The 144,179-nt window shown below is 42.1% G+C and overlaps 1 protein-coding gene across 1 annotated transcript; it reads right to left on the bottom strand.

Moving 5' to 3' along the window:
* Positions 1 to 49,444: 49,444 nt before the first annotated feature.
* LOC148135904 (putative G protein-coupled receptor 139) lies at positions 49,445 to 124,009 on the bottom strand. Its single transcript, XM_087984436.1, has 2 exons — positions 123,874 to 124,009; positions 49,445 to 50,352 (listed from the first exon to the last, which is right to left on the bottom strand). The coding sequence occupies exons 1-2, from the start codon at positions 124,004 to 124,006 to the stop codon at positions 49,445 to 49,447; spliced, it is 1,041 nt and encodes a 346-aa protein (XP_087840562.1). The 5' UTR covers positions 124,007 to 124,009.
* Between the last annotated feature and the right edge of the window lie 20,170 nt (positions 124,010 to 144,179).

The raw sequence follows: 144,179 nt of genomic DNA, 5'->3' as shown, positions 1-144,179 counted from the left end.
TGTGTACAGGACATAACTGGGCCATTTTCCACATTGTCGGTTAGATGCCAATGTTGTAACTGTACTGGAAGAGCTTAGCTAAGAGAGCAGCAAGTTCTGGAGCATACTTCTTCAGTACTATTGCTGGAATGTTGTCAGAATCCGTAGCCTTTGCAGTATCCAGTACCTCCAGCCACATTTTGAAATCACGTGGAGTGAAAAGAATTGGCTGGAGACTGGAATCTGTGATGCTGGGACCACTGCAGGATCCCGAGATGGATCATTCACTCGGCACTTCTGACTGAAGATTGTTCCGAATGCATCAGCCTTACCTTTTGCACTGATGTGCTGGGCTTCCCCATAATTGACGATGGGGATATTTGTGAAGCCTCCTCCTCCAGTGAGCTGTTTTCATGTCCACCACAATTCACAACTGAATGTGGAAGGACTGCAATTCTGAGATCTGATGCATTGGTTGTGGGATTGCTTAGTTCTGTCTACCACTTGCTGTTTATGCCATTTGGCACGCAAGCAGCCCTGTTTGGTAGCTTCACCAGGTTGACACCTAATTTTTTGGTTTGTCTGATGCTGCTTCTGGCATTCCCTCATGCAGTCTGCATTGAATCAGCGTTGATACCCTGGCTTCATGTTCATCATTCAGTGGAGGGTATGCCAGTCATGGGGGTGCTGGAGTACAGTTCTACTGCTGTTGATGGCCCACAGTGCCTCACCGATGCCCAGTCTTGAGCTGCTAGAATGGTTTGAAATCTGTCCCATTTAGCACGGTGATAGTGCCACACAGCACGATGGAGGTTATTCTCAATGTGAACGCAGGATTTCATGTCCACAAGCGCAGTAGTCACTTTTACCAATATTCTCATGGACAGATACTTCTGCAGCAAGCAGATTAGTAAGGATGTGGTCAGGTATGTCTTTTTTCTCTTGTTGGTTCCTTCACCACCAGCCGCAGACCCAGTCTAGACGTTTAAGCTCCAGCATTAGTTATCAAGTGATTACCATCACAATAATTGCATAATAATTTAAATCAGTCTGGCTAACAAGTATACTGAGGTTGACATTTTAAATTAATTTATTGACTGGTAGGGAAAATAGTACAATATATTCTTTTTTCAGGATTCTAACAGCAATTATTAAGTCATTGGCATTACAATTATTACACAATGCTTTAACTTAGTCTTGCTGACAAGTACAGTGGGTTCATATTTGAATTTAATCCACTGTTTCCTTGTACCAATACAGTAAGATAAAAATCCATTTTATTTCAGATCAACACACCTCCAAAAGAATCAATCATTTCTGATGAAACACGCATTGTAAAAACCTGATTTTTGCTCACTTGAATGATCACTGTAATCTCAGCCCTTTAAATTTAGAAAACCGTAATTTTCCCTGCAACAATTCCTGTTCATTTCTGCACATGGCACAGTCACATTGTAAGATGAGATTTATCATTATTCTGAAGTTCCCTAATAGAAGTTTGAAAATCTCTTTGTTGCTAATATATAATAATTGTTCATTTCAGCACATAGAATGTAGAATAAAACAGCACAGCACAGACCCTTTGGCCCACGACATTGCACTGACCTTTTATCCTACACTACGATCAAACTAACCTCCATACCCTTCATTTTACTACCATCTATGTGCCTATACAAAAGTCACTTAGAAGTCCCTGATGGATGTGATTCTCTGACCACCACTGGCAGTGCATTCCACGCACCCATCATTATCTGTAAAAAACTATCTATGACATCCCCTAAAACGTTCTCCATTTACCTAAAAATTATCTTTTGTGATCAGCACATCCATCCTTGGAAAAAGTGTCTGGTTATCCACTCTATCTATGCCTCTCATTATCTTGTACGTCTATATCAAGCCACCTCTCATCCTCTTTCACTCCAATGAGAAAAGCCCGTGCTCCCTCAATCTTTCTTCATATGACCTGCACTGCAGTCCTGGCAGCATCTTGGTAAATCTCCTCTGCACCCTTTCAAAAGCCTCCATATCCTTCCCAAAATTAGGCGAGCAGAAATGAACGCAATATTCCAAGTGTGGTCTAACCAGGGCCCTATAAAGCTGCAGCATAACCTCCTGGCTCTGAAACTCAATCCCCCAGCTAATGAAAGACAACACACCATACGCCTTCTTGAGAACCCTATCATCTTGAGTGGCAACTTTGAGGGCATTATGGATATGGTCCCCAAGGTCCCTCTGTTCCTCCACACTGCCAGGAATCCTGCCTTTAACTCTGTATTCTGCATTCAAATTTGAAATTCCAAAATGGATCACTCGCACTTTCCCAGGTGGCACTCCATCCGCCAATTCTCAGCCCAGCTCTGCATCCTGTCAATGTGCTATTACAACCTTCAACAGCCTTCCACACGATCCACCACTCCACGAACCTTTGTGTCATCGGCAAACTTACTGACCCACACTTCCACTTCCTCATCCAAGTTATTTATAAAAATCACAAAGAGCAGAAGTCCCAGAACAGAATCTTGCAGAACACCACTCGTCACCATGCTCCAAGCTGAATAGTTTCCATCTACTGTGACTCTGTCATCTGTGGGCCAGCCAATTTATTATCTGGACAGACAGGTTTCCTGTATCCCATGTCTCCTTACTTTCTGAATGAATCTACCATAGGATCCATATCAAACAATTTGCTAAAATCCATATACATCACATACATTGTTCTGCCATCAATGTGTTTTGTCACATGTTTAAAGAATTCATTAAGGTTTGTGAGGTATAATCTGCTCCATGCTGACTATACTATTCCAAATAATCATAAATCCTGTCTTTCAGAATCCTTTCCAGTAATTTGCCCACAACTGATGCAAGACTGACTTGTCTATAATTTCCAGGATTATCCCAATCCCTTTCTTGAACAAGAGAATAATGGTTTCCACCATCCGGTGGAACTCCAGTGGACAGTGAGGATGCAAAGATCTTTGCGAAATGCACAGCAATCCCTTCCCTTGCTTCCCATAACGACCTTAGTTTCATCCGTTCTGGCCCAGCACTTATCTATCCCCATGTTTTGCAATATTTTCAGCACATCCTCCATCTTAACATCAACCTGTTGGAGCATATCAACCATTAAGGACCTCCCATACCTCTTCCAACTCGTGGCCCACGTTCCCTTCACTGTTAGGGGTATACATGTGGAATTATGTCTCAGTACTGAATTAATGTAACGATATTGCAGTCTATAACATCTCAATTACAGTGACTATCAAATTGTATTTTAACTGAGGAAACAAATTTGAATTGATTTGGTTATATTTCACTTCATGCTAACAATAAGAGTTTCCTTTTCTCATTCGTAAAACTTACTTAAAATTCATCTCACTTTTATGTACAGAATGTAGAATTGACATCTGTTTGTTCCTTTCTTTATCAAAGACTGTTAATTTTGAATTTGTAGAAGTTGTACATTCTTGGAAGGAAGAGAAATTGTCTTCAGCTGAATATTCACATTGAATGACTGATGCATTTTTAAAAAAAAATCAACGTACAATGATCACGCAGTCAATTTGTCGTTTGAAGAATTGTCATGAGATTCCTATTTACTTAAGAACATCATTCCTTTACTCTATCATTAATGTAAATTACTATTTCATTTCCAGTCCATTACACACACAAACTACCTAATTAATTCCCACTCCAATTACTACAATAAACAGCTAATTAGTTTTCATTTGAGTAACCACATTAAATATGCCATTACAGTCCTGCCCATCCTGGGTGGGAACATTTTCAAAGGAGCTTGTGGAGCTGTGGTAGTGTCTCTACTACAAGACCAGGAGGCAAGGTTTCAAATCACACCTTCAATTGAGCTGTATCAGAACAACTCTGAATTTGATTAGAAAGTAACTAAGCACAGACTTTTCAATCCAACATTAGATCTGCTTCTATCTATTATTTGTTGCAATAATCACAAAATCTGATTGTTATTTTTGTCACATTACCAAGAAATATGTGTGCAGGTATTCCCCACTTTGAAAAAGTTTGTTTTACGCCACTTTGCTTTTCCAAAATAATTACCTTAGTACGTGTTTTCTCTCGTTGAAAGAAATCCAAAGTGGATTTTTGCTTTTAGGGAATTGGGGGATTTTTTTTCCATACAATTTAATGCTTTTTCGATTTACACCATTTCAGCTCATGAAAGTTTTCATTGCAATGCTCTACTTTCGGATAGCGGGGGATACCTGTATCTAAATACGTTGCTTATAAGTTCCTGAAGAATATTTGAGAATGGCGCAGAATTTGGGTGGCACGGTGGCTCAGCGGTTAGCACTGCTGCCTCAATTCTGTGTGGCAACTGTCTGTGTCGAGTTTGCACATGCCCCCCGTGTCTGCGTGGGTTTTCTCCAGGTGCTCCGGTTTCCTCCCACAGTCCAAAAGATATGCAGGTTAGGTGAATTGGCCATTCTAAATTGCCCGTAGCGTTAGATGGGTTAGTCAGGGGTAAATGTAGGGGAATGGGTCTGGGTGGGTTTCTCTTTGGAGAGTTGGTGTGGACTTGTTGGGCCGAAGGGCCTGTTTCCACACTGTAGGGAATCTAATGTAATCTAAAGGTTAAAATGTCTAAATCCAATTGATCATTCTTTTTTGTTTGGACTTGCCCCTGTGAAAAAATCGAAACACATGAAACATTATTCATTCATACTACAAATTTGAAATAAAGTTGATTTCTTCTTCAGTAAACTAACAAATCCCACTACCTATTTCTTGTCAGTCAACTGATTAACTACTTTGTAACTAAATGTTGTGATTCATCTAAATATTACTCTGTCCTTTCATAAAAATGATTTTTAAATTATTGTTCAATTTATGAATTGTCACAAAATTGTTTTTATTTTTCCATTTACCTGTTCATTTTGACTGTAAGATTAAAATGCTTTGAAAATATTGGAATGTGTTCATTTGAAAATAAGCTTTTCACATCTCTCACATATCTTGCTTGTTGCATTGTGGATTAAGAATGTTTCCTGGTGGAATTCCAGTAAAAGCCAAACATTTGTTGACTTTAACTAAGATCTTAACACCCAATTATCAATCTGTTGTTACATCATATAAAATATATCAATGTTATTGAAATCAATACTCACACAAACTATTGCACATAAAGCCACACAAAGGTCTTCTTGGCTATAATGCCAGGTTACAGGAATATGGAAGGGAGATGAGTTTGGATGGGATAATCTTCGGTGGGCTGAATAATATGCTTCCACGCTGAGGAAATTCCATAATTACTGTTCAGTATAGTAATCTGAGTAAGTATCTTATTGTTCCTGAGATCAATAAACCCAGTAAACATTTGGTTGTCATTACATCCAATAAATGCAATTGATATCTTATATTGCAATTCAGTAATTGCATATGATTCTTGTTGCTTAAAGCAATAGTCATACTTTATCATGAATTATCAAGGATGCAACAGCAAAAAGATTGAAATGTTGATAGTTCTAATTTGTACCAAGCTTCCAAACTGCTTTCCAGTTCAAATATCACAAAAATTGTGCAATTTTGCCTGAGTACAATCATAGATGTAAATATTTTGAGTTCGTGTCCATTAAAAAAAATATCTGCCTATTCAGAGCAAATACTGAAAGTTGCCACTGTAATTTTAATTTGCTGTGTCTTTAATTCTGTAAAACATTCCTGTTAATTGCTCCTCATTTTCTTTCTAACTCGAATTCAAATGTCAAAACATTGCTCATAGTAAAATTATATGTATTAGAAATGAGTATTCTCTACAAGGAAACAAATGGAAGGATATACAGAATTATTGAACAGCCTATACAATGGAATGAAAAACAATTCCTACTAGTATACACTTTTATAATTCATCAATCCTGCCAAAACATTCTAATTCTCAGTTTATCGATCTTAATGTGTATCTAATCAATGTCAGTGTAAACTGCATGAAAATATTGAATCGTTTTATTTGTTAAATGACTAAAATTACTTAATTGTTATTACAAAAGTGAATTATATTTTAACTATCCACTGAGGTCAAATGACCATCGATCCTAAATTGGACATTCTCAATTCACCCAAAGCTGGACTAACTGGGCTGAGCAGAAAATTCGCTAAACTCAATGAAACAGCAGCTAGTATCAGTTGGCTGCGGAGAACATTGGAGACCCAAGTCAAAGAGATCACAAAGTTTCAGGGAGATCCAGTTACAACCAGCTAAATAGTTGTGTATTGGAGGAGTTTCATCCAGAGTTGCTGTCATCTTGACTTCCTGCCAGTGGCTCAGCACTTTACACTTCTCCACCATGGCAATATTACAGGGTGTTGGAGTCACCCTGCTGGAAGCTTTCAATCCAGTTCATGGACATAGTAGGACCTTTATCACTCGACTATTAGTCATTTCCAAACCATTTAAAACCGCTTAACATTATTGAAATCAATGTGCACACAAACACTGTGATACATAAAAACACATGACTGTCTTCAAGGCCATGTGATTACTGTTCAGTGGAAAATGCTTCTTAGGTAACATATGCTTGGGTTGTATATCCACAGCACACATCTGGTTATCACCCCATCCAAGTCATCTGCAAGAGATAATTGACACACTACATGTTGATCAGATTGATAATCACTCTTTAATAATAATGCCTGAGGATATTAATATTAAAATGTATATGTGATGATATTCCTGAATATTTGAAAGATTTCCAATAATTTTCCAGTGCAATCATCAATTATAAATGTGTAATTGTGGCTGAGTACATCAATACCTGCAAGATTTTAAAACAAATCTCCATGAAAATTATTCATTTGTTTATTCAGATCAAATATTGAAAAAATCCTCTGTAAATGCCAGTGACTGTATTTTTATAGGATACCCACATTCCTCATCTAGTTATTTTTGTCCTAATTGTGACTTGAATGTCTAAATATTGATGATATGAAAAATTGCAGGAAATGTACTATTTTCATTGAGAAGAAAAGCAGAGAAAGGAATTCTTAAATAACTGAGAATTATGAACCAAACAATACTGATTAATAATCCCTCAATGTCTTTTGTTTTTCAAAACATCACCATGTCATTTTAGTCTTCAATTCACTATCTTAATGAATGTCTAATCAACATTAGAGCAAACTAATTTGAAAATATTTAATCATTTAATTTGCCAGACCTCTAACATTAATTATCAATTTATTGCCATTCCAATAATCAGACAGTAATTTTGTTTAGTCTTGTGACAGGCATCGTGAAATTCACATTTTAGTTTAATCCATTGTTTATTAGCATCAATATTAAAATGAAAAATTGTAATCATTCTTTCCAGGTTAACACATTTGCAAAAGAACCCATGATTTCCCATCCACCGCTCATAGTAAACATATTATCCCTTCTGATGTGAATGCCCAAAATAATTATGAAATTAATATTCAGTCTTATTATTTAACACATGTTAGATTGCTATTCACTCCAATAATTTCTGTGCATTTCTTCACATCACACAGTTGCACAGCAATATGAGATTCCTTGCCAATTTAAAGTTTGACATTCACTGATTTAAATACAAATTATTTCTTGTTTCCAATATTTAATAATTGTTCAAATATAGTAGATCCAGCTTTAAGTTTGGAATCATGTTTCAGTACATCAACTGATGTACACATATCGCATGGTATCATTGTACAATTATAGCAAATGCTGGTTTTTATGGTAATAGTGCCATCCTAGTTGATTTTTAGTTCAGTAATCGGATGCAAATTGATTTTTATTTTAATAGTGGAATCCTGTTTGACTTGCTTTAATTTCAATTCAGTACAAACATTTATCTTGTTTTGAATGCCACATCCAGCTCGTGATAAAAATGTTCTAAATTTCCTGTACTGTTTTTTGTGCGAAGTGAAGTCACATAGATTTGCTGTTCAGTTCAAGAAATTTAATCATTTTTGAATTCTTGAAAGTCCTGCTTTAAAAAAAAGCAAAATAGGAATGTATCCTTCAGCTGATTAATCACATTAAATGAATGTTTGCTTTTATGAATCATGTGCACTGCAAACTTACATCAATTAAAAATACAGGTTCCTTCAAGTAAACCAATAGAACGAAATACATAATTCTTGTATCATCTGCATTTTTGAGCAAAATTACTGAATGGCTCATTTTTTCCTTCAATCCATTAATATATTTTATTCTTCAGTTTACCGATCTTAATGAACATCCAATCAACATCAGAGCAAAGTACTTTCAAAATATTTAGTCAATTTATTTGTTCAGGTTAACAAAAATAATTATCGAGTCATTATCATTACAATAATTGTGAAATAATTTAAGTTTGTCCTTTGAAGGTTATAGTGAAATTCATGAATTAATTTAATCTATTCTTTAACTTAATCCATTGGAACAATACTACAATATGAAAATGCATTTTTCTTTCAGGTCAACTATCCCATAATGGAATCCACGACTTACCATCCAAATCTCATTGTAAATACAGGTATCTGACTTTTGCTCATATGAATGATCACAGTAATCTCACCCTTGTAGATTGAGGTTTTCACTGCAATAATTTCTGTTCATCGCTACACATTGCAAAATCACATTTCTGATTCTTCTAACTGCACTAACAGAATTTTGAAAATCTATGTATTGCTAATAGCCAATAATTGCTCAGTTCAGTAATGGGTGTAAATGTGGAATTATATCTCAGCATACAAACTAATGTGAAGACATTGCAGTGTACAAACTCACAATCATTCTAAATATCAATTTATATTTTAACCATGGAAACAGAGTTGAATTGATTTCATAATATTTCACTTCATTTATCAATTTGTATTTCTAATCACAGACTATTTTAGATGTTACAAAATTCTTTACAATTCATGTCACTTTTTAAGGTCGCAAAGTGAACTTAAAACCCATTTGCGCTTTCCTTTATCAATCGTAACAATTTGTGTATTGAAGAAACGGAGATGGATACAGCACGGAAACAGGCCATTCAGCCCAACTTGTCCATGCCGACCAGGTTTTGTAAACTGAACTAATCCCATTACCTGCATTTGGCCCATAACCTTCTGGACCTTTCCTCGCCACCTAACTGTCCAAGAGTCTTTTAAATATTGTAATTGTACCAACCTCTACCACTTCCTCTGACAGCTCATTTCATATGCGCACCACACTCGGCGCAAAAAGTTGACCCTCAGGCCCCTTTTAAGTCTTTCCCCTCTCACCTTTCCAGTCGTAAAGACTGTAAACTCTTTACGACTACAAAGTTCTTAAAATTTTGGAGGAATTTAAAAGCAGCATAATGACATTCATACTTAATTTGTGACCCGAAGCAAATAATTTGGAGGTATTGTGATCATTAAAATGAACAAAACTTACAAGTGGATTTAATGTTAGAGTGAAAAGCAATTCAGTAGATATTTATATATTTTCTCATCAAATTTCAGAGGTGCTTTGATACACCTCTGTGGAAGGTGGGAATTGAATCCTGGTCTACTTGTAGAGACATTACCGGAGCTCCATAAGAGTTTTCCATAATGTTCCCACTCAGGAATGGGAGGACTATAATCACATGTTTACTGTAGATACTCTCATGAAAACTGTTCAGATACTTATGATAATAATTGGACTGGGATGGAATCAGATACTTTCTATGTGTAATGGACTGACAAAAATGATAATGTTGGAGCTAAACAACAATGGTCTTGATTAAATATAAATCGTGTGATAATTCGCAGGAAGTTGAAGGGAGAATCAGTGAAGACTAACAATAAATCAAATGATTCAATATGATTCAACAGTTATTCATTTACCTAAATGAAACTTAAACTGCATTGCAAAGGTCATCAATTGGAAATAATGTATTTTTGATTCAATATGACTCCTCAGCTGAAGAAAACGTCCCTTATTTCCACAAATTTGTGATTTGTACCAATTCAAGATCCACTGTTGAAGAAAAGAACAAACATATGTTAATTCTGTTTTGAATACATAAGTAACCCATGAAATTTAAATGCTTTTGAGCCTGAAAAATATTAAACTCTTATTGTAATAGTTAGAAATATAGAAATGCTAGCGTAATTGTGAAAGACAATCAATGCAAGAAACCATAGAAATGTGCATGTTGGAAATCAGAAATAAAATCAGAAATTGCTGGAATAAAGCTCAGCAAGTCTGGCAGCATCTTCAGAGAGAAGCAGAGTTCATGTTTTGGGTTCAGTGACCCTTCATCAAAACACATTTTTGTTCACAACCAATTCACTTCAGCACAGATTCCACTGTTGAAGCGGAAATCAATATTCACAATGATCAGGAGAATATACAATTAAAACGTTTACATCAGTTGATAAACTGAGCCATATTTCCACAATGTAGGAAACCTGGATGGAAAAAATCTAATAGTAGATATTGGAAATAATTAGATTCTTAAAAAACTGGAAGTAGTAAACTAAAGAAATTTGACATATCTCATTGTTATTTGTCTAAACAATCAACAGCAGTTATTGGAGTGAATTGATTAGGCTGAATAATAAGCAATGATTATTATGAGTATCCAAATAAGGTAAAAATATGATATTTTCGACAAAACTAGATGTGAAGTTATTTATAGTTGGCAGATGTGTTGACAATGAGGACGCTTTTGCGGAAGGTCAGTCAACCCAAAACATTAACTCTGCTTTCTCTCCACTAATGCTGCAAGACCTGCTGACTATTCCCAGAAATTTCAAGTTCTTGTTTCTGATCTACAGCATCTACAGATCTTTCCGTTTTTATTTATAATTAATGTTAGAATTCTAAAAAAGAAAACTGTTTCAGTGCTTTCAAAGTAGCTTACTTTGATGTTGATTAAATATTCATTAAGATCAGTAAACAGGATTAAAACAAGCTAACTAGGTTGATAGAAAACTAATGGTCATTATCAAACGGAATTATATTTTCATTCAAAAATGCAGGCGATTCAAGAATTCTCTCTTCTTTCCATTGCATTTCTTGGAGAGAAAGGTAATTTATAATTTGTCAAATTTTAACCGCAATCAGTGGTTAGATGTTTGGGACAGAATTAGACAGAACCTGAAAAGATAATGAATGTGATTATCCTTTTTAGTGAAAGGTACAGTCCATGACATTTGGTAGAAAGAAGAAATGTGACACACTTGTGAAATATTGTACATTGACAAATAATTTCGGATAAAAGCTTTAACATTTCTGTATCTTCAAATCACTTTTTCATACATTGAACTAAAAATTTAAAAACAATGTGCATGAATTGGGAAAGAAGAAAAGGTATTAAAGATGACAAATCAGCTAAAAGCAAATTCCCTTTTTCCAAACATGTGGTATTTAATTAAATCATTGGAAATTTAATGGATTTTTAGCAAGAGCTACAATAAATGTGAACAATCAAGTGCAATATAATCAAATCAATCTAACTAAGTTTCCACCCATGAAATTAAATTTAGCTATGTTTGGGAAATTGTAGAGTGCAACGTGTTTTTGAGTCAATTGATGTACTAAGCCATAATTCCACATCTACAGCCGGATATATTGGAGTCAATCCCGTTCGTTATTCGCTAGAAAATGGTTTAAAATAGCTGAAAACAAATTTTAAGAATAATGAGAAAATTTGTATTGCAATGTGACTGTACGATATGTTGGCGAGAACTGAAATATTGTTGTGAAAATTCATTAGACTTCTTATAATTGATAAAGCTGATTAATAATCCTTCCATTAAAATGAGTAGTGAGATGAGAGTATGAGATATTTACTATGAGTGTTGGATGAAAAATCTTTGGTTGATTGCTGGTGTGTTGACCAGAAAAAAATGTTAATATTTCATGATGATACTGGCATTAAAAAATAATGGATTAAAAATAAAGGGGGAATCTCATGATGCTTGTTAGAAAGACTAAATTTCATTAAGGTGTGATAGTTAAAATAAAAAAAAAATCTTTATAGAGAAGGCAATGGCTTAGTTGCATTATTGCTAGCCTGTTAATCCAGAGATCCAGATGATGTTCTGGGGACCCAAATTTGAATCCCACCACGGCAGGTCTGACTCCAAACCCACAACAACGTGGCTGACTCTCAACTGTCCTCTTGGCAGTTAGGAATGGGAAATAACTGCTGGCCTGTACAGCGACACCCTCATTTTGTAAAGGCATATAATGTTAGAACTCAACAATTAAAATGATTCAATATTTCCAAAACGGTTTGCTTTGAACTTGACTAGATATTCACTAACAGTGGTAAACTGAGGATTAAAATATTGTTTCTTTTTAATAACATTCAGAGATTATTGATCAGAATTGTTTTGTCATTCAAGAGTCTCATTTATTCAAGAATTCTATATTTCCCTTATTTTCCCTCGTTCTTCCACAGGATCTGTACTGGGACTCTGTTGTTTATGGCGTAAAAAAAATGACTTAGATGAAAATATAAATGATGTATTAGTAAGTGTGCAGACAATGCAAAGGTTGGGGGAATAGTGGATGTGTGGAGGGTTACGAAATATTACAGTGGGACATAGAAAAGCTGCAGATATGGGCGGAGAAATAGCAGATGGAGTTTAATGCATGTAAGTGTGAGGTGCTGCTCTTTGAGAGATTAAATAATAAAGAAAAGTATATGGTGAAAGACGGGACCCTGAACAGCTTTGTTGTTCATGGGAATCGTGTCATTCAAGTCCACATCTCCCTTAAAGAGAACATGTAAGTAGATAAGGTGGTAAAGATGGCATTTGGCATGCCTGTCTCTATTGGTGAGCAAATTGATTACCAGAGTCAGGTTGTCATGTTCCAGCTTTATAAGACTTTGGTTAGGTCATACTTAGAGTACTGTGTTCAATTATGTTCACCACATTACAGGAAGGATGCAGTGGCTTCGGAGAGGACGCAGAGGGTGCTTACGAGGATGCTGCCTTTTTTTAGAGGGTATGACCTATAATGAGATGCCAGAAAAGCTCAGGATATTTTCTCTGGAGCAGTGGACTTTGAGGGGATACTTGATCAGATCAGGCAAAATTATGAGATGCATAGATAAGGTTAACAGTCAGAATGATTTTCTGAGAATTGAAATGTCAAAAACTAGGTGGCATGCACTTAAGGTGGAGGGGTGGGGTGGGTGGATGGTGGGGACTTCAAAGGAGATGCAAGGGGCAAATATATTTTTACAGAGAGTGTTAGGTGTCTGGAATGGACTTCTGGGGTGGTGGTGAAGGCAGATACAATTGGAGTGTTTAACAGTCATTTAGATTGGCACATGAATATAGAAGGACGGAGGATTGTGGGCCAAGGGCAGGCAGAAGGGAGGAGTTTCATTTGGCATCATGCTCGGAATGATGTCATTGGGAAAGTGTCCATTCCTGTGCTGCACAGGTCAATGTTCTATGCTCATTTCAAGTGCAATAATGTGTAACTCACATGACATTTAATATAATGAATATTTAACCGTGACTGTCAAAATTAGGAATAAAATAGGAAAACAACAAACTTGAGTATAATCGAAAGATATGGTCAATGACATTTGCAGAGGTAATTTTTCATTTTTTGTTCTGAATTAACAAATATCTTTAAGGCTTGTGTTTAAAATATTTGTATTGAGCCATAATTTTTCACTGATAGTTTGACGAGAAACCTGTCAGAAAACTTCTGAAATTCATATCTTACCTTAATCCATTATTTCTTAGTGCCAATACTACAATAAACTGTGGCTGTGTGGAATGCTCTGCCACAGGGGGCAGTGGAGGCCCACTCTCTGGATTCATTTAAGAAGGAGTTGGATAGAGCTCTCAAAGATAGTGGAATCAAGGGTTATGGAGATAAGGCAGGAACAGGATACTGATTAGGAATGATCAGCCATGATTATATTGAATGGCGGTGCAGGCTCGAAGGGCTGAATGGCCTACTCCTGCACCGATTGTCTATTGTCTATTGTCTAAACCAAAGCATTTTATTCATGTTCATAAAACAAAAGCATTAATTTTCCATACAATGCTCATTGGAAATAGCTGATTGCTACTCATATTAACAGTCAAAGTAATCACAGCGCCATCCATAATGAGATATCTAAAGACATTTTATCCAATAAATACTGTTTATTTATACATATTGCTTGTTCAACTAGCAATGTGAGATTTCTCATTAATATTCAGCTCACTCATAGCATATTAATAATTTAGTTATTGCTAATATCTAATAGTTGCTCAGTACATTAAGGGGTATAACAGTTGAATGGCGGAGTGGACTCGATGGGCCGAATGGCCTTACTTCCACTCCTATGTCTTATGGTCTTATGGTCTTAATTATGGCTCAGTACATCAACGGATGAAAAGGATTTGCAGTGTTCAATCTCCCAATTATTGTGAATATCGATGTGTATTTTGAATTGATTATGTTTTTCTTCAATGCTTAAATTTCTGAACAAACTGAGTTAAATATTTTAATGTGAAAAAATAGTTCAATTTTTGTGAGTTTTTTGTGTAAACAAGAAAAAGAATTTACAGCTGTTTGCTCTTTCCTTTTTCAATAAGAGTAAATTTTTAATTGTTGAAAGTTGTACAGTAGTGGAAGGAAGGGAATTTGGCTGCAACTGAATAGTCACATTGAATAACCCTTTTTTATGATTTCTTAATGTTGCAAAAAATTCTGATTGTCTTTTTATTATAAGAACAAATACTTTAAACATATTGAATAGTTTTATTTATTTTAATGAATTTACAATATCACACGATTATGTCTACATGTCTTTCATTTAATTATCATGATATTAATTTTTAAGTATGACCATTTGTGCTTTGTACCGTTATTATTGTGAATTACTATTTCATTGTTAGTCCATTACACACAGAATCAGGCAAATTATCGCAATGAATCTTGTTTAGTTTTCGGACAATACTCCCACCATTCCTTGATGAGAACATAATGAAAGGCTCTTGTGGAGCTCTGGTAATGTTTCTACTACAAGACGACGAGGCGTGGATTGAATTCCCACCTTCAGCTGACATGTGTCAGAGCAGCCAAGAATGTTGGTTCAAAAATATCGAAGCGGAGACTGAATTGTTTTTCAATCCAACATTGGATTTGCTTCTACCTGTTGTTCATTTCCATAATCACAGAACTCTGCGATTTATTATCTTCAGGTCACTAACAAAACTATGTATCTCATTATAGTTTCTGAAAATTTTAAATTTGAGAACATTGTAGTTTTTAAAACTTAAACTATCTAAATAATGATTTTTTTCTTTAAAATATCCTACAAAAATTGGTGATGGGCACGGTGGGTCAGTGGTTACCACTGTGGCTTCACAGCACCAGGGTCCCAGATTCGATTCCAGCCTCGGGCGACTGTCTGTGAGGAGTTTGCACATTCTCCCCGTGTCTGTGTGGGTATCGTCTGGGCATTCTGCCTTCCTCCCACAGTCCAAAGATGTGTAGGTTAGGTGAATTGGCCATGCTAAATTGCCCGTAGTGAAAGGTGCACTAGTGAAAGCGAAATGGGTTATTCGTCGGAGGGTCGCTGTGGACTTGTTGGGCCAACGGGCCTGTTTCCACACTGTCGGGAACTGAAAAAAAGAATCCAATTAGGATCCATATGGTGAGCAATAGCATTTTACTGCCAATCAGCTCAGGAATGTTCACGTATAATATATTCTCTGAATTCAATCCTGCAAAAAGAGTTTCAATAAACATTTAACACATAAACAATATGCATTTCAGAAAATCACGTACATCAGTCCTTTTTCTGTACAATGCAAGATAAAAAATTGATTTCTCCTTCAGTAAATGAAACAGATGTCATTTCCTATTGCCCTTCAGTCTCTTGATTATCTTTATTATACAACAAAATGTTGTAATTCTTCTCATTATTGTTCCATCATTTGATCAAAGTAAATTTCTCCTTCCACTTCGATTGATGTACTGAGAGTTCATTTTATTTTCCTCTCGCCTACTTATATTCAGTGTGAAATTAAAATGCTTTGAAAATATTGGTGCGTTCACTTGAAAATCGAAGTTGCAAATGTCTCACTGATCACATGTTGTTTTTAAATGTGATTCTCAAAGGAATTAGAGTAAATTCTTACAACAGTGGCTTTAATTATGATCTTTAACACCCAATTGTTAATCCATTCCTATATCACATAAAAAAATCTCATTGTTATTGATATCAATGCTCACACAAAATGGCACATCGAGCCACACAAAGTCTTGATGATCATATAATTAATGCTGAGTAGAATCACTTGAGTAAGTTCCTTCTTGTTCCTGAGAGCAAGCACCACAGTAAACATTTACTGATCATTCTATCCAATGAATTCAATCGTTACCAAATATTTCAGTTCAGTAATTACACAGGACATATGCAGTTAAAACCAATAGTCATTTTTTTTATTACAGATGGCTGAGGACGCTAGCACCAACATATATCGAGATGTTGATGATCCTGATTCGTTACAAGTTTTAGAACAGGTTCCCAGTCCAAAGTTGACAAAACATTTCATTTTAGCTTAGTACAAATACTTTGTACTCATGTCTATTAAAAAAAATCTTCATCTGCTTATTAAGAGAAAACACTGAAAATTGCCACTGTAAATTTTATTTATTGTTTTCATTCATGAAAATACTCATGTTAATTGCTTCTCATTTTCTTCTGAATTCTGATATAAATGTCGAAATACTGACCATAATAAACTATATGAATTATAAAGGAGTGCTGTCTGCAAGAAAACCAAAGAAAGGAAATATGGACTTCTTTGTATAACAGGTCCACGTTTGGGAAATCAAAGTGTACACACACCCTGCACAAAGACGACATGACCATGTTCAAGGCCATCTAATTACTGCTGAGTAGAACACTCTTCTGAAGTATCTTATTGTCCTTGAGCTCAATAAGCACAGCAAATATTTCGTTATCATCCCATTCAATGGATGCTAGATGTTGATATTCCTGAATATTTCTAAGTTTTCTCATTGTCCAGTCTAATCATCACTACAAAAGTGTCATTGAAGCTCGTTATATCGATATCTGCAAACATTTTGGAGTCATATACATTAAACGTATTTGTTTCTTCAGAGAAAATATTGAATACCATTCTTCACCACTCAATGACATTGACTTTCATTCTGTAATATTAATTTTCCTTGACTACTTATTTTCTTCCATGTTTTAGCGCAAATGTCTAAATATTGATGATACATAAAGTAACTACAATTATGAATTATTTTTCTTCAGAAGCAAACCCGAGATAAGAAAAATAGAATATTGAAAAGCTGAGCATTTTGAATGGCAAAATAATTCTGATCAATGAGTACAGCATATCTGAGGTGCTTTTTACACACCATTATTCCAACATTTTTATTCTCAGTACACTGACTTTAATGAATATCTAATCAACATCAGAGCAATCTTGTTTAGAAATATTGAGTTATTTAAGTTGTAAGACTTCTAACACTAATTTTCATTTCATTGTCATTCCAATAATTAGACATAATTCAGTTTAGTCTTTGTAACAACATCATGAAATTTGCATTTTAGTTAAATCCATTATTTCTTAGTGTTTCATATTACAATGAAAAACAGATTATTTATTCCAGGTCAACACACCCACTAAACAAACAATGACTTGCATTCCAGCACTCGCAGTAAATACATTATTCTTTCTTATTTGAATACGCTCAGGAATCATGACGTTAACGTTCAGACATATAAATCAAGTCATGTCTGATTTCTTTTCACACCAATAATTACTGTTCATCTCTACACATTACGTAGTTACATAACAACCTGACAGTTCTCATCATTAATATGGTTGCAATGAACTTTTTGTTTTCCAGATTGTAGCCAAAAATATTTTAACATTGTTCAAATACAGTATATCCAGCTTTAAGTATGATATTATGGCACAGTACATCAACTGATGCAACCATATTACATTGTAGTTTCCCATTCATCGAAAGCAGTTTTTTATTGTAATATTGCAGTGCCAGTTGATTTTTAGTTCAATAATGGAATCCTATTGATTTTTCATTTAATAGTGGATTCCTGTTGACTTGCTTTGATTAGAATTCAATTCAATACAAACATGAATTGTGTTTCAAATGAACCCACTAAGACCTACATCTTTTACATACTAAAATTCTTTTAAAATGTTTATGAAGTTTGTTGCATGCAAGAAAAAGTGCAGTTACATCCATTTGTTTGTTCGTTCAACAAACACACTAAATGTTCAATTCTTGGAAGTCCTACTTTTTGAAAAAGGAAAGTTGTCTTCAGGTAAAATATCACATTAAATGCCTATTTCCTTTTTCAAATAATGTTCTTCAAAATGATTATTATTTTAATTTTAATTGTAAAAAAAGGATGCTTTGAATATGTTGTTTTTTTTTATTTTTATTTCAACATTATTTATCAATGTGCAATAATTACACAATTATACAAATCCTTTTTAAACCACATGTCATTCACTGCATCTTTTATTCACTATAAATTCACTTTCACTGTCAGTTTATTTTCTTCCTAATTCTGACACAAATATCTAAACATTGATCAGAATAATAATTATATAATTTAAAATAGCATAGCTCTACAAGGAAATCAATGGATCAAAATAAAATGCTTGCATTTCCTCCATTATTGAGCAAAAAGAAAATTTTGTCCAATAATCACTGAATGGATCTTTTTTTCTGTGTGTTCGGTCTTTAAACCTGTATTGTATTCCTTTGTTTACCAACCTTCATGACTATCCAATCAACATCGCAGCAAAGTGCTGTTAAGATACTGAATCACTTTATTTGCTTCCATTACAACATTAATTATCCATTCATTATCATTGCAATTATTACACAATTATTTCAATTAGTCCTTCTATCAAATGTTGTGAAATTCACATTTTATGTTAATCATTTGTATCTTAGCATGAATACTACAATATAAAATCAATTTTTTCAGCTCAACTATCCCACAATGGAACCAATGACTTCCCATCTAACACTCTTTGTAAATATCTGATATTTACCCATTTGAATAATCACAATAATCTCAGACTTTAAAATTCAGAGAACTATAATTACTTTTTATTGGAATAAATCCTGTTTGTTTCTATACATTGCTCAGTCACACAGCAAGATGAGATTTCTCATTATTCTTAAACTGACTGATAGGATTTTGACAATCCAACTGTTGCTAATATCTAATAATTGTTCAATCTAGTATGATATATCAATGTGGAATTCCAACTCAGTATATGAACAAATATAAAATTATGGCAGTATATAATCTCTCAATCATTGTGAGCATCAAGTTTTATTTTAATGATGGCAACACTGTTGAATTGTCTTTCAAGTCAACATGAGTTTTTAATCTGTCGTTCATTCCAATAATTACAATGCTATTTATTTTCTTCAGGCCACATAGGAAAGCATACATTTAATTCTGCTGGTTCGGTATTCCTTCGAAAATATTTGAGAATGTTGCTGTCTTAAAGAAGAAGGAGTTGAAGTAACGATATTCATCAATTATTTTTCCAAAAAGCTTTGCTCAAACAACTAAAACACATAAGAGCTTATTCTCCATGAAAAGAAAATCAATTTCTTCTTCAATAAAATAAATAAATGTCATTTCCTATTATTCATCAATCAGCTGATTTCCTGCATTTGTAACTAAATGTTGTATTTTTTCTAATGTCTTTATATCCTTTACTCAAAGTTATTTTTAAATTATTGTTTAGGTTATGAATTGTCTGAATTTAAAAAAAAAAATTCACTCACCTATGTACACTGAATGCCAGATTGGAATGTTTCGAAAATATCGGAGTATTTTCATTTGAAAGTTGACTTTGTGTAACTCTCATTTATAGCATGATGGTTTAAGTGTGTTTCCAAAGCAATGCTAGCATCAAAATTTCATTAATTTTCAATAAGATCATTGACACCAAATTATTCCATCTGCATTATTGAAATCAGTGCTCACACAAAACACAGCACATTGGGGAACACAGATCTTCATGAGCATCTAATTACTGTTCAGTAGAGTAACCTAAGTATTTTATTGTTCCTGAGAGCAATTACCACGGTAAACTTTTGGCCCTCAGTCCATCCAATAAATGCAATCTATATCTTACATTTCAGCTCAGTAATTAAACACAATGTCTGCTGCTTAAACCAACAATTACACTTTTGAATGAATATTGACTGTAATACTAAGAAATAAATCTATTTCATGCTGAAAATCTTTTACATTTTCTTGTTCTTTCCTGTGTGCAAGAGAAAGCTCATGTTGCATTCATTTTACTTTATTACTCAACAACACTAAATTTTGATTTTTTGGCAGTCCTGCATTTCTGGAAAATGGGAAGTGGTCTTCAGCTGACATGTCACATTAAAGACTGCTTCTTTAATTCATGCGTGCTGCAAAATGTTTATTGTTTTCGTTTCATAAGTAGAAACTTGTTTTGAACTTGTTCCAGTCTTGTCATTCTTATTTTAATGTTATATGTCAATGTACATTGATGACGTATTTATGAAAATTCCTTTTTCAGTCAAATGTCATTTAATGTAGCTTTTGTTCAGTGTAATGTTCACTTTGATTCTATGCATTTTTTCTTCCTAATTCTGACACAAATATATCAACATTGATAAGAATAATGACATAGGTTTAAATAACAGTGCTCTACATGGAAACCAATACATTTTTTTTTCATGTATTCCCTGCATTTTTGATCAAAAAAAAATTCTGTTCAACATTCGGTGAATGGTTCTTATTTTTCATCTATCCTTAAAGCCAGCTACTATATATTAATCCACAGGGTATTACCAGTCTTAATTAATATCCAACCAAGTTCACAACAAAATTCTATTAAAATAATGCTATCGCCCCACAATAAGATAAGCAAGAGATATCTTTGTATTATTTACGTGCTACATCTTTCCTAGGGCAATAATCAAACTAAAATACTTACAGCTGAGAATGCTCATAGTAATCAATTCTAGCCTCGGGCAACTGTCTGTATGGAGTTCGCACATTCTCTCCGTATCTGTGTGGGTTTGCCCTGGTTTCTTCCCACAGTCCGAAGATGTGTAGGTCAGGTGAATTGGCTGTGCTAAATTGCCCATAGTGTTAGGTGCATTAGTCAGAGGTAAATGGGACTGGGTGGGTTACTCTTCGGAGGGTCAGTGTGGATTTGTTGGCCCGAAGGCCCAGTTTCCACACTGTGGGAAATCTAATCTAAAAAAATTCAAAGCATGTATTGAGATGACGCAAGTTCACGGTATGGGCAATCTAGCTCAATCACCCATACAAAGGTGTAATTATGACACAGTACATTTTGATCAGATCCCCATTAAACTTAATCAGCTGTTTTTTTTTTCCAGAGACAATATTCAAAGCAATTTCTCTATAAATGCCGTTGACTGTATTTTTCTGATACCTATGTTCTTTATCCACTTATTTTCTTTGTTATTCTGTCATAAATGTCAAAACATTAATGACACAAAATTGCAACAATTACATATGGTAATTCTACAAGAATAGCAGCAACACGAAGCTTAGAATTCTTCGATAACTGAGAGTTTTAAATGACAGCACAATTCTGATCAATACTTGCTACGTGTCAGTTTTTATCGAACTCATCATACCAGTATTTTAATTCTCAGTTCACTGACTTTATTAAATATCTAATCGACATCAGAGCAAACTCGTTGGGAAATATTGTATAATTTACTTTGTCAGAATTCTAAAATTAATTGTCAATCCATTGTCATTCCAACAGTCATACAGAAATTTAGTTGATGTTTTGTAACATGCATCGCGAGATTCACATAATAGCTGACTCCATTATTTATTAGTGCCAGTATTACAATGAAAGATGTATCTTTTATTTCAGGTCAACACATCCTCAAACCAACCAATCAATTCCCATTATGCACTAACAGCATTTGAATGTTCACAGTAATCGTTGGATTAATATTGGGCCTTATAAGTTAAGACACTGCTGAATGTTTTGCATTCCAATAATTACTGCTCAGTTCTACACATTATGGATAGCAATATGAGATTTTTAATCATTTTCAAGTTTGCTATGAACTGTTTACAAGATCAATTGTTGCTAATATGTAATATTTAATAATTGTTCAAGTCCTGTGTGTCTAATTGTGGCTCCTATCCCTCTAGACCCTTCCTATCCAGAAATTCATCCGGTTGCCTTTGAAATCTTCTGAGTGTACTAGCCTCCTCCACTTCCTCTGGTAGCTCATTCCAAACACGCACAACCTTCTGTGGGAAAGGTTGCTCAGGTCTCTCTTAAAATTTTAGCATTCTCACCTTAAACCTATGCTCTCTAGTTTTCAACTCGCCCCACCTTGGGTAAAAAACTTAAACACTCAGTTTACAAACTTTCCATGCTGCCTCACCCTGCAGTCCAAACATTGTCACCCTGACAACATCCTTGTCTATATTCTGTAAGCAATTTCACGTGATATTCTAACATTTCCGATGATGCCAATAACGCTGGACAACGACGAGCTATTGGACACAGAAAGATGAGGCGTAGAACGGCAGCAAATGTTAGTGCTGGACACCGCTGAACAGCAACAGCTCCCGGCGCGATTTGTTTCTGAAGTGTCATGGTTATCACGTTCGCCTTTCACAGGAAAGGTTCCCCAGTATGAAACTGGGCAGAAACAGCCCTGTTCCCAACAGGAGCCTTTTAGACGAGCGGGAATGGAGCTTTCTTGCTTGCTTTGCCATTCGCAAACCTGGCTTTGAGTTTGCTCACGCAAACCTGCTCTCGGGGTGAAAAGTAATGCAATTCCATTTAATTATTGGGCGAAACGTTGTTAAGGTTTTCTCCAACCTGGTTCTGAACATACGCCATTCTGTTTGAGAGTGCAGTTCCCGCGTTCTGATCCTTCCACGAAAAGCAGTACCACATTTGCATTCCTTGCGCAGGCGGCTCGTTTCCAAGGAAGGGAAGAAGCTGATGCGCTGATGTCACAGTGCACCACGGATTCCTGAACGAGTCTGTCTGTCAAATGTACCCCAACATCCCCCAATGATGGGCTATCATTAGCTGCTGCAAAATTGATATTGTAGAGGGGCACATCGCAGCAGATGTGCGAGTCGGAGAGAGATCATGTAACCCTTTTCACGTGACGTTGCATCTGTTGTTATGCAGGAGCCTAATTGGAAGTGCAAGAAAATGGGCAGCTCTGCCGGCTGGTAGTTTGGCCGAGCGGTCTAAGGCGCTGGGTTAATGCTACAGTCTCGACAGTGCTTTCGACAAGCGGGTGGTGTTCGAATCCCTCTGCTACCATTTTAGTTGATCAACTCCAACGGCGCAGCCTTGTTATAATGCAGTTTCTACCCCTGGTGCATTTCTGTTTAAGACAGAAGGAAAATGGTATTGCTTCCCGGGGAATTAACTGTGGTATGGGGAAGTTCTGTGCTGTCATGAACGTGTTCGCCTCCCGCGCGGAAAGTCGCAAGCAGCTCTAGTGTTGCTTTACGTTCCAGGCAAGTTGAGTTTTTACTGGAACCGAATGGAGACTGTTATTTCATCGCGGTTGTGAAACAAAGTCCTTCGGTGACTCGACTCGTCGTTATTTGGTTTTCTGGCCAATGAGAAAATCGTTCCAATGAATTTCGTTGTCATATGATATTTAATTTCTCCGATTTCCTTCATTTCCGTCCTGGAGACATCGGAAGGGAAAGGTAATCTAATCGAGACTGTGATTGGTGAAATTCACTTTTTTATGGCCCATTCTTATTGTGTTCTTTCTTTCTCTCTTTTCAGCATTGTCTGGGAAGTGGTGGTGCACTCAGGCTCCAGTATGTTTGAAAGAGTAGTTTTGAAAGAGTGACAATTGTCACTCTGCCACCGAAAACACATTTCCTATTTACTGCGATCAAGTGATTCACGAACTGCACGTATGGGCGAAGAGGAAAAAACAAACACTTAGATCGTGGCACTGTGGCTTAGCTGGTTAAAGCGCCTGTCAAGAAAATTCTGAGTTTAAATCCCAGCATTGACTGCTCACGTTGTCGGTGGCCGGTCATTTCAACATTTCTCAAAGGTTGTGTTGCGGAGCCAGCAGCTCATATTTCTTCCTGTGTTCAGCCCGTCACTTATTGGAGTTCACTTCAGTTCAATTAGTGAATGTTGTTCCTTGCAAACTATTGATTCAACCGGGAATTTATTTCCTCTTTTTCACAAAAACTATACAAATTTGAAAGGACTGTATCAGCTCTAAGGCTGCTTCCGTTTCAGAGAGCTGAATTAAGGCAGGACTTAAATGGTTACCTTTGTCTTTTCCTTTCTGTCAGTGAGCAGTCATGTCGAACATGACAGTGAGCAGCCACTGAAAGTAATGGTCCTTTCAGTGGCTACCTCAATATGTGCCAGCATTTGTCTCTCTTTGTGTCTGTGTCATCTTTCAAAATTCCTGACTTCCTCTTTGTCCATATGTCCCATTTGCAGTTTCTGCACTTTGAAAAGTATGGCATTTGGAGGAAAGTTTGGAAGTGGAGCTGCTGATAGGTTTTCTTTCCCCTGGTTGGAATGTGCAGATATGGGCTCAGATTCTCTGGGTAATGTGTCTGTCACCTCGGCCTCGGATAAGATGACATTTCTTGCGTCTAAAAATTATGAGCCTGAAGAATGCGAAATATAGTCGATAATCCACCAGAAATTAACACAATTCATTCCATTTCAATTATAGGACATCAATGATGTATTTGCTGTTGGTGTAGAATTAATAAATGACGACAATAGGGAACGAAGGTGATAAGGTCGTGGTGTCTGTGCTATTACTGCAACGTTCCCCGGCAAGTTAGCAGTGTCTACTGCCTCACGTCGTTATTCAGAATAAAGTGGGAATGAAGGAGTGAGAGATAAAGACGAGGAGAAGCAAAGTGATTTTGGAAAGAAGGAAATAAATTCCAGTTTGAATCAATAGTTTTCGAGGAACAGTATTCACTAATGGAAGTGAAGTGATCACCAATTCGTGATGGGCAGAACTAAATCACAGGAGGAACTCTGAGCCCCTGGATCCGAAACACAACCTTTGAGAAATGTTGAAATGACCTGCCATCGACAACGTGAGCAGGCAACGCTGGGATTTAAACTCTGCAGTTCATGAATTACTTGATTATAGTAAATGGGAAATTTGTTTTCGTTACCAATGTGGTTGAGTGAGAATTGCAATCAACGACTGTTTTTGTTAAAGACGGACACTTCATAGCTGAACATCCTCCACTGAAATGCGCAGAAAGAAACGATTTCCTCTTGCATTGACTTTCAACCTGTTACTTTCACCTGTTTAAACTGATAGGATAACCAGTATGCATTCATCCTGTCGGTGAGCATTACTTCTGTAGTACATCCAGAAGGAACCTTATAGCAAAAGGAACAGGATCGTTGTGTTGGATTTACCAGGAGTGTTATGTGCAACAGTGTAAACATAGATAGTAAAGGGTGACCCATTAGCACTAACACTGAAACTTGCACCACCAGCTCCACACTGATTCCTGCCTCATGCCTCCCAGTCATCATTGTCTTTCATTTTTATTTCACACCCCCGCTCCACTTCTCAATTTGTTCCCGACCAATTGCAGGTGGCTGATTAGCAATTGTAACTTTTAGAAATGGATTCTTGGGATATGGTCGGCACTCACTTGAAAATTTTTCCTGCCCATCCCAATTACTCCAAACGTGGAAGGGATGAGTTATTTTCCTGAACCCTCGAACGCCTTAGCATGGAGATACAGCCATGGTGACGCTATGGAGGGCGTTACACGATTTAAACCCAGCGACACTAAACCAACAGCGACATATTTCCAAATCAGAAATGTGAGATCAATGAGGGAGATATGCGGTCATCATTTTCATGTGTACATGCTGTTATTGTCCTTCCAGATGTATGCAAATAATCACTCAAATGATTCTGCCAGGAGCAGAGTGTGCGTTCTCTATGCAACCAGGAATTCGTTCTCATTTGGATGTTTTAATAAATCATAGAATTCAATCTTCAATTCCTAACTGGGAATTGTATCCACCTTTAGGGAATTTAAATGCCGAAGCAGCGAACATCAGTGGTGCTGAAGGTTACTCTTGTGATCTGACTTGTACACATTATTGTGTCTGTTCTTTACATCATAAAGGTCTTCACCAGCAATGCTTGTCTCTGCAAATTGCCAAGCAGTTCATATTATTGTCCTGGGGTTCGATATAAAGAAAGTGAACCAGTGCTAGTCTGATGCTGGTCATTAGATGTACTGCAGGAAGGTAAAGGATAGGCTGATGTTAATAGGGGCTGATTTTGACGGGCAACAACAACAAAGGCGTCATTTAAGTTGGGTGATTCTCGATTCGGCCAGAACGGAGCAGAGGATTTTAACTGAATCTTTCAGGGTCAAGTCAGGATCTTGACCCGAAGAGATCATGCCTCAAAGTCTGAAAAGACATTTAATTGTAATGGGTCATGACACAGCGCAGTGACTGAGTACAACGATGGAATGTTCCAGCAGAGAAGGAGTCCACCGTGACGCAGGCACCTGAGGACAAATATGTTTCCTTTGCCATAGTAAGGCACAGCTCCAGAAAGTGTAGATTACTGAAGTGAAGCAGTGACATTGATTATCTTTGTTAGTTGCAACATTGTTGCTCGTATCCGTGAAAACATCACAACTCTGCAGCATGGGGGCGTGAGGTATTCACAGGGCCAGGGATGCATCAGGTTTGTCGCTTGCATGGTTTGATTTCAGTTCACGGTGTATTTATCCTTCCAAACTCATCTTCATCGTTGTCCTGAAGTGAAGATGAGGTTGATATCTGCAGCAGGGAGAATCCTTTCACTGCCCCATATCAGTCAATGTCCCCGAGAACACCACAGTCAATCGGACAGCGCTGTCAGAGGAGGGGATGCAGAAATAATTGTGGATGCCCCTCACGGACACCTTTCCATTTCCCAAACCAACCGACCCAATCACTGCCGCTCCTGGGAATGGGAAGTAAACAAAAACCAAAACCCTGTCTCTGTTTTTCGAATATTTAAAAACTGTTTGGAAACGCAATCAGAGGAGAATGAATGGCGAAGTGTCTGACTGAGCAGTTTTAGTAATCACACAACACCAGGTTATAATCCAAAAAAAAAATATTTGCCTGTGCAAACCTTCAGAATGCTGTGCCTTCTTCAGGCAACTAGTCAGACTCAGTAAGGCTGCTCCATATTTTTACAGGAAATGCTGAGGTTTTCGGGGAGATTCACGGATCTGAGAGAATGAAATGATTCCCTTCAGAGTTCTCTGCTTTCGCTGTTGTCATTGGCAGGAAGAACAAACCTGTATTCTCTCACCAGAAATCGAACTGGTCGTCAAGGCGTAAGGATCACTCCCCACTAGACAACCACGGATAAAGGCGAAATCTACTCCACCGTTTCTTCATGTCACAGCTTTTGGATTTTTTAAAAAATCATTGGAAATCAGTTTCTCCTCTAAAATGATGAAGTCGTCGACTTTTTTAGACCATGGAAAGAGGCCCATGATCCCAGTTTCCAGCACATGGACTGTAGTCTTGTGTGCTCTGACGTTTCAAATGCTCATTTCAATGGCATTTTCCCTGCAACGTTTTTATTAAATATAACAAAACGAATAGTACTGAAGATTGAGATGGAAATAAAAACAATTTGCCGGAAAAAACTCAGTAGGTCGGTCAGCATCTTTGAAGAGAAATTAGATTTAAAGTTTCTGGTTCCAAGACCCCTTCTCATGAACACAATTTCCCCAAAAAAAGTTATGTTTTTACTCAGGGATACGAAACTTTGTTCACGCCCACCTCAGGTAATTGAACCTCATTTTCACAGACAGAGGGAAACACACAGACACATTCTCTCAAGACTGACACAGGCCTGAGTAAACACCAACTCCAGAAAGTAGGATTTCACCCACTTGGCTTATATTGTTCCAGTTCAGACTTCAAAACCAGAGATTGTTTAAAACAAAGTGCACCTTTAGGTTGCTAAGTGCGGCAAGTGTACAAAATTCACAGATCAACAGTGACAATCAAATTGACGGCACATAGTTTACACAACCGAAACGTCGATTGTGCTGCTCGTCGGATGCTGCCTGAATTGCTGTGCTCTTCGAGCACCACTGATCCAGAATCTGGTTTCCAGCATCTGCAGACATTGCTTTTACTTCGTTGATTTTAACCCTACTGCGAATCCTCTTGCAAGGATGCCTGCCTTGAAGAAGTTTTCCTCCTCTCTCTACAAGAATCTCAGGGAGTCCCTCTCCCACTGCAACTCCCAGGTCCTCCCCCACTCACCTATTGTACTCTATGCTACTTTCTCCCCACCCCCACCCTCCTCTACCTTATCTCTCCATGCTTCAGGCTCTCTGCCTTTATTCCTGATGAAGGGCTTTTGCCCGAAACGTCGATTTTGCTGCTCGTCGGATGCTGCCTGAATTGCTGTGCTCTTCCAGCACCACTGATCCAGAACCTAGTTTCCAGCATCTGCAGTCATTGTTTTTACCTCTTACACAACCAATACTCTAACAACTGAGCTACAGAGCCACGGAAATGCACACTGGCAATGGGGGATTCATACATTAGAAACTGTAATATAACAGATGGTTGTTTAACCTGTATATGATAAAGCAGCATGTAACAAAGACGATACAGAAATGAGGGGATCATGTGCAGAAAGTTGGGAAATTGCAATGCTGAATCAGACAGTGCATTGAGTGATATAAACAGAGATTGTCCCTGCGTAGTCTTGCTATAAAGATTCAGTGCTTCGACAGTAATGACCTGTTAACGGGTAACATTTACACTGATCCATGTAAAAGACTATCTGATCTTTGGAAGCAGAATGATTCTGTGTACCAGACAGAATCGTTTCAATGCAAGTGACAGTTTCACATCAGCAATGTCAAGTAGTTTTGGCTGATGTGCAACCAGTTTAAAAGAACAATAGAGGAGACGCCAGGAAAAGGGAAGGGTAATGATTGTTTGTGAAAGGTGACTGTGGGCCTAGTGAAGCCAGGCTCAATGTGTGTGCTGAAGACCAGTGCTCCTCTTTTACCCTGGCACACTAATCACTCTGGATTAATCGCTCACAATAACTGTACTTTGTGTGTTGGCCTTTGCACATATCACCTCGGTTCAGTGTCTTGAGGGGATCCACGCATTATTAGTTTGGCAAACTTTACTCAGTTAACACTCTGGTGCTAGACTGCTATAGGAAGGACAAGTTCCTTATCGCCCCTTTCCATCCCCTCCGATCCCGTCGCCAATCCAAACCTCCGCCTTGGCACTGGCCTCTTAAACTGTCTTAACTGTCCATCTTCCTTCCACCTATCTGCTCTACCTATCCAGCCATTTTATTTACCGGTTTTCAAAATATGCACAGATCTTAATTATCCAAATATAAGCTTGTGAACACTTTCGTCACTGCATTCCTACCCATTTCCATTGGGTGTGAACTCTCTCCTGATTGGTAAAAGACAGTTTATCCGAGGAGAAAGTGTCACTGTCTTGATCATGTCAAAATGGTGTCCCATTCCCCTGGCCAAATTAATATTTTCATTCGGTTGTTTCTCAAGCAGCTACATGTATTGTGGGACCAATCCAGTACAAGTTCACTGAATTTACACGTTCTTATATATATAAACACATGGTATCTGCACATTCACTGATACCACAATATCATGATATATACTAACTTTCAGGTGCATTTATCAAAGTGGATGCGTGTCTCAACATCTGCCTGTGTGGTCCTGATCTGTCAAGAATTTGTTGATTATCATATTTGGTAAACTATTGATAAACAACGCAAATATTTCCAAGGAAGCATATCAATGTATTCAAATCATCTCAACATTCCCGATTTTAGATGCAACATAGGAGGATACTAGATTGGAAGTTTGTCCTGAACTGCATCGGAAATGAGTTATTTCATTCCATCTGTTATTCTTCACAATTTACCCACAAATGTCTTTTTAAAATTGGAGGCTCATTGGTGGATTTCAACTTGCAAGTTTATTGGGATAGAACAATGACTGACATTTGTTCTAAACAAATCCAGATTTACCTCCTTATCTCCCATCCTGTTCTGCCCCAATTACTCTGTGATCGAAAGCGAAGAGGATCAGCTGCTCCAATACATCCGATCAACTGAAGTCCTGAATCACTGATGAAATTCTTATAATACCTGTCTCACCCATCTCAATAACTATTAGGTCGTTCTACAAAGGTATGGCTCATATGTTGGGTCCTTTCTCCAGGGATAAAATTGCAAAGGAGGAAGATGATGTTTCATTTAATTCAAAATAAAGCTAACTCCACTCTTTGCACTATCTACATTTGTCATCGTCATTTGAAGAAAGGAAATAGAGGCACTGGAAACATGTTACAAAGATTCACAAAGAATTTCTCTGAACTGAGAGTTTATGAACCTCTGGAACAGCTGCGGAACTTTTCCCTAGAAAAGAGAAGACCGAATGGTGATCTGATAGAAGCCTTTAAAATGATGACAGGGTTTACAATGCCAACAGGAATTTCATAAGAAGCTTCTTTAAACAAGGAGAGATCAGAATGTGGAACTCACTCCTAGATCGGATAGATGAGGTGTACAGTAGGAGTATATTTAAGGAGAAGCTGGATTAATATGTAAGAGAGAACGGAATGCGGTGATGGTCCCAGAAAGTGCTGCATGTGTTCTTCGAGAAAGTAGAGATGGTGCATTTGAAAACTGCTGTCATCATGTGTGTATACTGCAAACTAAGAAATGCTCTAACTTCTATAATCAATTGTGAAATTTCTTATGGGTCTACAAAACGGATTACAGAGTGAATCCCTTCCCACAATCAGAACACATGAATGGCCTCTCGCCAGTATGACCTCGCTGGTGGACCTGTAGGCCAGATGAATCCCACACTTAGTACATTTGAAAGGCTCCTCCCCTGTGTGTGAATGTACTGGTGCTGCAAGAGGGCCAATGACTAAGTTGTTTACTGTCCCACAATCAGAGCAGGTAAATTGTCTCTCCCCAGATTGAACTCGCTGGTGTGCACACATGCTGGATAAATATTTGAATACTTTCCCTCAGTCCAAGCACAAAGGTGGCCTTTTTCCTGAATGATTTTGCTGGCGTCTCAACAGGATTAAATACCCATGGAATTTTTCGTCACACGCGGAGTAATTGCATGGCCTCTCCACAGTGCAGCACGATGGTGCTTCCATAGAGCAAATGAAGCAGGCCACCCTTCCAACACTTGGAGCACGTGAGGAGCCCCTCCCTGGTGTGACCACGTCAATGAAACTCCAGCGTTGTCAAGCAATGGATTCTTTTCCGACAGTCCTCACATTTTCGTAGTTTCTCTATATCATGTTCAGCCTTGTGTCTCTATAGATTCCTACTGTGAATGGTGTTAATGTTTCTTTCAGCTGTGACTGGTTGAAGGTACATAAATTCACAAAATCTTCAAATTGGGTACATCTCAGTGTTTTTCCAGACCAAGTGTTGTTTCAAATATTTTGAAACAGACAAAAAATTCTTGATCTATGACTTCAAGCCAATTACTTCAATGTACCAGTTACTTAAATGACTCCATGAGATCTTCTCATGTTGTTACTTTTGAGATTTTTGTCTGAAAGTCTTTTCTTCCTAACATTTTGTGAAAAAAGTTCAAGAAGCCATCACTGTTCGATTGGAAATTAGCGTAGAAATTCACAACAGTCACATATAAGTGATCATCACTTCTTGGAATGGGCAGAATTTGTGCTTCCCTACCTTCAATTCCATTCTCGATTTTTGAGTGCGAGCAGCAGCTGAGTTTAAACGAACCTGGAAGGCTACAGCTAAGGTGAGACAGTTTGTTTTAAAATTAGTTACCGGTAGCGGGCAGCGGTGTTTTTTTCTCTTCACAGAAAGAGCGGGAGCAGCAGGGGGAAGTGACGACGACCACAGGGGCAGCCGGTAGCTGGTGTAGCGCAAGCTTACCTGGGTAGGCTTTTTTTTCTATAAAAGCGCATAGGAGAGGAAGTATACGAAATAAGGTAGGTGAACTTGCAGCGTGAGTTGGTACCTGGGATTTCGATGTTGTGGCTATTACGGAGACATGGGTAGAACAGGGACAGGATTGGTTGTTGCAGGTTCCAGGGTTTAATTGTTTTAGTAGGGTCAGGGGTGGGGGTAAAAGAGGGGGAGGTGTGACATTGCTTGTCAAAGATAGTATTACAGCGGTGGAAAGGACGATGGATGAAGACTCGCCATCTGAGGTAGTTTGGGCTGAGGTTAGGAATAGGAAATGTGAGGTCACCCTGTTAGGAGATTTCTACAGGCCTCCTAATAGTCCTAGAGAAGTAGAAGAAAGGATTGCGAGGATGATTCAGGAGAAGAGTGAAAGTAATAGGGTGGTTGTTATGGGGGACGTTAACTTTTTAGATATTGACTGGGAATCTGTAGCTCGAGTTCGTTAGATGGGTCGGTGTTTGTCCAATGTGTGCAGGAGGGTTTCCTGACACAATATGTAAACAGGCCAACAAGAGGTGAGGCCATACTGGATTTGGTTCTGGGTAACGAACCAGGCCAGGTGTTAGAATTGGAGGTAGGTGAGCACTTTGGGGACAGTGACCACAATTCGGTGACTTTTACTCTAGTGATGGAGAGGGATAAGTGTGCACTGCAGGGAAAGGGAAATTATGATGCGGTGAGGCACGACTTAGGATGCGTGGCTTGGAAAAGTAGACTTCAAGGCATGGGCGTAATTGATATGTGGAGCTTGTTCAAGGAGCAACTATTGAGTGTCCTTGATAAGTATGTACCCGTCAGGCAGGGAGGAAAGGGTCGTGTGAGGGAGCCGTGGTTTAATAAGGAATTAAAATCCCTTGGTAAATGGAAGAGGGCGGCCTATGTAAAGATAAGGCGTGAAGGTTCAATTGGGGCGATTGAGAGTTATAAGATGGCCAGGAAGGATCTGAAGAGAGAGCTAAGAGCAGCAAGGAGGGGACATGAAAAGTCCTTAGTTGGTAGGATTAGGGAAAACCCAAAGGCTTTCTATAGGTATGTCAGGAATAAAAGAATGACTAGGGTAGGAATAGGTCCAGTCAAGGATAGTAGTGGGAAGGTGCGTGTGGAGGCTGAAGAGATTGGGGAGACACTGAATGAATACTTTTCGTCAGTATTAACTCAGGAACAGGACATTGTTGCCGATGTGAATATTGAGTCACAATTAATTAGAATGGACGGCTTTGATATATGTAGGGAAGAGGTGTTGGAAATTCTGGAAAGGGTGAAAATAGATAAGTCCCCTGGGCCTGATAGCATTTATCCCAGGATGTTCTGGGAAGCAAGGGAAGAGATTGCAGAGCCATTGGCCTTGATTTTTATGTCCTCGTTGTCTACAGGAATAGTGCTGGAAGATTGGAGGATAGAAAATGTGGTTCCTTTGTTCAAGAAGGGGAGTAGCGATAACCCTAGTAACTATAGGCGGGTGAATCTCACTTCTGTTGTGGGCAAAGTCTTAGATAGAATTGTAAGGGATAGGATTCATGAACAGCTGGATAGGAATAATGTGATCAAGGATAGTCAGCATGATTTGTGAAGGGCAGGTCGTGCCTCACAAACATTATTGAATTCTTTGAGAAGGTGACTAAGGAGGTAAACGAGGGTAAAGCGGTAGAGGTGGTGTATATGGATTTTAGTAAGGCGTTTGATAAGGTTCCCCATGGGAGGCTACTGCAACAAATAAGGAGGTATGGCATTGAGGGTGAGTTGGACGTTTGGATTAGGAATTGGCTGGCTGGAAGAAGACAGAGGTAGTAGTTGATGGTAAAGGTTCATCTTGGAGTACAGTTACTAGCGGTGTTCCGCAAGGATTTGTTTTGGGACCATTGCTGTTTGTCATTTTTATAAATGACTTGGAGGAGGGACTAGAAGGTTGGGTGAGCAAGTTTGCGGATTATACGAAAGTCGGTGGAGTTGTTGACAGTGAGGAAGGATGTGTCAGGTTACAGCGGGATATAGATAAGTTGCAGAGCTGGGCAGAAAGATGGCAAATGGAGTTCAATGTATGTAAGTGTGAGGTGATTCACTTTGGTAAGAGTAACAAAAGGATGGGGTACTGGGCTAATGGTCGGATACTTGGTAGTGTGGATGAGCAGAGGGATCTTGGTGTCCATGTACACAGATCTTTGAAAGTTGCCACCCAGGTAAATAGTGCGGTGAAGAAGGCATATGGCATACTGGCTTTTCTTGGTAGAGGAATTGAGTTCCGGAGCCCTGAGGTCATGTTGCAGTTGTATAAGACTCTGGTGCGGCCGCATCTGGAGTAGTGTGTGCAGTTTTGGTCGCCATACTATAGAAAGGATGTGGAGGCACTGGAACGGGTGCAGAGGAGGTTTACCAGGATGTTGCCTGGTATGGTAGGAAGATCGTATGAGGAAAGACTGAGGCACTTGGGGCTGTTTTAATTGGAGAAAAGGTTTACGGGTTGACTTGATAGAGGTGTGCAAGATGATTAGGGGTTAGATAGGGTTGACCATGAGAACCTTTTTCCACGTATGGAGTCAGTTATTACGAGGGGGCATAGCTTTAAATTAAGGGGTGGTAGGGATAGGACAGATGTTAGGGGTAGATTCTTTACTCAGCGAGTCGTGAGTTCATGGAATGCCCTGCCAGTAGCAGTGGTGGATTCTCCCTCTTTATGGGCATTTAAACGGGCATTGGATAGGCATGTGGAGGATAGTGGGCTAGTGTAGGTTAGGTGGGTTTGGATCGGCGCAACATCGAGGGCCAAAGGGTCTGTACTGTGCTGTATTTTTCTATGTTCTATGTTCTCTTTCGGTTGCTGCAAGTATATCATTTCACATTCAATTTTACTGAAGAGAATGTCAGGAGAAACTGTTTGCTTACAGATAAAGTCAGAGATGTACAGGCAGAAACAGATGCTTCGTTCCAACCCATCCATGCCAACCACATATCCTCACATGATCTGCTCACAACTTGGCCCATAATTCCTCTCAACCATTTACATATCCACGCAGATGCCTTTAAACAATGCAATTATATCAGCCTCGAAGACTTTTTTTGAGAGGTCATTCCATACCCTCACAACCGTCTGCATGAATAAAATGCCCGTAAGGTCACTTTTAGCTTGTTCAAAAGTCACTTCAAACCCGTATCCTCTCGTTCTGAATTGCCCAACCTGAGGGAAAAGATCTTGTCTATTTGCCCTATCCATAACCGTCATAATTTTATAACTTCTGTAAGTACATAGCTCATACCTCCACGAAAAACAGCTCCAGCCCACTCTGCCTCACCATATAGCTTAAACTCTCCAAACCTGCTTTGCTGTGCAGGAAGAATCAACTTCGCAAGCTCATGTTTCAAGTTCACGCTCAGACAATAGGGAGCTCTCATTGGCTGGAGTTCCAGAGTGGTTAGGGTCCTCCAGTGCGCCCGATTGGTCACAGTGTCATGAAATGGGGAGGAATACGTGATGACGCATGACTTTGACATAATGATGTTTAAATGCTTCCACCAATAGACAAACAGCCTGCTATGATAACCGGCCAATGACATTGAGGGAGACAGTCTCGCTCCAAAGCCATCCTTGCTCGTGCGTCGTGTGCGATTTCTCCGAATATGTGAGGTCCTTGTCTCATGACCAGTAGAGGTGTGGATGTGGGGATTGAAGTCCCCTTAAAAGCACTCGAGCTTGTCTGCGAGAAGTGGATGAAAAGTGTGATGCCAAAGCTGCTGGGAACGGGATCCCGAAACGTTAATGCTGATTTCTCTTCACAGATACTAATCGACGTGCTGAGCTTTCCCAGCAATTTCTGTTTTAGTTTCGCATTTTCACCATCTCCTGTCATTTCAGTGTTTCTATAGACTTATAGACCTGTGTGACAGGTTTTAGGGGAGAGGTGGAATAGAAGACTGTTATTTTGAACCGAAGAAGCACCTTCAGGGAATGACATTTGGGATACGAGCAAAGTGATAGTCAGATGAAATAGCACTCCAAATTTAGATAAGAAGAGAGAGAGAGTGCGGAATAGAGAGATTTATACTTTTTGACTGAGAAGTAGAATCACTCCATTCAAAGTGTTTTTTTCCAGAATGTCTATCCTATGCTTCCAATACCTTTAAAAAACCATGTTATTCTTCTTGAGCTGTGACCATCGTAAAGGACAATTTACTTTCAGTCCAGTGTTATGGGTTCTGAGGTTATGAATTATTTGAATACCGAATGCACCAGCATGGCCACCCAAATAAGGTACCCAGAGCTGAACAAAATACTCTACGTAACGTCTGAGCAAAGACTTGTCGAGCTGTAGTATCAATTGCAATATAGAGCATTGAACATAGAAAAATATAGCGCAGAACGGTCCCTTTGGCCGACGATGTTGCACCGACCTGTTAACTAGCCTAAGCCCATCCCAGCACACTAACACATCATTATCTATGTGCTTATCCAAGGATTGATTAAATGTCCCTCATGTCACTGAGTTAACTACATTGGCTGGCAGGACATTCCACGCCCTGAACACTCACTGAGTATCGAACCAGTCTCTGAAACCTGCCTGAAATCTATCACCCACCAATTTGTAGTTATATCACTCGTATAAGCTGACGTCAACATCTTAGAAAAAAGACTTTCACTGTCTACCCTAACTAATCCTCTGATCATCTTGTATATCTATCAAATTCGCCTTAGCATTCTCCTTTCCAATGAGAACACACCCACGTCCGCCAGCATTTCGAAATAAGACCTTCACTGCGGACCACACAACCTCTTGGTAAAACTCCTCTGCAACCTTTTAAAATGCTTCCACATCCTTCCTGTATTGGGGCGACCAGACCTGTACACAATATTCCAAGTGCGGCCGCGCGAGTGATTTGTATAGTTCCAGCATGAAATTACTGCTCCGGAACTCAATCCCTCTACCAATAAAACCTAACACACTGCATGCCTTCTTTATAGCACTATCAACCCCGTTGGCAACTTTTAGGGATCAATGTACGTGGACTCCAAGATCACTCTGCAAATACACACGACTGAGAATCTTTCCATTGACCCAGTATTCTGCCTTCCGGTTATTCTTCTCAAAATAAGTCGCCTTACACTAATGTGCATTGCACTCCATTTGCCAGCTCTCAGCCCAATTCTGCAGTTTTTCCAAGTGCCCCTGCAACAGTCTTTCCTATTGTCCAGTCCTCCACCGACATCAGTGTAATCTGCAAACCTAATAACCGGCTACCTATGCCTGCATCTAACTTATTTATAAAAATGACAACAGTGGTCCTGAAACACATCCTAGTGACTCACCACTAGTAACCGGACTCCAGGCTAAATATTTCCCATCAATCACCACTTGTTGCCTTTCGACAGAAAGCCAGTTTCTAATCCAAATTTCTAAGTCATCCTCAATCCCATGTCTCTGCATTTTCTCCAACAGCCGACCAAGTGGAAACTTATCAAAGACTTTACTGAAGTCCATGTACACTACGTCAACTGCCATACCCTCATCCACATGCTTGGTCACCTTCTCGAAATGATTCGGTGAGGTTTATGAGACATGACATGCCCTTCGCGAAACCATGTTGACTATCTGCAATCAAATTGTCGTTTACTAAATGATTATAAATTCGACCTCTTATAATTCTTTCCAAAAATTTCCCAGAACAGACGTGAGGGCCTTTGGACAATAATTACCTCGTCATCTCTACTGCCCTATTTGAATAAGTGCACGACATTTGCAATCATCTAGTCCTCTGTTACTAAACTGGTAGACAATGACAACTGAAAGATCAAAGCCAAAGACTCCATCACATCCTTCCTTGCTGCCCAGACAATCCTCGGATAAATCCCATCCAGCCCAGAGGACTTCTTTACTTCCACTCATTCGAGAAATAGTAATACTTCTTCCTTCCTTACTTAATAATTTCTAGTCAAATATCTCGTATTTTATTGTTCTTCTCCACAATATCCTCCGTTTACTGAATGAAAACCAATGAGAAATGTTAGTTTAACACCTCTCCAATCTTCACAGGGCCCACACACGACTTCCCACTTCTGTCTTCGACTGACATTATTCCTCCCCTCGTCATCCTTTTATTACTCACATACATGGATAAAGATTTAGGGGTCCCCTTTATTCTCCCTGCTAAAGTCTTTTCATGTCCTCTCTTTGCTCTTCTTAACTCTCTCTTTCAATCCTTCATAGCTAATCAGTAACTCTCCATCGCCTCACCTGAACAATCTCGTGTATTTGTCATATAACCTTCCTTCTTCTGCTTAACAAGTTCAGTAGGAAACCACGGTTCCCTTACCTTATCGCTTCCTCCCTGTCTGACAGGGACATACATATCAAGGGCATGCAATATCTCTTCCATCAAACAGCTTAACATTTCAATTGCCCCCATTCCCTGCATTTTGCTTCTCCTTTCTACGCAGCTTAAGGCTTGACTACTCGCATTATGATTGTCCTTCCCCCACTTATAACTCTTGCACTGTGGCATGTACCTATTCCTTTCCATCACTTAGCTAAATGTAACCGAATTATGGTCATTCTCACCAATGTGCTCACCTTCCACTAAACCAAACACCTGACCTCGTTTATTACCAAGCACCAGATCCAGTGAAGCCTCCCATCTTGTCGGCCCTTCGACATAATGTGTCATGAACCCCTCCAGCGCACATTGGACAAAAACAGATCCATTTGATCTGCAAGAGTTGGAGTATGTCCACTTAATGATGGGCAAGTTAAACTCCCCCATAATGACCACCCTGTTCGTTTCACTCCTACCCAGAATCATTTTGCAGATCCTCTCTACCACATCCCTGGAACTCTGCGGAAGCATATAAAAAAATTCCCTGCAGAGTGACCTCTTCTCCCCGTTTCTAAAATCAGCCCATACTACCTCAGTGGACGAGTCTTCGTCGAAGGTCACGGTTATACTGTCGTTGAGTAAGACGGCCACACCCCTCTCTCTTTTACCTCCTTTCCTGTTCATAATGAAAGATTTAAACTGTGTAACCGGCAACATCAATTCCTGACCACGGTCTCTTCATGTCTTTGAAATGCCCACAATATCGAGGTCCCAGGTACATATCCGTGCTGCAAGCTCACCTGCCTTATTTTTGATGCTTCTTTCATTGATGCAAACACACTTCAAACCAGCTAGCATTTTGCTAGCACATTCTGATCCCCGTGAAATCCTCTCCATGCCATCCCTACTCTCACCCTGCTGTGCAATGCAACTATACCTCAGGTTCCCATCCCCCTGCTGAGCTCAATTCATCCCACCCGAATAGTACCAGCCAATTCCTCACTCAGAATATTAGTACCCCTCCGATTCAAGTGAAAACCCTCCTGTTGTAGAGGTCCGACCTTCCACAGAATGAGCTCTAATTATCCATGTATCTGAAAACATTCCTACTGCACAATCCCTACAACCACGTGTTCAGCTGATGTCCCTCCTTGCTCTATGCGTCACTATCACGTGGAAAAGATAACAAACCAGAGATAACAATTCTGTTTGTTCTAGCTCTCAGCTTCCACCCTAGCTCCCTGCAATCCTGTCTTACATCCTGTCCCTCTTTCTCCCTATGTCGTTTGCACCTATATGGACTATGGCTTGGGGTTGGACCAATCTCCCTACAGAACCGCAAAGACACGATCCGAGATGTCATGAACCCTGGCACCTGGGAGGCAACAGAGCAATGTGAGTCTCGTTCATTAACAACAAACCTTCTATCTGACCCTGTAACTATCGAGTGCCCAATGACTAACACTCTCCTCTTTTCCCTCCTTCCCTTCTGTGCAACAGAGGCAGACTCTGTGGCAGAGACGTGCACCCCACTGCATACCCCTGGTAAGTCGCCCCCCAACTGTATCCAAAATGGTACACTTCTTTATCAGGGGAACGACCACAGGCGATCCCTACACTGACAGTTATTTTCCTCCTTCAAACAACTTTCTTCGTGCCTCGAAATAACTGCTTCCCTCTAACTCCTATCTATCACAGCCTCTGCCTCCCGAAAGATCCGATGTTCACCCAGCTCCCGCTCCAGTTCCTGAACACAGTCTTGGAGGAGGAAGATATGGGTGCACTTCCTGCAGACGTACTTGGATGGGATACGAACGGTGTTCCTTCTCTCTTTCTCTCCCGCTCTTTCCCTCCTTGTCCCGATGTCTGACTCTCTCTCGCTATCTTTCTCAATACCTCTGTCTAACACTCTCCCTTCCGCTCATTTTGTCCGAATCTCTCTATCTTTCTTCCTCTGTCCGAGTCTTTCCTCTGTCTGTCTCTCTGTGTCTCTGTCCCGCGACACACCCGCCCACTATTTGTCTCTCTCCCTTTCCCTGTGTGGCTCCCTCTCTGTCTCTCTTTCTGTCTGACTGTCTCTCTTCCTTTTCCGCTGTCTGACTCCCTCTGGCTCTCTCCCTCCCTCTGTCTTTCTCTCTCTCCATCTCTCCCTCCCTGCCCATCTGTCTGACAGTCGCTCTCTCTCGCTAACTCTCTTCCTACCACCCCCGTTTAACACACTCTCTCTATCGCCCTCTGTCTGACTCGCTGTTCTTTCTCTCCACTGGCTCCCACTGTCTGCCTCTCTCTCTGCCTCTGTCTATGTCACTCACTCCCTTTCCCTGACACTTCCTCTCTCCCAGTGCCTGCCTGACTACCTCTTTCACTCTCCCTCACCGCCTGCCACAGTCTGACTCCCTTTTTCTTTCTCTCTCCCTCTGCCTGAGTCGGTCTATCTCTGTCGCCCTTTCTCTCTGTCTGACTCTATCCCTCGCTTTTCCTCTTTACCTTCATCTCTCTCACCCTCTCCCTGACTCTCTCCCTCTCAAACTATTTCTCCCCTCCATCTGACTCTCTCTCTCTCTCTTTCTTCCCCCGTCTCCGACTGTATGACAATATCTCTACTCCTCTCCCTCTGATTTCTCTCTCTGTCTCTTCCTCCTTTTCTGTCTGTCTGTCGCTTCTCTCTCTCTCTCTGTCTCTCTTCTCTACACCTCTGAATCTCTCTGTCTTTCCCATTCCCTGATGTTCTCTCCCTCCCTCTCCTTCTCTTCCATACTCTCTCCCTCTGTCTGTCTGATGCTTTCTCTCCTTCTCCGAGTTTAACACAATCTCTCTCTTCCTTTCCCTCTCCCTCCTTCTCTCTGACTCGACCTGTCAACTTCCCTACTTGTCCATCGGTCTGATACTCTCCCTCTCTCTGTCCGCCTCTCTGTCTCCCTCTCCTTCTGCCTGACTCTCTCTCTCTATCCGTGTCACTCTCCAACTTCCTCTCTCCGACTGTCTGACTCTCTCTCTGGCTGACTCTTTCTCCCTTTCCCGACTCTCTGCCTCTCTTTCTCCCCACTTCTCACTTGCTATCACTCACTCTCTCATTCTCCCTCTGTCTGACTCCCGTTCTCATTCATTTTCCCACTTTTTCTCTCCTTCTCCCTCTGTCAGTCTGACTCTCTCTCTCCTTCTCTCGGACTCTCTCCTCCCCCTTAAACTCTCTCTCCCTCACTCTCTCATTGGTCCATTGTCTATTTTTCTTTCCCACTGTCTCTGTCACTCTCTCTCCCTTTTCCATGTTACACACTCTTTCTCCCTCTTCTTGACTCTGTGTATCTCACTGTCCCTCTGCCTGATTATCCCTCATTCTCTTTCCCTCTTTTTCTCTCACTCTCGCTGTGTCTGTCTCTCACTTTCTCTCTCTTCTGACTCTTTCTTTCTTCATCTCCCTCTGTCTGACACTCAGTCTCTCCCGCTCTCTCTCTCCCTCCCTGTTCCGCTGCCTGAAACTCTCTCGCACTCGCTCCCTCTCCTTCTACCTACTCCCTCTTTGGAACACACATGTTTCTGTATGTCTCTCCCCCCGTCTGACTCGCTTCTCTCTCTCCCCCCTCGCTCTCACACTGTTTGACTCTCTCTCCCTTTCCCTGATATTCTCTCTCCCTCTGCGTGTCTGACTCTGTATCTCATCCACCCTCACCCTCTCCGTTGGTCTGTCTTCCTCTCTCTTTCTCTCCATGAGTCTGAGTCTCTCTGCCTCCCTCTCTCTCTGTCTGACTGACTCCATTACTCTCTCTCTCCCTGTCTAACCCCATCTATTTCACTCTGTCTCCCTGACTCTCTCTCCCGTCTACTTGACTCTGTCTCTCCCTTTCCCTTTGTCTGACACTCTCTTTCTCCGTGTCCATCTGATGGCTCTATCTATCTATCTATCTATCTATCTATCTATCTATCTATCTATCTATCTATCTATCTATCTATCTATCTATCTATCTATCTATCTATCTATCTATCTATCTATCTATCTATCTATCTATCTATCTATCTATCTATCTATCTATCTATCTATCTATCTATCTATCTATCTATCTATCTATCTATCTATCTATCTATCTATCTATCTATCTAACTGTCGCTTCTCTCTCTACCCCTCTGACTCTCTGTCCCGCCCTTTCCCTGACACACTCTCCCTCCTCTCTCCATCTTCCTCTTTTCCTCAATCTCATCCTTTCAATCTGTCTATGTGAATCTCTCCCTCCCACTCCCTCTGACTCTGTCTCTGTCTCTTCCTCTCTTGAAACGCTCTCTTACTCTCTCTCCCTCTGTCTGAGTTTCCATCTCACCCTCTTACTCTCCTTCTGTCAGACTGACTCTATCTCTTTCCGACTCTGTCTCTACACACAGTGTGTATATATATATATTATATATTATATTATATATACTCACATATCCTGTCTCTCTCTATCTCCCTTTTCCTGAATGTTTGACACTCTCTCTCTTCCCTCTGTCTGATTCTTTCTCTCTCTTCATTTCCCTGCAACCCACTGTCTCTCCCTGTTTCTTAATCTCTCTGCCACGCTCCCTCTGTCTGACTGTCTCTCTTTTTATTTTGCCCTCTTTATTTTTCCATCTCCCTGTGTCTATCTATCTCTCCCTCTCCCTCTGTCTCGCTCTCTCTTCTTTCTCTACCCATCGGTCAGAATCTGTCTCTCCTTATCCCTGACACACACTCGCACTCTCTCTCCTTCTCCGTAACTCTCCATCTCACACGTCCCTACTCTCTCTATCCGTGTCTCTCTATCTTTCTCTTGCTGAATGATTGACTCTGAATGCGTCTTCTTGGCTCTGTCTCTCTCAGTCTCTCTCTCTGTCGGACTCTCTATCATTCTCAGTTGCCTTTCACGGTCTCTCTTTCTCTCTATCTCCCTGCCCCGTTGTCTGACGCTCTCTCTCATGCTCCCTCTCGCTCTCTCTCCCTCTGCCCCCACGTTAAACACACGCTCTGTCTCCCCTCCTTCTGACTCGTTCCTCTCTGTCTCTCACACACACTTTCTCTCTCCTACTCTCCCCCACTGTCTGACTCTCCTTCCCTTTCCCTGACTCACACTCTCTCTCCCTCTTCCTGATTCTCTCTCACTCTCCCTCTGTCTGACTCTCTCTCTTTCTCTTTATCTCTTTTTTCTCCATCTCCCTGTGTCTACATTTCTCATATTTGGGGGAGTCCAGAATTAGAGGGCATAGGTTTAGGGTGTGAGGGGAAAGATATAGAAGCGACCTAAGGGGCAAATTTTTCACGCAGAGGGTCGTACGTGTATGGAATGAGCTGCCAGAGGATGTGGTGGAGGCTGGTACAATTGCAACATTTAAGAGGCATTTGGATGGGTATATGAATAGGAACGGTTCAGAGGGATATGGGCCGTGTGCTGGCAGGTGGGACGAGATTTGGTTGGGATATCCGGTCGGCATGGACAGGTTGGACCGAACGGTCTGTTTCCATGCTGTGCATCTCTATGACTCTAAGACTCTATCTGCCTCTCTCTCTGTCTGACTCTCCGTCTTTCCCTCTTTCTCTCTCCCTGTCTCCCTCCGTAACCGATGCTATCTCTCTTTCGGTCTCTCTCGCTATCTCGCCCTCTCCCTGTCTCCTCCTGTCGAATACTCTCTCTCTCTCTCTGTGTCCCCTCTACCTTACTCGCTCTTTTCTCTCTCTGTCTCTCTACCACTGTCTGACTCTCTCTTTCTTTCCCGATATTCTCCCTCTCCATGTCTCTGTGTGACTCTCTATTTTCCCTTCCCTCTCTGTCTTTTTCCACCTCCCTCCTTCGGTCTGAATCTCTCCCTCTCAATCTCTGTCTGATTCTCTCCCTCTACCTCCCTCTGCCTGACGCTCTCATTCTTTCTGTGTCTCTCTACCTCCATGTCTCTTATTGCCTGACTCTCTCTCCCCTCTCTCTGCCTCTCTCACTCTTTCTCTAACGTCTGACTCTCTCTCCCTCTCTCGCTTTGTCTCTCCCCATGTTCTCTCTACATTTCTGTCACTGTCCTCTATCTGACTCTCTCTTCTGTATCTCTCTCCCACTGCCTGTTTCTGACAGACACTCTCTCTCCCTCTTACTGACTCTCTCCCCCTCTCCCTCTGTCTGAGTCTTTCCCTCATTCTCTTTCATTATTCTCTGCTGCCCCTCTGCCTGTCTCTGTCTCTCCCTCTCTCGCTCTATCATACCCCCTCTCACACTCTCTCTCTCTGACTCTCCCACTCTCTCTGTCTGACTCTCTCTTCTATATATCTCCCTCCCACTGTCTGTCTGTCTCTCCCCCGTTCCCTGTTACACACTTGCTCAGCCTCTTCCTCTCACGGTCTCTCTAAACCACTGGCTCACTCTCCTCTGTCAGACTCTCTCTTCTCTATCTCTCCCCCTCCCCCATTGTCTGTCTATCCCTCTTTCCCGTTCCCTGATACACACTTGCTCAGTCTCTTGCTGACTCTCTTTTTCATTCTGCCTCATCTGACTCTCTCACTTGTTCTCTTTCACTCTTTTTCTCCCCTTCTCCCTGCGTCTGTCTCCCTCTCCCCCTCTCCCCCTCTCTGCGTGACTCTCTCTTTCTCCCTTTCCCTCGGTCTAACTCTCTGTCTCTCCATCTCTCTCATCCTCTCTCGCTCCCTGTCTCGCTATCTGATGCTCTTTTTCTATCTGTCTCTCGTTCTCTCTCCCTCTCCAGTCCCTCTGTCGAACAATCTCTCTCCTGCTCGCTCTTCTGTCTCTCTCTAATCCCCACTCTATGAATCCGTATCTCTCCCTCTGCCTGTCTGACTCTGTCTGTCATTTCCGTCTCCCTCTCATTCGGCCTGGCTCACTCTCTCTTTATCTCTCCCTCTCCCTGATTTAACTCTCCCCTTCTCTCTCTCTCTCTCTGTTTCAGCCTGACTCCATCTTACTCTCTTTCTAACCTCTGTCTGTCTCTCTCATCCTTCCCCAGACGCACACTCTCTCCCTCTTCCTGATTCTCTCACTCTCACTCTGACTGACTCTCTTTCTATTTCTCTTTCCTTCTCTTTTCCTTCATCTGCCTCTGTCTGTCTATCTCTCTGTCTCGCTCTTCCTTTTTCTGGCTCTTTGTTACTCCCAATTCCTCTGTTTGATTCTCCCTCCTTGCCTCTCTCTCTCTCTCTCTCTCTCTCTCTCTTGCTCTCTCGCACCCTCTCTTTCTCCCACGTTCCCTCTCTTCGACTGTCTCTCTCTCTCCCACTCTCCCACTGTCTTTCTGTCCTCTTTTTCCTGACACACATTTGCACTGCCTCCTCCTGACTCTCTCACTCACTCTCCTCCGTCTTTCTGACTCTCTCTCTCATTTTCTTTCCCTGCTTTTCGCTCCGTCTCCCTGCGTCTATCTGTCTTTTTGTCTCCCTCTGGTTCTGTCTGACTCTCTTTCTCCCTCTCCCTCGGTTGGGCTCTTCCTCTGTTCCTTTCTCTCCCTCTCTCTCTCTCGCTGTCCCGCTGCAGGACGTCGTCTCCCTCGCCCCCTCCCGCTCGCTCTCCTCTGCCGCACGTCTGTCAAACATTCCTTCTCTCCCCCTCTCTGTTTCGATCTTCTATCTCTCCATCTCTTTCTCTTCCCCTCTGTCTGACACTCTCTCTCAATTTCCGTGATACTCTTTCTCTCCCTCTGAATGTCTGAATCTGTCTCTCACTCTCCTTCTCTCTCTGTCTGGCGCAATCTCTCTTTCTATCTCCCTCCCCTTCGGTCTGACTCTCCCTCTCTCCCTCCCTCTCACATACTCTCCCTCTGTCTCTATCTCTGCCCCGCTGTCTGACATTCTCTCTCTTTGGATCTCTCTCGCTCTGGCCCTCTCCCCATTTCGAATACACACACACACACTCTCCTTCTGTCCGACTCGCTCTTCATTCTCTATGTCTCTCTCTCCGACGATCTGACTCTCTCTCTTCTTCCCGCTGCCCTCCATCTCTGACTCTCTCCCTCTCAGCCTCTCTCCCTCTCCTCCTCTTTGACTGTCTCCCTCTGTCTAACACCCTCTTCTCTCTGTCTCTCTAGCCTTCGGTCTTACTCTGCCTTTCCTTATCCCGAACGAGCTCTCTCACTTTCTCTTCCTCTCCCTAACTCTGCATCTCACTTTCTCCCTCTCTCTCTCTCTGAGTCTTTTTCTCCCTCTTCCTCTGTCGCACACTATCCGTGGCTCTCTAGCTTCGTCTCTGCGATTTTTGGGGTCTCTTTCTCTCTCAGTCCCTCTGTCACTCTTTCCTTAATATCCGACTCTGTGTCTCCCCGTCTCTCGCTCTCTCTCTACCCTCGGTCTGTCTCACATTCACTCTCCATCTGTCCGATTCTCTCTTCTCTATCCCTCTGTCCCACCGTCTGTCTGTCTCTCTCCTTTACCCTGACGCACATTCTCTCCGTCTTCCTTTCTCTCTCTCTCTCTCCATTCGGCTGTCTCTCTCTCATTCTCTATCCTCATTTTTCTCTCCCTCTCCCTGACTCTGTCTCTCTCACTGTCTCTCTCTCCTCTCTACCTGACTCTCTCTTTCTCCCTCTCCCTCGGTCTGACTCCCCCTCTATCCATCCCTTTCTCCCCCTCTCCTCCTCCCTCTATTGAACACTCTGTCTCTGTCTTTCCCTCAGTCTGACTGACTGTCTCACTCTTCTTCTGTCGGACTTTGTCTTCTATCTCTCCCCCACTGTCTGTCTGTCTCTCTCCTCTTTGCTGACACACACTCCCTCTCCCCCTTCGTGATTGGTTCTCACTCTCACTCTGTCTGAATCTCTCTCTCTTCCTCTTTCCCTCTTTTACTCCCTCTCCTTGTGTCGTTTTCTCTCTCTCCCCGCCGCACCCACCCCCCCACACCCGACCTCTCGGACTGACTGTGTCTTTCTCCTTATCCCTCTGTCTGACTCACATTTTTTCTCTCTCCCTCCCGTCCCCGCTGTCAGACGCTCTTTCTCTCTTTCTGTCTCTCTTTTTCCTCTACATGACTGATGCTCCCTCCCTCTTCCTATGTTCGACTCGCTCTTCTATTTATCTCTCTCTCTCTCTCTCTCTCTCTCTCTCTCTCTCTCTCTCCTCCTGTCGCTGACACTCTCCCTCCTCCTGTCGCTGACACTCTCCATGTCCATTTGGCTGACTCTTTCTCTCTCTCTCTCCCCCCGACTACCTCTGTCGGACTTGCTCTCTCTGCCTCTATCTATCTCCCTCGCCCGCCCTCTCTCTCTTATCCTCTGACTGATTGTCTCTTTCCCTCGCTATCCTTACCCCTGACTCTCTTCCCCTCTCTCTATCTCCCTCTGTCTGATTTTCTCTCCTGCACCCACTCCCTCTCTCTGACTCTCTCTGTCTCTCTTGCTATCTCGCTCTCCGTCTCGCTCTCTCTCCCTCTCTCGAACTATCTCTCCTCCTCTCTCTCTTTCTGACTCTTTCTCTCCCTTTCCTTGATCACCTCTCTCTCTTTCCCTCTGCCTGTCGTTCTCTGTCCTTCTCCCTCTGTCTAACACCCTCCCTCTGTATGTCTCTCTCACCCGCTGCCTGACTCTCCCTCTCTCTCTTTCCCCTCCCTCACTCTGCATCTGTCCTGCTGTCTCTCGCCATCTCTCTCTCTCTGAACCATTCACTCTGTCCCTCTCACCCCCTCACCCTGACTCACTCTCTCTCTCCACTCCTCGTCAAATTCTCTTTCTCAATGTCTTTTTCTCAACAGCTACCTGACTCTTCCACTCTCTTTCGCTCTGTCTGATTCGCTCGCTCTCCCTCTGTCTGATTCTCTCTCTCTCCCCCTCTCCCTGACATTATCTTACCCCCACCTGTCTGATTCTCACTACTGCTTCCTTTCTCTGACACTCTCTGTCTGTGCCGGATCCACTCCCTGTCTCTCTCTCTCTTACCCTCTGTCTGAATCTTGCTGTCTCCCTCCCTCCTACTCTCTCTCCCCTCTGTCTCTCTGCTTGTCCCAATTTCCCTGTGTCCGATTCTTTCTCTCTCCCTCTCCCTGACTCTCTCAGTCTTACCCTCTTTCTCTCTCCCGGCTGACTCTCTCCCTCTCTCAATTTTCTGTGTGACTGTCACTCTCTACCTCTGTCTGTTTCTCTCTCGCATCTCCCTCTCCCTCTGAGAGACTTTATCTCTCTCTTTTCCACCCCTAATTTTCGCTCTTCCCTTTCTCTCCCTCTGTTCTGACTCTCTCTCTCTCTCTTTCTATCATTCCATCTCCCTGTCTCTCTCTCTCCTTCCCTGGATTGATCTCTGTCCACTCTCCCTCCTTCTCTATCTAACATTCTGTCTCGCTGGACCTTCCGTCTCAATCTGACGCAGAGAATGGAGAGTGGAATGCAGAGGTTTGGGGGCGAGTGGAGAGATGTGGTGGGTAGGAGGAGTGAGATCATGGGGGATGGATAGAAAGGTGGAAGGGAGACAAAGACAGCAGGAGAGTGGGAGACGAAAGGAAGGAGATAGATAATAGAGGCGGGTGGAAAATCTTGCGCAGGGAGGTGAGCGACGGCGAAAGAGAAGGAAAGGGAAGGGGCAGAGAAAGAGAACGTGTGCAGATAGACAGGGAGAGAAATGTGCAGAAAAAGAGGCGGAGAAGAACCGAGGATAGAGTGCAGGAGAAGAAGTAAGGGGGAGGAGGGAGAGCGAGTGTTGGAGAGAGAGAAAGAGAGAATGAGTGAGAGAGAGAGATGAATGCGGTTGATTGGGTAAAGGGGGAGCGGGATAGAGAGATTAATTCTGCCCAAGGCCATGTTCGAGTGGGGCTACCCAGTGTTGTAAGCAAGGACAGAGGGACTTAAACCCATCTACTGAGCTCAGGCACCCATCCCGTCAACTTCCCTGAGGACCAGGACTTGGGGCTGAATATTTCTCTCCCCAGATCAGCTTCTTCAACACGAAGACAAATAACAACATCGTTCACTCTGCTGCCCGACACCGTTTAATGAACATTTTTATAGTTTACAAATTGAAGTGATAGATACAGTCAGTATTATGCCTTTCCTCAGTGTCCCTGAGTTGTGATAAACATTGAAATGTGTCCTTGTAACTCCCTGTGCGATCAGGTTGGACAATCAAGCACTACCCTCAGTCTGTTACCATAGGTACAGGGTGCTCCGTCACCGAAACGCTGAAATGCAATGAGAACATTACGGATGAATTGACTAGTGAGTAGATTTGGTCGATTCATGAATTTTGGTAAAGGGATATTTCAGCACATTGTTCAGCTGCTGTCTGAATTTAGTCTGGGTCACGGCATAAATCGCAGTGTTTGTGCAGCAACTGAGGAGCTGCAGCATGAAGCCCAATTCCCGCACACACCGTAACGGAGACACTGACTCATACCCAATATACCACATTCGGTACCATATAGAATACACCATTAACATAGACCATAACAGGATGAAATTGGCCGAGATCACAAACAGTAAAGTGATGGATTTTTTTCGGTTTTTCATTTCTGTGTCAGACTGAGCATCCCCATTGTTGTGAGTGCGAAGTCTCCTGCGGGCTCTGCTGGTCACTACAATGTGTCTGACGGTGAAAACATTGAGCAGCAAAATCAGGAGAAATGGGAGAGCCGGAGTTAGAATGTGGTGGAGGAACTCGATTGTGATCCAGACACGGGATAATCGAACAGCCTCTTTTACCCAACAAAACCAGGGGCCGTTCCACAGCCAATTCCAAGGTGTGAGCATAAAATACCAGAAAATGTTCTTTAAACAGCTCAACACAGTCACTGCTCCCAGAACCACAGCCGCTGTTTTCTCACTGCAATATTTACTTTTCAGCTTCTGGCAACTAATGGCGACAAACCGATCAAATGTGAAAGCGACGGTGAACCAGACAGAACAGTCAGTAGCTGCATAAAGCAGGACGGCGTGGATATTACACACGGGGATGGACCTCATGAAATAAAATTGTTCCCGATAAACAATGGGAATGTGTCTCAATATCAGGTCCAGGATAATGACCAGTAGATCCATCACTGCCATGGCCTCCAGGTAACGTCTGATACATGGAGATAATCCACAGTCTTTATAAAGCAGGACGTAGATCGTCACTACGTTAACTGTGAGGAAGAAAAACAAACACAGTATTCATTAGTCTGGAGGTAAAGTAACCGTTTGATTGAGGACAGAGTGAGATTTACAAATGTGTCACTGTATTCAGAAATTTATTTACATAATGAGAGCTGAAATAACAAATGGGATGCTCTGAATTCCTGACAGTAATATATCATGTTCACAAGAAACCCTCCCTTTCCAAAAACTCAGAAGCAAATCCAGATAAACAGATGTTTTCCAGAATATGACCATACACTCGAATACTCGAGAACAGACACAGGCTATTTATTTCCAGTTCCGAATACGAACGCTGAAAACGTCCTGAATTAATCTCCCCCAGTTCCTTGAAGACAAACAGAGTTTGGAAATTTCTGTCCTTGAATCTTAATTGTGGTTGGTCTTGTGTCATGAAGGAATATAAACGCAGGGAACACCTATTCACCGATTTCACTGCCTGAAGGGAGTTCAGAACAGTGTCTCCTGCTCCCTGGAACGGGAACCGTTTCATTGTGAACTTATCATTTGTTCAATTCACTTTCGTTCGGCAGTTCGCAAATAATGTCAGTTTTAGAATGTTCCGGGGAATATCAGTTTTAGAATGTCCTGGAGAATGTCAGTTATAGAATGTTTCAGCAGATGCCATTTACAGAATGTTCGGTGAAGATTGTTGGGCATGGAATGGTCCAGAAAATATCAATAGCATGGACGGTTCCGGAGAATGTTGGATATAAAATGTTCAGGGGAATGTCAGTTAAAGAATGTTTCATGGATGTCAGTAATAGAATGTTGGGTGTACAATGTTCCAGCGAATGTCAGTTACCGAATGTTGGGTACATAATGTTCCAGAGAATGTTGGGGATAGAATGTTCCGGTAATGTCAGCCACCCAATGTAATGGTCTCATAAAGACCCATATCAGAAAAGCCCTTCTGATCATTCGGTTTCGTGAGATCTCCTCAGCCTCACATTGGAAATATCTCCCCAAACTCAAATGAAATGGCATTTTGTAACAAAGGAAAATGCAGTTAAGGCATGATCTCAATCTTTGGATGGACGATCCTCTTTTCCGATCATCTCTTATTCTGAGACCTACCTCACTTCCTTTTTGTTTTTGTATATCTCTGCTAAATATGAAATATTCCACATATTCAGTACCCAAATTCGGTCACCCTGTGGCCATATTTCTCTAATGCTATAAAATCATATCCATTTTCCTCAACGTATGCACTGAATCCATCAGTATGTTTTGAGAAGGCAACATTGAGTCAGACAGAATATTTTTCATTCAGTTTTTAAACCCAATATCTTTCGCTCCATTGTTAGCTTTATTCCTCATGTTGATCCGGTCAAGTAACAGTCTGACATCGTCGTACACACAGAAACAACCCTGATGTTTCATGAAGACCCATCACCATCCCTAGGTATATCCTGTACAACCGGCAGGACCTCCAAACAGTGGTGCACACAAGGTTGGATACAATCAAGAAAGGATCTACCCTGGAATTCCCCAACATTGATTCAAGAATCCGGCACACTTCATGATAACAGGTAAAATATGATCAAGGAAATCATCTGATGATGGATATCTACTGCCCTACGCACCACCACTCGGTGATAACGCAGTTCCCGTTGATGTTGAAAACAAATCCGAGGAAGCACGGAGTGTGAAATTGGTGCAGAACATACTCTGAGTGTGGGACTTCAATGTCCATCAACAAGGGTGTCTCCACAGCAGCCAGAGTATGTGGAGAGAAGGGGAGGAAACAAGAGGGAAAAATTCTCACCAAGTTACATGTCAGATTTGGACCTGTCTAGAACAGTATCTGTAGGAGCAGCTAGCACACAGCCCTGGTGGAGAGAAAGTCTCAGCCTCATATTGAATACATGGCCCATTGTGTTATGTTACACTAACTCCTGCGAGGTCAGACATACTTCTAAATGACGGAGCAACTGGAAACGGGGCATCCATGAAGTATTGTCGTCTATCAGCAGCTGCAGCATCAATGGCATTCCCTTCATCATAAAATCAGAAGTGGGCTATTCATCGATTGTTTCCAGAAGTTCAGTAACAATGACAACTACACGTGTGCAGAAGCAGTCTATTCAGCCCATCAAGAGTTTAAAACAGGAACATAATGAGGCCATTCAGCCATTCAGGACTGTTATTCAGCCTTTGGAGTATATCTTTTCATCTCTCATAGTTATTACAGAGTAAAGGGAAGGGAGCATTCAGCCTTTCAAAGGAATACTGCGAGGACGGGTACTGCTCCAGGGACAGGGATAAAAATAGAATAAATTAGTCTCTACCAGTTTAGCACAAATGAACGACTGCAGTGAAAAATAGATCAGCGCTGGGGCCTCAAATAATTGCATACATATCAATAGTTTGCATAAATTGATCAAACGTGTTCCACTGACATTTAAAATGACACAAAGATAGACTGGAAATAATGTTGTGAATAGGAGTTATAGAGTCTGTAAATGGATAAACAAACGAAAACAACTTGTCAGATGAAATATAAGGTGGGTAACAGTGAACGTGTAATTTTTTCAGGCAGAATGAAACATTGTAAACTACATAAATGCAGAGATATTACAGGACTTACTGATACAGTATGTACTGGAGGGCTCTCTCTCACCCGTTCACAAATCGAAAGTTTTTGATCCATCTCCCTGATGATCCCCTCCCACATGCTCTCTGTGGAACCATTGCTCTCAGTACACACGGGCTTTTTTGATGTGGTTGGTTAGCAGTGATGAGTGTTGACGGAGAGTGTGCGTTGAGCCATGTACCGAGGGGACAGCATCTATACAAGAAGCCATCGTTTAATTCTACGTGGAGACATGTAGACGATGTTGAATGGCTGAATATTTCTGAATGAAGAGGCTGTGGTTGCTGCCAGGACACTGCATAACCCCCAAACGATGTACTGTGCCTGGTCACACTGCAACATTAATGGCGTGAGAAACAGGCTCGTATCATGATAGTGAGAACTGAAGGCACTGCCACATCAGCTGAAATAGTTCCGCTATCTGAATCCACTATCGAGAGTTATTAACACAGAGGAGATGTATGCTCAGCGCGGAGCTCTGCGTAGATCAAGATCTAGTCATCCAACCCAGGTATCTGCCGGCTGCGAAAAACATTGCAGATCAAACCAGTGCTTTGAACTATACATCTCGATTAGGTATCTGTCCAGGGCAGGGAGCTGTGCAGACCACAGCAGTGCATTGAGCGATAAGCCCGGACCAGATATCTGCCAGTACTGACATTTGTGCAGACCACAGCACTGCACTGATCTATAAATCCGGACGAGATGTCTGTACAGCACCGGGAGCTGTGCAGACTACAGCCGTGTATGGATCTGTAAACATGGACTAGACATCTGTTCAGCACTGGGTGCTGAGAGTACCACAGCAGTGCACTGACATGTAAACCTGGACTAGATATTTGTCCAGCACAGGTCGCTGTGCAGACCACTGCAGGGCATTGATAAAAAAGGACGACATATTTGTTTTGCACAGGAAGCTATGCCGACCACAGTGCATTGGTGTATACACGTGGAACAGATATCTGTCCAGAATGGGGAGATTTTCAGACCACACCAGAAGAACTGTATCCAAGCCACTCTGAGTAATTCAGTTTGGAAGATGTTAAATGAATTTTCTGGCACTTTCTCGAACTTCCAATGCTTTTCCAAATTACAGTGAGAATGGATTGTAAAGCCCTGAAACAAACTCAATGACAGCACACGGTCCATATATGGGCATATTCATTTCTTTCTGATAATATCTCGGAGACAGCTTTGCAAGGAATTGGATAAAAAACAGATTTTAGTCTTCAAAGTTATTCTTTGAAGAAGGAAACAGCCGCAAAATGCCCTAAAGATGGTGGCAGAATCAAAATCTTACAGCCGGAGCTTCTCTGCTTGGCCATTGTTTCTTTTTCTCTGTATTCTGAAATTAACCTTTCCAAGTTAGTCCGAGAGGAATGGAGAAGGTGAGTGCCATTGGGAAGCGTGTTGTGGGGAGGTGAGGCATCGAAATTTAAAGCACAGTGCAGCACGGAGACAGGGTCCAGTGTGTCCTGGTGACTGGGCCCGGTGTGGCCTGATAACTCGGCCTGGTGCGGTCTGGAGATTGGGCCTATTGAGGTTTGGTGAGTGGGCCAGGTGTGGTCTGGAGACTGGGACAGGTGCAGTTTGGAGATTGGGACTGTTGCGGACTGCAGTTTGGGACAGGTGCAGACCGGAGATTGGGCCTGGTGCGGTCTGGAGACTGGGCCAAACGCGGTCCAGAGACTGGGCCCAGTGCAGTCTTGACACAGGGACCAGTTCAGTCTGGAGACTGCCCTGGTGATGACTGGAGATTGCCCCCAGTGTGGTCTGGAGACAGGGCCTGTTAAGGTTTGTTAATTTGGCAAGGTGTCTTGAGAATGGCATTGATGTAGTCTGGAGACTGGGCTTTCTTCAGTCTGGAGACTGGGCCCGCTGCTGTTTGGAGACTGGGCATGGTGTGGTCTGTTGACGCAGCCCGCTGCAGCCTGGAGACTCAAACCGGTGCTGTTTGGAAACTGGGCGCAGTGAGGTCTGAAGACTGGGCCTGGTGCTGTCTGGAGACTCTGTACAGTGTGGTCTGGTGCCGTCTGGAGACTGGGCCTTGTCCAGTCTGGAGGCTGGGCCCAGCGTTGCCTGGAGACTGGGCCCAGCACGGTCTGGGGGCTCGGTGTCGGCGCAGACTAGGGTGATAGGGAATGTAAATTGAATGTGTTATTTTTCTTATTACTCTTCTGGACTTTAATTTCTAATTTTTTCAATTTTGTATCAAGTAGGTTCATATCTATAACTCGGTATCTTGTACCTAAGATGTCACCATAAGCGAAGACATTTCAAACTTTTCACTACATTCATTAGGGTGCAAACAACAATGAAGGCAAGTCGATTCAAATGTCAGAAAGTTACTGAATTTGATAGCTTTTCCAAAACAAAAGCTGCTTTTTCTGCAGTGGTTTGAAGTGACCAGCAGAGGGTCATATTACATCATTTTAAACACAAGATGGAGGGACAGACGGAGGTAGTGTGAAGAAGTGAGGAAGGACATTTTGATCCCCATTTCAGTGGATTCACTACCAAAACAACAGAAACTCAAATGCTCAGAAACGCAGATGCAATGCTAAACACATTAATACACTAAATCACAAAAACACAGATAGACAGAAACACACACACACACACACACACACACACACACACACACACACACACACACACACACACACACACACACACACACACACACACACACACACACACACACACACACACACACACACTCACACAAACACCCATTAAACACAGACACACGTAGACATTCGACCTATCATGCCTGTCCTGGCACACAGACCCTGGCTTCTCTGATCTGTGGCTCAACATTATTTCTTCTTGGAAAATAAGGCAGCGAAAGTGACTGAGCTCTTAATATAGGTGTACTGTGGTACCAGTAAACGTAATTCTATTATTTTGAAAATGGTTCTGGAAAAGGATAGACCTGGTTCACAATTTAGCGTTATAAATTTCAGCAAGGCCCATTGTGATGGCTTGCACCGGCAACTTTCAAAAGATGATTGGGTAAGATGTTGGCAGGTAAAGCGACATCTGGCAAATGGGAGTCTTTCAATAGCAAGATAATGACAATTCAGAGACAGCATGATCCTGTTCGTGTGAAGAGCTATGCTAGCAGAAATAGGGGACAGCACGTGCCAGGTGATGTTGCGGCTCAGGGTAAAAATGACATACAGGTCAGGTACACTGAGCTGGGATCAAATGAATCCCTTGAACACATGGGGTGTCACAGTAGGCTTGCGCAGGAAGTCACGATGGCAAAAAGGGAACATGAGATGATTTGACTCATAAGGATAAGGAAAATTGGAAAATAACCGACAAGTATAAGAAGGGCAAAAGAGAAACTAAGGAGAGAATTGGCCCCCAAATATCAAACAGCCATCAATGTGTGATTCCACAGAGGATGAATTAGGTTTATTGTCACATGATGGAATTGGAAAGAGTACAAGTTACCACATGTGTTTCAATCTCAGGTAACAACGTTCCCCTTCCCCGCGAAATATTGAATCTTTGGACAAAACAGAAAAATAATGAAAAAACAAACTCAAAATGTAAAACTGTGCAGCGCTTTCTGTAAAAGTGGAAAAGCACAGGAGCACAGTTAAAAGTTCAAGAAAACAGTCGATAAGTGCCTGACGATGTTGCGTAGATTCTCCTCCCAAGGTCACGACCTCCCCCACTCCGTTGCTTTACAGCCTATTCTTGCCGAATCTTTCAGGTTCTACACAAAAATACGCATCACAACTGCACAATTACACATCAGTATTTAACGTGGAAAATGCATGGAAGCAAAGGAACTTGAGAAAATAAATCTACATAGGGATATTTTGAAATGAGGTCACATTACAGAAGAGAACTTGTTGAGGTCTTATAATACATAACCGTATATATATAAATGTATCTTAGGTCTTTTTACGAAACTGGGTAATAAATTGCAGGGCCACGAGCTGAGATATTTGCAAAATTCCTTAGCGTTCTGATGAAGGGTCACGGGACCCGAAATATCAACTCTGATTTCTCTGCACAATATTTTAAATGATGTGATGGAGCCTGGATTTTTGAGATGTAATGATCGAATGTTTAGAATGTTTTGTTTTGCTTTTGCAAGCGAGGCAGAAACGTGACCTTATATAGGTGTATAAAAGGGTGAGATGCACGGATGGAGTGAAAATGCAAGGGTTTTAACAGAGGATAGAGCTTTCCAAATCCAGACAACATAAATTTAATGTGAGAGGCCCGACATTTCAAAAGGTTACTAAGAGGCAGCTGTTTCTCCCAGAGGGTGGTGTGTATATACACCGAGCTGTCAGAAGAAGTGACACAGGCGAGTATAATCAAAACGTTTAACATACAATTGAATGTGCACATGAACGGAAAGATTTAACGAGATATTGCCAAACGCAGGCTAAAAGTTGAGGAAATCTTGGGATTTGGACGAGTTGCGCCGAAGGGTCTGTTTGCATCTTGCATGACTCTATAGTGTCTCTTTAATCACAAATAATTCACTGCGCTCAATTCATTTCCAGGTCAAAAATCCCATTTAAATACTTTCAAAGGTCTCCGAACTTTCTTGAACAGAGAATTCCCGACATTCATGTGGTGCTCTCGACGACAGCAACAGCATAAGCAGAATTTTATTCAACGACAAACTGTTATTTTTTTGCCTGGCGTGCTCCCTCAATCTACCATTAAAATTAACCTGATCTATGATTCAGCGACAAGTGTGGGTGAACATACCATGCTTATCTAACACAGATGACAGCCCGTTAAAGCTACTGCACTTGATTGATTACATTCCAAACAGTAGGACGAGCACCTGATAGAGAGAGCGAAATGATCCCACGACCAACAAATCAGATCTAAGCTCTGCAGTCCTGCCACATCCAGAAATAATTGGAGATGGTCTATGAAACAAGTCACTGGTGGAGAAGCGTCCAAAATTATCCCCATTATATAGACTGGAACATTTCTGCACATCAGTGTAATAAACAAGGATGTAGCCTCTGCACCACCCACAGCCAGAAGTGTTGAGCCCATGGTCCACCTGACCCTCGTCATTACGCCCTCAAAATCACAGATGACAGTCTAAAATCAATTCCATTCACTGCACGTGAAACGGACAAACAGGTGATCAGTGTAGATACGAAAAAGGCAATGGGTCCTGATACCATTCCTGCAATTGAACTGAAGACTTGTTTTGCACAACAAGCCGTGTCCACGAGGAAGCTATTTCATTCCAGCTGCAACTTTGACATCTACCTGACGATGTGAAAAACTACTCAATTAAGTCCAGTCCATTAAGAGGAGAGCGATTACATTCTGACCAATTTCCTTCCCCTCAGTCCGATCACGATAGTCAAACTTTAAGAATTTCTTTTTCACAGAGCTGTCAAGAAGCACAGACATGACCTGCTCAGTGTGGTTTCCAATAGGTCCCCATGTGGAGATGGCACTGTTGTGGAAATGTCAATTGATTACTAATCCATAACAGGCTAATGTTCTGGCAACTGGCGGAAGTTAACACAGAAAAAATGCATTGCGAAGTCTAAACTCTGGAGGCATTAACAGTGACCCTGACCCAATGCCGATTGTAAACATCAATTTGCTTCCCCAATGTGCTTTCAGGAATCAAATCTCCCGTGCTTTCCAGGTCTGGCCTAAAATGGACTCCAGATACACAGACATGTTACGAACCCTTCAATTGTTCGCGACACAGCTGAACAGGACACTGACATGTCACAAACTGCTCCGAATTCTTAAACGATAAACCCGGACAGATCATCTGGTCCGAGCATCGCCATCGGAAAAAGGAACTGGAAATACTGTCCCGAGGAGAATGATGCTCAAAAAGCACAGCACGTCAGGCAACATCCGAGGAACAGGTAAATCGAAATGCCAGGCAAAAGCTCTTCATTAGGACCCTGCTGATCTAGACTGTCATCTCCAGAATCTAAATACCCACTTCTGCCTGGGAAACAGTCCTGTCGACCCTGAAGAGTTTTCCTTCCTTACATCTGTGAGCTTGTCACAACATTAGCAGATCTTTCCCACATATTTCACAGAAGCATCTGGCCATTCAAGACATTGAGCCTCCCCCATTCTAGAACATGGCCGCATTTCTACTGTAAACACTTCTCCCATGCAATGCACACAACTCTTCCTGTGATTAATTATCAGAAAAATATGAATTCGGAGCTGCAGTAATCACTTCGGTCCATGGAGTTTTCTGCACTATTAGTAGTTTAATGGCTGTTCCTTTAACTCCACGGGATACACATACTCTCTCCGTATAGCTTTCGAGTCTAGAAATCCTCGTTTATATTCAGCGCCTTGGATTTCACACACTTTTGTGGTAGAGAGTTCACCAGTCTCTGAGTGCAGACATTTAATCTCATCTCTGTACAGAGTGGCCTGCCTGTGCCTAATGCTTTGGCCTCTTATATTAGACATGCACTGCCAGGCGAATTATCATCCCTGCCTCCAAACCGCCTCGCCCTATCAGAGTTGTATACATTTCACTGAGACTTCCAATCACTTTCCTTAACCCAAAGGAATACAGTCCCAGTCGATGTAAACTCTGCTCTCACATCAAGCTTGCCATCTCCGAGATCACTCTCGTCAACATTCGCTGCGCTGCCTCAATGCCGATTGTGTCCTTTATTAGGTGAGGAAACAAAAACTGCACACAATACTGCACAATATTCGCGATGAGGTCACACCAAGAATTTGTACAGTTGCAGTAAGACAACTGTACTCCTGTGTGAAAATGAGGAATGCAGCTGCTGATGATCATAGTCGAGAGTGTGATGCTGGAAAAACACAGCAGCTTAGGTCTCATCCGAGGAGGAGATAAGCCCATCATCAACACTTTCTCCTGTGCTCAAATTCCCCTTCAACTGAGCTTCAGCACGCTATTTATCTTCCTAACTGCTTTCTGTCCTGCAATATTGCGTTCTGTGACTGGTGCAGAGGTAGATCCAGATTTGTTTCAATGTTACAGGTACCCACTTGGTGGGCCTGTAAATATTGGTCGACGTGCCAATGCCATTCCGAGTGTTGAATTCTGGCGTCGGAACTCACTGCTCTGCATGGCCCTCGGAGCTCTGCCCAGAAGTGACCAAGAAAGGATAGAACATAGAATATTACAGTGCAGTACAGGCCCTTCGGACCTCAATGTTGCGCCGCCCCGTCAAACTAATCTGAAGCCCATCCCACCTACACTATTCCATGCACGTCCATATGTCTGCCCAATGACGACTTTAATGCACATAAACTTGGCGAATCTACTACCGTTGCAGGCAAAACATTCCATACCCTTACTACTCTCTGAGTAAAGAAACTACCTCCGGCATCTGTCTTACACCTATCTCCCCTCATTTTAAAGCTGTGTCCCCTCGTGTTTTCCGTTCCCATATTTGGAAAAAGGCTCTCCATTTCCACCATATCTAACCCTCTGATTATCTGGTATGTTGCTATTAAGTCACCTCTCAACCTTCTTCTCTCTATCGAGAACAGCCTCAAGGCACTCAGCCTTTCCTCGTAAGACATTCCTTCCATATCAGGCAGCATCCCAGTAAATCTCCTCTGTACCCTTTCCAAAGATTCCACATCCTTCTTATAATGCGGTGACCAGAACTGTACACAATACTCGAAGTGTGGCCACACCAGAGATTTGTACAAATCGTAATTCCCTTCATAGACCATCATGTTTAAATGGAAGACTGCTGTTCTATTGTTCCCACCAAAGGGCACAATATCAATCTATCCACATTGTTCTTCCTTTGCAACGTATTTGCCTACGTCCTCCACTTTTTCAGTCATTTTGAGCGCTATTGCATACTCTTCACCTGCTCACAATTCGACATGGGTTAGTGCCATCAGCAGCTTGGGATAAAATGCATTTGAGTCCATCAGACTATCGAACCAATGCTTACTGTGTTTTGGGAGTAGCTGGGGCCCAAACCCGATTCCTTTATCGCCAACAAAGGATCCTTTTATTTCGGTATTTCTGGTCCAAAGGCTTCAGTGACAGAGCCTGTCCACTCTAACCTCTTCTTTTTCTGACTTATTCCCTCTCACCTTTCTTGTTTTAACTTACTTAAGCCCAGGATATCAGAAGGAAATTGAATTTGAATGTACTTTTTTGGAAACCTGGAAAAGCAATCATGTTTTGTTAGGGCACTATGGGAATATTGCGTGCAATTTTGCTCTCCTTCCCCTCGGAAAGATATTGTGAAACTCGAAAGGGTTCATAAAAGATTTACAAGGATGTTGCCAGGGTTGGGGGAAGGCTTAACAGGCTGGGGCTGTTTTCCGTGGAGCAGCGGAGGCTGAGGGGTGACCTTATAGATGTTTACAAATAATGAGGGGCATGGATAGTGTAAATAGGCAAAGTCTTTTCCTTGGGGTCGGGGGGTCCATCATAGGTTTAGAGTGAGAGGGGAAAGATATAAAAGAGACCTAAGGGGCAAATTTTTCACGCAGAGGTTGGTACATGTATGGAATGTGCTGCCAGAGGAAGTGGTGGAGGCTGGTACAATTGCAACATTTAAGAGGCATTTGGATGGGTATATGAATGGAAAGGGTTTGGAGGGATATGGTCCAGGTGTTGGCAGGTGGGACTAGATTGATATGGGATATCAGTTCGGCATGGACGGGTCGGACCGAAGGGTCTGTTTCCATGCTGTACATCTCTATGACTCTATAACTTAACGGGTCATGAGGGTGTATAAATCCGGTATTTTGAAAATTTGAGGGAGAGCAACTGCCATTGAACAGCAGAGCAATTGCTTTGGAGCCGGAGAGCTAACTGTGCATCTAACTTGTTGGTCTCAAGCAAATTCGAAAACGCTTCGATCATATTTACCTTTTCATGTAAAACCTGTTTGCAGAATAAAAAAAGAACGAGAAACGACCCAGGGAGATCACCAGATGAATGATTGAAGACAGCAGAGCAGACAGTGACTGTGTGGTCTTGAGATTAATTTAATATGTTGATTAAATAGTGGATTACTGGAACAGCACCTTTTTATGGATATACAGTGGAATAGTGGGTAATTCAGAAAAGGGGATATTCAATTTTATGAAAAGTCGTTTAGAATTCAGTGTTAGATGTATGAAAACAAATTGTGAAATTTCTTTAAATGATGGAGGGTAGGATTCTCTGTTCCTCATATTTAACAAATCATGAGGCGAGCCGAGCTTTTCTGGACGCTTACTGATTGGGTCGACCTCCACGTCATACATGTCCATTTCGGCGAAAGCCATTTCCCTGCTCTTGGTCCGTATCCCTCGTACGATTTCTATCCATGCATTTGCCCGATTTCCCTTCAAGTGTTGATCATATACTCAATTCAGCGACTTGCGTTGGCAGATACTACCATTTGTGTGCCAACCTCTGTGTTAAAATTACCCCTCAGGGTCCCTTTTGTTTCGTCCCCTCTAACCATAAGTTGATGCTCCCTCGTCCTCGATTCTGCAAGCATTGGACAAAGTCTGACTGCTTTTACCCTATCAATGCCTCTCAAGATTTTATACACTTCTGTAAGATACCCACTCAGTTTGCAATGTTGTGAAAAATAAATCGCAGCTTGTCCAACCTCTCCTGAAATCTCAGACCGTTACGTTCAGGCAACAGCTTCGCAGATTCCTTCTGTACTCTCTCCAGTTTCAGAAAATCTTGATGTAACAAGGTGACTAAAACTGAGCACAATTCTCCAAGTGCGGCCTCGCCAAAGACTTGTAAAACCTTAAAATATCTTCTCAAACTCTGTACTCAATATCCTGAATGATGAAGACCTTGCCAAAAGCCCTCTTCACTGCCCTGTCTACTTGTGACTTCACTTTGAGCTAACTGTGCATCTAATCACCAAGGTAATTCTGTTACTCTATATTCATTAAGGCCCTACCACTCACCATGACTTGACTCTCCAAAAATTGGAGAACTCACACTTACCTATATTAAGCTCCATTTGCCATTTCTTGGCCCATTTCACCAGCTGATCATTGACCTGCTGCAATTTCTAATAACTTCTCTGACTGTCCATAATTCCACCCACTTAAGTAACATCACAAACTTACTAGTCATGCCTTTTTACATACTCGTCCAAATCATTGACATAGCTAACAAACAGTTATGTTCCCAGCACAGGCCCGTGAGGAAATTCAGTGTGCACAGGCCAACAGTCGGAAAAGCTTCCTTCCACAATTACATCCGCTTCCTACCATCAAGCCAATTGTGTATCCAATTTTCCTTTTTATCCTCGATTCATGCAATCTAAATCTCCAGAGCAGCCTACCACATGGATCCCTATCACAGGCTTTTCAGAAATCCATATAGACTACGTCAAACACCCAGCCCTCGTCAACCTTTCTCGTCACTTTATTGATGAACTCCAAAAAGTTATCGAGGCATGATCTTCCACTCACAAAGACTGCGCCGACTGCGCCTAATAAAACCCTGTGTAGTAATGTTCCTGGAGGCAGTCGGAGAGGTCATGGGGTGAAATATTTGGGCTGTTCCATTACCCGCAACAAGACTCGAGTAGTTTCTTCCACCCATCTTCCTCCTCTAACCGTAAAAAATAAGTTCTGTGTCGGTTGGTGAGGTGACAAGTGTTTCCTTTCGTGTTTCATTGTTTTCAGGGGTCTATTTGGAAATTTAGAATAGTGGGAAATGGAAGTTAGGACAGGTGACTGCTCCTCTTGCAGTGTGTGGGAGACAAGGGTCACAGTTGGTGTCCCTGTTGACTTTACATTTTGGAAGTGCACCCAACTCCAGTACCTCCAGAACGGAAGCTAAAGCTGAATAAACATCGGACCACTCCGGAGGCGAGGAGGGTTATTGAGAAGAGTTACTGGGTGGTAGTTACTCTTCAGACATGTGAAGAATGTGGGTGGGTTACCGTCAGGAAAGGGAAAGGAAATGAGCAGGCATTGCAGGCATCTCGTGTGGTTGTTCCCCTCAACAAGGACATGTATAGCGATTTGGATATTCTGGGGGGGGGGGGAACTTACGAGTTGTAAGCAATGGGGGACAGGTCTCTGGTGCAGAGTCTGCCCCCGTTGCTCAGAGGGGAAGGAGGATGAAGAATGGAGCTTTAATTATTTGAGTCTCTATTGTTAGGGGGACAGATAGGATGTTTTGTTGGGATGAGAAAGACTCACGATTTGTGCGTTATCTCCCAAATGTCTAGGTTGGTGACGTTTCTGATCGTGTTTTTAGGAGTCCAAGTCATAGTCCACATAGGCACCAACCATATCGGTAGTAAGGCGGGGATCGAAGGCAGAAATTCAGGGAACTGGGGTACAAGCTGAGAACTATAACAAACAGAATTGTTATCTCTGCTTTATTGCCCGTGCCACGAGGAGGAACAGGGAGAGAGTGGAACTGAGCACATAGCGGGACGGATGGTGCAGGAGGGAGTATTTTGGATTCATAGATAATTGGATGTTTTTCTGGGGAAGTTGACACTTCGACAAACATTATGATAGTCACCTAAACCAGAGGAGTACCACTATCCTGTGGTGTGGAATTTGCTAATGCTCTTGGCGCCGGTGGTGTGGGGTGAAGTGTGAAACCATTGCAACGGGCTAATGGGAACCTAAATTGTACTTCCAATGTACAGATGATTAAGGGTAATGACGGCATGGATAGATTTACAAGGTCGAGAGAGGGCACTGGCAATCAGGGTGTTGGTTTGAAATGTGTCGATTTCATGCCAGGAGCGTCCAGTTAAGGTGGATGAAACTGCATCATGAGTTTTTACCTTGCATTTCAATGCTGTGGCCGTTTTAGCGACATGGCTAGAGGAGAGACAGGGATGGCTATTGCAGATTCCGGGATTTAGATGTTTCAATAAGAACACTGAGGATGGTAACAGGCGGAGGGGTGTGAGACATTGTTAGTCATAAGTAATATTACGGCAACTGAGATAATTTTTCAGGATTAGTCACTGTGGTAGTGTGGGCTGAGGTTATAAACAGGAAAGGAGAGGTCACACTGTTAGGAGTTTTCTATAGTTGTCTGAATTGTTCCAGGGATGTAGTGGATGTAGCAACGATGATTCTCGATAATAGCGAGAAGAATAGGGCAGTAGTTATGCGGGACTTTAACATCCTCAATATTGTCTGGGAATTTATAGTTCAAGTAGTTCAGATGGGTCAGTTTTTGTTCAAAGTATGCAGAATGATTTTTTTTGGCACAATATGTAGACAGGGCAAAAAAAGGGGCGATATCATATTGGTTATGCTACTGGGGAATGACCTGGTCAGCTGTTAGATTTTGAGATAGGTAAGCATTATGGCGATAGTGACATAATTTAGTTATGTTGACAATAGCAATGGGCAGCGATAACGCTGTACCGCAGAAAAAGAGACTTAACTTGGGGAAAAGCAACCGCGATGCGATTCGGCAAGATTTAGGACGCATTGGATGGTGAAGGAAACGACAGTGACGGACACGCTTGAAATATCGAGCTTATTCAGGAATAGGTATTGCAGGTCATTGATAAGTTTATACCTATCAGACAGGGAGGAAATTGTCGAGACAGGCAGCCATGGTTTAGTAAAGAGGTTGAAACTCTTTTCAACAGAAAGAAGGTTTATATGAGGATGAGGTGAAAATGATCAGTTAGGGGAGGTGAGAGTTATAAGTTAACCAGAAAAGGTCTAATTACAGGGCTAAGAAGAGACAGGAGAGGACGTGCGGGTTGTTGCCAGATAGGATCAAGGTGTATATATACATATATATATATATATATATATATAGAGAGAGAGAGAGAGAGAGAGAGAGAGAGAGAGAGAGAGAGAGAGAGAGAGAGAGAGAGAGATAGATAGATAGATAGATAGATAGATAGATAGATAGATAGATAGATAGATAGATAGATAGATAGATAGATAGATAGATCGATCGATCGATCGATCGATCGATCGATAGATAGATAGATAGATAGATAGATAGATAGATAGATAGATAGATAGATCGATCGATCGATCGATCGATCGATAGATAGATAGATAGATAGATAGATAGATAGATAGATAGATAGATAGATAGATAGATAGATAGATAGATAGATAGACAGACAGACAGACAGACAGACGGATAGACGGATAGACGGATAGACGGATAGACGGATAGACGGATAGATAGATAGATAGATAGATAGATAGATAGATAGATAGATAGATAGATAGATAGATAGATAGATAGATAGATAGATAGATAGATAGATAGATAGATAGATAGATAGATGGATAGATAGATAGATAGATAGATAGACAGACAGACAGACAGACAGACAGACAGATAGACAGATAGATAGATAGACAGATAGATAGATAGATAGATAGATAGATAGATAGATAGATAGATAGATAGATAGATAGATAGATAGATAGATAGATAGATAGATAGATAGACAGACAGACAGACAAACAGACAGACAGATAGATATTTATGTACCAGGAATAAAACAATGAGTAGAGTAAGATTATGGCCAATCAAATATAACGGCGGGAAGTTGTGCGTTGAATCTGAGGACATAGGTGAAGCGCTTGAAGAATATATTTCGTCACTATTCACATTGGAAAATGGCAATTTTAGGAAGAATATGGAGTTGCAGGCTGTTAGATTAGATGGGAGTGCAGTTTCAAAGAGGAGGTTTTAGCAATTTTGGAAGATTTGAAAATAGATAACACCCCTGAACAGGATGGGGCTTAACCTCGTATTCTCTGGGAAGCCAGCGAGAAGATTGCAGAACCTTTGGTTTGATATTTCTGTCATTGTCGACAGGTGTAGTGCTAGATGACTGGAGGATAGCAAATACCTTGCCCTTCTTTAAGAAGGGAGCCGGGACAACCCTGATAATTATAGACCAGTGAGCCTTATTTCGGTTGTGGGGAAAGTGTTGGAAAAGGTTATAAGAGGGAGGATTTATAATCATCTGGAAAGGAATAATTTGATTGGAGATAGTCAACACGGTTTTGTGAAGGGTCGGTTGTGCCGAACTAAACTTATTGACTTCTTCGAGAAGGTGACAAAACAGATGGATGAAGGTAAATTGCTTGCTGTGGTGTAAATTGACTTCAGTATGGCGTTTGATCAGATTCCACACCTTAGGTAAGTGCACAAAATACGGAATTTCGGAATTGAAGGTGATTCAGCGTTTTGGATCAGAAAGTGGCTAGCTGAAAGAAGGCAGAGCGTGGTAGTTAATGGGAATTAGTCATCCTCTAGCTCAGTTACCACTGGTGTGTCACAAGAATCTGTTTTGAGGCCACTGCTGTATGTCACATTTTTAAATGATCTAGAGCTGGATGCAGAAGAATGGGTTTCTAAATATGCAGATAACACGATGGTAGGCAGAGTTGTGGATAGTGCCGAAGGGTGTTGTTGGTTGCAGATGGACATAGATAAGATGCAGAGCTATGGGGAGAAGTGGCAGATGGAGTTTAATGCTGAAAAGTACGAGGTGGTTCACTTCGGAAGAATTAACAGGGATGCAGAGAACTGGGCTAATGGCAAATGTCTTGGCAGTGCAGATGAACAGAGAGATCTCCGTTTCCAGGTGCATAAATTCCTGCAAGTTGCTATTCAGGTTGGTCGGATTTAAGAAGGCATCGGTGTGTTGGCGTTTATTGGTAGGGGTATTGAGTTTCGGAGCCAAGAGGTCATGCTTAAGCTGTACAATACACTGGTGGGGCCGCACTTAAGTATTGCATATAGTTCTCTCAGCACATTACGGGGAAAATGTGGAAGCTTTGGAGTAGGTTTAGAGGAGGTTTAGAGGAGATATACTAGGATGTTGCCTGGGATGGAATGAATGTCTTACGAGGAAAGGCTAAGGGAACTGAGGCTGTTTTCGTTGGACTGAAGAATGTTGAGAATTCATTGAGACGCATAAGATAACCAGATGGTTAGATAGTGTGGACAGTGACCTGGCCCTGCACATCTTTTGGACTGTGGGAGGAAACCGGAGCACCCGGCGGAAACCCACACAGACAATGTGCAAACTCCACACAGTCAGTCGCCTGAGGCGGGAATTGAACCCGGGTCTCTGGCGTTGTGAGGCAACAGTGCTAACCACTGTGCCACCGTGCCACCAATGCAAGCTATTGTGGCAGTAAAGTAGTTAAGTTAATGTTGCAATGTAAGCCAGGGATCTCGTTTCAGGCCATCAGTAACACATAATGGGAGTGCATTGTCATAGATTCGATAAATCACTTGGAAATGAGGTAATGATGAAGATGATGGTCTTGTAATCTGATAGATTAAGTGTGATGAAGGGAACGAATGTGGCAGACTAACGTTGTTTTAGAAAGGCAAAGCAAGCCAGCATGATTGGCTATGCTAATGTTATCTGATAAGCGCACGAAGAACAAAGGTTTAAGTTGCAGAAGAACAACGAGTTTGCTGGGAGTCAGAGACCACATTTTGCTGGCTCCCACCGTTTTGATTTTACACGATTGAAGTTTAATTTCGTGAATGATTTTCTGCATCTCCTGTTTTTTTTTTTCCAGAACATTGAATAATTCTTTCACAACAAATTTGACACCCCAGATGAGAACGGGAAGAGATCTTTTCCTCTGAAAAGAGGCTGCAGCTGCAGGGCACTTCCCAGTTTAACTAAGGCAGACAGAATAAAAGGGTTGGCCAACCACAAAAGAAAGGGCAAGTGTTTTGCTGCTAATTTGGACGCTTTCAAATCAAGAAGATTCTCGGTAAAGTAGAAGTGCAAAGATAGCTGCTGGTGGATCTCTTCCTATCCAAAGAACGAGAAGGTGAATGATGAACTAAAGTTTGATGAGACGCAGAGGATTTTTCAGGAAAACCTCGCCGTGATGTGAGTAGTATAGAATAAAGATAATGCGAAAAATTCCAAATGGTGATAGTAAGTGTCTGTGGTTACCACGTCAGGGGTCACGTGCGGGTTTTGCCGATTGTGTGGCAGTGTGCTCAGGCAGGGCTGTGCAGTGTTACTGATTTTGTATTAAATTGAAAGCCAGCATATTGGCAGTTGATGTTTAAATGTAAGATAATAGAGAATAATCATGATGTTGAACCGTTACGAGACTGTTGAATGTTTAAGACAAGGCCTGTATGATAATTAGACTTCATTTTTATAAATGAACAAAAAGTCTGTTGAGGGAAGGCTCTGTGTGTGAGGGAGAGACAGAGGAGCTCTGGCTTGCAGAAAGACTTTGTGTGTGTCTGCACGAGAGAGAGAGCAAAGGTCTGGCTCGCAGAATGTCTGTGTGTGTATGTGTTTGAAAGAGAGTGTCTCTCCACATTTTAACCATTGTGATCTGGTTTATATGCAAATTGCTTCTTGCTGGTTAAATGTTTGTGTTTTGTCTGCCGGGAGCTCAAGATCAGGGGGTGTTTTGATTTTATTTTTCACTGTAAGAATTTAAGATTTTTTTAAATCTCAGGTTTCTCAAGGATCTGTCAGTGATTAGGGTTTTTACAAATATGTTAAGGACAAAAGGGTAAGTAAGGAGAGGATAGGGTCCCTCAAAGATCCGCAAGGCCGCCTTTCTGTGGAGCCACAGAAAATGAGGGCGATACTAAATGAATATTTTGTATCAGTATTTACTGTGGAAAAGGATATGGAAGATATAGTATGCAGGGAAACAGATGGTGACATCTTGCAAAATGTCCAGATTATAGAGGAGGAAGTGCTGGATGTCTTGAAACGGTTAAAGATCCCCAAGACCTGATCAGGTGTACCAGAGAACTCTGTGGGATGCCAGAGAAGTGATTGCTGGGCCTATTGCTGAGATATCTGAATCATCGATAGTCACAGGTGAGGTGGCAGAAGAATAGAGGTTGGCAAACGTGGTGCCACTGTTCAAGAAGGGTGATAAAGACAAGCCAGGGAACTATAGACCGATGAACCTGACCTCTGTGGTGGGCAAATTGTTGGAGGGAATCCTGAGGGATAGGTGGTATATGTATTTGGGAAGGCAAGGAGTGATTCGGGATAGTCAACATGGCTCTGTGCGTGGGAAATCATGTCTCACAAACTTGATTGAGTTGTTAGAAGAATTAACAAAGAAGATTGATGAGGGCAGAGCAGTAGATGTGATTTATATGGATTTCAGGAAGGCGTTCGACAAGGTTTCCCACGGGAGACTGTTCAGCAAAGAAGATCTCATGGAATACAGGGAGAAATAGCCATTTGGATACAGAACTGGCTCAAAGGTAGAAGACAGAGGGTGGTGGTGGAGGGTTGTTTTTTTCAGATTGGAGGCCTGTGACCAGTGGAATGCCACAAGGATCGATGCTGGGTCCTCTACCTTTTGTCATTTATATTAATGATTTGGATGCGAGCATAAGAGGTACAGTTAGTAGGTTTGCAGATGACACCAAAATTGGAGGTGTAGTGGACAGCAAAGAGGGTTACCTCAGATTACAACCGGATGTTGACCAGATGGGCCAATGGGCCGAGAAGGGGCAGATGGATTTTAATTCAGATAAAGGCGAGGTGCTGCACTTTTGGAAAGCAAATCTTCGCAGGATGTTTACACTTAATGGTAAGGTCCTAGTAAGTGTTGCTGATCAAAGAGACATTGGAATGCAGGCTCATAGCTCCTTGAAAGTGGAGTCGTAGGTAGATAGGATAGTGAACAATGCGTTTGGTATGCTTCCTTTTGTTGGTCAGACTATTGAGTACAGGAGTTGGGAGGTCATGTTGCGACTGTACAGGACATTGCGTGCAATTTAGGTCTTCTTCCTCTCGGAAATATGTTGTAAAACTTGAAAGGGTTCAGAAAAGATTTACAAGGATGATGCCAGGGTTGGAGCATCTGAGCTACAGGGAGAGGCTGAACAGACTGAGGCTGTTTTCCCTGGAGCGTCGGAGGCTGATGGGTGACTTTATAGAGGTTTACAAAGTTATGAGGGACAAGGATAGGATAAATAGACAAATTCTTTTCCCTGGGGTCGGGGAGTCCAAAACTAGAGGGCATAGGTTTAGGGTGAGAGAGGAAAGATATGAAAGATGCCTTAGGGGAAAATTATTTCACGCAGAGGGTGGTACGTGTATGGAATGAGCTGCCAGAGGATGTGGTGGAGGCTGGTACATTTAAGAGGCATTTGAATGGGTATATGAATAGGAAGGGTTTGGAGGGATATGGGCCGGGGCCTGACAGGTGGGACTAGATGGGGTTGTGCTATATGGTTGGCATAGACGGGTTGGACCGAAAGGTCTGTTTCCATGCTGTACATCTCTATGACTCTAGTGCATTCTGCAGATGCAGTCTTCAAATGGTTTAGGTATAACGAATGAGAAGAGATTGTTTTACTAATCAGTTGAAACTAAGGAAGATCAGGACTGTGAGATTGGCAAAGGACAGTTGCGAGTTGTAGAGTTGTAAAATATTTATAATAGGCACTATTGGATTGATGGCATTAGGGAGCGAATTGTGAGATAAGAGGTAATAGATGAGCTGGACTGAAATATATGTCAGGATGGATAAAGCGACTACAGTTGGAATTTTGATTAAGGGATTTCCAGTACAAAGACATGATTTTATAAAAATGTCTGGAAAATGGCAAAGAAGAACGATGGATTTATTAACTTTTTAGCTGAAAGAGGAGTCTTCTAAGAAAACATGTGCAATGAAATGGAAGAGTAAATTAACAATTAGTGACCTAAGCATGAATCATAAAAGAGAATATTGAAAAGGGAACAGGAAGGCGAAATTTTATGGCTGTTTGGAACTGTAGGAGAGGATTGACAAAAACATTTTCGGGCACTAGTTACGACTAGGGGTCCAGAGAGCAGAACGAGAAAGACTTTGGAATAGAAAATCACAACGTGTTTAGAGCCTCTGCGAATGAAGGCTCAGCAAGGGAAGACACTTGCGAGGCTCTGAATTTGATGTTGGAAAAACTTACCCGCACCTCCTTTCGGGCGAAGAGATCAATACACACTGTCATGTAATAGATATATAGCCAGAATCGGATTGTAAAGTAGTTGACCCAGAGTAGATTGCGTTCAAGATAAAACGAGAGGAAAGACAGGCGCATGGTGGCAAATAGAATTATTAACTTCACAAGTGGAAATGAAGAGATTGTGAGATGAAATTGAGAGATAAGCAGGTTAAGAAAACAAAGAGACTATGATGCACATCTATGTTATTCCAAGAATGTTGTGCAGAGACAGGCAGAGAATGATGGGGCGGGGTGGGAGGCGGGGGTGGTGGACTGAGCAAAGGAGGCAGTAATACAGACAGAAAGATGGGAGTAAATATAAGTGAGGTTAGATTTGGAATGTGGTGAGGAATCACAAGGTAGCAATTTTAATAAGAGAAAGAAGCTCCCACAGGGGAAGATGTCGACATTGTTTACAAAAGAGAGAAGAAAGCTGCCATACATTCCTTGGGGAACCTAGGATCTGGAAAGTCTGAGAAATGTGTTGCCCAGTTTACATGGTTGAGTAGGAAAGTGGATTAGACTCTTTGAAGATGAAATCACAGTACAGTTATTGGTTGTGGGAAAGTTGAAGGTACTGCTAATACAGGGATGAGACTCCCAGAATTCAGAGCGATTATGGATGGAGCCCTCCTGAAGAAACTGGTGGACAATGAATGGTTGATCGTGCTTGTTTTGAATGAATAAGGCAACGGGTATGGCAGTCCCGTAGACTGTTACCCACTTCAGGTCGACCCCGAAGCTTTGAGAGGGGATCCGGTGGGAAATACTGAAAACTTAGCGGCGTAGTTGGAAAATCCTTTGAAAAGGTGGAGTCTTGATTCAAATCAAGTTGTGGAAGGTAGTCAACTGCAAACCACCATGTTCCGGTCTGCTACTGTCGAGCTACCGACCCTCAAGTCAAATCTAAGCCACAGGAGGTAGTGGGTCTAACGTCCATGTACTGCCTGCAATTCAGAGGTCATGTAGTCTATGCAGTGGTAAGACAGTGGAAAGATAAAAAGAAGCTGGCTGCACAATAGGAGGAGGTGCAAACACAGTTGACACAAATAAAGTTAGGGCAACTTAAAAAGCCAGAGAGGGAAAACATCGATGATGTTGCCCATGATTCCTGGGTTGATTGGCACTGATGAAATAACTGACATGCCAGTTCAGGAAGAACCCTCTCCCGCCACCTTGCAAGGGCCAGACAGCCGCATGGCAATAATAACTGTTTTGGAGGAGCTTTCCATAGATACCATGCCAAGTGGAATATGAAATTAATTGACAGCTGAGGTGGATCAGGGATCTACCATGGACAAGGACAAAGAGGTGGTGGTGGGGGCGGGGTGAGGTTACAGGGTATGGTGAGAAATCAGAAATTGCGAGGAGCCGGAGAAGTGGTTCGGGGTGTTATATTTGCCCTGGCCCTTCGAGCCACAGGGCAGATTTAAGAGGCAGGACCGTTCCGCTGTGCTGCCACAAATCCCGACAGGCCCGATGGGGCTTGTAAATCCAGATAGATTTGCTCGGAGAAACCAAGTGGGAAGTGACTATACACTCTGATGACACTGGAGGCTGAACAGTAACGTATTTTACAGATTAGTGTAGAAGGATGGTTGATGCCTATGATTATAGATACTGGACAGATGTATATTTGCGTCCAACTGCAGTGTGCTTCCCACCTTCCCGTGTCGGGTAGATGTATTAATAATACACGATTTTCCGGTAGTCCACACGGTTTCCAGCTTCAGTAAGTTATCAAATTGATCGTTATATGGTCGTTTTGCCTTTCTTAGTCTCTAGGGGCACCAATTAATGTTCTAGCTCGGAATAACTTTTTGAAGTTTGAATTAGAATTGGAATGTAGGCAAAGGGGGTTTAGTGTGTATCAAGCGAATTCTCGTTGGAGTTGCAGGGCACCAGGGTGGCCACTGTATATTATATAGCAGACTTAGATGGTTATATTTGGAAAACTTGGGAAAAATTGAGAAAAAAATGATTTAACTTTCCTGCCTTTGGCTGAGCCACCGTCATCTGAGCTGCATTTTACAGTGATTGTTGATGGGATTCAGAGTAAAGTATTAACGGAGCAGTGGCACTGTGTGGTTGTCACCCGGCAACATTTACACAGTGAAGGTAAAGTGACAAGGAAGCAAAAGGGATTCCAGAACAGCAATGGGGCTCCCATACAACATTGTCAGTGGATTGTCGAGTTCACAACCTCATACAAGAAAGGTGGTGATTTGGTGGTCAAGGGTAATCAGGCAACAGATGAAGTAAGATGGGTTGGCTTCTGGGTTTGCTTCGGCTATCACTACAACCCATGTTTATTTAGATCTGGAGCCAATCATAGCTGACATTATTGAAATGCAAAGTGAGGTGACCTATGCTTGGATGGTGTTGTGGGGACAAAGGGGATGGGGGCAAGGCGGAACCACGCAGCCCTGTTACGTACAGACGAAGGTTTGGGGATGGAATCCACCCCTTTCCTGACTATTCTTGTTTCAGAAGCACATTGGTTGGATCACTGTGCGAGAGGTGAAGTGCTGAGGAAGATAATGAGGGATGGCTTTTGGTCACATTAGTTGCGCGATTTTCTGGTTTACATTGTTATTGCAATGTGATGTTTGTGCTCAACCAAATGTCAGAGTGGGGATAGCGACCGCTATAGGACATATACTTGTGTCTGAGGGGCCATTTAAGCATTTGGTGATTGACTGTGTGGACATGATAAAGACAGTGAGGAAGCAGAAATATACGTTGATGGTCATTGACAGGTTTAGTAGATGTGTACCCATCGAAAGATTCAGGGACAGACACTGTTGTGAAGTTTTTAACAACTGAAGATATTCCATGGTTTGGCATACCATCTGAGATCAATTCGGATAATTGATCTGCTTTCATCCAGAAGGTGGTTAAGTTGGTGTTGCAGCCCTTGTACATGAAGCAGGGGTTTGGCTTTGTGTATAATCCCCAGTCTCAGGGTATAATGGAACAGTTCATTAGTACTTTGGAAGCTGAGTTGAATATAATTTGTGAAAGTTAAAATCATATCTGTATCGATGTGCTGCCGCTAGCATTAATGGGATATGGTGTGCAGACTAACTGCATCACTAATTTGACGCTGCATTAAATGTTTACCAGTGGACCCATACCAGTGTCCGAGTGGAGGGGTCCGTTTGACGTGCCTAGCTTGGACGTATTGGAAGTTGAACTTATGCAACAGTTAACTATGATGTATGAGTCTATCCAGACACAGGAAATGCTGAGGTAGCCATTGTCTAGTGAAGAAAGGGCCCGATTGTACCTGGAAATCAGGCGTATGCACGAGTTTCCGTACAAAGTGGAATGAGCTAAGGGGAGATGGTCCCATTATAGTAACCAGATCGTCGCCTACTGCCATTCAGGTGGACGGTCGATCCGCGTGATATCATCTTAGTCACTGTGCCGGGCGCTCGCACAGGGTCAGAAAGACTCCGGTTTTGATGTATGTGAGGGTTGAGATGTAGCTGCGACGTCTGAAACGATCTGCTGCAACCTCATACTCCTTTACGTCGTCTCGAGCAGTCAATAAATGAGGCTTGTGGAGGTGCTGGTACCTACGAGGCCAGCATTGATGCGTTTGTGGAAGGAGACCTTTCTCCTGATTTTGTGGCTGAGGGCGGGTTGTGAAGGTCACTGAAGCCCCCTCCCCGGTTCAGAACCTCTCTGCTCCTCAGCTGACTTGGGGTCGGTCCATTTATTGGTGAACCTGGCGTATCTGACTTTGTAGTGCCAATGCCATATCACAACTGTCTCTGCACCGCCCTTAACAGAGGCATGACGCTGATCCAGAAATAAATGTTGTTGGTATCGATTAGCCAAGCAGTTTTCCCAATGTGTTCAAGGCCGCGAAATTGGTTGCTGCGGGATGGGAATCGCTTTTCCCCGCCATTGGGATTAACAAGAATGCTGAGTGGATTAGTTATATCCATTACAATCATCTGAAATTTGTTAATTACTCTGATGATACCTTCTCTCTGTTGAGTAAGAAATTGAATGCGACCAGTCGGATGGCATGCCATACTCAACAGAGCTTGGACTGGTTTTTGGCTGCGAATTTTGGTGTCTGTGTACAGTTAGCCAGAACGGATCTTTTGGTCATGCGATGGGAAAGCTGTGGGATTTACAGGAGGAGCTTAAGAAGAATGTGGGGTCTTGCCACCGGCCTTTGCCTGGTTAGAGGGTGTTTTGGGTAAATCAGGGTTTTGATCCGCTAAGATTAGGATTGTCGCAGGTTTTGTGTTGCTTGTTGTTGGTGTTGTTGCCTTTGTCTTATTCTGTGCTCTTCCACTTGTTAAGGCTTCCTTAGTTCATCTTGCTGCACGACAATTCCAGGTTGCTCTAGTGGACTCTGGTCCAGCCCCACCTTGTGCTACGGTTTCGGTGCTCTGCTTCAATGATCTGATATCTGCTGTGGTGCTGAAGCCTGGTTCAGATGGAGGCGCCTGAATTGCATGTGGTGTGTGCACGTTTAGATTGTGTGGGATCTTTAGGACCTTTTTTAATGTTCCAGTTATTTTGGTTGTGTCTTTGGCCTGTGACTCCAGGTGCTTTGGAACCTGGAAATGCTTATTGCCCTCTTTCGGGTTGTCAATCGATTTGGCCTTTGTGAGTCCTGCTTCCTTGTATTCCTTCTCCGTGTGAGGTATATTGGTCTCAAAGAGGGGAATATATGCGAGTTATTATGGCAGTAACGTAGATAACTTATTGTTGCAATGTATGCCCGCGATCATGTTACAGGGCTCCGGTAACAGTTAATGGTAGCGCACAGTGATCATTTAGTTAAAACAATGGGAGAGGAGCTGATACTGAAGATGATGAGGTCGTTGAAGTGTGATGGAGGAACCAGTGTGGCTGACGATGATTTGTTTAGATAGGCAAAGCAAGCCAGTATGATTGGCGATGCAAGTGTTACCCCCTTAGCTCGGGACTAACTACAGTTATATGTTGCAGATGAACAAAGAGTTTGCGGAGAATCAGGGAAAAAGTTCTGCTGACTCTCACAGCTTTGTAGTTGCATGATTCAAGTATGCCAATGACGGGTTTTTGCCTGAAACGTCGATTTTCCTGCTCCTCGGATGCTGCCTGGCCTGCTGTGCTTCTCCAGCACCACTCTTATCTGGACTCTGGTTTCTAGCATCTGAATTCCTCACTTTTGCCTCGTTAATATGCACTTCACAAACTCAGCAATTCCTGTCTCAAGATTCTCAACGGCTGACCTTCCACAGCCATACACACACAGGAGTATAGACTCTGTACGGTCTACATTAGTCCCATTTTCCTGCACGAGGTTCGTATCCGGAAACATTATGACACGTCAAGTGCTCGTGCAAGTACATTTTAATGGTTTTTTGATTACCTTGACATCTCCCATCTCAGGAAGTACATTCCAGAAACCAAAACCCTCTCGGTGAAGAACGATAATCAATTCCTCTCTCAACCTCAAACACTTCACTTTAAAAGTATGCACCGTTGTTCTTGCGCTTTACCTAAAATGAACAACTTCCGTATATCAATGTTGTCCATGCCCCTCGTAATCTTATCTGCTGAATCACGACCCCCTCAGTCATCTTTGCTCCAAATCATGCAACTATCCTGAATATCCAACTATATCACGTCAATTGGTTCTCCATTGTTTGCGTGCGCAAGAGGTGTCTTGAAAATGTAAGTTTAAAAATTGAAACTTCCCTTTTATAAGAGCACAAACATTTTCTTGAAGTTTGCAATTACTTTGAAAATTTCAAAAATAACATTCGTTACAGTAGATTTTAACAGATTCCCTATTGTTGATGACAAGTTAACTGAGTTGAAACTTTATTGCTGGAACAGCACAGCAGGTCAGGCAGCATCCAGGGAACAGGAGATTCGACGTTTCGGGCACAGGCCCTTCTTCAGGAATGAGCAGAGAATGTTCAGCAGGAGAAGATAAAAGGTAGGGAGGAGGGACTTGGAGGAGGGGCGTTGGAAATGTGATAGGTGGAAAGAGGTCAAGGTGAGGGTGATAGGTCGGAGTAGGATGGAGGCGGAGAGGTCAAGAAGAAGACTGCAGGTCAGGAAGGCGGTGCCGGGCTGGAGGGATCCGACAAGTTAACTGACCTGTAGTTCTGCGTGCTCCCTCGTCTTTCCTTCTTGAATTCGAAAAAAATACTGTGATTCCAATGCAATCAATGTGTGGTTTGCTGCTTCTCTGAAATTTCAATACATCTGGTTTGTCAGACTTACCAATCCTCAATTCGGTAATGTTGTCAAACACGACAACAACAACTGATATGAATGATTTTAGTCCTTAATTACGCAAATCCCTTGGTCACTTCGAAATTGCTGGAGATGTTCTGCACCGTCCTCCATGAAGACAGACGCAATATAACTGTTTCGTTTCCCTGTACTTTGACTGTTCTCTACAATCATTTATTCTGCCCACACATTCACTGTTCCATACTTGAACTTGCTTTCATTTTACTTTCAAATGTTGATGCAAGTTTGTCTTCAGTCTTCATGATTCGAGTTAGATTGCATTCTTGATCTCTTTTTATTTTCCTTTTCTGTTTCTACGTCCTCCTTTCTTCCAATAAATCCACAATAACTGGCATTTTTCTGAACCACTTTCCTTGATCTAATACAATTTTTAATTTCTTTTGTTAACCATGGATCTGTCACCTTTCCATTTTGGCATTTGCACTTTGGAGGATATATGTATACTGTACATCTTCTCGAGTTTCTTTATATAACAAATATTGTCTATCTTCCATTCGATATTTGTCATGTCCCATTCAAATTCACTGAAGCCAAATTGTTTCTCATAAATTCACGTCCTGCATGGCTCAGATATATACACATAGCTTAACAAAATAAACTGGTTTGTATTCAAATGACATGTTAAATTCAATGTATTAAGATCAGTATCCCAATAGCTCCTTTATTGCAAGTAAATGTTCAATCATTGCTTCTGATCACACACCAACTCCAAAACAGCCGGCTGCCCAGCTCAGTGATAAACATATGATAAAAGGCAACCAGCCCCTATTTACTCATGATATCCATTCGCCCAACATTTGGGATAACCCAGGTTATACGCAAGTGGAATTTCTCCATCCTTACTGCAGTACCCACAATCTTGCATTTCCAATTTCCTGTTTTGTAACACTACCCGATATTTGAATCACCTTTTTGACTTTTATATATAACTCCCATCAATGTTTGCTTCTCCTTTCTTTATCCAACCTCTGCCTTACTAGATTCTATGAAATCTGAGTGAGTTGGGCTTTGGTGAGATTAATTGTAGCTGCAGGCGAGGTGTTTGGCGAGGCAAAACTTGACATTGCTATCATTCCTCCACAAATTATCCGTTGTTTCACCAGAACTCCCGTTATGCTGGTGGTGTAGAGAGGAAAGAAATGATCTTTCAACAATGCTATGCATTCTTCCACATAGTTGAGACTGCTCTAACCTCGGTGAGAACACTACGGAAGGCTGGTAAAACGATACTGCTGCTGTAAAGGATCTTAGTGAGATCACATCTGGAGTGGTTTGCACACATTATATCACTTCACTGAAGAAAGATAGTGGAATTAACTCAGACACTAGTCACTCATCGGCTTTATGCAACGAAGATGATAATCATAGAATGCCTACAGTATGGACGCAGGCCACTTGACCAATCGACTCCACACTGGTCTTCTGAACGCCATCCTAACGAAACCCACTGCCCTACCCATTCTCTTTAAAACTGCATTTTCCATGACTAAAGCACCTCGTATGCATATCCCAGAACATTACGGGTAATTACCATGGCCAATCCATCTCTCCAGCGCATGTTGGAAATGTGGGAAGAAACTGGAGTACCCAACTCAAATCCTTGCAGATACTGAGAGAATGTGCAAACTCCACACAGACGGTGACACGAAACTGAAATTAAACCCGGATCCCTGTGAGACAACCATGTTAGCCATTGCAGTACCCAGTGTGTGCAAAACAATTTCTCTGCACAATGATGCTGCAGCAGAGCCTGTTTGGGCCCAGGGACCTATTACATGCTTAGTGAATGTGATAAGCACTACATTACAGTTACACAGTGTGGTCACTGACCAAGTGAACGTTCTGTCCTGTGTCGCATCATACATCATTTTGCAAGAAAAAGATTACATTTTGTTGTGTTCAGTTTAAACAGGACTCACTCGCACTAAGATTCAGTGAGCACAATATCAGCACAGGTGGCAGCGATGAGATCAAACCCAAAGCTACTGTTACAGTGAATCCTAAGTCCACCTTAGCCTGTTCGGCCACACAACCACACTGAACTGAACCCAGGAGCAGGTTTTGAATCCAGCTCCCGAGGATATTACTGCATGACTGGTTGCATAGAAAAGCGATGACACTAGTGAGCCATCACTTTAACTGAGCACAAGGTTCTCTGGTGGGGGACAAACTCAGGCGACAGGAGAAAGTCCACTGTTTCCTTCAAACACAGGAATTTCGTTCAGCCAATAGCTGTCTTCTTCCACATTATCAGGTTGGATGAACAGCATGCTGGCACAGAACCATGATATTTGAGAGACGTTTAAGCAAAGAATGGTTAACATGACGTTCAGGTACTGCTAGGGCTTCAACCACGGATCTAACTGTTTGTTAAGCTGGCACTTGAGCCAACTAAGCCACAGAATCACGTCAATGTATGAGGGAGGGATGAGCAGATTGATCCAATACCGACTAAAGTTTACAAGAATGACAGATGAGCTTGTTTTGAGTCTCAACAACTGACGGAAATCACACAACAAATTCAGGAATCAATTCCACGTCTCGAAGTTGGAACACAGGAATAGCAGAAGTAGATTCTTTGAGCCTGTTACAGCAGATGATGAGGTGGCTGTTTAATTTCTGGATCCTAACCTACACTGTCAGGAAGAAGCCAACCAGCTCGTCTGTACATAACGCAGGACGAATAATAGACAATATCGGCCTGTATCCTGAACCACAACAACAGGTTGAGACTTTCAGCCTTCTCAATGCTGCAATGGAAGAAATGGAAGAGGCAACAAAGTGAGTGGAAATTGTCACACCAGTTAATAACATTCAGCCCATTCAGTCTGTTGAACAGAAGGACATGTATCCGTCTGATATATTATTATGTGAACATAACAATGCAATTTAGCCACGTTTCTGTTATATGGGAACCAATCTCAGGGATATAGGAGGAGATTGTTCAGTATTTTAGCCTTTTACGGAGACAGTTCAGCCCTTCGACATGTTGCACGCATCAGGAATATTCCAAAATTTCCCGAAAGCTCTCATTTAACAAAAACAGAATGATCTTGTGTGGCTTGGTCAGGAACTGGAGCAGAACATTTACCCTAACCAGTCTATAATATAGGAACACCACGACAGCATTCAGCCCATTTTGATTATAATGTAGGAGCAGCAGGAGAACATTCATCCCATCGATACTATAATGTAGGACTATCAAGAGAACATTTAGCCCATCGGAACTATAATGTAGGAAAACCAGGACTACATTCATCCCAATGACACCATAATGTAGGAGCACGAGCAGAGCATTCAGCCCATTAATATTATATTGCGGTAGCAACATGATGGCATTCACCAAGATCGACTACATTCAGACGATAATGTAATAGCACCAAAAGGAACTTCAGTCTATCTAGACGAAAATATAGAAGCACCAGGAGGATATTCAGCTCACTGAAACTATAATGTAGGCACACCAGGAGGATAATCAGCCTAATGGGTATGCAAAGTAGGAAGAGAATGAGTCCATTTAGTCACTCATGGCTCTAAAACAGCAATCGGAGCACATCTTTACAGTCTTGTGCCTGTTACACAGGAACACATGAAAATGCCCGTAGAGGTTGTAGAAAGAGTAGAAGCTAGAATAATCGACTTTACATAGGAATGAAAAGTAGTCAGCAAACGAAAGTGATTGAATGCAAACTGTTAGGAACGATGAGTAAGGAATTGATAACCAGAGGTTGTCAATGTTAAACCATAATCCATCACAGTCAACGTGTTTTTATGAATGTTGAACCATGTTTGAAATTTTTGATTTTTTAAAATTTGACAAGCAATGTGGTTAAAGTGGATCCTACAGATGTCGGATATCTGGACTTCCAGAGGGCATTGTATAACATGCCTCACAAAGGATTAATTTGCAACACAAGATCATATAGGGGTTAAGAAAAATGTATTTGCTTGGAGAAAGGATTGGCTAACCAATAATAACCATGATATGGAAGTGCTAGCGTCGGACTGAGTTGGACAAAGCTAAAAATCACACGACGCCACACATGGCACTATTGTCCAACATGTCAGGTGCTTGTGAGAGAGGAGGATCTCAGACACAGAATACACATAGGAAAGAACAAATGGTTGTCCAACTGATGTGCGTGAATTGAACACAACCCAGAAGAGTCTGAAATCTTAATCAATTAGAATGAAGATACAAGTTTTGATTAATTTGAATGCAAATCCAGAACTTCTTTCCCTCATTGCCGAGAGATAACTTAAGGTATAATCGATGGAAAGAAGGTGACACCTGCAGTCAGATAATGTATTCTCAGCGTGAGGTCTTGTTTGGAAACTCTATATGTCTAAAATTGGAGACAGATGGCTTTTATTTCCAAAGTAGGAGTTTAAAAAATGCCACGTTGTCTGTCTACAAATTTCGAGATTCTTCAACAAAATAGAATACATCCACAAATACACAACTTCAATTCCAAATTCACACTGCTGATTTGTGTCTGTGTATGCATGCACAAGTAACGCCGGTAAGGCACAGGGAGTGTGCGTGGGGGTTGGGGGCCTGGAGATCGACAGAGAGAGAGAGTGTGTGTGTGTGTGTGTGTGAGAGAGAGAGAGAGAGAGAGAGAGAGAGAGAGAGAGAGAGAGAGAGAGAGAGAGAGAGAGAGAGAGAGACTGTGAGTGTTTCTCAGGGGGAGAGTGAGGGTGTGTGTGTTCTCAAGTGAAGATGCAGACAGATGTGTCAGATCCCTTTCGCCACTCTGCAAGTTGTGCTCCATCTGTTGTTCATGCTGTCGACCCAGACCCATTAACCACAGTCCCCATGCTCCATCCAGAGTTGGGCCACCGTTCCTCAGGTCTCCCTTGAAGTTTGCGACAGCTCACAGCACAACTTCTGGCAAAGCATCCACAGCACCTTCACCAACATTTCAATTTTAAGCACCTCAGCTAAAAGTTTGATGCCTGCTCCTTTACAATATTTCTCGAGGGGCTTCTTCGTGTTACTGAACGCATGATCACCTGAGAGGAACACACACAGACTTTCAGTGGACAGGTACAAACCAAGTTTCAAAGAATGAGTCAAAGCTGTTGGAACCCCCTTTCGGACACACCGGGAAGTGAACAACACCACGACACACAACATTTCATTGTTTCCGAGCTTCACATCTCCAGCACTCGATCGACTAATAAGCCAAAAACCAAATGCACGGAAAGCACGGAGGGAGATTCTCGTAAAGATGGAAACAGACAATTCATTGACTAAGTACATGATGTGAAAATATGGGGAAAGAAAAGATAGGGGAGTGGGACTAACTGAGGGCTGAGATCTTGGAGGTCCAATTACAAGACAGGGATCATGAATAAAAGCATTACCAGATGAGATGAAATGTTTTGTTACATAAAATTCTGAATATCGACCACAGAACCAGCAGACTAGAGTAAGGTAAGAGCCCAGCATGGAGAGTTGTGGAGACAATTCTCAGTCAGCTGAACTATCCCCAGTATGGCATGCATTGCAAACCTTTGCTAGTATATTTCTGTTATACTTGCACTGGGTATCTTCCAAGCATGGGGAGATTTGCAGAACATATGGCGAGTGACTGTAAATGCGGCTTCCACAAATGTATGACATGTGTCTCATTGCGTCAGTGGTTAGCACCAGGGACCCGGGTTCAATTCACGCATTGAATGAATGTCTGTGTGGAGTTGCACATTCTCGCCGTGTCTGGATGGGGGTCCTCCGGGTGCTGTGGTTTGCTCCCACAATCCAAATTTGTGCAAGTCATTTGAATTGGCCATGCTAAATTGCTCATAGTGTTAGGTGCGTTCGTCGGATAAATATAGGGTTGGGGAATGGGTCTGTGTGGGTTACTCTTTGCACAGTCATTGTTGGACATGTTCGACCGAAGGGCCTGTTTCCATCCTGTAGGGAATCTAATCTAATCTAATCTAATCTAATCAGCTCAAAGCAATGGGTTTTTATGTGTACACACATATTTTTGTCTGGGGCAGTGATAGACTTGCAAGTAATTGTCTGAGAGAAAACAGGCATGAAGGAAATCAGTTTAAATATTAACAACTGGCAGGGGTTGGGATAATGGACAGAGAAAGCCAGAGGGACGGTTCATGGACAGATTTGTGGATGTGCTAGAGAATATTACAGTAAATGCATTCCCAGACCCAATAACAATATAGATCAGTGCACCCAGGAATGATGGATGGATGGGATTTTCGTGTGAGTTAAGATATGAACCATGGAGTATTGATTCAGATTTGACACTGCAGGTTTAAAGCTGGGAGTGTGTTGCTGGAAAAGCGCAGCAGGTCAGGCAGCATCCAAGGAGCAGGAGAATCGACGTTTCGGGCATAAATCCTTCTTCAGGAATTATAGGGATCATGCTTTGAGCGTGGGAAATCAATTCTTACTAACTTGAATGATGCGTTTGAAGAAGTGATGAAGAAGATTGATGATGGTTGACTACATGGATGTCAGTAAGGCGTTCAACAATGTAGGTCCTGGTAATTTGGTTAGCAAGTTTAGATCAAATGCAATCCAGGGAGAGCTGGGTGTAATTGGTTTGAAGGTGAGTGGTGGAGCGATGTTTCTTGGATTGCAGGACTGTGACCAGCAGTGTGCACAAGGATCTCATGGATTTTGTCATTTATATCAATGACAAAAATATCAGTTAATATAGTGGGAATAGTTAGTGGGTTTGCACAGAACACCAAGATTCGTGGTTTAGTGGACAGTGAAGATGGTTACCTCAGAGTACAATGGGACCTTGATCAAATGGAACAAAGTGCTGAGGAGTGGCAGATTTTGTTTAATTTAAACAAACGTAAGGTGTAACATTTTGGTAAGTCAAATCAGGGCAGTACTTTTAGATAAGATTTTGGGAAGTATTGACAAACACAGACATGATAATGTAAATTGTAGAAGCAATGCTGTCTGCAAACTGGTCAGTCGACCCATTGAATCGACACTGACAGTCCGAATAGAATTCAACGAGACACACCTGTACGTTGCCGCAGTAACTCTGCACGTTCCACAGCTAATCCACCACAACCCGAGATTTGGCAAGGCAATTTAGCGAGGCCACTGCACCAAACCTGCGCATGTTTGGACTGTGGAAAGAAAGCCAAGCACCCGGACCGCATCCATGGACAACGTGCAAGTTCCAGACAGAGAGCCACCCAAGGGGGACTTCGAACCTTGACCATCAATTTTGGGAGCCAGCAGTGCCAACTACTGAGCCTCCATGCCGCCCGTGAGATGAGCTAAGCGTGACAGCCTTCTCCTACTTTCTCCAGAACCTTCCCATCTGTTCAGATGAGGTGGATTTGCAGTGGGGTACTCCGGCACGCCGTCCTTTATCCACAATCGATGATTCACACCATCTTGTCCCAAACCCTGGTGGACGGGCGAAATCAGATGCTTCCTGCACTTCTGCTCATACCCATTCCCCTCCTTCTCAGATCAAATCATGCATTAATACAGCAGTATGCACAATGTTTACAGATCTAAAATAAAGCAAAGAACTGCAGATGGTGGAGATCGGATGCAAAATCAGTTCTGATGAAGAGTCCAGGATTTGAAATATTTCTTTTGCTGTCTTCTTACAGATGTTACACGATCCACTGAGTTTTGCCAGCAATGTTTTCATATGTAATTCCCTGTTTAGAACATGCACTAATTTTGTCCTTCTGTTTGCCTTCGATACATAACTCAACCCAGTATTTGCTTCTCCTTGCTGCTTCTAAGCTCCAGCCTAATTATTTCTGTATAATCTGAGCGCCATGAGTTATGGTGAGATTAATGGTAGATTCAGCGAGATGTTCGCTGAGGCTTTTTTTGATGTTAAGATAATTTTGCTGCTTCTTTTTTATTCTTCTCAAGGGGAATGGTAAGATTCTCACTTGGTCTCCCCTTGCGGTAATGGATTGGAGAATGACAATGATCTCCCTACAATGCTGTACATTTACCCTAATTACTGATACTGCTCTAAACTGTGGAGCAACTTCAGAGCAGGCAGGCCTGGTCTCGTGTCAGAGACCTCACCCCTGGTCCACGGGAAGGGGACGCCCTGCGTGTGACCCTTCCCCCAAGACGAACTCCATGTACATGTACACAGTGCGGGTTTGGGAAGGGCCGTCATATCCCCCTCCTACCACCTGCAGACACAATATCATGGGTTGTGCAAGGTAGCTTCACATGGGCTGATTGTACTGGTTCCCGGGATGCTAAGTAATTCCAGGTTCTCAGGTGAGTGTTGTTGGGGGTGGGGGTGGGGGACGGGGAGGTCTGTGGTTGCGGGTGGGTTGCTCAGAGAATGGTGTGCAGTGCGAAATGAGCGAAACCTAATGCGAGTCTCATTGTGTGGGCTTGAACACCAATCAATGTGGGATATTGGTGGGATTCACTCAGCCTCACGTCGGAATCTCTCGCCCAATTCTACTCAGTTGGCACTTTGCATAAAAAATATTACTTGTTCACATTATTTTGTAGGAATGTAAGGAATAGGCGCAGGAGAAGAGCATCTGGCCGCTTCAGGCTCCTCCGCCATTCAATAAGTTCATGGCGAATATTTTCATAGACTCAGCTCCATTTACCCGCCTTCTCACCATACCCTTAGTTCCTTTAATGTTCAAAAAACAATCTTTGCCGTATAAACATCTCGTGTATTCGCCACAAGTGCTTCACTAAGCAGGAAATTCCACACATTCAGGTGAAGGCGTTCCTCCTCAACTCAGTCCTAAATCTGGTCCCCCTCGTTTTGAGGATATTCCCCTTAGTTTTAGTTTCAACCAATATTGGAAACAACTTCTCTGATTCTATCTTATCTCTTCCCTTCATAATTTTGTGTTTTTGTAAGATTCCCACTCATACTTCTAAATGCCAATGAGTACAATCCAAGTCTACTTAATCTCTTCTCATTATTATACACTCTCAGTTGTAGAATGAACGTAGTGAAGCTCTTTGCACGTACCACAGTGCTAGTGCATTCTTTCTCAAGTAAGCAGATCAAACCTGTACACAGTACTCCAGGTGTGACCCCACCATCACCCTGCTTTTAAACTGCATCCCTGAAGCAATTAATGATAATATTCCATTTGCCTACTTAATTATCTGAAAACCAACATTTTGTGAGTTGCGCATAAGGACACCCAGGTCCGTCTGTACAGCAGCATGCTGCAGTTTTCACCAATTAAAACAATAGCGTTTTTTACATTTATTCCGACACAAATTGATGACCTCACATTTACTGTACTACATCTGGCAAACCTTTGCCCACACACCGAAATTATCTCTATCCTTCTGCAGACTTTCAGTCTCTTCTGCACAATCTTCTCTACCACTCATCTTCTGTAATCTGCAAACTTTGTCACACTCGAAATCATCAATGTAATGCCTTGATCATTTAATGTACGATCGTTCTTTACAATAATTCAGACGTCATCCTTTATTCGGAGATCTAACCTATCTCATCTTATTCATGTTTGTATAACATCCTTAAATATAAAATAAACAGTACGTTCAGTTGCCAAGGTTGGTTATTCAGTCACCATTTGTCTAATATCATTGAACCATATCCATTTCTCGTTCCCTTTTTGAGAACATAAAACACATTGACATCGAGTGCCTTCCATTCCGCTTCTTAAAACTATCAGTCACTGCTGCACTTTTGCCTTTATTACTCATAGTGAAGCCGTCCGGAATCAGCGTGACGTCGTCATACTCACTGAATCAGGCCCCATCATCATCCCTGAGTATATCCTATCCCACCGACACAGCAGACTCGAAGGTGCTGGGGACACCGTGGGATAAAGTCTGGAAAGGAGTTACCCTTGAACTTCCTAACATTGATTCAAGAACTATCATATTGACAGGTCAGAGGTGGACAAGGAAATCATCCATGATGGATATCTACTGCCCTCCATTCTACCCCACGTTGAGAACTCAGTTCCACTCGATGTGGAAACAAATCGAAGGCAGCACTGAGTGACAAGAACACAGAACGTACTCTCGGTGTGGGACTGCGATGTTAATTACCAAGAGTGTCTCCATCGGGCCACTACCGACTGGGCAGGACGAGGCCACAAATATACAGCAGGCAGACTGCTGGGAGTGGTGTCAGAACCAACGAGAGGGAAACAATCGCATCAACCTACTTGCCCCAGATGGATCTTTTCTTCACGGTACATGTCGGAGCAGCCAGCACACAATCCTGCCGGAGGGAATGTGTTAACCGCATGTTGGAGATACTGTTATGTGGCTTTACCCCCTGTGAAGTAGGATTTGCTTCTAAATGACCAAGTAAATGGAAACTGGGCGTCCATGCTGCACTGTGGACTATCAGCGGCTGCAGCAGCAATGGCCTTCCCTCCATCATAAAGGCGAAAGTGGGCTGTTTACGGGTGATTCCAAAATATTCAGCACCGTTCACAACTTTATCTAAATTGAAACAGGCCAATCAGTCAATCAATTGTTTTATACGGAAGCAGAATGAGACTATTCAGCCATTCGAGGCTTTTATTCAGGAATTCGAGTCAAGAGTGCAGTGTTGGAAAGGCACAGCAGGTTAGGCAGTAGCCAACGAGCAGGAAAATTGACGTTGAGGGCAAAAGCCCTTCATCAGGGATAAGCGCTGCTTTGCTTTTACAGCATTAAATTCTCGACTCAGTTCTCCATAATCCGCATTCCTCACTTTCACTCAGGATTTGGAACCGAACTTTTAATCGCTCAAGTCTGTTATACCGGAAATGGAATGGAACACTCAGACTTTCAAAGCTGCTACACAAAAATACGAGCCGGACGGGTTACTAAGCCGGAAGCAGGAATAAACATGAGATAAATTATTCTCTGTCAGTTTAGAAAAATATAATGACTGCCCTAAGACAGTGACCAGTGCTGTGACTTCAACTATTTGCAATCAATGTCAAAGCTTTGCATAAATGGAACAGACGTGTTCTAACTCAATTTAAAATTACACTAAGATAGACAGGAATTGAAATTATCAGGAGAAAGTAGAGAATCTGTAAATGAATAAGCAATGGACAGACACTCGTTAGATAGAATATAACGTAGGTAACCGTGAACCTGTGATTTTTTTCAGTAAGAATAAAAGGCTGTATATTACAGAAATGGAGAGAGATGACACGATTTAATGAAACACTGAGTCCTGGAGGGTTCGTTCTGACGCGTTCAGACATCAGAAGTGTTGCTACATCTCCCTGATGGTCTGCTCCCTGATGTTACCAGTGGTCCCATTACTCTTAGGACACACAGGCTATTTTGATGTGTTTGGTTGGCAGTGGGGAGTGGTGACAGGGAGTGTGTTTTGAGCCTTGTATCAAGGGGCTGGCCATTTTTCGAAAGGCCATCCGTTCATTCCACGTGGATAATGGCTGAATGCTTCTGAATGAAAAAGCTGTGGCTGCAACGAGGACAGTGGTTATTCAACAAAATGATGTACTGTGCTTAGTCATTGGCAAACTCTTGGCACACACCACACGGAGTGAATGAAATATTGACAAAACACGGAGCAAGATACATTAATGGAGTGAGAGGCAGAGGGTTTAATCACATGAATGGGAATGTAAATTAAATGCGTTGTCAGATCAGCTGAAATGGTTAATTATCACTTTCTCAATGCACCTCACAGAAGCAGCCCAGACACCATAAAACTAGAAGAGATATATGTAAACCATGGAACACTGTGGAGACCAGGCCAGCGTAATGCTTAGTACAAACCAACAATCTTTCCAGAGTGGAACATTGTGCAGAGGATCATCGATTGCACTGATCAATGTAATCCAACAATTTGCCCTGAATGAAGTACTGGATAGCACATATCAGATCATTGATCTATAAACCAGGGCTAGACATCTGTTCAGCACATGGAACTATTAAGACCACAACATTGCATTGAATTATAAACCTCAATTAGATAATCTAACCAGCACAGTGAGCTGTACAGTGATCAATCGTGAATTCATCTGTAAACCTGGAGTAGTTATACACCCAGCATGTCGACCTGTTTACACCACCCACTGCATTGCGTGATAACACGGTTTGAGTTCATTGCACAGCGTGGGGAAACTTGCAGCCCACCCTGGAAAAAAAGGATGAGCAGCTCCATTTACTGCCCTATATCTCCACTGTGCCATGATAAGGGATGCTTGCAGGTGAAACTCACTGAACCCGAGAGATGGTGGTGCTATCAGTCTAAATACTAACAATTGGGAGTGTTCGGGGATCTAGGCAGCGAGTAGAAGATCGAGAAACGTGCCATGGAAGCATATGTTCACAGTTTTCAGAATGCTGAAACAAAGTTATTTCGATTAGATCTTGAAATATCAGCCAATAAAGCCAGGAATGATGGGTGAACATAGCATTGATGTGCGTTCAGATGACTCGGTAGTTTGGATGGACAATTGCTCTGCAGCTTTCCAACAGTAACTTGTCTCAGTGACATTTTCGTTCAGAGTGACAGAGGGATCGTCTGCATGCGGCCGAGGAAGTTTGTTGGTGCTACCTTTTCCAATTCATTTCATTAACCACCCACCACACTCCAGAATGCCCCTCTCATCTAATGCCAGCACGATTCCCAACCCATCCTTGGTGGGGTACTCACCGTTGCTCGGAAATCCATGGATATTCCGTGATCTCTGGCACTGGTGCCATCTTTAAAAAATCAATTGGCACACATTTGATCTTTCTCACTTCGGACCTGCCCTGCAGAGTTTACTCCGAGAGTGACAGGTAAGGGTCTCTTACACCACTATTTGTCGACAGGGCACGAAGGTTCTGGTGGATGGGCTAATACAGAGGAGGACCATCCTCATCGCAGAGGAGGCGACACAACCCGACCCAACGCGTACAGTCTGAACTCACCAACCAGCTCAGTGCATTATCTGCAGCCTGAATAAGCATCAGTACAGAATAAGCATCAATAACCTTCCCTGCTGTGTCCGGATCAGGGCCATCGTATTCTATCTGTGTCCTCATACTCACGGTATATGTGTTATCGGACTGAAAGCTGAATAAAGCTCTGAAACACTCTCACTGCTGCATGAATTACATCCCGCTTTTTCTCTCTTTCTGTCCACACCGCCCCCCACCTTTCCAATATGCCCACCCCCCCCCCCCCCCCCGCCATTATTAACCCTGCATGGATATAACACTGTGCAGTGACTCACTCCGGGCAGCTCACCATATCCCCCCATCTACACGAGCACAAACAGCAGGGCCACCAACTCACAAAGTCACTCCCATTATCCTTTTTTTTTCCATTCCAGAAGAAACGGCCTGGAATAGGACAGAAAGTGTCAAGCCGTGAGATGGAGTGTCCAACATGCTTTCCCTCAACTAGCCTCCCCCCACCATGTGGTGAGGACGCTGGAAAAAGCCGGAGAGGAAACGGGAGGACTCGTGTGGAGATTCTTGAAAACCCACGTTCCACCAACCGAGTAAGGAGCAATGTCCAGTGAAGTGCAATTCGCACTTTCAACCCACTGTTTGTTCCATTTCCCCCGATACAAATTTGAAGCCGTGGTGCTGATTTCTCTTTTGTGTTGAGTTGGCATAAATGGAACGCCAGGTTTTCAGTGGGCAGGAGGGTGGATTTTCAACACATCGTCTCACCAGCTCCAAGGAAGGAAGCAACTGCTTCCTACAGCAGCTTCTGTAAGCAGCAGAAATACTGAAACTGATGTGTCATGACTTAATTGTCCTGACATCTTCAATAGTCTGTGCTCATATATACCATGGACGCTCTGCTCCTGCCCCTTCTTTATTACGGAGGACCTCTTTTAAATGTCTTTCAATGTCTTCAAACTGCTCTGCTTGTTATCATCGGCCATATACCTGAAAACTACATCAACGCGCGACTGTCCTGTTGGAGTTCCACACTGTCCTCCACAGAGTTTATATGGATTCTAGTTTTGGTGCCATATACAAGTACTAAGATTGTCAGCGTATCACAGTCCCGATGGAGCAACTGAAATCCTGTCACACGCAATAGTGTCAGCTCGTGAAATATCGATGTATTCCAATGGATGGAGTCAAGTAATGACATGCTATCAACGGTGGAACAAAACTCTTGGCACACACCACACGGAGTGAATGAAATATTGACAAAACACGGAGCAAGATAAATCTGTATCGGCTCCAATTATCTGTGTTGACTTAATGTTATGAAGTTGAAGGAGTATACAGTACCTTTAAGAGAGTGTGGACGCTGTTCTGAGCTGAGAGCTTGAAAGCACTTGCAACATGAGAGAATGGCAGCCCATGAGTGTAAAGGAAAATTAAAAATACGTAACATTTGACTGTGAAATCGATACCTGAGTTTGTTGCTGTTTTGACAATAATTCGAATGTAACTAATCAGTCTAAATTGTGCCCCAGGGTGCTGAAAGGAAATCGAGTTTGATTTTATTGTTTTTCCAACATTGAACCTATGAGTCGATCCGATGTTAGATATATAAAAAACCATGAGTTTTGAAAATTGCCAACAGAGTAAATATCATCAACATAGACTCAAGAAATTGAAAAAAAAACACTTTGTATCAAACATACCTATTCCGATGGAACATATTCACATTAACAGAAAGAAGATGATCCAGGGAGCTCCTCAGCCGGAGGAAGACACCGAAAATGACAGTTGCTGTGTGGTTTTGAAATTAAGTTGACGTTATGTTAATAAGATTTCTTATTTGAACTTTTTTTTTAACAACTGGAGGCAGGTAATAAGGAGTTAAGAGAAAGGGGATCTTAGAATCCGGAATAGCTGTTGTTTAGTGTTCACTTTCAGAATTTAATTTTTTTTTTAACAGTGGAATTAGTGAGTTCTCTGGCACTCATACTTTAACAGATTTAAAAAAAAGCGAGGTTACGTTTTCTTGCCCTTTAATTTGCATTACCGGAAGAATCCACCTCTGTGTTCTAACAATTCCGGTGTGTGTATCTGTGTGGAGCAAGCCTGTCGGTCTTTGTGGTGTTTAAAGTGACGCAATGCGATCATCTGCTGGCTTCCCCACAGTACTGCCCAGGCATTGGCACTGTTTGAAAACCATGGAACTACTAAAATGATACAAGCGACCTTCTGATGACCTCCCTATGGCACTGCATAAGCATTGGCAGAGGTTGAAAACCAACAAAACCAACAAAAATTATACAAAATGCGGAGGAATGGGATTGTGGGAGGCATAGAAGTGTGGATCAGTAATTGGTTTGCTGAAAAAAAAACACAGGGTTGTAGTTGATGGAACATGTTCATCTTGGTGTCCAGTAACTAGCGGCATACCAAAAGGGTCAGTGTTGGGTCCACTGCTGTTCGTCATTTTTATAAATGACCTGGATGAGGGCTTAGAAGAGTGGGTTAGTAAATTTGCGGACGACACTAAGGTCGGTGGGGTTGTGGATAGTGACAAAGGAAGTAGTAGGTTACAGAGAAACATAGACAGTGTGCAGAGCTGGGCTGAGAGGTTGCAAATGGAGTTCAATGTGGACAAGTGTGAGGTGATAAACTTTGGAGTAATCGGAATTCAAAGTACTGGGCTAATGGTAAGATTCTTGGGAGTGCAGATGAGCAGAGAGATCTCGGTGTCTATGTACACAGATCCCTGAAAGTTGCCACCCAGATTGACAGGGCTGTTAAGAAGGCATACAGTGTTTTGGCCTTTATTAATAGAGGGATTGAGTTCTGGAACCAGGAGGTTATGCTGCAGCTGTACAAAGCTCTGGTACGACCACACTTGGAGTATTGTGTACAGTTCTAGTCACCGCATTATCAGAAAGATGTGGAAGCTTTGGAAAGGCTGCAGAGAATATTTACTAGGTGGTTGCCCAGTATGGAAGGAACGTCTTACGAGGAAAGACTGAGGACCTTGAGGTTGTTCTCGTTAGAGAGAAGAAGGTTGAGAGGTGACTGCATAGAGACATACCAGATAATCAGAGAGTTAGATCGGGTGGACAGGGAGAGCCTTTTTCCAAGTATGGGAACGGCAAACACGAGGGGACACAACTTTAAAGTGAGGAGAGGTAGGTATAAGACAGATATCAAAGGTAGTTTCTTTACTCAGAGAGTAGTAAGGGCATGGAATGCTTTGCCTGCAACGGTAGTACATTCGCCAAGTTTAAGTGCATTTAAGTCGTCATTGGACAGGCATTGGATTTACATGGAATAGTGTAGGTGGATGGGCTTCAGATTAGTATGACAAGGTGGCGCAACATCGAGGGACGAAGTGCCTGTACTGCGCTGTAATGTTCTATGTAAAACATTTAAATTGATGAAAAACGACCTTCTTTTGGCCTCTTCACGCCTCTGCGCAGGCATTGGCAGAGTTTAAAAACCAACATGGATGTATTCAGAGAGGGAGAGCGTAGGTGCTCACGCTAACATCCAAACTGATTTGTTATCCTTGTACCGATCTAATATCTTTTAAATATTTTTACGGGAATCACTTCCACCACTACTTTTGATTCTAAGAAAAAATGATTGCCCTCCTGAATTTTATAAACTATTCTCCTCTCACATTAAAATATTACCCAATCTTGACTATGCCACTCTAGGCAAAAGGCATCTGCCCTTCAACTTATCTGCACCCTGAAGATTTTTTAAACCTCCGTAAAGTCAGCCCTCAATCTCATACATTCCAGTTACAAATGTCCCAGCCTATCGACCCTTTCCTGATAGCCCAACCTCTCCATTCCCAGCAACATTCCGGTTAAACACTATTTATATGCGAATTTAAAAATCACACAACACCAGGTTATGGTCCAACAGGTTTAATTGGAAGCACACTAGCTATCGGAGCGACGCTCTATCACCTGATGAAGGAGCATCGCTCCAGAAGCTAGTGTGCTTCCAATTAAACCTGTTGGACGATAACCTGGCGTTGTGTGATTTTTAACTTTGTACACCCCAGTCCAACACCAGCACCTCCGAATCATATTTATATGCAATGCAACCTTTAAAAAATTACACCTGACGGCTTAGGTCTCTGTTCTACAGCACTGCCAAAGGTGTTACTTTCAATTGTATTCGTCATGCTCATGTTTGATTTACGAAATTCACTACCTCACATTAATCGAAACTAAACTCCATCTGCCACTCCTCAGCGCAGTGACTGATATTACCGTCTCCTCACCCTCCTCCTTCAGTTTTAAATACCCACCGGCCTTAATTTTCATAAAGGACCTCAGCTCGGTTTGTTTTGTGCGGTTAACGGGTGGAGGGAAAAATTGCAGACACAGTCAGTGGGGAGGAGAGGCTGGACAGTAATCAGCTGCCTTTTATCATTTCATGCTTTTAGGAAGATGGCAGCCACACATTAGAGGATAGAAACAATGGTCGGTATTTCGGGTCCAGAAAGTATACTCTTTCTTCATTTCTATAGTTCAGTATTGATATCTAAACCTAAACCTCAACCTGAGTTACAAAACTTCACAAACCTTGCAGTATTGATATCTGTATGAGACCTTTCATAATGCAGAATGTGTCCGCAGAACTTCTTTGCCTAATATTGCAGACTATGGATAATCGCGATTTAAGATGGAAAACATAGTCAGGCAATTAAATATGAGCACAGTTTATCTCGATGGCAGAGCACATGCACTGAACATCCTGCACTTGAGGCAAATATTTCACAGTTGTTTAACAATGACAAATATTTCGTGTACTTCAGTAATGTGAATCAAATTTTAATAAATCCATACCGAACTGAAAGCAGTATCTCAAAATGAGACCAAAATTTGGGTTTTATTTATATCTTGTGTCGTGGGTGGTGCTCCTGCCACTGAGCCAGAGCTCTGGATTTGATTCCAGTTCCGGAAGTTGTGTAATAATGTTCCTAGCTCTTGACCAGACGGTCTCGATTCAAGTCCTGCTTGTTTTGGCGGTAAGTCACAGCATGTCAGAACAGGCTGATGAACAAATTCACAGGAGAAAATTATTGCAGCTTCAGGAGGCATTACCGAATGGTGCGCTTGTCCCTATCCCCAGGCACGGAGATATTTCATAATATGGCTAAAACAAACGTATTATTATGATTTTCGAATTGTACTGTGATACTGAAAGAAGATGTGTCATTATTGAATTTCAGAATTTAGTCCCAGGATAACTGAAAGCACCGCCATTCGTATTAATTGGAGTCACATTTCGCAGCAGTAGACGTTTCGAAAATAATAAAACCCATGGATAGGGTGGGTAGTAAAGTGTTTTTTTCTCCCACGTTCGGGGCGTCTGAAACAAAAGGTTTAAAGTGAGAGTGGAAAGATTTTGAAGAGTCCTAACGGGCAACCTTTTTCAAGCAGAGGGTGGTATGTGTATGGAATGAGCTATCAGGGAAAGTTGTGCAGGCTGGTACAACTACAACGTTTAAAAGGCATCTGGATGCTGTCAGATCTTCTGAGCTTTTCCAGCAATTTCTGTTTTCGGTTTAAAATACGATGCATCCTTTTTAACGCAGATATTCTGAATACATTAAACATTTCATTATTAAATTGCACAGGTAATAAAAATCACATTTTCAACTCAACCGTGGCCATGTTCTGCGAATGACGTGGCTCCATGTATGACAGCAGCAACGATGCATTTACATGGAGCAGGGAATATGCTGCAGTCATATTTCGGACAATATGCAAGGACATCTCACATGGTCCACTTTGGGGTGGAATAACATTATTATGTGATAAAAATCAGAGGAAGAACATGCAATCTGTCTAAAAATACAATTGCATTCTCGCTCCTTCCTTGTTCATCATCACAGCAATGCGTGCAAATTCAAAAAAACATGTCAGTAATCTTCACCCCTCAGGGAGGATTCCTAATCAGAATTCATTCGAATCTCCTCACTGTTAAAACCAAAGGGAATTCAGCCAAATCAAATTGTTCAAGCAAGAAAAGCTACTGCTTGTACCTTGTGTGAGCAGAATAACTTCAGAAGCAGAATAACATTTTGGGCAATCTTACAATTTTTCATTTTGTCATGTGTTCACTGATATTTACATGAAGATCTTTCAATTTGGGGCTACAATTTGGCTCAATGGTTAGCACTGTTTCCTTAAATCACCTGGAACACGGGATTGATTCTGGCATCGGGAGATTGTCTGTGTGGAGTTGCACCTTATCCCCGTTACAGCGTCGGTTTCCTCCGGTTTTATCGCACATTCCAAAGATGTGCGAGTTAGGTGAATTGGACATAGTGTTCAGGCGTGAGTCGGTTAGGTGCATTGGTCACGGGTAAATATAGGATATTAGGGTAGATGAAAGCATCTGAATGGGTTATTTGGAGGGTCGGTGTGGCCTTGTTGGGGAGAAGGTTTTGTTTCCACATTGTAGGGGTTCTATAAAAATAAAAATTGAAATTGCTAAAAAAAATTGTTTTTCAGTTTGGTGTGTGTGTGCGTGTGTGTGTATGTGTGTGTGTTTGTGCCAGTGTTTTTTAGAAAGTGAAATATGTATTACAAACTTGTCATATCCAAACAGCTTCTCATTCATCTTTCTATCATAGTTTAAATAATTTTGCTTTGAGTCTAACAGGTGCTATTTAAGAAGATTGCCTGATTCGTTCCTAAATTTGGCACTACCCAAGTCTGAGATTATATCATCGGCCATTTCACCAACCTGATTACATTTAAAGTTTGTTAAGAACAGTCGTGAAATAGGAGTGGAAAAGGAAACAATGGTCCAAAAAGCCGGGGAATAATAGACTAGCGAGCCTGACATCAATGATGGCTATGTTATTGGAGGGAATTCTGAGGGACAGAGTTTATACACATTTGGGAAGTCGAGAACTGATTAGAGATAGTCAACATGACTTTGTGCACTAGAAATCAGGTCTCATTAATTTGAGTTTTTTGAAGAGGTGACGAAGAAGATTGATGACGGCAGTTTGGCAGAGATTGTATGGACTTCAGCAAAGTGCTCATAACGAATGATTGATAGGTTGATTAGTAAGGCTACGTCAAATGGGATTACAGTGGAAGCTAGTCAATTGGATTCACAACTGGCTTGCAGGAATAGAGTTAGTTTTCCGACTGGAAGCTTGTGTACAGCAGTGTGCTGCAAGAATCAGTACTGACTTCACTGCATTTCATCATTTATATTTAGGATATGTATGTGAATATCGGAGATAGAGTAAGTAAGTTTACAGATGAAATGATTCAGGTGGGATAGTGGATTATTTCACAGTACAACGAGACCACAATTAAATGGGCCAATGGGGCAAGGAATGGCAGATGAAATTTAATTTAGATAAATATGCAGTTGTGCATGTTAGAAAGCCAAATCAAAGTAAGAATTATACACTTACTGATAAGGTCCTAGGGAATGTTGCTGAACAAAGAGATTTAGCGCTGCAGGTGCACAGATCCCTGAACATGGTGTCACAGGTAGACAGTGTTGTGCAGAACACATTTGGCACATTTGACATAATCCGTCACAGCATTGAGTATAGGAGTTGGGGTGACATGTTGCATCGGTACAGGATATTGGTGAGGACAGTTTAAGAATACTGAATTCAATTCGGTTGGCTGCAAAAAAAAATGACAGAAATATTCCAGGACTGTAGGGTTTGAGCTTTCGGGAAGGGACCAATTGGTTGAAGTGTTTCCCCAGGAGTGTCAGAGGTTGCAGGATGACATTATAGTTGTTTATTAAAACATCAGAAGCATGGAGAGTCTGAATAGCTATGGTCTGTGTCCCAGGATAGGGGAGTCCAAAACAAGAGGGCATAATTCGAAGGCGAGAGGACAGTGATTTGGAATGGACCTTCGTGGCAAATGTTTCACACAGAGAGTGATATATGCACAGGAAGTACTGTCAGAGTAAGTGGTGAAGATGGGTACACTTGCACACTTAAAATGTGTTTGAAATAGGAGGATATTGGCCAAATGCTGGCAAATAAGTCTAGACTAGATTTGTGTATCTATTCGGAGTGGACAGATTGGACTAACAGGTCTATTTCTATGCTTTATGAATCTCTAGTTCTATAAGAGGGATGAGGAAGAATTCTGAAAGGACCTTTCAAGTGGGAAAGCTGTTCACTGGAAGCTTATGAGTTCTCTGCGTATACATTTATTCAAAGTTGATTTAGTTAAATATTTGACAGAGAATTGAGTCACAGATAATGGGAAAAATGGAAAGTGGGTTTGAGCCCACGACCTGATAAGCCATCATCTTTGGTCCTGTTGGAAAGGCGCGAAGTGCCTAATGACCCAATCCTTCTCGTAACTCCTATATTCTTCTGTTCCAATCACGCCCTGAAACCTGCTAGACGGGAGTTGTTGGAGGCAACTTATTACTTCAGAGCAACAGAGGAGACCATTCATCCCCCTCAGACTTCCACACACGGTTTGGGGTCATTGTGAAAATGTAATTGGAAAACCCAGACTTGGTATGAAAGAGGCCCCTTATCTCTCTTTATAGAACTTCCCTTCTCTGCAACTTGTGCTTCATTTATTGGTCATGTTCGAGACCCAGATTCACTGTGAATACAGCCCCTGTACCCAACACCGAGATGGCTCACAACATCCTCTGATCTTCCTGACTGTTACATTGAAAAAGAAAACTTCCCGGAAGCGAACACTCACTTACATTCCAATAACATAATGTGACAACATCAGAAATTGGCGCATGTCGTTCACATCCCCCACCCGAAGCCTTCCTTGCCCTTCACTAAGGTCATTGCCGATCCGCTCTCAGTCTGAAATCCTCTTTAATGCCTTATTGTACATAGCCCTCAATACTCTGACAGATAAATATGCATCTTCTTCCTCTTCTAGCACCAAAAAAAATCTGGAGTAGGGAATTGCTGACATTCATAAGTCTCTGTTTGAAGGAAACGCTTCCAATTCCTCTTGAATGACCTATTGATATGAACAAAAGCGGTGGACACATGGTAGTAAGAGTGGCTGGACCAAATATCAAGGCAGTGGTTGAGTGAAATTGACATCAAAGAGCTTAACAAAACTGGATTTTTTGAGAATCAGAGTAACCTCCCCATTGATTATAGTCAATCATAGCACAAAGGATTTTATCAAATCTCAGGGATATCAGTCAATCATAGCACAAAGGATTTTATCAAATCTCAGGGATATCCTCAGGGTAACATCCTCCGCAAAAACATCTTCCGCTGCTTCATCAATGTCTCCCCGCCCCCACTCTCCAACTTCCCGGCCCACACCATAAGATCAGAAGTGGGATGGTCACTGAAAATTTCACAATGTTCAGAATAATTTGTCTTCCCTCAGCTCCTGAACTCCTCTATGTCCATGTGCAGCAAGACCCGGATACAATTCAGGCTTGTGCTGTTCATGAATCGGTAACATTCTAGTGATGATACCGCGAGACTGTGCATATTACAACAGTTAAAACCGAAGAGTCCATTCAGCACCTCACGTTGGTTTCACAGGTGTATGAGGAAGCGATTTAGCACATTGACAGTAGTGGAGTAGAACAGTAATAACCATCGAACCCACCAGCCTAGTATACAGGAACACAAGGAATCTAGTGGTATGGACCACACCAGAGCCGCTCAAAAATAGTTTAAGGCGGTAGCAAAGATTCTAACGTTTTCTTGTTCGAAAGGAAACGTAAAGTGTTTGTTCCACATGCAATGTGATGAGCTAATCTACTCGGTGCTAAGCAAAGCACAATTTATTTAAATATTATAAATAAAATAACACTAAAGAAAGAGGAACATCGATTAGCTTAACTCTGTCGCAGAACTTAGCAGAACGATAGATCTTTAAAAAAAAACACTGTTACTAATTAACTGTTCCAATATACGAACATCTCATAAAGATTGCACTTGGCAAAAAGGAATTTTAAGAAACAGGGATTGTCAGAAACATTTCTCCACTCTAGAAAGAAATAATAGCACTCAGAGAAAATGCAGAAAAAGTAGCAACGTGGAGACATTCCCTGAAGCTTTCAACTTGTTTGAGACACGAACAGCTTCTGATTTTATTGAGAAAAAAATGCTCTGAAATCTGTTTCGGTGAGAACTGGCCCCATCCACCGAGGCTGCATTAAAATCATCCCAAGGTCTCCCAAATTAGTTACTCAGTGGTATTAACGAGCCGGCTTGGTAAAATTGTTTCAATGCCTCTCTTAAAAGACACCGGGATAATATAACAACCTTAAGCTACAGCATTGTCAAATCAGTCACACACCGAGCTGCTAAAAGCAAACAGGGATCACCCGATCTGGAACTTGGCATGGTCGAATCATAAAGGAAGAAGACATTCGGTCCCTTCAGTCACTTACACAGGAAAATGAGGGGGCTATTCACCCCTCAAGTCATGTACACTGGGACAGATTGGGTTAATTGATGCTGATTCTTGATGAAGGGGTTATGCTTGAAATGCCGATTCTCTTGCTCCTGGGAAGCTGCCTGACCTGCTGTGCTTTTCCCAGCAACACACGCTCTAATTTGATCTCCGGCATCTGAAGCCATCACATTCTCCGAATTGATACTCTAGCATGACAAACAAGTGGATCAGAGACTGCACAGATAGAGTGCTCCACGTTGTTCTTTGTGTCTCCAATGGTCATGGTGCACATGTGAAATTTTATTGTGGTTTTCGACCAGTGAGGAAGGAAGCGAAATATTTTGAGTGAAATCTCAAGAAGGCATCTTTCATCTCCCAGAATAAAGACTGGTGTTCTCCACAGAGGTTAGAAGTTCGTGGAAATGACTAACTGTTTCAGAAGTAAGACATTGTGGCTGTTGTCGGGGTTTGTGATCAACATGACGTTCAGTGCAGGGTCACACAATAACTGCACATGAATGTGGCGAGAGTCACTGATACATATTAATAATTACGAATACCATGTTAGGCTAATTAATGGAAACTGTAAGTTCAAATAGTATTGGTCTTGTTCATGTTGAACTTGTCGAATGCATGCCTTCTGTAGTGTAACCTGCATGCCTTACTCTGTCCAAGTATATGTTCAGCCTAAGATATGTCTGCTCATGTTTACTATGATCTGTTCATGTTGAACTTTTCTCCTGCACTTACTGTGAAGTGTAACCAGAAGGTCTTACTCTGTCCAAGTCTAGTTTCACCCAACAATCTCTCTGTCCATGAATACTAAGATCTCCCTCTACTGTTCACAAATAATCTTTCCCTGTACTTAGGTATATACCGCAATAAATCAAAATCAATCAATCCTGGGTAATGTATGTAATTTCTCACTTTTTAAATGTGTCTTTTTGAAATAACTGATCGCTGCCAAACCTCAAGTTTCAGACTGACCGTCTCTTTTTCTCCTACAGCTCTACTAATTAAACACTCAATTTCCTCACTCTCTTCTAATTGTGCCATAATCTGGTTCTGTGTGAAGGGTGCTATTCGTCACAAAGAAGATCAAACCTAAAGTGAATGACACAAATATTCTCTGTGGAAAGCTCTACAAAGGCAGGAAGATGGATTTACTTAATAAATTGAATGAAATTACAATTAAGGATAACATTCTATTTATTGCCGTCATTAGTTAAACAGGGTCTGATTAGAAGCAGTCAGCACAGCCTTGTGAATGGGAGAGCATGCTTCACAAATTTGTTAGAGTTATTTGAAGTGGCCAGGAATGTTGACGAGGGCAGAGCAGTAGACGTAGTTTCCAAACATTTTAGTAAGGCCTTTGATAAGGTTCCACATTTTTGGCTGCTCTGAAAGGATAGATCACATGGAATCCAGGAAGAGCTGGCAATCTGAATACAAAACTGGCTTGTACTTAGGAAGAAGAGGGAAATGGTGTAAGGATGCGTGTCGGACTGGGGGCTTGTGAATAGTGGAGTGCCTCATGGGTCGGTGCTGGGATTATTACTGTTTGATATCGCTATCAATGATTTGGATGAGGATGATACAAGATCCGGTTAGCAAGTTTGCCGATGAAAATAATATAGGTGGTTTTGTGGACAATGAGCAAGGTTATCAGAAATTGCAGCAGGACATTGATCACTGGGGAAGTGGGCCATGAAATGGCAAATGGAGTTTAATATGAATTAGCGTGAGGTCTTGAATTTTGGAAAGTCAAGTCAAAGCAGAAGGTCCATGTTGAATGGCAGGGCCTGAAGGGATGAGATGGAACAGAGACACATTGGAATTCAGGTTGACTAGTCTCTGAAAATGAAGTCACAGGTAGATAAGGCACACCGACCTTCATCCTTCCGGCCATGGATTCTAGAAGTTGGTAACTTATGTTGCAGTTATAAAGGACTTTGGCGGGACATCATTTGGACCACTGTGTTCAATTTTTGTCACGTTGTTATAGGAAGGATCTCATTAAACTGAAAAGAGTGCAGAAGAAATTTACAAGCATGCTGCCACGATCCAAAGGTCGAGGTTATAGGGAGAGTTTCGACAAGCTGGGACATTTTTCTTTACAGTAGAAGCGACTGACAAGGTGACTTATAGAGGTGTATCATATCATGAGGGGCATGGATCATTGAACGCTTTCAGTCTTATTCCAAATTTTGGAGAATTGAAGGATAGAGGGCATCAGTTCCAGTTTATAGGGGAAAGAATAAAGGGATCCTGAGGGGCAACGCTTTCACAAAGACGCTGGTATACATATGGAATAAGCTGCCAATGAATGTGGTTGAAGTGAGTATATTAAGAACATTTAAAATGCACTTGGACAAACATATGGAGAGGAACGGATGAAAGAATGTGGACCAGCTGCAGGAAAATGGGTTAGCGTGGATGGGCATTTATGTTGCATATGTCGCATCCCTCTGTTAATTAATCCAAGCACTCAGAAAAGCTACCCTTGCCTTTAATCTGTTACAATATAAGTGACAGAGAACTCCTACTTTCCACTGCATAAAGACAAAAAATAATTTAGATTCTTAATTTGAATAGAACATAGAACATAGAACAATACAGCACAGAACAGGCCGTTCGGCCCACGATGTTGTGCCGAACATTTGTCCTAGCTTAAACACCTATCCATGTACCTATCCAATTGCCGCTTAAAGGTCACCAATGATTCTGACTCTGCCACTCCCACAGGCAGCTCTTTCCATGCCCCCACCACTCTCTGGGTAAAGAACCTACCCCTGACATCCCCTCTATACCTTCCACCCTTTACCTTAAATTTATGTCCCCTTGTAACACTCTGTTGTACCCGGGTAAAAAGTCTCTGACTGTCCACTCTATCTATTCCCCTGATCATCTTATAAACATCTATCAAGTCACCCCTCATCCTTCGCGGTCCCAATGCGAAAAGGCCTAGCACTCTCAACCGATCCTCGTACGACCTATTCTCGATTCCAGGCAACATCCTGGTAAATCTCCTCTGCACCCTCTCCAAAGCTTCCACATCTTTCCTAAAGTGGGGCGACCAGAACTGCACACAGTACTCCAAATGTGCTCTTCCCAAGGTCCTGTACAGCTGCAACATCACATCACGACTCTTGAATTCATTCCATCTGCTAATGAACGCTGATACACCATAGGCCTTCTAACAAGCTCGAACCACCTGAGTGGCAACTTTCAAAGAGCTATGAACATAGAACCCAAGATCCTTCTGCTCCTCCACCTTACTAAGAATCCTACCGTTAACCCTGTATTCCACATTCTTATTTGTCCATCCAAAATGGACAACCTCACACTTAGCAGGGTTGAACTCCATCTGCCACTCCTCAGACCAGCTCTGCATCATATCTAAGTCCCTTTGCAGCTGGCAACAACCCTACTCACGATCGACAACTCCACCAATCTTCGTATCGTCTGCAAATTTACTGACCCACTCTTCGACTCCCTCATCCACGTCATTAATAAAAATTACAAACAGCAGAGGACCCAGAACTGATCCCTGCGGAAATCCACTTGTAACTGGGCTGCAGGATGAATATTTACTATCTACCACCACTCTCTGACTTCGACCGGTTAGCTAGTTCTCTATGCAACTGGCCAAATTTGCCACTAGCCCATGCCTCCTGACTTTCCGCATAAGCCTACCATCGGGAACCTTATCAAATGCCTTACTAAAATCCATGTACACTACATCCACTGCTCTACCCTCATCCACATGCTTGGTCACTTCCTTAAAGAATTCAATAAGACTTGTAACGCAAGACCTTCCCCTCACAAATCCGTGCTGACTATCCCTTATCAAGCAGTGTCTTTCCAGATACTCATAAATCCTATCCCTCAGTATCCTATCCATTACTTTGCCTACCACCAAAGTAAGACTAACTGGCTGTAATTCCCGGGGTCATCCCTATTCCCTTTTTTGAACAGGGGCACGACATTCGCCACTCTCCAGCCTCCTGGTGCCACCCCCGTTGACAGTGAAGACGAAACGATCATTGCCAACGGCTCTGCAATTTCCTCTCTTGCTTCCCACATAATCCTAGGATATATCCCTTCAGACCCGGGGGAGTTGTCTATCCTCAAGTTTTTCAAAATGCCTAACACATCTTCCTTCCTAACAAGTATCTCCTCTAGCTAACCAGTTCGTTTCATACTCTCCTCTTCAACAATACGGACCCTATCGTTTGTAAATACTGAAGAAAAGGACTCATTCAAGACCTCTCCTATCTCTTCCGACTCAATGCACAGTCTCCCACTACTGTCCTTGATCGGACCTACCCTCGTTCTCGTCATTCTCATGTTTCTTACATACGCATACAAGGCATTGGGGTTATCCTTGACCCTACCAGCCAAAGATTTTTCATGCCCTCTCTTAGCTCACCTTATCCCTTTCTTCAGCTCCCTCCTGGCTATCCTGTATCCCTCCAACACTCTGTCTGAACCTTGTTTCCTCAGCCTTATGTAAGCCTCCTTCTTCCTCTTTACTAGATATTCATCCTCCCTCGTCTACCAAGGTTCCCTCACACGACCAACTCGTTCCTGCCTGACAGGTACATACATATCAAGGACACGTCGTATCTGTTCCTTGAAAAAGTTCCACATTTCCACGACATCCTTCCCTGACAGCCTATGTGCCCAACTTATACTCCTCAGATGCTGTCGTGCAGCATCGTATTTACCCTTCCCCCAATTGTAAAACCTACCCTGTTGCATGCACCTATCTCTCTCCATAACCAAGGTGAAAGTCACAGAATTGTGGTCACCATCACCAAAATGCTCACCCACTAACAAGCCCATCACTTGTCCTGGTTCGTGACCGAGTACCAAATCCAATATGGCCTCCCCTCTGATCGGACAATCTACAGACTGAGTTAGAAGAGCTTTCTGGACACACTGCACAAACTCCGCCCCGTCCAATCTACTTGTTCGAAAGAGCTTCCAATCAATATTTGGGAAGTTGAAATCACCCATGACTGCTACCCTGTGGCTTCGGCACCTTTCCAATATCTGTTTCCCACTCTGCTTCTCCACATCTATAAGACCATAAGACCATAAGACATAGGAGTGGAAGTAAGGCCATTCGGCCCATCGAGTCCACTCCGCCATTCAATCATGGCTGATGCGCATTTCAGCTCCACTTACCAGCGTTCTCCCCGTAGCCCTTAATTCCTCTAGACAATCTCTGCTGCTATTGGGGGGACTATAGTAAACACCCAACAATGTGTTTTCTGGGGGGTTTAAACTAATTTGGCAGGGGGATGGGATCCGGACTTGTAGTCCAGCAAGTAGGTTAGCTGTTTGTCAGGATTTCCAAGAATGTAGGGAGACTGTGAAGAAGGTAGCACTGACAGGGAATACTTGCGGACACAGAGGTGGGTTCAAGTGCGTATACTTCAACGCAAGGAGTATCAGAAATAAGGTGGGTGAACTTAAGGCGTGGATCGGTATTGGGACTATGATGTTGTGGCCATCACGGAAACGTGGATGGAAAAGGGACAGGAATGGTTGTTGGAGGTTCCTGGTTACAGATGTTTCAGTAGGATTAGGGAGGGTGGTAAAAAAAGGAGGAGGATGGCGTTGCTAATTAGAAATGGTATAACGGCTGCAGAAAGGCAGTTCGAGGGGGATCTGCCTTTGGAGGTCGTATGGGCTGAAGTCAGAAATAGGAAAGGTGCAGTCACCTTGTTGGGTGTTTACTATAGACCCCCCAATACCAGCAGAGATGTGGAGAAACAGATTGGGAAACAGATTTTGGAAAGGTGCAGAAGCCACAGGGTAGTAGTCATGGGCGATTTCAATTTCTAAAAATTGATTGGAAGCTCTTTAGATCAAGTAGATTGAATGGGGCGGTTTTTGTGCAGTGTGTCCAGGAAGCTTTTCTAACTCAATATGTAGATTGTCCGACCAGAGGGGAGGCCATTTTGGATTTGGTACTCGGTAATGAACCGGGACAAGTGATGGGCTTGTTAGTGGGTGAACATTTCGGTGATGGTGACCAAAATTCTGTGACTTTCACCTTGGTTATGGTGAGAGATAGGTGCGTGCAACAGGGTAGGTTTTACAATTGGGGGAAGGGTAATTACGATGCTGTAAGACAGGATCTGAGGAGCATAAGTTGGGAGCATAAGCTGTCAGTGAAGGATGTCGTGGAAATGTGGAACTTTTTCAAGGAACAGATACGACGTGTCCTTGATATGTATGTACCTGGCAGGCAGGAAGAAATGGTCGTGTGAGGGAAACTTGGTTGACGAGGGCGGTTGAATGTCTTGTAAAGAGGAAGAAGGAGGCTTACATAAGGTTGAGGAAACAGGGTTCAGACAGAGCAGTGGAGGGATACAGGATAGCCAGAAGGGACCTGAAGAAAGGGATTAGGAGAGCTAAGAGAGGGCATGAAAAATCTTTGGCGGATAGGATCAAGGATAACCCAAAGACATTTTATGCGTATGTGAGAAACATGAGAATGACAAAAACGAGGGTAGGTCCGATCAAGGACAGTAGTGAGAGACTGTGCATTGAGTCGGAAGGGATAGGAGAGGTCTTGAATGAATCCTTTTCTTCAGTATTTACGAATGAGAGGGACCGTATTGTTGAAGAGGAGAGTGTGAAACGGACTGGTAAGCTAGAGGAGATACTTGTTAGGAAGGAAGATTTGTTGGATATTTTGAACAACTTGAGGATAGACAAGTCCCCCGGGCCTGATGGGATATATCCTAGGATTATGTGGGAAGCAAGAGAGGAAATTGCAGGACCGTTGGCAATGATCTTTTCGTCTTCGCTGTCAACGGGGGTGGCACCAGGGGACTGGAGAGTGGCGAATGTTGTGCCCCTGTTCAAAAAAAGGAATAGGGATAACCCCGGGAGTTACAGGCCAGTTAGTCTTACTTCGGTGGTAGGTAAAGTAATGGAAAGTGTACTGAGGGATCGGATTTATGAGTCTCTGGAAAGGCACTGCTTGATTAGGGACAGCCAGCACGGATTTGTGAAGGGTAGGTCTTGCCTTACAAGTCTGATTGAATTCTTTGAGGAGGTGACCAAGCATGTGGATGAGGGTAGAGCAGTTGATGTCATATACATGGATTTTAGTAAGGCATTTGATAAGGTTCCCGATGGTAGGCTTATGCGGAAAGTCAGGAGGCATGGGATAGAGGGAAAGTTGGCCAATTGGATAGAAAACTGGCTAACCGGTCGAAGTCAGAGAGTGGTGGTAGATGGCAAATATTCAGCCTGGAGCCCAGTTACAAGTGGAGTTCCGCAGGGATCAGTTCTGGGTCATCTGCCGTTTGTAATTTTTATTCATGACTTGGAAGAGGGAGTCGAAGTGTGGGTCAGTAAATTTGCAGATGATACGAAGATTGGTGGAGTTGTGGATAGTGAGGAGGGCTGTTGTCGGCTGCAAAGGGAGTTAGATATGATGCAGAGCTGGGCTGAGGAGTGGCAGATGGAGTTCAACCCTGCCAAGTGTGAGGTTGTCCATTTTGGAAAGACAAATAAGAATGCGGAATACAGGGTTAACGGTAGGGTTCTTAGTGAGGTGGAGGAACAGAGGGATCTTTGGGTCTGTGTTCATAGACCTTTGAAAGTTGCCACTCAGGTGGATAGAGCTTGTAAGAAGGCCTATAGTATATTAGCGTTCATTAGCAGAGGGATTGAATTCAAGAGTCGTGAAGTGATGTTGCAACTGTACAGGACTTTGGTTCGGCCACATTTGGAGTATCCTGTGCATTCTGGTAGCCTCACTTTAGGAAATATGTGGAAGCTTTGGAGAGGGTACAGAGAAGATTTACCTGGAATGGAGAATAGGTCGTACGAGGATAGGTTGAGAGTGCTAGGCCTTTTCTCGTTGGAACGGCGAAGGATGAGGGGTGACTTGATAGAGGTTTCTAAGATGATCAGAGGAATTGATAGAGTAGACAGTCAGAAACATTTTCCCCGGGTACAACAGAGTGTTACAAGGGGATATAAATTTAAGGTGAAGGGTGGAAGGTATAGGAGAGATGTCAGGGGAGGGTTCTTTACCCAGAGAGTGGTGGGGGCATGGAATGCGCTGCCTGTGGGAGTGGTAGAGTCAGAATGTTTGCTGACCTTTAAGCGGCAGTTGGATAGGTACATGGATGGGTGCTTAAGCTAGGACAAATGTTCGGCACAACATCGTCGGCTGAAGGGCCTGTTCTGTGCTGTATTGTTCTATGTTCTATGTTCTAAGCTGACTGCTCCTTTCCTATTTCTGACATCAGCCCATACCACCTCCAAAGGCAGATCCCCCTCGAACTGCCTTTCTGCAGCCTTTATACCATTTCTAATTAGCAACGCCACACCCCCTCCTTTTTACCACCCTCCCTAATCTTACTGAAACATCTGTGACCAGGAACCTCCAACAACCATTCCTGTCCCTCTTCTGTCCACGTTTCCGTGATGGCCACAACATCGTTGTCCCAAGTACCAATCCACGCCTTAAGTTCACCCACCTTATTTCTGATACTCCTTGCGTTGAAGTATACGCACTTGAACCCATCTCTGTGTCTGCAAATATTCCCTGTCAGTGCTACCTTCTCCACAGCCTCCCTACATTATTGGACATCCTGAAAAACAGCTAACCTACTTGTTGGACTACAAGTCCGGATCCCATCCCCCTGCCAAATTAGTTAACCCCCCCCCCCCCCCCACCCCGCCCCGAAGAGTGCTAGCAAGCCTACCTCCCAGGATATTGGTGCCCTTCTGGTTCAGGTGCAACCCGTCCTGCTTTTTCAAGTCCCACCTTCCCCAGAATGAAGTCCAATTGTCCAAATACCTGAAGCCCTCCCTCCTACACCATCCTTGCAACCACGTGTTCAACTGCTCTCTCTCCCTGTTCCTTGCATCACTGTCACATGGCACCGGCAACAACCCAGAGATGACGACTCTGTCCGTCCTAGCTTTTAGCTTCCAGCCTAACACCCTGAGCTCCTGAATGACCTCCCCACCCCTCTTCCTACCTATGTCGTTGGTGCCAACGTGCACCACGACTTCTGGCTGCACACCCTCCCCCTTAAGGATTCTGAAAATACGGTCCGAGATGCCTCGAACCCTGGCACCCAGGAGGCAACAAACCATCCGAGAGAATCGCCCATGTCCACAGAACCGCCTGCCTGTCCCTCTAACTATAGAGTCTCGTATAAGTAGCGCTCTCCTCCTCTCCCCCTTTCCCGTCTGAGCCTCAGAGCCGGACCTCGTGCCAGAGACCCGGTCACTGCAGCATTCCCCTGCTAGCCCCCCCCCCCCTCCAACAGTATCCAAACCGGTATACTTATTGTTGAGGAGAACGACCACAGGGGATCCCTGCACTGCCTGCTTCCTCCCCTTCCCAACTCTAACTGTTACCCATCTACCTCTGTTCTCTGGCGTAACTATGTCCCTGTAGCTTCCATCTATCACCCTCTCAGCCTCTCGAATAATTCTCAGTTCATCCAACTCCAACTCCAGTTCCTTGACACGGTCTGTGAGGAGCTGGAGCTGGCTGCACTTCTTTCAGGTGAAGTCAGCAGGAGCATCGGTGGTCACCCCTACCTCAAACATCCTGCAGGAGGAACATTCCACTGCCTGCGCTGCCATAACTCTATACTTAGTCTCCAAAACAAGAACACCAAGTAGTGAACAGAAAACAACAACAACATCTCCCTTTTCTTAACTTCTGTATGAGTCCATCTCTACAAAAATATGCTTTTCCAACAACCTACAAATACAAGATTACATTAAATTAATCTCAAAACCACACAGTCTCTGTCTTCTTGGCTGTGTTCACTCACTCAGCTGCTGGTCTTCCTGTGTCATCTTCTTTGTTTTTTTACCATAAATAGGAAAATGTATCTTTGAGGGAGAGTGGTATAGATGGACAGTTAGCTCTCCAGCAATTGCTCTGCTTTTCGATGACAGCTGTTTGCCCTCCAGTATTGTAATGCCGGTTTGTGTACTTCCCATGATGCATTAAATTCTCAAAATTTAATTGATTTCCCGAAATAAAACCAATAAAATTCAAACTCCGTTGGCTTTTGGTATCTTGAGCATTATTGAAATTAATTGATTAAATTAAAATTGGTCTCCAAAAAAAAAATACTCAGGTATCAATTTAACAGCTTGGTTTAACGTTTGGAACCTTGAGCTGGCAGCTGTGCCTGTACTTTAAATTCAACAAAACATGTTTGTCTGAAAGTGACCAGATGTGATTTTGACTTCGTAATGCCTCTGCCCTTAAAAATAAAATGAACCATCAGAATGAATAGATTGCTTTGTTTTTCCCTCTAATTTTTTAATCCCACGACTATGAAATACAGAGGTCATGAAATGAAGCTATACTTTTCATGTTCATTATGCACACATATATTACATTGGAATAAGTTTAATCGTATTTGCATATTTTCCTTTAAATCCGTGATAACACATCTGCTGTCACATTTTAACGGCCCAAAAAATGTTCGTTTTTGAAACTAAAATTCTGTAACGTAAGTCTCCAATGAAACAGTATCATATTTTACTCCTTAAATCGTTCTGAGCATGCGACGGAATTGACACTGTTGTGCACAACCTTCTCCAACAATTTGTTTGTCACGTAAAGATTAAAATGTTGTAAGGTCAGTACTAATCAGAATTTTTTTTAAAATAGTGGAGCTTCTTTTCCTGTATATTGAGTTTTGTTAACAAGTAGCCAATTGGTTATTCAATCTTCCTGTATCAGTACATGTCCAGCACCTATATCGCTAGCATCAATCGTAACGTTCAAGGTTTTCAAAATATTTGATGCAGTTAAAACTGGTGCTGTAGTTAATACTGATTTTAAATTTTCTAATGCCTTCTACCAATGTTCTGTCCAACAAAATTTGGTATTGTTCTTTAGGAAATCCATCTGCAGTGCCATGACAATGCTGAACTTTGGAAAAAAACTTCCGCTAGAATCCACTCAGTCAAAAAAATCAAACCAACTATTTCTTCGAGGATGCTCGTGGAAATTCTCCCGTGGCCTTGTCTTTGCGTTTCTTGGGGTGAACCTTCCACGTTCAATGTAATGTACAAGAACGTCACCTCTGCCTTTGCGAATTCTGTTTTCTTTAATTTTGTAAATCAGTTTTGCTTCTTGTAATCGTTCAACGAGCTCTGACAACTCTATCATGTGATCTTTCCAGGACTTGCTAAGGATCACCCCATCATGCAGATAAAATGCACAATTGGTTGATCTGGCCAGCACTCTGTTCAAGAGTATTTACAATGAGATTGATGCATTATACATTCCAAAGGATATTATGTTAAATTAATCTAGCCCATTTGGCTCGACAAACGCAGAAACGTCTTTCACTTTCTCTGATAAAGTTGGCTGCCAATAGCTATGCAGTAAGTCCAATTTAATGATGTCTGTGGCTTGTCAAATTTTACGTATACAGTCATCCAAACTTGGTATTGGATAGAACTCCGACTTTGTTACAGCCTTGGCCTTCGTATAGTCCACACAAAACCGTTGAGTCCAGTCAGGGTTGGGAACTAAAACAATTGGTGAAGTCCTTTCACTCTGACTCGGTTCGATTATATCTTTTTTGAACACATCATTCACTTTCTTCTAGACATGTGTGGCTTTGACAGGATTAAGCCGATAAAGATGCTGTTTTATCGTAACAGTATTCTCTACTTCCACTACATGAAGAATATTGTTGGTCCTCCCACCTCATTTCTGCGAATGTCCTCATATTGCTGCAATGTACAATCTACTGGAGTCTTTGCTCCTGCGATAGATAACGCACTATCCTATACCAGTCCTCAACGATTTCCTTGTTAGTTAAACGATTTTGAGGCATATAAAGATCTATGATATATGGATTTGATTCCTCACTCTGCAGGGCAGTAACTAAAAAATGATCTCCAGTTCCATAGTTTTATTCTTGTAAGGAATCAAAATATTCACATGATACATCAAAAACATTTTTATTCCGGGTATCTTGACGGGACAGTTTACCTGACTTATTTTTTTTTTAATTTGGAAAGGGCGGCTAAATCTGGCTTTAAAGGGATTTCTTACCACTGCTCACAATACTAATACGTCACCTTAATGGGAAAATACCCGAGTGTTCGAGTGTTTTATCTGCCACTTGCTTCATTTTGGCGCTGTGTCCTCTTTAGGTGCTATTGAGCGAACTCACCTACCTGATACAATATCTCCCACACCTTAGATATATAATCCAAATATAAGATCTCCGACTGTGGTCTGGGCAATTGCTCATTGAATGATTAAAAAGAGCCTCTCACTTCATATCTGAATGTTAAATAAAAGGGAATAAACTGAGTAGATTCATTTGGTGCACCGCTAATGGCAAACGCTACCAACAAGATACCTTTATTCCAATCATTTAGGTAATCTTGACAGCATGCTCTAAACATGGTCTTCAGGGTTTGATGGCAACTTTCCAAGGATCCCTCGGATTCAGGATGGCACGCACTTGATTTAATGTTCTGTTTGCCTACGCTATCCATGACATCTTTGAACAGCCCAGCTGTAAAATTAGGCCCTTCATCTGACTGAATCTCTCTGGTTAGCCCATTCCACGTAAAGGCAGATACTAACTCGTCTACCACCATTTTCACCTTAACACGCCATAATGGAGTGTCCTCCGGAAATCTGGTAGACATATCCATTAAGGTTAGCTGGTTCCCATTTTTAGTACAGGGAGCAGACCTGCGCAACCAATCGTAACCCACGTGAAATGATTTTCAAACGCAGGAAGTGACAAAAAATGTGCTGGTTTTATTGCTGCCTGTGGTTTACCTACCATTTGTAATGTAGAACATATACAGTAAAACTTAAGCACATATTTGTGCGTTCGAGGCCATTAGAAATGCTTTTGTACATTTGTTTGAGTCTTCCGCACAAGTAGATGACCGGCTATTGGGAAGTAACGTGCGACGTGCAACTCTCCCTGATTGTATGCTACTGGCAACACAATCTGGGTGCACTTCTGTACTTTTCCCCTTTGCAACAATTTGCAGTGCTCTTCGTTTTCTTTTTAGAACTCTATATTCAGCATAACAACACTCGATAGCACATTCCGATTCCTTTCCAAAGTATGCTTCAAAGTATATATTTCTGTTGTAATGCAGTAGCCTTTCAGGACAAAACATGTCTGCCTTAACGGTCTGCCTGTTCAGGTTATTCCTGTGCCATTGCATCAATCACGGTGTCCGCTAACTGAATATTAACTACTTTGTCTTTTTCTTTCGTTTTTGTTTCTTGCTGTAACTTATGACAGTGGGATCTTGTTATGACACAGTCTGGAAAAATTCCAATTTCTTTCAACTCCTCTGTTCGCTGGCCTTTCTTTGGTTTCTCCACAACAAGGGGTGCCACTGCCACCTTGAATCGTATTACATCGTTCTCAAGAACAATCTGTATTCCTGGAACTTACACTCTGTCAATCACTCCCACTGTAACTTCCCCAATCTTGATTTGGAGTTCTCACCTGATCTTACGCAGGAGAATGCCAATTTTCTCTTCACATATTGTAACCCTATCGGGTTGCCTGTCTAAAAAAGTGCAAATAATTTCACCCCTTTATATTAGAGGCTGAGAGAAAGTGTGTACTACAGATGCTGGAGGTCAGAGTTGATAAGTGTGGAGCAGGGAAAGCAGAGCCAGTCAGCCTGCATCCGAGGAGCAGGAGAGTTGACGTTTCGGTCAGAAGAAGTTCATCAGCATCGTTGGGGTGGTGTGAGAATGGGGCTGAAAGATAAATAGGTCGTGGGGGTGGAGTTGGGTGAAAGGTAGTTTGGAAAGAGATATGTAGATGCGAGTGGGGAGCCATGGTGATAGGTCGGAAGGGAGGTTGAAGCAGATATTTGGGAGGACAGTTGGGACCCTCCAACTATCCGACATCAACGTCGAATTCACCAGTTTCTAGATTTTATTCACACTGTTTAATCAGTGTGTGAGCAGATAGGTAAGTATGCTCATATTTGCACAACATATTCGGAATGAACAACGGAAACACGGTTAACGAAAAATGATGCATATGTTCTCTAAACTTTATGAAGCATTAAAACATTATTTGACACTCATCTGAAGTGGCCTGTTCCCCTATTCTCAATGTTCCCTCCCTTTCTGGTATTCCCTGTTCGATTCACTCGATCTGTGTTATAAATTGCTGCTTCTGGTGGTGTCCAAACTTATTTCAATTAATGCCTTTCTAACAGGAAATAAACACGTTGGCCTGATGGCCTCTGTCAATAGCTAGTGACTGTCATCCTATTGGAGATGAAAAATCTGGCATCAAACCCAACATTTGCAAATTAGCTGTCTGTTGCACATACACTGTACAAACTACGACAGCACACAGGAATTGCGAAAACAAGGGGAGTACATCTCCTTCTGTTGATAACCGAGCTTTCTCATCCTTTACATCTTCTCATGAATATTCTGTCTCTTTCTCTGTGTCCAGTCAACAATCCTCCAATCATTGTCCGCATCCCATCTCTAAATTCTCCTTCTTTCAGTTTATATCTATTGCTCTCTTCTTGATGTATTGTACTTACAATTGAGTAACTTAACGAAAAAAACTAGAGAGAGGAACTGGCTAAACTTATTTGGAAGGGAAACTAAGCAGGGAAAACCATGGAGCAACAATGGCAAGGGTTTCTTTGGTTAATTTGGAGGATATCAAAATTCAACCCAAGGCAGAAGACACATGCTCAGGGGAGAAAAACGCAGTCATGAGGGAAGATGGATGCCAGGGGCAGCATAAAACCAGAACAGATAGCATACAACGTTGTTAAAATTATTATAAATCCAGAGGATAGAGAAGCCTTTAAATTTCAGCGCAGCATAACTAATAAAAGAAAAGAGAAGAGACGATGAGATAAGACGTTAAGCTTGTTAAGGATATAACAGAAGATGGAAAGAGGTCTTCACGTATATAACAGGAAAGAGAGGGAAGAGAAAACATTAGGCAGCCATAAAATGAGGCTGGAATAATTACAGGAGAAAATAAAATTGGGGAGGAATTCAATATACACTTTGCATCAGTCATCAAAGTTGAAGACACCTGAAGCCTGGCAGAACTTCAAGAGAGTCAGAGGTCAGAGGTGGGTGCAGTGAACATAACTAGGGGGAAGGTGCTGTGGAAGCTGAAAGGTGTGAAGGTAGATGAAATCACCCGGACCTGATGGAATGCAACCCATAATCCAAACGAGATATCTGGGGAGATTGTGGAGTTACTATTGATGATTTTTTTAGTAATCTTTCAGGAATCACTGGAGTCAGGGAGGGTATCAGAGGACTCGCAAATATAATCCCCCCGTTTCATGAGAGACGATACAGAAGACAGGAAATTACAGGTGTGCGAAGCAAGTTGAAATTGTTCCTAAGAAGGCTTAGTAGAAACTTGAGTTTATGACTGGATACACAGATTATAAAAAGAAGGAAGCTGTGGGTTGACTGAAAGTTGTGTAATTAATCTAGAGAATAACAAGGGTTAAATGTACAAAAGTTATTGGGAACAGCAGAATTGCAAGTGCTGTTGAAACAAAGGAAATCGATTCAAAGCAGGCAGGAGCATACGAGACGAACAAAGTACTACTTAGTCCCTGTTGTTAGGATGTGGGAAACCGAGTGAGAGTAAATAGACTAAAAGAAACCGTCAAAGTGGCATAACTAAAGCTTTTGTTCCTGAGTTCCAAATGTGCAACCATATTATACATATCGAAGATATTTGAAAAGATCACCGACTCATCCCTCATTTTTTCGCAACCCAGCATACGCCTTACAGATGTACTCTTTCAATCAGTCTCTTGTCATTGCAGCTCACAACGCAGTCTCCTTGACATTGGGAAGACCAAGCACACTTTGTTGATGAACAATTCCAAGCTGTGTGTCGGAATAACCCTGACCTTCTTATTGCCTCCCAATTCATTGACGGACCTTACTCTCATACTACCATTCCGGTCCTGTGCTGCTGCAATGTTGCAATGGAGCACAACTCAAGTTCAAGCAACTTGACTCTTTACAGTTTGGCGCGTTACAGCCTACCGGAGGTAATAATCAATTCCACAATTTCACAGGCTCATCCCATTATGGTTGTTCTCCATTTCTCATAGACTTTCCCTCCTGGGTTCCCTATGACAGTGTTTTGGTTACATTGCAATCAAAGGAGAGAATCAGTTGCCCCATTTAAACCCAAATTTGTAGCCCTTTTACATTTATTTCTCTTTCACTCACAAATAAAAGCCTGTTTGACTTTTGCACTGCACCCTCTTGTTTCCTGTCACCCCCCCCCCCCCACACACACACACTGCTATGAAAAGATTAAAAGCCAATGTTCCAATCATTTCCAGTTCTGAAGAACATTCACAAATGAATTTAAACTTTAATTCTGTTTCTCTGTCTCCGAACATGATGTGAGATCTCTTTGGTTTCTCCAGACCTGAACCGGGCAAATATTCAATGAAGCAAAAAGCTGTGGATAATGGAAATATTAAGCAAAAAATAAAAGTAGAAGCGTTGATGCAGGGCATTGAACCTGAAAGATTAAGTCTGCTTTCATTCCACAGAGGCTGCCAAACCTGCTTATTTTCTCCAGCAATTCCTGATTTTGAACAAGTTTCAAAGACGTCTGTCAAAGCTGCTCAAGCGCACTGTACAACACGTAGTGCCATATACCAGAAGTGAACAGTATCACAATTTCATTGATGCCAAAACCACACAAAGCTGTCATCACTGACACAATGGAGCTATTAATTATGGTCGGGGAGAGAAACAAAGAGAAACACAAGCCGATCAAACACAGACTATGACACTACTGAAGGCAAAAGATTCTTATGAATTAAACAGTTGAATTAAATCAGTAAAATTGTTTTGAGGAATGTGTCAGACTGGAGGCCTGACACCCGGGATAGAACCTCAAAAGAATGAGAATATGATAATTGAAGTGTTCTCACATCAGAAACCAGAGTAGGTCACTGAATGCAGGGCTGAATGGTGAATGAATTTCAGTGTGAACTTGGTTACAGACAGCTGAATTGCATTGCAGATACAGCAGCTCAAAACCAAGCATTCATGAGGTGCTGTGAACCACAGTAGCAGCAGAAGCATTCAATCACAACGTGTAACCCTTTACCCGGAATACTCCTACAGTCTATCATTACCGTCTCCCCGATCTATGATAAAGTGACGAGTGTGGGTGAACATGCCAGGACCATGCAAACCTAAACCTGATGACAACCCGTTAACACAACCGCACTTAACGAACACATCACATCAAAGCCACAACAGTTATTAATGATGATAGAATTTTAACAACTCATTGGAGGAAATGGCTCCACAAATCCTTCAGTAATAATGGAACAGCCCGGCACATCAGTGTTAAAGACAAAGTAATAGGATCTACACCATCCTCAGCCAGAAGTGTTGAGTGTATGATGCAACTCACCCTTGCCATGATGCCCACAGAATCACAAATGATAGACTTAATCCAATTCAATTCATTGCACGTGACATGAAGAAGCGGTTGAAGACTGTAGATAAGACAAAGGCGATGGGACATGATACCATTTCTGCAATAAGACTGAAGACTTGTGCTGCACACCAAGCCTGTGTGCCTGGGGAAGCTGTTTCATAACATCTCCAAATCTTACATCACACTAATTTAGAAAATCGTTCAACTACGTCCAGTGCCCAAAGAGGGAATTAATTACAAACTCAGCAATTACTACACACTCAGCCTCATCACAACAGTCACATTGAAGGGAGTTAATTTGATAGAGCTGTCAAGTAGCACAGAATTATCCTGCTCAATATGGTTTCCAGTAGGTCCCAACGTGGAGATGGTGTTGCGGTGGAAATGTCACTGGATTAATCGTCCAGACTAGGCTAGTTCTTTGGCAGCTGGAGGAAGCTAAAGGCAATTAGTAAGATATCGAGATCTAAAATCTGGTGTCATTAACAGTGACCTTTAAACCAATGTTGTCTGTAAACACCAATTTGCTTCCCCAATGTACTTTCAGAAATCAAATCACTGGTGTTTTGCTGGTCTGGCCTGAAAGTGACACCAGGTATACAGATATGTGATAAACTCTTCAATGATCTCTGAAGCAGGCAAGGAAAGCATTCAATTGTATCCCACTGCACCTAGGTCTTAAAGAATAAACCTAGACAGAACACCCAGCACCAGCCTCTACATTTGAAAAGCAAACGGGAAACACAGTCCTGCCGACTCTGCAGCGGTACTCTTCCTAACATCTGACAGCTTGTGACTACAATTCCAGAGCTTTCCCACAGACTGCACAGAAATATTGGAAAAGGAGTAGGTAATTCAATACATTGAATCTTCCCTATTGTAGTTCATGGCTGAAAATCTTCTCAGCGAACTTTTCTCATAAACGTACAAATATCTTGATGGGATAACCACCAATAAATATAAACTGCATTAGTCCCTTCGGTCCTTCTAATTTGCGACTCCATGACCATTCCCCTTTAAGGCGTGTTATTTAAACGTGATGTGGCTGTGAAACGATTTTTTTTCTAAAGCGAGCTCCCTTTCATTTTTAGGTGACTCCATGCCGAGCACCAGCTGAATAGGAAAGACCAGCATCAGGATGCTCTGTCTGCAGAATTCAAATTCAGTGTCTCCAGCTAAAACAGGAATGCAATCTATTCTGCAAGCCTTGGAAACGTGTTTGAAGCTGTGAATTTTAGTCGACATTTTGGAGGAAATTTAGTTCAAATGGTGGGTGCGAGAATTTGCGTTGGCATCATGTGGTCGATCAGCTCACGCACTTTCTGGTGAAGAGCTTCATGAAAATCACAGTGGTATCGTCAGTGACTGTGGTATTAAAGTGTTGCATTTACTGTAATATTTCATCACAATATATATGATGTAAAGATTTACTTCAGCTCAAACAGCTTTTTAAAGCTAACTGTTACGTATGATTTGATTTTTGCTTATATTTTTTCGCAGTTCATCACTTACCATTTTTGTACGCACATGTTCCACTATTTGTATTGTCCGATGTTCAGCAATGCAGTTTTTTACAGGATCACAGCTATCACGTTATTCGGGAATTACTTGTGATGGTTGATCCGCTATCCCCACATAATTCTCCTCCTCTCTCTCCATTACTTTAGTCTCGAGAAATCTTTATTTATATTCAGTACCTTGACGTCCTCAGCTTTACGTGATGGAAATTTCTGCTCCCAACCTCTGCGCCCTCAGGGTATCTGTCACTCCAAAAACCAGTCTGGTCATTCTTCATTGCACTTCCTAAATGTTCTCTGTTCCTGCAACATTGCTTTCCATCACTGGCGGACATTGATATCCAGAGTCATTTCAGTGTTACAGTTTCCAAATTGGTGGGTCCGTGTACACTGGTAAGAGTGCCAAAGCCATTCTCAATACTTGATTGACTTGTGGCTTTAGAACTTCCTGCCATGCGTGGACCTCGGAGCGCGGCGCAGAAGGAAACAAATAAACAGCATAAATCCTCTTATAAGTCAACAGTTCTCAACCAATCCCTTTTCCAATGGTAAGCCGCTGTTTTATTGTTTCCAACCAACCACACTGAATGTCGCATCGATACACATTGCTCTTCATCTTCCAAGTATTTGCCCATTTACGCCACTTGTCTCAGTCATCCTGGAGTTTTTGAGCATCCTGCTCACCCACTCACAATTCGAAATTTGTTAGTACCATCAGCAGACTTGGCAATATTGCATTTGATTCCCCCAACCAAACGTTTGACCTATATTCGGAATAGCTGGCACGATGCAGCGAGCATTGCGATGACCAACGAGCCTTCCACCTCGAAACACATCTATTTATTCCTTCTCACTCTTTCCTGTCAGCTCTCCTATTGTAACAGCATGTCCATTTATTAGCCACCTTCTCAAGTGTTTTTACTTTGTACTCTAGGCTTGGAACTCTAACAAAAATTCTTCCCAAAAATTCAAATTCATTGTCTCTCATGTTTCTCCGTAATTTATCTACCAGTCGGTTTCTCAATATGTTTCTCACGTCATTTATGTATGTTAATGTTTTCTATGCACGGTCAATTTCGGTTCCAATATATTCTACCAACGAAATGTATTCACTAATTTCATTCTATTTCCCTTTCTCATTTATTCATGTCCTTTTCTGTGAAGACAAAACTTAAGATTTTGTGTCATAGTTGTGCTATTAACTTACTCTCCATTCTCTGCTCCCTGGTATCAGATTGTAAGTAAGCCGACCCTTTGAGTGGAAAGAACAGCTGCGGTCTATTCAACCTGTCCATTCCCCTTGTAATCGTGTAATTTAATTGCTTACTCTCTCTTCCTGCATAATGGAGCAGGAACAAAATATTGAGTGACCCATTCCTGCTCCTCCGTCCTATGTTACTATCTTCTATTCATTCCTTAAATCCGTCTACACAGACGTAGATGGAGAACATTTGCTCCAAATACTGGTCCATAGTAACACAGAATATCATTCGCTTCCGCAAGACTGTCACACATGGTTTGGTTTGGGTTGGAAAATGGAATCGGAAAATCCAGGCTGGGTACGTAAGAGGCCTCCCATTTCTTTATAGAGTTTCTCCTATCAACAACTGGTGTTTCATTTGTGGGTCATGTTGTAGATCCAGATTCACTGTGAATATCGGCCCCGTATCTCGGCCAGAGACGGCTCACAAAATACTTTTCTCTCACTGACCTTCCATGAAAAGTACAATCATTGATTTCCGAATTACCTACCATGATGACATAAGAAGCAGGAGTGAGTAATTCGGAAGCTCACACCATTTTATCAGATCAGTGGTGGCCTACGGATGGCATAAACCCCTGTTTAATGCCCAGCTCTTTACAGCTCTCAACTCCCTGACAGGTCAACAAACCATCTACCTCCCCTTTGAATACGTTCAGTTATCTCGCTCCCCTAAATTTTTCGACCTTATAATTGCTGACATTCTCTACTTTCTGTCAGAAGAAAACACTTCCTAGACAGACCCCATCACCTATTAACATTAATAAAAGAGGTGAACGCAACTGCTAAGATAAGAGTGAATGACGCTGATATCAAGGTAGTATTTAACTGAGGACAGTATCCTCAAAGGCACTTACATATCCAGTATCTTGTATCCCGAGTTAAAAAAAATGCAAGCCTTAAAATTTATCAACTTCTCAGTGTCTGTTTAGAACATAATGAGTGATTGTCCATCGCTGTCAACATTTACTGTCATAGCACTGCAAATTATTCTTCACTCACTCCTTCTGGCAGCATTGTCCCATTGGTTAGTCTGGTGAAATTCCTTTACACACTCTCTGTTGCAATGAGATCATCTTTATTACAGGACAGAAATTCTGTTCAAAATACCCCAAAAACTGTCTCAACAACGCTCTCAGGCATGATCATAACAATAATTCATTGGATCACTTACCCGTCTACACTTCTTTTTGGGACATCAAAGCCCATTCTATCTCAGTGCATCCCCACTAACATGGAATTTAAAAGTTTCTTGCATCTGTATGTCAGCATCAATAAAGCCAGCACCGGATGTGCCCATGGAGATTAACATCACTTTTGGGAAGAGACTCAATCAGAAATAATGCACTTGAAACAGGGAATGGCCACAAACCTGAAGCGAAATGAACTGTAGGAAAACGAGAACCTGGCAGTGGAAGTGAGCGAACTTTATTTCTGTTCTGCCCTCACGGGATGTGTGCAGCCCTGGTCAGGCGAGCATATTGAACTGAGTGATTGGTTCCACACGATAGGAAAAAAAACAACACATTGCCGTGGGTTGGTAGTGACATGGAAACCTGACCAGGGAAGGATGCCTCATTGCCTTCTCTAAAGTATACAGGACAAGCAGATATCAACAAATTATTATTCTGTGGCTCTGCATTATGAGTCAATGACTTAAACATCATGTACTGTCTCCCCGTCTGAAAGATTCTGCGGAGAAAACATGTTAAACATCCTCAAGTGCAATTCTTCGGTAACAGACACGTGGTTAGAAGGGACATGAAAATGTCAAATGCAGATTTAAACAGAAGGCTCAAACGATAGTTTATTCAGACATTCCACAGAGCCTAAAGAGGAGACTAGGATATCATGATGGTGTAACTGGGCAGGATTAATGAGTGGGGATGGTATGGAAATGCAAATCTGTGCAAGACAGAAAACGTTATGGAGTTTGAGAGCAGTCTGTTTCTTCCTTGCATAATGGTGAATAATTTGTCATGAATCGTTTGCCTATTATAATTCGTAAATAATGGAATGGTTGATTGGAATTGAAAGTGTTGACTTCCACCTTTCACGATGTTAAATGACATGAGCAGCAATCCAGTTTAACCTGGTGACATAGACAGTTAAAATTACTTACCAGCGACACCAATTATAGCGAGGATAGGAAAATAACCAGCTTGAACAACCACCAGTACATGATAAATCCGCGATGCTAATGATATCCAAGGCTGAGAAAGCCAGTAAAGACCCTCGGATAAACTTCTGTCCATTGTTGTAACATTCCAGTCTAATGTTCTCAGATTTTGATCAATTGTCATAACATTCCTGTCTAATATTCCGAGAATCTGATCTCTCCTCCCGCTCTCTCTGTTGCTGCTGATCCCTGTTGTTACTGTCAGTGATACTCCCACTCATACAATGTGATTGCAAATTGAATCCAGTATTAAATTAATAGAAGAGGCATACCCCGCAGGGACACATTTAGGATCCACAGAGACTGTTATTAATCACAGTCGCTGAACAAACAGCTCCAGTAAACCCCTTTCAATTCAATGCTGTCGTAATAAAATTCAAAATAATGTTCAAACTTTACTCATTCTGGATGGTATAAGTGAGGATGACTGAGAGAAGTAATGTTGGAGATGGCGGATCCATTATGTGTAACCGTGCAATCTGCCTTGACTATGGCATTAATTCCAGAAGATTACCGGAACATAAACATGGTTCTTTGTTCATACACGGAAACATAGACCCTGAAACTATTGATCAGGCATTACAATATCCAAAAAAAATTGAAATAATTTTTATCGTCCATGATCTGAGGATAAAATTTGCCGAGAACAGGTTGGGTCAAAACAGAAAAAAAAAGGCATGGATCTGTTAAGAGGGAATTGTACATAAGAGACAATGGGGAAGGCAAATGCTGGAGAATTCAGTGCAGATAAAGCATGGGGATGGGAAAAGGCACAGCAGGTCAGGCATCATCTGAGCAGCAAGACAGTTTATTTTCAAGCAGGACAGTTCTTCAGGACTGGGGAAGGGGAAGGGGTCTGGGAGATAAATGGGGTGGTGTGGATGGGACTGAGGGAACATTAGTGAATCGGTGGGCGACCATTGGAGGGGATCGCGATGGATCTGCGGGGAGCGGGGAGCTGGGAATGAAGAGGAACGGGTAAGACCCCTCGAGAAGGCGGACCTGAGTTGGAGGGTGGTATCCAGGCTGTGTTTGGGGAAGCTGACGTTGGGAAACGGGTTAATTCAACGTTCAAGTCATTGTTTATCGGCTCCCGAGGCAGTAGATAAGATGTTCCACGTAGTATCCTGGTAAATCTCTTCTGAACCCTTTCCAGCTTGATAATATCCTTCCTGTAGTACGACGACAAGAACTGCACACAATATTACAGAAGAGATCCGTTCATGACCTGCACAATCTCGGCATGACTTCCCAACTTTGAAACCCAAAGGGCTTAGCAAGGAAGTAACCTTAAATGCTTTGCTTATATGTGCCGCATATTGTATTTCTTTAGCAATGAGAAATATCCCCTGTGTAGTTCAGTAATGTTAACCAGGTCACTGGAATTAAGGGAATGTTCACCAATTGGATACAAAAGTGTTTGAAGTTTACGGATTGTTTTCCAGACTGAAGGCCTTTGGCCAGAGTTGTGCTGAAAGAATTAATGCTGAGTTCACTGCTTTTCATTATGTATGAAAACGATTTGGAAATGAATATCGGGGACATGGAAGTAAGTTAACAAATTACATCAAAGATGTGGTGCAGTGGACAGTGAGGAACTTTATCACAAAGTACCATAGCGCATTGAAAGCGGGAGCAATAACACTTTTAAGATGAACTTGGATATGAACAAAAATAGGAATGGTTCCTGCCTTTAACCCTGTATTCCGCGTTAACATTCGGGCTCGCAAAGATAATTACTTCACACTTTTCCAGGTTGAACTCCAACTGTCACTTCTCAGCCTAGCTCCACCTCCTGTGAACGTCCTGTTGCAACCTCCAATAGCCCTCCTCACTATGTACCAGACAACCAGCCGTTGTGTCATCTGCGAACTTACCTTCCACTTTTTCATCAAAGCCATTTATAAAAATCACAAATAGTAGAGTTCCCAGAACGAACACCTGTGGAACACTACTGATCATTTTCAGTGATGTAGCTCCCCAAACTCTCCGCACAAGAGAATTCCAGACATTCACTGTCATCTGTTTGAAGAAAATATTATCTACTTCTACGGCATGACCTACTGATATGAACAAAAACGGCAACACAAGGCTTTACGTCCCAGATATGAAGGCTGTATTTGACTGAGGATGGCATCAAGGATCATAAGCAAAATTACACTAAATGAAAGATTATTGTGACCTCTCAACTGTTTGAAGTCATTCATAGCACAAGGGAAGATGGTTATCATGCAGGGGCATCAATCAACGCAGCCATAGTTCATCTCTGCAGGAGATCCTCAGGTTGTGTCCTTAGCCCAGGCACCTTCATCTTGTCATCTTAGTATCACTAAAGTGTGGAAAGAGGCCATTCAGCCCATTGAGTCCACACTTAACAGAAGTGGTGAGATCCACTGAACATTAACTAATTTTCAGTACAATCTGTACCCCCTCAGCACTTGACGCAGCAGAAGTGGTGATATTCACAGGAGTTTGCACAATGTTCAGTACAACCTTTCCTCCTCAGCACATGAAGCAGTCTGTGTCCATGTGCAACAAAAGTCTGGTTAACCTTCATGTAACGGCGCTGCTAAACATTTTTCATAACCACAATATAAGGTGCAGATAATTAACACATCTCAGTCTGCGTTCACAAGGACGTGCGGAAGTCATTCAGCCCATCAAATCAATTGGGCAAGGAGAAGAACATCTCATTCAGTCCCTTCTGGTTAATGAACAGCACGAGAAGTCTGCTTCCTTCCACACATCACATATACGGGATCAAAAAGAAACCATTTCACACCTGGAGTCACTTACAAATAAGCAGGGCAAGGGCATTCAGGTTCTCAAGTCACGAAAAAAGGAACAGAGATGCAAATAAATGGAATTGAGTCTGCACAGATAAATTGTTACACCTTGTTACTTATAGTTCATTACACAGAGAATATATTTATTAGTTTCGCATGGTTTACTGGCCGCAGGATTGAAGCCAACCTTTTTTAACCATTCTCCAAGGCGTCTTCCGTCTCCAAGAAAGCAGAGCCATAGTCTCCATGGAGGACAGAAGCTGATGGGAAAGGCTAGCTGTTTCAGAATGAAAGCATTGTGCGTACTGACAGGATTTTGACCGTGACTTTCAATGCAGGGTCACACAGTAAGTGCACATCAAACTATTCAGACTTGATTCAGAACCTGTACCTCTCTGTCCGTCCGCATGCTGGTTTTGCAGAGGACCATAAACAAATGGGGATCATGCACTGATGAAAAGTACGGAATTTTCACACTATTCAGCTGGTTGTGACATAATGTATATCCGTCCATAACCATCAAGTTTCATTATCTTACTTTCTCACAGTATTTCAGATTAAATATAGTTTCTTCACTCTCGCCCTCATGGTACCTCCATGCCATGGTTTAGTCGGGTCAAACTCCTTTACAATGTCTTAGTGGCAAGGAGATCATTATTTATAAAGCAGACCTAATCTGATTTATAAATATCCCAAATATTCTCTCAACAAACACAATTATTGAGAAAGATATATGTACTCCTGCACGACAATTATTTTATATGAAGAGACACATATCATTTAATTCCAGCCCGTTAAGAATTCTGTTTGTGACTTATTATCAAGGATATCCTGGTCCATTTCAGCAACAGCACTTTACAGCCTCTCACCATTTAGTAAATGTAAATGTGAATGATTGCATTTGTTGTTCATATCTGTCACACTTTTTATGCCTTGCGAACAGCTTTTGCTGAAACACTGATCCTTCTGATGCCCAACAAACAGTCAGTGCAGAGAAAAGAATAATACCTTGTTCATTCACTCCGTTATCCAATTTGTAAACCAATCGGTATATTCCACCCCGACCTACCCATGAACTTTAAGATTTTCTGCTCACGTGAATTCAACCATGCCAAACTTCTTCTGAAATGTCTGAATACTGCAATCTCAAAAGTTCTCAATTGTTGACGCCACAACGGATAACCTCCACAAATTCCAGCAGGTTAATCAAAGGCCATTTCCCTTTGCTGAATCTAGGCCCACTCTAACAAATCATATCATGACTTCAACCAGTGTCTCGTTGTCAGATTCTTACGAAAGGCTCTAATGTATGTTTTTTTTTCCGCAGCTGACATCAAGATACCCACTGTTTAGTTTTCTGGTTTCCCTCTCCGTCCTATTTTAAATATGTAGTTTCGCAATAGCTGCTTTCCAGCATGCATGATCCATTCCAGAATGTAACCACCTTTGAAGAATAATCAGTATTTCTTTCACTAGTTCTATTTCCACCTCTCCAATACTCTCGGATGTATCGTATCAGAAGCACCAACTTACCAAACTTCAAAGAATTAGGTTTTCAAAAAGATCCGCTTCATTAACTCTAATTTCCTGCAGTTCTTCATTTTTAATAGTCAATGTATTTCCTAGTTTGATTCTCTACCTTCCTCTGTGGGGATAGGCATAATGAATTCTTCTCAATGGACAGATGGCTTCTGTCAGCAAGTGAATACATCAGCGGAAGACATTCCGCTGTTGGATTTGTTACAATTCCTTTACGGAATGTTTCGGAATCAATCTAGCTCACTTCTTGTTGAGTGTCAGCACAATCCCTTCCCTGGTGTTGGGTTCTGGTTAAACTGAAGCAAGGGACAAGGCTCAGTGACATCCTCATTTAGGAAATAAATTGGTTTCGTACCTTACAACTGGATGGGTCTAGTTTGAAAAAAAATCCAGGAAATGCCAGGGACGATCGTGCAGCAACCTGCTCCTCTCTGCTTACAGTGCGTTCCTTTTGTGTAGTCGCACCTCGGTGTGTTTCCTGTACAGCCAGACTCTCTGTAAATGCAGCGGTCAAAGTGGGGTCACCAGAAACACGGGATTTTCTTGTTATGACACGAGATAAAACCCTCTGCTGATTTAAACCAGTAACACATAGAAGTTTCATCCCGCGCTGCAATCTGTTAAAATTCAAAATTCACTATTTCAAGTTACAATCAATAACTGTTTTCTTTCAGTCTAAAAACGTAGATTAACTAACAACTATTTAAAAGTCTTTTGTCTTAAGCCTATCCTTTACCTCTCCTCTACAATACCTATCCCATAAAATCCCGATTATGATTGACAAACAAAAAATGAAGTTTCAAAACCAGTCAGCTTTGCAGAGTTTTCGCTGTCGAATATTTCTGTGTCTTTTTCTGCTTCTGAAGTATTTTCCATTACAGCTTTTTGATAAATAAAGGTACCTTTTAGAGAGCAGTTTTGCTGATAGTCTATACTTGGTGTTGGCTTGCTGCTCTTTGCCGCTCCTCTGGATAACTGTTCAAAATGTCTGATATTTATACGCCAAAGCATCAGATTGTTTCATTGCTTTTCATGTTGAAAAATGGTAAGGACATACTTGATTGGAGTTTTGTCATTTTGGGGCATAATTTAAACTGATTTGCCGAATTCAAGTTTGTTTTTGTACCAAGCAGCCCAGGTAATCTAGTTGTTTAGCAATGTCACATTTTAAACGTTCCTGTACTCTGTGTGCTTCTCTAAGTCCTTGCAAGCTTTTGCCCTCTCTTACAGTTTAGTACACGTTGCAACTTCACAACAGATAGCCCCTTAAAAAAACATCATAATGAAAAGATGGCCCCATATTTCTTTGACACATTATTGAACTGTGCAGATAATTTTAATCTAACTTCATATTAACTTCCTCCAAAATATATACAACATTGAATAGATGTGTCTTATCTACTGTCTATCCGCTGAATCTGCGATAACACATTTGGGATTACGTTCTTATGACCCACGACATGTAGGATTTTGAAATTAAAAGTTTATAACATAAGTCTCTAACAAAATAGTCGCATTTTCGTGTATTTAAAGTGTTCCCAGAATGTGAGGCGATTGTGATCCATGTACATAATCGTCACTGACACATTGTTAATGAAATACATATTAAAATATTAGGCCAGTACCAAACTCAATATTCGTTTTTGTACATGAAGCAATTCCTCTGGAGGATGCGGAGTTTCTTCGAAAATTAACCACTGGCAGTTCAATCCCATTATCGTAGTCATTCGCGCAGCTCTGCCAAATGGACCATGTGAACTTTCCAGGACTTACTAAAGATCACTAAATCATTCGAATAGACTGCACAGTTTGTTATCCCAGCCACAGCTCTGCTGCTTAATGAGTCTTTAGGATGTGACAGTTGCATTCTCCATTCCACTTTGAATTGATATAGCGCATTTCTGGTTACAAGCGCAGATTTTTTTTGTCGGGTCTGATAACATTACCTGCTAGTACCAACGCAGTAAGTGAAACTTGGAGATGTGAGTCGCTTGCCCGACATTCTCGATACAGTCCTCCAATCTCGGAATTGTTCATTAGTCTGATTTTATAACGGCGTTGACCTTCTGATAATCCACGCACAATCGATGAGAACCAGCTGATTTGGGAACGAAGATGATCGCTTACTTCCATGATATGCTCGTTGAGCAGGATCTCCATCTCGTTTGCACTTACGTGGCTTTGAGAGGATTAAGCAATACGTGTGTTATTTTATCGGAGCAGTATTCACTCGGTATTCTTCATGTACATTCCCCATCTGATTCTACGATTGTCGTTGTCCTGCAGTAACAAAGCGTTCAATTGCGTTCTATGGTCCTGAGACTGATAGTTCACTGGCATACCCCATTCTTCAATGAGTTGATAATCTTAAAAATCTATTTGAAGGCGCATCAAATTGCGCACTGGCTGGATTTGACTCCTCACTCTCCGGGGCAGTAACTTATTCCTTTCTCCCGTTCTTTCTGTCCAGTACAATATGATTTCAACATGTGCCCATGACATAGCGCATATCTTTTTTTCCTATCTGACGTCTATATTAGATATTTCAGCTGGCTATATTTTTCCTCAATTTGATAGGGACACTAAACCTCGTTTTGAAGGAATCTCTTATCGCTAGTACCAGTAGTAACATGTCACCCCCCTGTGGAGAAAGTCGAGTCCAGAGCTTTTATCTGCCACCACATTCTTTCTATTTTGTGCCCTCTTTGGCTACTGTTTAGTTAACTCACCTACTCAATTTAACCTCACCCTCACTTCTGAGATCTCCGACTTAAATCCTCTCATTTTGTTTTTTAATTGATTTCAAAGAGCCTTCCCCTTTATGCACAAAATTAACTCGAAGGGAGTGAACAGAATAGATGGGGTTGGGCTATTTCTAATGGTAAACGAAGCCAATGGGATACCATTACCCCAATCATTCAGTCAATCCTGATAGTATGCTGTCAACATGGTCTTCAAGGTCTAATACGACCTTTCTAAAGCTCTATGGGATTCAGGATGATACGCAAAGCATTTATAGTGTTCTGTACCTAAGCGATCCATAATCTCCCTAAATCGCCTATCTGTAACATTTGGCGTTTAGTCCGACTGAATCTTTCTGAGTAGCACATACCGTGTGAAGTAAACTACTAACTCCTCTACCACCCTTTTTGATTCAGTATTCCCTAATAGAGTTTCATCCAGAAATCTGGTACACACATCCATTAAAGTTAACAAGTGCTGTTTCTTACTTTTTGTTCTCTGGAGGGTACTTCTGCAATCAGTTACAAACGTCCTGAAAGCTCCTTGAAATACGTGAGTTGGCACAAAAAGTGCTGATTTTATTACTGCCTGTTATTTAACTACCATTTAGCATGTATGATATGTATGGCAAATGTTAACTTTATTCTTGTGCATTACAAGCCAATAAAAATGTTTTCGTACCTTACCGTGAGTCTTTCATATCTCTTAGTATCCTCCTCCAGGTAGGTAACATGCAACCTTAAACAGCTTCAGTCTGTCTGCTAACGGCGACACAATCTGGTGCACTTCGGCCTATTTCTCCTCTGCACTAAACTGTCGTGATCTCCATTTCCGTCATGGGATACCGTCTTTCAGAAAATAACCCTCAGGAACATTCTCTGCCTTCTTTTCAGATTACGTATCCACATATATATATATTCTATCATCTTGTCTTGTTGTTGCAAGTCCCTTAGCCTTTCAGGACGAAACACGTCTGTCTGATCCTCTGCCTGTTCATGTTTTCCTGAACCATTGCATCAAACAGTGTCCACTACCTGAAACTCAAACCCTTCATCTTTATACTCAGTTCTTGTTTCGTGCTGTAACTTATTTTTTGGAAATCTGGCTACTGCACAGTCTGGTAAAATACCAGCATGTTTCTGTTTTAGCTCCTCAGATTCCTGTTCTTCCTTGTGCTAATCTACAACAGGGATTGTCACTCCCACTCTGAACACAGCTCAAACATTTCCGAGAAAAAAAAACTGGATTCCTAGAAATGAAACTGTGTCAACAACTCCGACGGTTACTTCTCCAGTCTTAAGTTGGCACTCCAACTGATCCTACATATGGGAACGCTACACAGAGGAACCTCGCATAGCCGAATACAAATTATCAGAAAATCGGATTAACCAAAGGGGATCTCGAGGTCTCGACGGAAACATTACTTCAAAGACGCATTTCTAACAATGATCGCGTCGTTTATTTACAGTGATAGAACAGGCACCATCTCCAAATAACTGACTGCCCACCCTCTGTCTCTCCCCACACATTCCCTGGAGTTCTACACAGAGGTGCAGTCTAAACACCTCTTCCCCACATAATCTCTCAAATATTTTCCTGTGCAGGGAAAAGATTGAGCCTGTCAAAATGTTGCAGTGAAAGGTTGTATGTGTGTCTGTGGCTGTGTGTATATGTGCGCTATTTGGAGACTTACCTCACAATGCAATTGCAGCAGCCTTGATGTCCAGTGGAGCTCCCCTGGAGAGTGGGTGGGTGTGTATGAATTTGGGGGCGGGCGGGGTGCGATGTAAGACGTGTTTTGGGGTGGGATGTGTTGGATGTGGTTGGGCCGGGTGGAGGTGTTGGGGTGGGGATGTTTTGCATCGGGTTGGGAGCCGGGGAGGTGGTGTTGGGGAGGGGAGGAGTTGCACGGTGTTGGAGTGGCGGCGGATTTGGTGGTGGGGAAAGCATTAGATGGGGTTAGGGGCAGGGTGAGGTGTTGCCCAGGGTTGGGGTTGGTGAAGGTGTTCGGGGCATGGAGCAGTGCTGGGGGCAGGGGAGGTGTTGGGGTGGTGTGGCAGTGTCAGATGGTTTTAGGGTGGTGTTGCACTGGCTTGGGGCGGGGGCGGTGTTGGCTGTGGGGCTGCGTGCGTAGAGTGCTGCTGTAGTCTCCTGAACGAGGACCAGACTTTAAAAACTCTGAGCCCCAGAGGAAAGTCATTATGCAATTAACCGAACAATCGATTAGCTGAATGAATTAGTGCTGGCCCATCGTGTTCAGATAATCCCGGTTCCCCTGTTTTGGTCCATTTTCCCACAAATTACCATACTCTCGGATAACACATCAGAAAGAGTGCAATGGAATTAATCTCTTTCTATTAGTGACTGGTTAGATCCTATATCTCTCAAAATTATAACTTCCTGTCCTTCTCCAGGTGTCCCTCAGAGACAGGAAAGTCGGCTGAAGATGTTATAGAGATGGCACAACAATAGAAAAGATAATGCCGAAATATTCACAATCACACTTTGCCAGAAGTATCGATGAAATGTCCTACGTTACATTCCACCAGTCTTCAGCTAATTCGATTCATTTTGTGTGATATCGATAAGCGGGTGGAGGAATTGGGGAATGCAAAGTATCTTGACTCTAATACCATTCCATTCATGCTGTTCCTGCTGAGCTACAGCACTAGCATCTACCTGACAATGTGGAAGACTATGCCAGTGTGTCCTGTCCACAAAAAGATAAAACATCAGACAATCTATGACGGACTTATTGCCCTAATCCCTGTTATTAATAAGATGATGAAATATATCATCTATAGTGGAATCAAGAAGCACTTCCTCACCACCGACCTGCTCACTGAAAATCCACCAAGGCCATTCATACCATGACCTCCTTGAAGCCTTGGTTTAAAGGTAGACAACAAGACAAGAGCTGAATTGCCGAGGAGAGGCGAGAGTGACTGCCTTGAACATCATCATAACTGCATTTAACCAAGTGTGGTATCCAGGATTAACAGCGAAACAGGAGCAGATGAGAATCGGTGAAAATTCTGCACTGGTTGAAGTCATGCCTGTTGCAAAGGAAGACGATTGCAGTTGTTTGAGGTCAGCTTGCTCAACTCGAGTGCATCTCTGCAGCAGTTCCCCAGAGGAGGAGTTTCTGGTCAGTCTGGAGATCAGAAGTGGAAAGATAAGGCATGAGAATTGTACAGGATGATAGGGTTGTTCTCTCTTTAGACCGAGACGACTGGTGTTCGCTTAACTAGGCAGTCATTTTGCCTCACGCAAGGGAGAGTTTGAATAGGACTTTTCTTCACAGTCTCCTTACTCAATGCAGGAACCGAACCCAAAGTGTTGGCTTTAATCAACATTACAAACTTGCTGTCTTTACCCAGCTCCTGCGGGTAGATATTTTAATATTAATATGTTCAGATATGTTGTTGCATCCCTAAGGAACAGGTGGAACCTGAAGCAAGTTTCCTAACTTGGAGAGAATTACACTATCAGAGATACAAGATTGTTCTCTGTCCTCGGCCCGACAGTCTTCAGCTACTGCAGAAATGACCACTCTTCCACCGTACAGTCACAACTGGGAGTGTGTGCTAATGGACCATTTTCAAAACTATTTGCATTACTCAGATATTTAAAACATGCAAGTGTGTGTTTAAAAGTGACAAGTAGCATTTGCATTCCGCACATGCCAGAAAACGACCACGTCGAACAATACAGAACTGAACCACACTCTCTAACATTCAATGCCCTCCCAACTATCAATGTGCCAGAGATGACCTTCAACCAGAACTAAACTGATCATGTAATTTAATTACCCATTTCTTTGAGGTGCGTACGTGTAAATGTCGATTCTCCTGTACCTCTGATGCTGCCTGGCTTGCTGTGCTTTGCCGGCGCCACACATTTCAACCCAAATAAAACCATTGGGTACAAAAATATATCAGGAGTTTGGTATCCTGCAGAAGTAACTTACCTCATGATTTCTGAAAGCCTGCCCAACGTCCATAGGACACACATTGAATGTGTGATTGATAAAATATTCCACATTTTCCTTGGTGAGTACAGCTTCACCCTTCATCAACTGACAGCAGCAGTAATACCTATAAGGTGCTCTGCAGACATTTAGCAAAGCTCTTTACAAAGCTACAGGTATTTTTTGCAGAAATTCAGAGAGCGAGGATGGAAGCTTAATGCTCGGACGATCAGAGTTGTTGTCTCTGGTTTGTTGCATGTGCCGCGTACTAGTGGGGCGAGGAAAATGAGAGAGAGAGTTGAACACGTGGCTACAGGGATGGTGCAGGATGGAGGGTTTTGGATTTTTGGATAATTATGGGTCTTTCTGGGGTCATTGGGACGTCTACAACAGGATGGTCTTCATCTGAACCAGAGGGGTACCAATATTCTGGGGTGGTGGTGTGGAAATTCACTAAGGCTATTGGGGTGGGTTTAAACTAATCCAGCAGGGGGATGGGAACCAAAATTGTAGTTCGAGTATAGTTAAGGTTGGGAGTAGGGAGGGACAAAATCAAGTTTCAAGGATGCAAGATGGCACTGGCAAGCAAGAAGTTGGTTTGAATTGTGTCTACTTCAACGCCAACAGCATACGGAATAAGCTGGTTGAACTTGCAGCATGAGTTGGTACCTGGGACCTCGATATTGCGGCCATGTCCCAGGCATGGATAGAGCACGGACAGAAATGGTGTTGCAGGTTCCAGGATTTATATGTTTCAGTAAGGCAGAGAAGATGGTAAAAGAGGGGGAAGTGTGGCAGTGTTGGTCAAGGATAGTATTGCAGTTGTAGAAAGCGTGTTTAGGGACTCGTCAACTGAGATTGTATCGGCTGAGGTGAGAAACAGGAAACGAGAGGTCACCCTGTTGCGAGTTTTCCATAGGCTTCAGAATAGTTCCAGAGATGTAGAGGAAAGGATAGCAAAGATGATTCTCGATCGGAGTGAGAGAGACATGGTAGTTGTCATGGGGGACTTCAACTTTCCAAATATTGACTAGGAACACTAAAGTACGAGTACTGGAGATGGGTCAGTTTTTGTCCAGTGTGTGTAGGAGCGTTTTCTGACATAGTATGCAGAGAGGCCAACAAGAGGCGATGCCACATTGGATCTGGTACTGGGTGATGAGCCAGTACCAAGAAGGGGAGTGGAGACAACCCAGGTAGTTTTAGAACAGTGAGACTTAATTAATTGTTGGTAAAGTGTTGGAAAAGGTTATAAGAGATCGGATTTATTATCATCAAGTAAAGAATAAATAGATTAAGGATAGTCAGCACGTTTTTATGAAGGGTAGATCGTGCCTCACAAATCTTATTGAGTTTTTTGAGAAGGTGACCAATCAGGTAGATGAGAGTATAACTGTCGAAGTGATGAATATGGATTTCACCAAGGTGTTCGATAAGGTTCGGCACAGTAGTCTAATGTATAAAATGCGGAAGAATGGGACTGTGAGAGATACAGCAGTTTGGGTCAGTAATTGGATGCTGAAAGAAGACAGAGGGTAATCGTTGATGGGAAATGTTGATCCTGGAGTCCAGTTACCAGTGGTGTACCGCAAGGGTCGATGTTGGGTCCACTGCCGTCCGTCATTTTTATAAACGACCTGGATGAGAGGGTAGAAGGGTGGGTTGATAAATTTGCAGACAACACTAAGGTTAGTGGAGTTGTGGATAGTGACGAAGGATGTTGCTGGTTACAGAGAGACATAGATGAGCTGCAGAGCTGGGCTGAGAGGTGGCAAATGGAGTTTAATGCGGACAAGAATGGTGGGATTTTGGTCTAAGTTCGGATACAAGCCCTGGAGTGTCAACCCAGGTTTGAAGCTGGGTGTGCCAGCAACGGACTATTAAAACCTTCAAGATTAAATTTCACAGCTCAAACTTCAAATAGCCAATGGGATGAACCAGTTAATTATATTCTGTCGGTATCAGTAGTTAAACTGATGAAATGTAAGTGCATGATGCCAGGAATAAGCTCGTGGCCCAGTGGTCACCCGAACTGTGACTGGTCTGTTTCAGCCTCACATATTGGCCAGGGATGTGATGGAGTCAGAGCAAGAAAATTTCTTTTGTAACCAGAGCAGAAGACAATGACCTCCATGCTTTCAATACATAAATAGAAAGGGCAATGATTCAATTAATTGTTGTCTATAGCTGAATTTGACTATGTCAATCCATAAGCCACACAGCCAGCACTAAAGATGGAGTGAAAAAATGAACGTATTAACTGTTTTAGTTCGTCGTAATTTGCGTATGAATATCTGGAGTGTGGATTAACTAAAACAACAGTAATACTGTTACGCATGGATAATGTAAATAATAAATGTACAGCGAAACTTAGCAGAGACACCAACAAGAGCCAGCAGAGGATAATAAATATATTGAATAATGTAAAATGCATATTGGATCCGCGATGATAATGGCCACCAACCATATGCAGTAAGAGCTCAAACATATTTGGATAAATTCCTGCCCATTGGTGGAACATTCCAGTATGTTGTTCTCAGATTCTGTTCCACTGTTGGAATATTCCAGCCTATACTTCTCAGACTCTAATCTCTCCTCCCACTCTTTCTATAGCTGTTGATCCTTTTTCGTGCTATCGGTGACGCTCCCGCTCAAACTATGGGATAATGCATTGAATGGAGCCGACTTATCATTAAAAGATGGGAAACGTCCATTGTGAAGATTAGAATCCATGGCGACTGACATTAATCACAGTCACCAAACAAATGGCTTCTGTTAACCTCTTCCTTAGATCACTTTATATATCGCAATAAAAAGGAATATTTAATCAATCTAGCTGGAATGGATGATTTTTGCTGAAGGATGAATCACAAATATTGAGTCTTACTAATATTTGCTCTTTGTGTGTGGGAGTATTTTTAGATTAGATTCCCGACAGTGTGGAAACAGGCCCTTCGGCCCAACAAGTCCACAGCCACCGTCCGAAGAGTAACCCACCCAGATCCATTTTCCCTCTGACAAATGCACCTAACACTATGGGCAATTTAGCATGGCCAATTCACCTAATCTGCACATCTTTGGACTGTGGGAGGAAACCGGAATACCGGGAGGAACTCCACGCAGACACAGGGAGAATGTGCACACTCCACACAATATCGCCCAAAGTTGGAATCGAACCTGGGTCCCGGGAGGCAGCAGTACAACCACCATACCAGCGCACTATAGAATTGTGCATGTTTTAATCTTATTTTTAAAAGTAGACAGGGATATTAAAAAAACAGACTAGACGGCATACAATGTCTGGATAATTTTCTAGAGACCATAAAGCCGGGTAACAATATTTACTGTTCCCTGACTTTGTTTAATGCTGCTACTCATTTTAAATGCCCTGTTATCAACAACTTTCATAACCTTGACATATCATTCAGAACATTGCGATTGCTGTTCATTAACAGGGAGAATAAATTTTGCCCGCATGTGCCTACAACAGAGGGCTAGGAGGAGGGCATTCTGCCCACACTAGCCGATTCCCACTTGATGCAGCAGGGAGCTGGAATGTTGGCACATTTTACTAAGGGAATCATTCAAAACAGGAAGGAGTGCCACGGCAGCTGTACAAGCTGTTCCTGAGGGGACACATGGAGTACATTATTGTTTTGTGCTTCTGTAACTGAGAAGGGAGGGAGGTCCATTAGATACAGTGTACTGAGTACTCATAATCCAAGCGTTGCTGTGTCATTTAATGTCGCGGTTCGGTGGGCTATGAGGAGGCCATTTGGTCTTTTTGGAGGGACATGTAGCGACCCTTCAGCTCCACGAGTCTATTACAAAGGGATAGAAGAAGAACATTAAGCCTCTTGACCTGTTACAGAGGGAACAGGATGAGGCCATTCAGCCTCTCGAGTCTGTTACAGAAGGACAGAAGCAGGCCACTCGGCCTCTAGAGTCTGCTACAGAGCAACAGAAGGAAGCTATTCACCTCTCGAGTATGTGACAGAGAGACAGGAGGAGTCCATTCAGCCACTTGGGCCTGTTACAGAGGGAGAGAAGGTCATTCGGCCTGTCGAATCTTTAACAAACGGATAGCAGGAGCCCATTCAGTCCCTTTTGTTTGTTACAATTGGAGAGAAGGAGGCCATTCGAACACTTGAACCGTTTACAGAGGGGCAGGCGGGGGCCATTCAACCTACTTAGCTACTTACACATTCAGCTTGTCAAATCTCATGTACAAAAACACAAACAATCAGCTTGTCTGCTGTATTACGCAGGGGTGAAAAACGTTGAATACATCATTTAGACTTTGAGGATATTTTCCAGAAGCGGGAGAAAGTTTTTCAGTCAGTAGAAGCTGTATCAAATGGGAAGAAGCCATTCAGTTCCTCAATTTTATTCCACATGAGCAGCTAGAGAGCACACAGCTATTGGCGCCTGTCACCCAGGAGCAGGAAGAGGACATCTATTTTCACAAACTTGGTACACAGGAACAGGAGTAGGTGACCCTTCCCCCCCCACCACCCCCCCACCCCCCCACCCCAGTATGGACACTGGGAGAAAAGGGGAATTCACTTAATGCAAACAGTAATCGAAGAATAAGTTGCATGAATGGTTCATTCAATCATGCTCCACAATTCAATCTAATCAGGGCTAGTCAGATTGTGACAGCTCGTTCCATTTTAGAGAGCTTTCTCTCTCTGCAGCATCTGCTTCAATTGTTGTAAACCCAGATGCTGTAACTACAGTAACCATTCTCATGACACGGGTAAACACTTCTGCTAGCTAAACCAAACAGACAGAAAAGATCACCTTGCCTCGTTATCTGTTAGAGTAAGAGTAACAGAAAATTATCCAAATTCCACTATTTGAGAATAAAATAACAATTTGATTCTTATCCTCCAAAAGTGACCATCAAACAACTATTTACAACTCCAAGACTCCTTTCGCTTAAAAATGTACCCACCAAAAACTCTTTAACAATATACCAATCTGATAAAGTTCTTTTTAAATTTAGAGCAAAACAATTTACAAAATCAGGCAGGGGTGTTTATGGTCCCCTCTACATCTCCCTGTGTTGTCTTCAGTCTTATGTTGCACAGAGTTTTCATATTACAAAAAGGCACCTTTTGGAGACAATAGCAGTCTTTCGATGTCAGAAGTTGTTCTTTCTCTGCCTTACTGCCCAAAATGTCTGTTTTTAAACCCCAAAACATAGGATCATTTTATATGTTTGATGTTGTCAAGAGAAAATTTCCAATTCTAATGGGTATATTGGGGCATAATGTAAACTGTTTGAAATCGAACGGATGTGAAAGCAACGAGGTATCTTCTTTTACAGGACAAATATTACATCATCAAGTTGTCCAGTACACTTTGTACCTGCAACCTGTCACATGACAGGTGCTTGCCAGGATTTTAACTTTCACTCTCTCTTAAAGGTACTGCACACGCCTTCAACTTCATAGAACCGTGACTCACAGAGCGGGTCACCAAATTCTCTAATCATCCTGAACATCTAGAGTAGCTGAAAACACAACTTCCAGGAAGCCATCCCCGCGTTTTTAGTAACTTTTCAAAATAGAATTAAGTTAAATGTCACACAAGTACAGGTTACAATCCTAGTCTGAATCAAGAATAGTTGAGAGGATTCATCATTTTACTGAGCACAAGATTAGCAAAGAATGACTAACACAGGCATTCAGTGGATAGGCATACAACAGAGACGTGTCTCAAAGCTGCTGAAACCCTATTGTCCGACATGAAGCACCGTGCAGGACATCGGGAAGTCAAAGAAAACACAAGTTGTTGTTATGAAAGCTGAGGGCTTAGGCGTTTATTGTGCCTTTAAGAGAGTGTGAATGCTGGAACAGATCTAGAAAGCGCTGGAAAATTTAAAAATGTAACATTTGGCTGTAAAATAAATAGGTGGAGCTTATTGCTCTGCTAACAACAAATTCGAATTTGGCCAATCAGTGTTAAATTAGATCACAAGATACCAAAATCCAATCGAATTTAAATAACACTATTTTGATAACATCAGACCAATGGGACAGTCTGATTCAATGGTGTATAAAAATCGGACGATTTGAACGTTCAGCCAGAGCTGCAAAAAAGAGCGACAGACTGCATCCGCAGAATCTCTCTCTGAAAGGTACCTGTTTACATGAAATCTGCGAAGCAGAAGACTGATTGGAAAGAAAACAGAAATATACAGGATCATTTAACCAGCTGACTGGTTTTGGAATTTGATTCTTTTAAAGACTTAATCAGTAGATTTAACTAGATCAATATTTTTTTGTAGAGTGGGAGGTAGATAAATTGATCAGAAAAAGGAGATAGTTGTTGTTTAATGATAAGTTTCTTGGAGATACAGCATAAAATGTTGTTTCTTTTCATAAATTTTTGGATGTGATAGTTCTTTATCACTCATGCTTTTACAGATTATGAGTCTGTGTGAGATTTTCTCTGTGTCTCGATAAATGAGCAGAAGGGTTTATCCCGTGTCATAACATCGTGGCTTTTGAAAATTGTTCCGAAGCCTCTTAATGGAGGAAGCTGACGCTCTCGGATGAGCAATACCAAAGGCGAGGAAAATATACAGGACAGCTATTCACAATGACACTGGACAATTAAAACTGAAATCTGTTTACTGATAAAAAAATAGGAGGGTTTGGAAAGTTGACAGAGCGAGAAAGACTGGGAGACAGAATCGTGGAAGGATGTGATCAATTTTCCAATGCTGAAATGAAAACATTTTCGATTGCATTTTGCAGTATTTCCAGTAATTATGGACTAATAGAACATTGGTAAAATTCACACAGCATCAGATTATAATCCAACAGGTTTAATTGGAAGCATTAGCTTTCGGAGCGCTGCCCCTTCATCAGGTGGAGCCTGTTAGACTAAAACCTGGTGTTGCTTGATTTTTAACTTTGTACACCCCAGGCCAACACCGGCATCTCCAAATCATGACGACCATAGAACATTGGTGTGATCTCAGACAGAGTCACAAATTCATGGAGGCAGATAGCATGGAAACGGATCTTTCAGCCCAACTCGTCCATGACAATGAAATAGCTAAAGTGTATCCAATCCTTTGGCCATTTGTGACATACCGCTCTGAACATTTTTCATTCATGTACCCATCCACATGCCTTTTAAATGTTGGAATTGTACCTGCCTCCACCATATCCTCTGGCATATCCTTCCCCGCATGACACTGTGTTAAAAATGTTTCTCCTTCGGTCCCTTTTCAATATTCCCCTCTCACCTCAGATCTGACCTCTAGTATTTGGAAAAATACCTTGCCTACTCACCCGATCCATGCTCTTCAAGCTCCTGGAAAAATTGCCCTAACCCAATTCAGCATCTCCCTATAGCTCAAATCGGAGCAACATCCTTGCAAATCTTTTCATGCCCACTTCAAATTTCCCAATATCTTTGCCAATAAAGGGAAGGTACGTTTGAACGCGGTATTCCAAAGTGGGCGAATCAATGTCCTGTACAACAGTAACATGAGCTCCCAACACTTATTGCCAAAGCACTTACCAATGAAGACTGGCATACCAAATGTCTTCTTCACGATCCTGTCTACCTTCGACTGCATTTTAAAGGAATTATAAACTTGCACTCAAATGTCTCTTTCTCCAGCAAATCACGACCTGCCTATTAAGTGAACGGTGGCACAGTGGTTCACACTGCTGCCTCACAGCGCCACAGGCTCGGGTTCGATTCCAGCCTCGGGCGACTGTCTGTGTGGAGTTTGCACATTCCCCCCGTGTCTGCGTCGGTTTCCTCCTGCAATCCAAAGATGTGCAGGATAAGTGAATAGGCTATGCTAAATTCCCATATTGTTAGGTACATTAGTTAGGGGTAGTAAATATAGCGGAATCGGTCTGGGTGGGTTACACTTAAGAGGGTCAGTGTGGACTTGTTGGGCTGGAGGCCCTGTTCCCACACGTAGGGAATCTAATCTAAGTGTATAAATCCTCCCCTGATTTGCCTTTGCTAAATATAGCACCTCGCATTTATCTACATTAAATTTCATCAGTCACTCCTCACCCTACTGGTTCATCTAATCGAGATGCCATTGTATTCTGAGCTCAAACTTCTTAGCTGTCAACGACACCATCAATTCCGTTTCATCTGCAAACTTACCAACTCCTCCTCCTATGTTCACAGCCAAACCATTTGTATTAATTATCAAATGTAGTGAACCCAGCACTGATCCTTGTAACACGCCACTAGTCACAGCCCTCCAGTTCAAAAAAGCAACCCTCCACCATGACCTGTCTCCGACCTTCCAGCCAATTGTGTATCCAAATGGCTAGTTCTCCCTGTGTTCCATGTGAATTGACGTTGTTAACTGGACGACCATACGGAACGCTATCAAACAGCTTACTGAATTTCATATCAACAATGTACTCCTCACTGCCTAAATTAATCATTGTTGTCGCTTGTCCAGAAGAAAAACTCAGTCCGGATAGTGACACACAATTTTCTTTGCATAAAGCCATGTTGACTATGCCTTATCAGTTCTTTCCTTTTGAAAATACATGTAAATCTTGTGCCACATAATTGCCTTCAACAACTTGTCCACCACTGTTGTCAGGCTCAGTGACTTTTCCTTATCAATATTTTTAAATCCTTTCGATAGTGGCACCATGTCAGCCAACCTCCGGGATCTCACCGATGACCATTGATGAGACAAATATCTCAGCAAGGGGCCCAGCAATTACTTCCCTAGCTTACCTCAAAAGTCAAGGTATATCGAAGAAAATTCTCGAAGTTTATTCATCTTTGTGCATTTTAAGACCTCCAGCATCTCCTCTGTAAGAGTCACTTTTCATAAAATCACTATTTATTTGCCAAGTCCTCTAGCTTCTGCATCCTTCGGCGCAGTAAACACTGATGCAAACTTTTCGTTCATTGCCACCCTCATTTCCTACTGTTGTGCACATCGGCAACCTTGTTGATCCTTAAGGGGTCCTACTCGCTGCCGAGTTACCATTCTGTCCTTAATGTACTTGCAGAATCCTTTCCGATTCTCCATAAACGTATTCAGCAAAGCCTATTTTGCCCTTGTGATTTCCTTCTTAAATGCACTCCTCGTGCCTTTATATTCTTCTAGCGATTCACTTTAACACTGGAGTTAAGAGTCTAATGATGACCATTTCATTTGTCGGAACCATCCATTTGGTTCACTAACGTCCTTGAAG

Source organism: Chiloscyllium plagiosum, unplaced genomic scaffold (assembly GCF_037043375.1).
Source record: "Chiloscyllium plagiosum isolate Xiang-an unplaced genomic scaffold, Cpla_swu_hap1 HiC_scaffold_48, whole genome shotgun sequence".
In the NCBI taxonomy this organism is placed as follows: domain Eukaryota; kingdom Metazoa; phylum Chordata; class Chondrichthyes; order Orectolobiformes; family Hemiscylliidae; genus Chiloscyllium; species Chiloscyllium plagiosum.
Note: the sequence above shows the minus strand (reverse complement) of the source record. Positions and strands in the feature narration are given on the sequence as shown.

Bases quoted from the DNA above. Each gene is read 5' to 3' on its own strand.
- LOC148135904 (XM_087984436.1), bottom strand. From the start codon at position 124,006: ATGGACAGAAGTTTATCCGAGGGTCTTTACTGGCTTTCTCAGCCTTGG. The intron at 50,353-123,873 runs GTAAGTAATTTT...TCTTCCTCACAG, and splicing joins CGCTATAATTGGTGTCGCTG to TTAACGTAGTGACGATCTAC.